Here is a 144,179-nt window from a genome sequence, read left to right on the forward strand (position 1 = left end):
AGTGTGAGGCAGGGTGGGAGACACCATCCACCCAAGCACCTAGTCCAGAGTTATCCCCAAATTGCCCTCACCTACAGCAGAGGCAAAGGTGGGCTGATTGCCCTGCTTAGCCCTGCATACACAAGCAGACCGACAGAGTGAAGATACTTGCTAAACACCACGGGGGGAAAAAAGCCTCAGTTATTCTCATGCATATAGACACAAATTAGTTAACTGATTATGTCACAGGGGGACATTTCCCATGACCTGCAGAGAAGAGTTTCAGGGAGAAATGGCTGATGATTAATGCTCTTCTGTTTGTGCTGCATCAACAGGATCCTGGGAAGGGTTGTTTGAAAAAGAGAAGGCTTTATACACCTTCAGCATGCTTGTTGGAAGACACTCTGTATTTAGGCAATTGTTTGCCGCTAGTTTTTGCCAGAATCTCACAACAATTTCTGATGGGACCAAGGTTGGCATAACTGATGTTTTCATCTGTGGAGAAACAGCAGAAAGTGTGACCAGACTGTGGAGAAGTTTTAGAAAGAGTCTGAGCAAATCCAGCTACTGAGTTAGAGCTAAGGAATCCAAAACACCAGTTCCATCAAATAACCTGTCTGGAAATAAATTAACACCAGAGGATGTGGGAAGGTTATAGCTGGGTTAAGCCCCTCACCACTGTGCTTACGTGGTGGTTGAAAAATCAACACAGCTAATTGATATTTCACAGACTTGCAGTACTACAATGATAAATGTAAAAAAGGGTTGTCTCTGCTTGCTTTTAAAGGGAATATCAGGGCAGTTCACTTACCATGAGGCAGCCAGTGAGGAGTCCAGCAGCTCATGTGTTACAGAATGAACAAAAGAAGATATGTGAATACACTACAATAGAAATTAAGTTCATGGCCATGGTAACTGGTATTAAAAATTTCATATTTAATCATGATGAACAGTGTCACTTGAAAGCAAGGATTGTTAGAGGATGGTATCAGACACTCCCTGCACACAGAACAGACAGATTATTTTTTTTATTTCAGCTACAAAATGCAAGATTTATAAACTGAATGCTCACCTGGAGGCAACCATTGGCTGTGGGGATCTTCCAGAGCATTAGGCAGAGCTCAGGGAAGCAAAGGCCAGGGATAGGTTTTGTACATGTCGCTTTGATAGGAAAAAATCTGTGTACTTTCCCCAAAACATGGACTCTGAATGACAACGCTGCTGCTTTGGATGAGACCCTGCAAACAGGTCTTCAGCTGTTGCTGAGCAGCTCGCACATGTTCCCATCTCCTGGTCCCAGTATGGGAAAGGTTCTTAGTTAATAGTTCAGGTTCTGTGTAACAGTTACATGAAAGTCATTTTTAAATTAAAACATCTAAGAGAAAGGACCAGATTGTGTTCCACTGGTCTCAAATGAGCAGTGTCACTGAGAGGGGTGTGATGGCTTGTGCCAAAATTATATCTGGGTTTGGTGAAAAGGAAAAACAAGCCTTTGGAGAAGATGATTGGAAAAACCTCCAGCACTTGTTCATTCTTGCTTTCCTGGGGTCAGATTTACTAGTTGACACTACTGTTAGAGAGCTAACCATGTCCAACCAACCCATCTTTGCTAGGCAAGGTACACCTGAATGAATGCTGTCCTGCAACAGGCGAGAGTTTATCAGACATGGATTTAACCAGTGCAGAAAGAAGGCTGAGTATGGACATGTTGTCACTGCACACTGGACGACGCAGTGCAGAGGGTCTGTACCAACTAGTGCCAAAAATGAGACTAGTTCCTAAATCTAAATGTGTTGTCACGCTCTGATCCATTCTTAACTCTGTTAAATTACACAACAGCACCAATGAAGCATGTGTTGTCACCTGCTGACATTTTATTTAACAGATATATGAAAACAAGGATGCCTTCAGTGTTGGAAGCTGCTATCAGAGTCACTGGGGACTTGGGGATGCATAAAGAGACAGACAAGGCAAAACAAACAGCTCAATCTGCCTCGCAGCCCCAGGAGCTGGCGGTGCTCGGGGAGAATGCCGTTGTGCTCGGTGCGGCAAGGAGCCGGGATCCCCACAGCAGAATCTGCCCCAGCCATGGCACCGGGCTGGTGTGCATTTCCCTGCCTGGAAAAGATGGCCTTGGAAGCTCCTGTGGGTCCAAGCTCTCTGCTCTCCTCTTGCAGTGGGCAGAGAAGAGCTGGTGCCTCCAGAGCATCTCTCAGTGCCTCTTCCAGCAGGCGCTGGAGGGGCAAGAGGCTTTCTGCAGGTCCTGATGTCTCTCCTTGGTACAGAGGATAGTCAGCTTCATTTCTGACTTTGAAATCTAACACAGACATCCACGCTAAGGGAGGGGAACCTTCCTCCATGGAGGATGTGTAGCAGCACAAAGGACTAATTACACTGGAGATTACATGCGGGAAACTAACACGCAGCAGGTGAGAGTGCAAATTTGTCCTCGCCGCAGCCTCAGGGACAGAGGAGCTGTATCCAGACCTCTCAGAGAGACGTGGTGACAACTCGTGTCTCTGCGTGACCTGCCTCTGCCTGACTTCACCTGCCTTGCAACTCCTCTCTGGGGCTTTCCCCTCAGGGGCACATTTCTGTTCTGCATGGGATGCACGTTCACAGTGTCAGCCCCTTCCTCCGCCCAGGAACCTCCTGCTCCCAGCTCAGGTTCCTCAGCCCCACCCAGCAAGGACCCTGGAATACTCAGTGTCCTCCTCTGTGTCCTTCTGGATACCTTTTCCTCCACCTCAAATCCAGGTTCCAGGACCCTTCTCCGGGCTCAGGGGTGGATGTGGCCAAGGCGATGTCCCACTGGCCTGACCCTGGAGGATTTGCTCTATTAATCACCAGTGCTTTGGAGCACAGAACAAAAGCAAAAATAAATATTTTCAAAGGTTCTATATGTATTAGGGGCCTCTTGGCTTTACCAACAGCTAGTTGTGGGCAGTCGTGCAGCTTCTTTTGGCTGAATAGTTTATTCACCAGGAAAAAAAAAAAAAAAAGATATTTTGCTGTGACTGAATCTGTTTTCAAAATTCTGTAAGGTAACAGAAAAGTGGAATCATTTTAGCAACAGGAAATTGTAAAAAGTAATGAATCCTAGTGTTTTCTTTTCAAAATCATTCAAATTGATAAAAAGAAAAGGTAAATAAGCTTACCTGTTCACAGCAAAAGAAGTGTTTGGTCAACCTGTTTGTCATACCCTCAGTAATTCTTAATTCCTTTTTCAGTTTAACTAATGAAGTGAAGAATCAATTACTCTCACAGCTTCCAATCTGCAAAGATATTAAGGTAATCTGGGGCCAGATTCACAGAAGTATTAATGTGCCTGACACTGTAGAGAGGCACTTGACAGAAATCCCCAAATGCATTTTGCAGCTGTATCGCTTTGCACTTTTCCAAAGGCACTCATTAAAAGTCTGAGATACTTGAGCTCAGACAAGGCCAGGTCCTTCCAGAAAATGGGACATACACTCTTAGCTAGACTGAGGAGCTCTGGAAATCTTACAATGTGCCACACTGTCAATTGTCCCTAATCACAGCAGAAGAAACTCTGTTGTAAGTGCTGTTTGCTGTAACCAGAAGGTGACCAGCTTGAATCCAGGCTAGGTGAGAGATCAGGCTTCTTGTCCCCTTGGTACTGAGATCTCTGCTGCTCTCTTCACTCATGGTGCTGCTGTGAACTGGGGTATAGGATGAGAGTACAGACTTCATACCAGGCTGTGAGAAACCACAGCGTACTGGAGTACAGCACTGGGGGAGCTGTTAGGTGTTCTGGAGCATTGCATGGACCTTACTGGTGTAAACATGGACCATTGCATAGACTTTACTGGTGTAAGAACGCAGCATTGCATGGACTTGACTTGTATAAACATGGAGCACTGCACAGACTTTACTGATGGTTTTTAGTTTAACAAGAAACTGCACCTGGTTTTGGGCTCCTCTGTTTAGATCTAGAAATGAAGAAAGGTGCAGTTCTTCCTAATGTGAAGCCATCTGCTGGTTAAGATCAGGGCAAGCTCTTTGCAGAAAGCCAAAATAAAAAAATGTTTATTGTGGTTTAACCCCAGCCGGTAACTAAACACCAGGGAGCCACTCGCTCACATCTCCCCTCGCAAGGGGGTGAGGAGAACGGAAAGAAACCTTGTGGGCTGAGATAAAGACAGTTTAATAGGATAACAAAGGAAGATGATGATGATGATACAAGTGATACACAAATGCAATTGCTCACCACATGTGGAAGAAAAAAAAAAAAAAAAACAACCCAATGCCCAGCCTGTTTCCCAGCAGCAATCCCACCTCCCGGCTAGCTTCCCTAGTTATGTATGGAGCATGACATCATATGATATGTATGGAATATCACTTGGGTCAGTCTGGGTCAGCTGTCCTGGCTGTGCTCTCCCAGCTTCTTGTGCATCTGGCAGGGCATGAGAAGCTGAAAAGTCCTTGACACTACAACTACCCAGCAACAACTAAAAACATCAGTGTATTATCAATATTATTCTCATACTAAATCCAAAACACAGCACTATACTGACTACTAGAAAGAAGATTAACTCTATCTCGGCCAAAACCAGGACATGGATGTTGCACTTGGGTTTGGATTCAGCATCATTTCCCTGCTTGCGTATTCAGAGCAGCTCTGCTGGAGGCGTCTTTGTAAATCAGTGCAGGTACATGGAGCAAGAGCGCAGGCAGCCAAATGGGAACTGCTTGACCGGTACACATCTGGGCAGGTACAGCAGGCAGGGAACACATATTTAACTGCAATGTATAGAAATGTGATCCTGAGTGGGAATTAGTAAGAACGCTAAGGATCAGCAGAAAAACGGATGGAGATTTGAACTCAGACCTTGATTCTCTAGGCCACCCTCTGACAAGCTCTTCAGACATTCTGCAGGGAGCATCACACAGTCACTCCCACCCACGCTCAGGTGCATACCTGAGCCTTTGCACAACTTTCACACTAGTTTGGAGCCTTGTTTCCCAGGGGCTCCCTTACCTGAGCCCTGCTGACCTGCTCTCCTGAGCTCAGCCTGAGTCCCAGATCTCCTGCAGCACAGGCTCAACAGAGGGCAGTTGTCCTGAGGGAATATGGGGTCCCTGCAGAGGCTGGACTTCCTGGAAGGTCAAACATAAAACCTGCCAACAGGATGCTGAAGTCAGTTTGCAGAGGTCTGGCAAAGCAAATACATGTTGTTTTGTTTACTCCATGGGCAGAAACAGCCCTGCTCAGATTCTGGCTACCCTAGAAACCACTGAGAGGAGCTCAACTCTAGTTGAGTTTCTAGTCCTCACTAGCTTTAGGGGAGACCCTGCAGGTTACCCAAATGCTGGTGCTACGCTAGCTGGAGCTGCCAAGAGGGAAAAACCCACCTGTCAACTCTGTCCCCATGTCCCCATCCATCTTGTCCTTGTCCCAGCCCTTGGGGCCCCCAAGGCAGGAGGTTTGGCTGTGGCGATGGCTCTCCCCATGGAGCCTGTCAGGGCTTGTTACGGCTGCCGAAAGATCATCACTGACCGTGCCCCCAGTGACATTTTTGCCTGTGTGTCGTTTCAGTCTCCTAAATGAAGCTGTAAAGGGGAATGGATGAGGGATGAGAAGGAGATTGCCTCCAGCCTCTGCTCCCTGCCTCTTCCCCAGCGGGCGTGATGGATGGCAGGAGCGGGGAGCGGAGGCTGAGTCAGCTCCCAGGTGACCTTCGCAGAATCCCTCCCAGTCCCCATCTCCCTCGCTGTTGCGCTGGGCTGCTGAGCCTGGGCAGATTGATGGCAGCTCACGCTCAATTTCTCTGATGCACTTTTGCTGAGAGACACTCGTACATCTTCCCCACGTCGTCTCTCCATATCTGAGGTCAGGCTTTCAACAGGCAAAAAATGTTCCGAAATAAATCACCGCCATCCCTCACCCAGGGCTCTGCCAGCTCCAGGGGAGCAGGGTGAGGAGGAGAGTGAGTTGGAGAGCTGGCGTGGGGAGACCAGCATGTGCAGACCCACACATGGGTCCAAGTGGACTCACTACAGGGGCTTTCTGCCTTGGGGGTGAGCCCACAACAGGCAGCAGGCAGCCAAGGTGCCGTTCCCCAAGGATTTCTCCAGGTTCCCTATGTTTGTCTCCTTGCATTTCTTGCAGTGGGGCTCTGCATCGCTCAGCCAGGGACCCACTTGTTCTGCACACCTTTGCATGCACTGAGCATATCGGATGGGAGATGGGGTGCACCGAGCAGCACATCCTTCCCTGTAGCAGGAGGAAAAGGTATCCCAACATTTATCCACTGGAGTGGCCTGGAGCGGCCTGGAGCAGCCCTCACAGCAGCAGAGGCTCGGCCAGGATTTGCCCCATGCCTTCTTCCCTTTCCTGTGCCAGGTCTGAATCTGCCCTGGGGTATGGCCCGTGTCCCCAGACCTCCAGTTTGGGGAACTCTTTGATGCTTTGGGGGTTTTGTTCCTAACATGCAGAGATGTGCCAGTGCTGGAGGGTTGAGGGGAGCATTCCCCCTCCCAGTTCCCAGCTGCCTGCCTGCTCCCTAGGGTTTCTGCTGATGGAGATCAGCACCACCAGGAGCTGGGGGAGAGGGTGAGATGCTCACAGCAGTGTTTCAGGGCACTTTGCTGCTGTTCTGAGCCACAGATGTGCTGGACAGCTTGCACACAGACAGACACATCTGGCCCTGCAACTCCATCCCCTCACCTCACTGCCTGAGCCCCAGCCTTGCTCACACACTGGGGCCAGGCAACAAGACAAGGAGCTTTAAAGAAAACCAAGAAATGTGTCTGTGCTTTCTCTGCACTGCAGTTCTGCTCCTTTCCAGCTTGATTATTTAGAAATGGGGGGGAAAAACAGCCTTTGATTTGCTCCAGGGCCTGTGAAAGAGTCTTGAGACTGTGCAAATACGGCAGCTGTGCACACCCTTCTCTCGCTCCAGCGCTGCTGGGACAGGTTGCCTTTAAGTGATCTGATCTTAATATTTAATCTGTAACCCATCATACTGGGATGTGAGGTGGTAAAGAGGGAAAGGTGCAATTAGTCTGTGTATAAAAGGCCATCTTTAGACCTGAAATGATGCAGGAGGATACATCAATGATCTCACTTAATAAATGGGGAAACTGAGGCACACAGAGGACAGGGACTTTCCCAGATGTTGAGGCCAGCTCCTAAACTTTTGCCCTTTCCTTTCCCCATGAGCCACAGTGGCTCAGCCTGTTGCTGAACCTCACTCCTGACACCTTGGCATGGACATGATGGAGGCAGCTCTCAAGGCTTTTCCAGAGAAGTCAGAAGCTTCGTGAAGCCTCAGCCTTCCATTTTTTGCCCACCCAGAGGTGCTACTGCTCATGGTGTCTCTGCTCCTACACCATGACTAAGGGAGGGCATTCCCTGCTTCTCCCCAATCCAGTCTCCTCCAGGTTGTCCTCTGCTGAAGGGTGCTGAGAGTGGTTGGGTTGCTGGTGTCCTGGTTGTTGGTTGGCCATGGTTCAAAGAACAATTGCCTAGTTGAGGTCACAGCAGGAAGCCCAGGCACACACGTGTTGGTGGTGTCATCCATGTGTGCGGCGCGCTGGGAACTCAGCACCAACTTTACCAGAGTGTGCAGAGCACCATTTTTGGCATGACCCTGCCCCCATCCCTGGTGCCCGGCCTAGCTGCCCTTGGTAAAATCCCAGTTTCCCCTGGCAAGCATGGCACCAAGCAACTGCGAGGGCAGCGGGAGCCCTTGCTGGTGGTGTGTCTCCTGCCCATTGCACAGGTTGTCCTGGAGCATGGTGCCCAGAAGAGCTCTTGCCCCTTGTCGCCAACCATGGGGCTCAGCTGCTGTCATCCTTTACACATTTGGCATGCCAGGCAGTATGGCCATCCCTTGCACCAATGTCTGAATTCCTTTCTCTGGAGATTGCACTGTTTTCTCCAAAAATGCCTCCCAGCGCCCAGCAGATGCTGAGTCTGGGATGTCCCACAGGACGCTTCAGCCCCTCCCCAGGCACCTCCAGGCTGAGGGTCCTGCACAGGCTCCAGCAACACATCAACCTCCCCCTCCACATCCCTGCTCCCAAAGCCCAGGCACTCAGTGGCCTCATCCTCCTCCTCCAAATGACATCTCTTCTCCGGACAAAGTGGTGGCCACGATGGAAGCTGCCCTGAGCAGACCCAGAGCAGACCCTTCTGCTGGGAGCAGCAAGCTGCAGCGGGGCAGGTGGGGGATGCCACGGGCTGGTTGCACAGCCCAGCCTCAGAGGATGCTGCATCTCGCTATGAACTGACTCTGGCTTTTCCCAAGGGATCCCACCTTCCTGGGAGTTTGATGTTTCCAGTCTGCTGTTTGAAAGCCCAGCTACTGAGCCCAGGGAGAATTGGACTTTAATGAGAAGCCACATTCTGGCCTTTCTGATGGTACACAGCCAAGTTGGAAATAGAGAATGAGACTGTGCCAAAGACTCTGAACCGGAAAACAAAAGTCAGCCTTGCGCTTTACAAGCTCCATCATTTTTTCCAGTCATCTCAAAGCTGGGGCTGGATGGGTTTTCTCAGTCTATCCCCAGCATAGCTGTGGGTCCCAGTCCGCGTGGGACTTCTAAAAATGCAGTTTAGAAGTGCTAAGGTATACTTCACTGCCTCTTAAACATTTTTCAATCTGTAGTGCAACTGATGCACTGAAGTAATCACAGAGGGACTAAGACTGCCTCTGGGTTCGTGATGCTCTGGAGATATGTCCCAGCTGCATTTTTGCCTCCTCTGCAAAAACCACTGCAGGTTGTGCAGGCTTGAGCTCTGATGGAGGCTCGGGCCAGAATAAGAGTGTTTTCATTGTACTTTCCCTCTACTTGGATCATCAAATACCATCAAAACAATGCCTTACCTTCTCCAGTGCATTTCTTGTTATTTGTGCTAAACTGAGAGAGATGTGAGCCCCACAGCACTGTGTGTGCTGTATGACTCAGTGGGAAATAGGTCCTGAACCACACTCTAAGCTTCAGTGGCTGCACTGAACAGGTCTCTACTGACCATGATGGGAGCATGGACACCCAGCTCGGCTCCTGGCATCTGCCAGGAAGGTCACTTACGGCCATGTGTGCAGAAGTTAGTGGCAAGGATAGTATTGGGGAAATTGTCTCCAGAACAAGAAGTGAATGAACAAGATCCCTCTTGTAATATTCTGGAATTCAAATTCAATTCTGGAATCAAAAAAAAACCCCAAGTGGCAGTAGGGGAGAAAGCTGCAGGGCCAAATTTCACCAGCCTGCGCTTGTGTTGTACACAAACCCAAGCAAGCCAAGGACATACTGGAGAGAGACCAGTACATGACACACTTCTGTGCCTGGAGCTCTTCAGAGAAGGAAGAAAGGTCACTTGGGAGGAGGGAACATCCCTTGCTGCTCTTGAAAATCATCTCTGAACCTCTGTCAGGGCAATTACTATGTCCTGAGCCAGAGTTCCAAATTTTCCCTGCTTTACTGGCCACCGCAGAGCTCCAGCATAGCCCTCAGAGCCCCCCCAAACCCACACAGCCAGTCCTCCCTTTTCACAGGGGAGAGGAGCAGCAGGCAGTGGAGTTCATCATCGTCCCCCTGAGAGGGGACCCCGGGTGCCACAGGGTCGTATGACTCCTCAGGCAAGATGATGCATTGCCCTGAGCTATTTCTCTATGAGTCGTCAAAGGGGAGAGACTTGATGAGCTTTTCCCGGGGGAAAGCAGGGGTAAGCAGTGAAGGTCTCCTTCAGGAGTCTGGACAGTGCTACGCAGGAGCAGAAACGCTCGGCCGGCTGCGTGATCCTACGGATGCTGAGGCACTATTGCAATAGGAGAGGAAAGGCTGGAAGAAAGCTGTTCCAAGTTCTTATCTGTGCTTTGCCAGTGACTACATATTGTATTTTCCTATCTGTAAAACAGAAAAAAACCCCCATCCTCCCTTCCCTCCCAGAGTCTCCGTGAGGATTCATTCATTCATGCTGGAGTAAAAACATGCAAAAAGTGCTGTGTAGATGCGAAGTCAAGCCCAACCTCCTGGCTCCTGCCACACTGACCACGCTGGGGCACGACCTGGGCTGGCTTTCCAGGACGCTGCTGTGCGCAGTCCCCTGCCTGCGGCACCATGAGGACACACCAGGCATGGCACAACACAGAACTGCTCCACAGTCAGGGTGAGAAGGAGAGATGGTGTGGGTGGTGAGTAGGAAGGATAATACCTTTTCAAATCATGGGGCATTCCTGATTCTTCTAAAAGTGAGAAAAAGTAGGAGTGGGATGGGATTGGGGAAGGGTCTGACACACTCTGAATGGTTTGGATCTGGGTATATGAAAGGGTGTGACTGGCATCAAGCTCATTTCCAGTATCGGCTTTCAAGGGGATTGTTCCAAAACCCCCAGATGCCGTGTTGTTGTTTTTCTGCTCCCACCCAGCGCTGTGGTGCCAGGGTGCCTACTGCACCGTGCCTGGGCACCGCACCAACCTCACCGCGCATTGCACCATAGGCAAGCAGGGCAGGGCTGTCCCTGGGGACGGCAAGGCTTCCTAAGAGCTGCCAGCTGCTGCCCCACTGGGCTGGACGCCACCAGCGCTGGGGATCCCTGTGCACAGCCCAGCATGTCCTTGCACGTCTCCAGCACCAGCCAGCCCTGAGCTGCACAACCAGCGTGTCCATGGGCAGCCACCACCCTCTGCTGGGTGCACGCGGACCGGTGCAGGATGGGCCCCGTGCCATCGCAATCCCATGTCCAGAGCTCGGCTCAGGCAGGTCGGGTCCTGGCAGTCCCTGAGTGAGCAGAGCTGGACGCTGGCACATCCCCAGGGAAAGCTCCCTATCTCCGTCTGCCCTCCCGCACGCTCCTGTATTCGACAGCATTTCCGCTGAAGCAGCCAACAGATGTGACAAACACGCCAACTGCACGATCTCTCCCACATCCCCCGGAGCCTGGGCTCTGCCTGCTGAGACCCCTTCACAGCCCATTAGGCAATTCAGGTTCGGGAACACGCTTTGCTCTCCTGACGGCTGCAGGAGACAACGGCAGCCTCCGGACCCCTCCTGTGCCTGCCGAGGGGACCGTGGCTCCCGATCACTTCCAGCTGCTTAGCTCCGCGCTGGCTGGCAGAGCCCGTGGGGAGAAGCCGGTCGATCTCCCGTGGGTCACCTGGTGACAACAGGGGGGAGAGGAAGGGGACCAGCCGCTGTGCGGGGGCTGCCTGCACCATGCTGAGGAGCCCAGGCTTTCATCAAGCCTTTGAGCAAGGTGGGAAGGAAAATTAATTAATTGCACGGAGCCCCTCCACACTGCCCCAGTTTCCCAGTCCAAGGTGGTGGGGGCTGACCCGGCGTGGGCAGCGGCCGGGCTCTCCGGAGGGTCTGCCCTCGGCAGGCACGAGGCACCAGGCACCCCGGAGCCAGATCCCATCCTCCAGAATTTCAACCAGTCGGAGGAGGGTTTTGAAGTTGGTTCAGTGAGACGCTGTGTCTCAGACCTTCTCTCAGGGCCTTATTAAAATGCAGACTGCAAATTCAGATACTGTAAACAAGGTCACTGGAGAATGAAGATCAACAGAGTGCAAGCACAAGGAATGCAGAGCATTAATATTCTGATGTGTGAGCCCGTCCTAAATATTTTATCAGGCTAAGCTTTTTTGTATTGAGGCATCCTTCCCCTGCTCTTCCTCCTCCTCTTCTGCCTGCTTCACGTCCTTTTCTCTTGCGTTCACAAAAACCACTTTGTATTTCGGCTGAGGCTTGAAATGTATGCAAACCTTCCGCTTCCCCCCCCTCCGAACAAAACCCTCGCCCTCTTCCAGGTGGAGGGGGAGAGATTTCCTAACGGGGTTTCTTTTGTTTCTGTCAACGTCTCACTTAGGCAGCGGGCTCTGAGACTTATTGAACACTGCCAGTGTCTTATCACCCACGTCTCCCCCCCCCCCGCCCCAGAAATGCAGGGATTCCCTCCCACCTCCAGCAGCTCTGCGGAGGGCAGCGCGGCAGCCGGCGTGTTGTGCACGCCCGTGCACGATCTGCAATCGTCCTGTTGATTGCTCGTGAGCTGTCTCCTACGGTGAGTGGTTTTCGCTCAGGGAGATGATCCAGAAGTACTTGATCTGGTGTCGGAGCAGCCATCGCAGGGTCATTGGCTTTTGCCCTGCGCAGAGTGGCTGAAAACCCTGTAGTTAGTGAAAAATGAACTGAAATACAGCCCATCCTCAGCTGGTGGTGAACAGGTGCTTCCTGACCCCAAGAAACATGTCTCCATGCCCTGAGGCATAAGATTTGATTTTCCTTATCAAGATGCTTTCTAGCACAACTACAAATGGATCACATGTTGCTGAAAGGATCTGCACATTTACAAATCCATAACAGTATTTTTTTTATTACTATTACCTTGGGGCCACAGAATCCTGAAAGCATCCGTACTATTACAAATCCCCAAATGGTATTTTTTTTCCCTTTTACTTCAGGTCAAGCTGGGAAATTTGGACCTTGCTATCAACCCCCCCCCCCCCTCCTAGAGTCATTGCACAACATGGGAAAACTGTGCTTCAGAGAAGACTCACACTGTGTCTCTCCTGGCCCAGGTGTGAGCAGTTGTGTTTGCTAAATGTGATCATTCAAATGAAATCCAAAGATCCAGGGAAATATTTGCTGATCCTGAAATTTCCCAGATCTGAGTATTTATGTGCATTACCAACTGGTGGTTGCATGCTTTCCTCTGTGCTACCCACTAACCCTAAATTTATCTTGTTTGAAAAACTACAGTCATCCAATTAGCAAGTGGAGTGGCCAACCACACATCTCAAGTAATAAATAGCAGAGGATTGAAGTGAACAGTTTGGGAATAGTCAATTGAATGGGAATTATTCATGCAAACTGTATCGCAGACTCTTACAAATACCAAATGCACTCCAGAAAATTAGGGCATTTATGTAATGACATCTCATTAAAAAAATAATCATAAGAAATTGATTATTAATAAAATATTGAGAGATAATTAACATTTTTTCACAGCAGAAGATTCCAGAAAAGGGGCCACTTCTTTTCAACTTCAACTCTGGCTTCCAAAGGACTTGAAAGAGAATCATGTGCATTAACCAGAGAAGTCTGGCCTAAAATGAACATTTAAATGCAACATGAATTAATGGGTGAGCTTTTTAGTAGGTGAAATGTTGGAGTCTATACAAATTGACATTTTTTAATCATAAATAATAGTCTAGATCTGAAACTGCTGTATAATTACCAGTTCTTGGATCAGCAACCATTTTGCAATTGTGCAGAACAGATTATTTTTTTTAAACTATAATGTTAATAACACCAGCAATATTGCCCAGCGCTGAGCAGGATAACAGGCAGTAAGGAGTGGATGTGTTCATGCACCAGCAACGGTGGCTGGAGGCATCATTCGGCACCTTCCCGGCACTGCCGAGAGATTTTGCTTTAAGCGTGCTGACCCCTGAGAGCTCATCCCCCGGCTGCCGAGCGCTGGCGGTGGCAGATGAGAGCCCCTGCGTGGGTACGGACAGACAGGCGTGACAGCGGTGGGAAATGAAAGAGGAAAATCTGACTGTACTACACGCGTTATCTGAGCCAGAACAAGTTTCTGCCAGGAAGAGCTGACATCCCTGCTCTGCCTGGTCTCGGGTGCTGGTTCCCAGCCCTCTCTCCTCATGGCCGGGGAAATGCTTCACCCCAGGATGCTCACCGGGCTGAGCCCACGGCTCCTGCACACTCAGCTGCCACGAGGGACATGGGGTCGTTGGGGTCTGCCCTGGAGTGTAGAGTCTTGAAATGTAGGTGCAGCCACAGCCCGTACCCGGAAGGCTTTCCAGGCTACGCAGTAGGGACAAAGGATGGAGGAGGATACGGACTCAGGAGAAAGGATGGCCCGGATCCAAAAATGCACATGTACACCAAGGTCCCTAACACCTGGAGACCTCGTGGAAAGGATAGAAGCACCAACAACTTAGCCATAAATGCAAGTGATGCCCTCACTCCTCTTCCAGAGCATGAGGCTGCTATAACTGAGCATCGCACCTTGGGTCACACACTACATGCACATGCACAGAATCCTGCGTCCACCGGATCAAGGCAAAGGAAAAGTGAAGTGTGGGATTCGAGCTGCTGCAAATGATCCAGCCTGCACAGCAGGAAGGGGAACTGAACTGTTTGGCCCCATGTCTCAGGCAAGTTTTGTTACCAAAAGCACGGGTGCCTCCCTGCAGGCCAGCCATCAGGCTGGTTCAGTGCGCAGCTGCTGCTGAGGATCTTGGCAGCATCAGGACACAGGGAAAACCCTGACGTGCTTTCACTTGCTTCTTGGCACAGCTCACTGGAAGGGCCTGAGCACGTCTCCTCTCCCTCGGTCACTGTGTGCTTCGGCCCTCCAGTCCAGCCAGGGGGACCCCGGGGAATGAAGACATTTATACTGCACATTGACTGGCCTGTGCTCTCTTGTCTTTTGAAATATAGCAGCTTATTGATTTATATTTAAAAGGGATGAATGCAGCATATATCAGTATATTAGACACACTCCACACGAACAGAAAGGGCACCGCTGCCTTCCCACTTGAGCAATTCATCACCAACAGAGCTCTCCCAGGGTAACTGAGCAGACCAAGGGGGAGAGGGGATCTCTCCCTTGTGCAGGCTTCCCGAGCAAATTCCCCAGTATGGAAGAGAACTATTGTGGAAGCCCCATCTCCAAAACGCATGCACTTCTGTATTGTTACTCTCTGCAAATGGCTTTTCCTCCTGGCCTCTGGAGCATAGTGCAGAGCTGCCGCCCATCTCATGGCTTGGGAAACTGAGGCACACAAAAGCAACCAGTTTTTCTAAGTTGCACATTGCAAACCTGAAAAGAAGCAAAGACTTCAGCTCAGGTCTCCTAAGCATTAAAGCAGTGGCCCTGGGTGAAAACACCTTCCCTCGCAGGGGACAGGTCTTTAGGTGGGGTTCAAGCTACTGCTGCAAATCACCCAGCACAGCAGAAACGGGCACTGAGCTAGTCCGATCCTCAGACCTTGGGCAAGTTTGGTTACAAATAGCATAAACTTCCTGCTGGTGCTGATGGGCTGATCTGGAGCGTACCCAGCACCTTGGGTACTTGGGTCAGGGTGCTATCATGGGAGGGACAGCAAATGTCTGCCCAAAGGGTCACATTTGTGCTCCAGCCCTTGGCTGCTGGGGGCTTTGCAAAGCCTCCCTGTGCCTTGGCATTACAGTGTCTGTGTAGAGAAAGGAAAGAAAGAAGTTCTCCCTCCCCAGCCAGCCGCACTGGGAGGGACAGCTGCCCTGCTAGGAAGCAATTCTTCATCTCCCAGGGATGGCAGGGGCTGAAACCAAGCAAAGCCCCAGAGCTCCTCAAGTTCCAGAGGCAAAGGAGACTTCCTCAGCCCCCCTAACAGTGCAAGAACTCATCCTGGTAACACCACACACAAAAATCTTCCTCCCTTCCCTGTGCTGCAGGAGACAAAGCACTACAAGCATCTTTTCCTCTCCCTGCCACACAGCCTGGGGCTCAGGGAAAGGGGCCATTTCTTGGCTCCAGATTGGATCCCAGCAGAGCATGCTCCCCACCATGCTCGCACACATGCACCAGGCTCCAACAGCTATAGATGAAGCCCCTCTCCCTCTCGATCAGAGAGAAGGAGGCAGGGATTTCAGGTACCAAAGTGAAAATTACAGCATCTCTTTTGAGTTAAGAGTATTTCTGTTGGCTGTTGCTTGTGCTGGGTTTCCATTAGCAGCACAAGCGGGTAGTTCATCTATCACATTTACCAGCCACAGAAATGACATCGGGGCAATATGAATATATTCTGGTGCATTAGCATTCGGGATATATAAGGGCAGTAGCAATCCACCAAGAGGGCAGCTAAGTGCACCAGATAGAAGGGAAGAGGCGTAGACATGCCATGCTCACTGAGCACTTGATATCTGAGTCAAATCCAGGCTGCTGTCTTCATACAGGGGAGCATGCCTTTGATATAATATCCTCCTGAGATATGATATACACCTGTGATTATCCTGACTCACAATTCCATGTCCCTGTGCTGCCCTGAGCCGGCTCTGCAAGCTGCAGCGTTATTTATCTGGCAATAAACGGCCTTCTGTCTGCAAAATGAGGGCTTCAGCTGGAAAAGTAATGGGCAGTTTCGGCTCAGCTGGAGATGTGCCCGGAGGTGAAAACTGATTGGGAAGGAGCGTCGTCCTCCCGGCTGAGCGAGATATCCCCGTGACCTGCTTTCCAAGGTGGCCAGACAAGGGCAGCCTGGAGAAGGGGATCTGCACAGTGAGCTGTGCAGCCACTGCAGCAAGGATGGAGCCAAGCACAGTGCCTTTCCCTCAGCAACTGTCCCTCAGGAGGATGCTTCTCCCTATGGCTGATAAACAGGGAAGAAGAGCATATCCATGCCCAGAAAGGTTAAAAGGACTTGGCCCCTCTGCACATTGCTGCTTCTGATGCCCATCCTCCTGCCCCAAGTCTTGCATCCTGATAATGCCTTCCTTGTCAGCTCCTCTCCTGCTCTAGAGGGACAGATCCTGCCCATCTTATTTCATCCTGCAGTGAGAACTTTGCACCAAGACTGGAGAGTCAACCCCACTGATGAGTTGCCAGTGTCCTGTCCATGGGGTGATTCCTCCTCATTCATGGGCTTGGGCCTTATCTCTGGGAAAGGAAGGGTTAACAAATCGTCTGCGATGGGGCGAAGAGCAAAGGGAAGGTGAGACTTGTCTCCACCAACGTGATCCATCTGGAAGCAGAGCAGCACAGAGAAGGAAGGGGTGTAAAGTCCCTCATCATCAGGGAAAGAAGATGGACGGTGCCAGCCCTGCTAGCAAGTGTCTCGGAGACTTCGTCCCCTCAGGGGACAACAGCGGCAGTTGGCAGCTGCCTAATGCAAAGAGAGCTCAAGTCTGGCTCTCAGCTGCACGGCGTTTGTGATAGCCCAGCCTGTGCAAGAGGAGTGACAACAGCAACTCCATTTACAACGTGCTTTGGGATCTGTCTGTGCAGGATGCTGCAGGGAAACCAGGCACAGAAATATTATCGTTAGCATCATCATCATTATTATTATTATCAGTATTCCCCTGCAGCTGGTGGTGGCTGCACAGCAAAACCATCCAGAGCTGCTCTGGTGGCATTTCCCTCCACCCACCCCAACTCCCCATTGCTCTGACTAGACAGAAATTGCCCCCAAGAACATCTCTCTTTTCTGAATGTTGATTTCTATTTTGTTAATTAAATGGTTTTAGTTCTAATTTTCAGTTTTCTGCACTTTCAGTGCAAAAAGCCAGTCAGTTGTAGGGGGAATAAAATTATGTTCTTCCATAATTCTCAGGGAAGAGGAAGTCTAGGTTTCAAGTAGGTCTATAGCCATAGAGGTAATGACCTGTTTCCACTGCACCCACTGCCATGCTGTGGGAAAAGAGGCAGCATTGCCCCAAATCCTCACTCACTGCCAATTTTGGTGCCACCTTCCCCCTCCGGGCAGCAAGGGTGATAATTGCCTCCCGTGGCATGGGGAGGGTTAATTAGCCAGTGTTTGTTCAGTGCTGTGAATAGGTAAAATGCTGTCTAAGTGCAGAGCATTATGATTAATAATATCCAGACTGCTAAAGCAAAGTGCTTAGAAGGATTCAGAAAAGATTATTCATTTATATGAATACAGAGGATATCTACAGTTACATTAAATGGGATAAAAATCTGCAGGGGACCTAAACCCTTACGCTTCAGGACATAAACCAACCATTAGCTGCCTGGGTTGGGAAGGAAGATCTCTCTGAACACTTTAGCATAGTGTCACGGTGCTCAGCAGGAGACCCTCATCTTCCTCGTGAGCAACCAGGACCAGCTCCTCAGCCTGATCTTGCAAGATGAGACCAAGCCTGTGTCTGCCTGGCAGTTCACAGCTTCCAGTACTGGTCCAGCGCTATATTTTCTGGGTGCCCTGCCTGTGTGAGCCCTGTGCTAACCTTGTGCCACCACTCACTGATGCTTGTGCCCATCTTGGAGAGCACCCAGCCCCTGCTTTGCTCCACAACCACTGCAGCCAGGGCAGTGGGACTAAAGTGGCACAAAGAGGAGAGATGCTGCTGTTTTTTCCACTTTGTGCTTCTCCATTAAAGTTGATTCAGAGGAAAAGAGGGATCCTGGGTGTTGCTATGTGATGCTGAGAGCAGGAGAGGTGAGGGGGTTGAGCTGTCTCCAGAGCAGACCTAGGTGCCCAGACATCGATGGCGCTCTCTAGTTTGCATGGACCTTTGCAGGCACCTGCCTGCACCTGGTGCTCCTGCTCTGAGCTGCTGCAAGCACTTGGGCTCGGGGTTGCACTGAGCTACACACAATTCAGGCTGTTGCTGGCTGGTGCTCGCCCCGATGGGGCATGGGCTAAGCAGAGCTCTCTGTCACAGACCACAGGACAAGTCTTAGCTGGGCACATCTTCCATCTTTACTGTGCATCAAGACTGCCTGTCAGAGGAAGACTGTGAGGGTAACAGCCAGAAACTGAGGTGGAAAGAGTTGTAGATTGAGGAGACCTCTTACAACTCAAGCAGCTCTGTTGGTGCTGATTCCCCCAGCACCTCTGACTCCTTTCAGCAAAGAAACGCAGGTCCTCCCAGTGTGTATCTGCTAAAAACACTCTCCTCCCCAATTTATTTATTTTGTTGCTCAAAGAGGAACATGTTGAGCAGAAACTCCAATTTTGCACCCACCTTCAGAAGCTGATCTGCTATGCTTCGCTTAGGAGCTTGAAATAATTCTTTTTTTTTTTTTTTTTTTTTTTTTTTTTGTTGTTGTTGGGGCAAAACAACCCACTGAAGGTGCAAATGGCAAAATGTTGCAAGAATTTCTGGTTATGTGGTATTTTTGGTCTCAGTGGTAAGAAAAAAATAGCCCAGATTTGATCTTGGAGTGTGATGAAAAGATAAGGATCTCAAGAAATTAAACTCAGGAAATGCAGAAAATCATAATGCAGGAAATTAAAAGGCAGTAAATTCAAAACCGATACAAGTTTTTATACAGCGTGTGGTTAATCTGTGGAGCTTATTGCCACAAGATATTAAAAGAGGTTGGATGTGCATATGAACACCATCATCTGCAGTTGCTATAAACACAGTAAACATTAAGCACTTTAACCCTCTTTCCACACAGCACAGACTGACCACTCTCTTGCTTGTGGTTAGCAAAGAGCTTCTTCAAGAGGAATTAGAGGGCAACACTAACTGACCGTGTTAAGAATTAATGAAACCCTCTATCCAATAACTGCACCTCCAGATATGGCACCCCATATCTCTGGGGATCCAGGCAGGAGTGCTGGAGGAGAGATGCTCTGTGCATGCCGTCTACCCGTGTGCCCAGAGGAGCTCAGTGGATCTGCAGGATCTGGGACAAAGGGCCAAGGCAGCAGTAGGATGGGGTGATGAGTAGCAGCCCTTGGGCTGAATAATCTGAAAACAGAGTCTTCTGGAGCTCATCTGGTTCAGACGCTGCTGAGGCTTAGCTTCACTGTCTTTGATCCTCAACAACAATCCTCTGCAACCCTGCAAGGTCTCCCAATTCATGAAGAACTGACCTCATGCATAAGCCCACAGTGCCAAAAGCAGTTATATTTTCTGAGATGCCTTGTTTTCCTCAAACAACCAGGCCCCTGTGAATGACTCAATGCATCTGTCATCACCAGGGTTAGGTCAAGGCATTTGGGATGACCCTCAAGACCTGGGTGAACTATGAGCCCTTCTGCTGTAGCCAGCTGCGAGGGGTGCCTAAGCAGCACTTCCATCCCATTTTGCAGGTTAAGGGGGTCAGCAGGAGCATGCGACTTGTTCTGGGCTGGGTGCCTCAGCCCAGAGGGCTCCCTTAGACAGGAGATGACATGGACACCCATGCATTTCCTTCTCACTGTGCTCATTACAATAACTGAGGCCCCTTCGTTTGCTGAGAAAGAGCCAAACCCAATTTGTGTCATCTCATGTGTACTCTAATACGTTACATTGGATCCAATTAGGTAATGGCAGCCCCAGCAGCAGAAAGGGGGTGTCAGACTTCATCCTAATTTGGGCTATGCTGTTGACATTGATCCTAATGAACGCCAGGCAGAGAGGGGTGTCCCCCTGAGCCGCTCTTTGTAATGCTGGAGCAGTTCAGGACTGGTTAATGTGCACTTAACACAAAGTGTTACCTGAAAAAGATGCTCAGCAAGAGGGAGCCGACACGGTGCAGTGTAATTTATGCCTTTAGAATAGGATCCTCCATGGGCATTACAACAGCACACTCGGAAAGGACTCAGCTGCATGCTGGAGAAGAAAGGAAAGCTTTAAGTGAAGATTTAAAGAAGGGGATGGAGCATCTACAAAGAAGGGGAACACACGCCCTCCAGCTGTGGAAGAAGGCAGAAGAGAGACTGAGATAAAAGGGAAGCTTTGATCTTCCTCGATCCATCGGGCTTCGATCAGCCGTGTCCTGCTGTGCCGGGGCTGGCCGAGGGCTGGCTGTGACTGCTTTGGTGCTGAGCTGGCTGCCAGGAAAGGCACATTCATTGCTGCCCTGGACTGTTGCCGGGCTGGCTCCCTCTGCTCAGTTGGGTGCTGCTCTGCCCTGAGACCTCCCCGCAGGGTCCTGCTGCTGCTCACCAGCCGTTCCCACCAGCCGTGTTGGAGCTTTGCTGCAGAAGGGTAAAAGCAACAGTTTTCCTGTGCCAGAAGCTCACACTGGGCTAGCTGGGTTTCCTCATTGCTGGTTTGTAAGTATTTAAATGCACTCACTTTTCCATCTATATGCTGCTGCAGGATCCACAGGAGTTCAAGGCCATAGAAAAGGTGAAACTTACCCTGAATCCCAGCGCTTCTGCTGCTTGGGTTTTAGGAAAGACAGCAGAGTGAGTGCAGAAGAAGTGATGAAATGGTGTGTTGGGGCATTGCTCAAACAATACAGAAAACCTCACACACATATTCAGATGCCCAGTGTAATACAAACCTGCCTCAGGCTCGTGTTCCTACTTTGGCAGCTTGTGATGAGCTCAGGGCAAAGTTTAATCACTGACATGTGAGGGAGAGAGCCAGATCTCCCATTATCACAGCCTCCCAACCCAAGATGCTTGCAGCACTGGCACCTCCCTGTTGGAATGCAAAATCTCCTTAGTGGTGAAGAAAAGAGAACCCTGGTCTGAGCAGTGAGGATGTCCCACTGCTCCAAGGAAGCCATCAGGCCAATGGATAACCCACGATTCAGGCATCAGAAGTGCATGCAGCAGAGCAAGTGACCGAAGGTGTTTTGCAATTGCTTTACAATGTTTTAATTGACCTATAGTGATGCAAGGCCTGTCCATCCAAGTGACACAACGTGCAGATGAGACCAAACCCACAGATGCTGTTCAGTGCCTGTGGGTGGCATGTTCACAGCAGAGCAGGGAAATGATGCAGGAAAACCTTGGGAAGAGAGGTTCTTGTACCTGCTGAGACACCTTGCCTCAATCAAGGCAAGACCACGATGTTCCTGTGACACCCTCTTATCCGTATTGGTCATTTATTGCACATCAGGAAAAGAGGAATGGAACTCTGCTTGTCCAGCCCGCTCACCCCAGCTTGCCCCAGGCGCAGCAGCACCGGCAGTTTGCCGGGTCCCGGCTCTCTCTGCAATCCTCCCCACCTGGCACAAAGTGCTTGCTTGTTGTCACTGCCAGAGCAGCTCAGCTACGCTTATAAATCCTCTTTGCAATTTCATTCATTTCAAAGCTCCCTGTTACCAGCTCCAGCCCTTAATCTCACACTCCATAAATCAATCAGCAAGGGAGCTGGGGAGCAGAGGAAATCAGCTCCTTTTGCCATGGCTGGGAAGAGCTGGGTAGCTCATGCCGAGCGATGTGGGGCTGGTGGGGGTTCTCTGTCCCCTGCCACAACGTGCCCCCTGTACCAGCCGAGAGGCGCTGGCGGGGGCCCATGGGGAGAAAGCAGGAACACATTACTGGAGAGCAGGCGTGGGTCGCTCCCATGCCCAGAGCTAGCCTTGCGTTGGATCGTGGAGACTAATTAACCTCAGACTTGCAGCATTAATATTTGGAGGGTGCTTAGTCGCATCTCGTACAAACCCCGTCTCACCCCGGGTGTTGCTGCAGCCGGCGAGCGGAGCTGAGCGTGCCAGAGCCTTCTCAGCCTAAAGAGCAAACCCTTGGAGTTTGACACTCGCCGCGGTGATGGATTTGCTCCGAAGGAAAATGCCCCTTCGGCGACCATTAAGCAGACACATTGTTTAGATTTGTGCTGAGGTGTTTTTACGTCTCATCTGAGGCTTTCAGTGAAATGAAGCTGGTGGACTCCACGCAGCTCCCAGCCAGGAAGGGAAGGGCAATTATCTGTGGTGATAAACGGAGGGGATGCTGCCCAGTTCAAACCACTGCAGACCAGTGGAGACCTAAACAGTCTCCTTCCAGCAGGCAGGTGAGCAGGGCAGAAATCACACGCTGCCTGCCGGCTCTGCGCGTGGTGTGCCGTGCATGCTGATAGGGCGAGCTGCAATTTATCAACAAAAATTAGGAGTGGGAACGCTGTTTATCTGGAGAGTGAATGAATACTTTTTTGCCTGGGAATTCCAGTGTCTGCATTTTTTGAGGTCTTTTTCCCCTGAATGCCACTCTGGGAGTGGAGATTAATGAATTTTGTTTCATGCAACTTTTCTATGGTGGAAAGGCAAGTTTGTCAACTCTGAAGTATTTTGCAAAATTATGGTGATTTTGCCCAATTTTGTTTATTGGAGAAAAAACATGTGAAAACATTTAAAATGGCCAGTTTTGACATGTTCAGAATGAAATGTTTTGATTTTTTGGGTCTGAAACATTCTTCAGTTTAAAAACTCCCTTTCATTTAATTTTGAAAAATCCAAAAGCTTGATTGAAGTAAAGTATTCCGATACTGTCAAATGAAATGTTGACTCCAAACCCTTTAAAAATCAATTTGACAATAATTTGGAAAACCTTTATCTTTGTTCGAAGCTTGAATAGTGTTAAAAACAAACAAACAAAATGCACAGTTTGCAAATGATCTAAAAGGAATCTCTTTTCCGCGCAGCTCTTGTTGTAAAAAAAAAATATAAATTAATTTTCTAGGTTTTCAAAAAAGGCCAAAATCCCCTTCCAAATCCAAGGAACAATCTGGCCTTTACAAAGCGAGGTGACTGCATCCTACAAAGTAAATGGATGTTGTGGATAATGAACAAACCAGAAGCTACCGGGTGCCAGACCTGAAACAGCTCTTGGCTCCATAAGCAGGGAAATACCAGTCTGCAGCAGGGAGATGGCATTACCTTTGGACATGGCTTACCGAGGCAACCACTCAACTCCCTGTCTATGCCAGAGGTCCACGTTTTTAATAGTATGGTGGCAAATTTGGAAATCATCAAAAGGTAACTCAAGAGATGGTCTGAGATGTTGGAAACCTGCTGGGCAATGCGAGAGGAAAGAAGTGCAAAGTATTAACATCACTGTTAAATCCAAGACAACATTAATACCTAACTTGTCTGAGTTTAGAAGTGCCTTTGAGAGGAGGGGATGCCAAAAAGCCAACTGGCTAGCAGACAAAGGCAGAATATTAGCTAGCAGCTGGAGGGTACAGCCAGACAAACTGGGAGAGGGAGCTGAGTGCCAGTTTAACAGCCAGAGAGATAAACCCCTCGAACAGCTTGCTCTGGCACGTGGTGGAGTCTCCATCGCTCAAATCTATTCATTCGCTTGGATACCTTGCTGCAGGATCTGCTGTGATCAAGCAGAAACCCTGGGCTCGAGAGGGGTGAAATTCTACCTCCTGGCCAGAAAAATCAAACCACATTGTCTTTGCAGCTTTTCTTGGCCTAATCTTTGGAACGAGGAGGCTAGGAAGGCTGTTTTCCAGAGCACAGGCACACCACATAGCCTGTGGCAGAGAAGGTCCCTTCCCTGACCAGCTTCCCAGCAGCCTCAAATGGGAACTGCAAAGAAAATCAAGCACACATGCCATCTCGGGTTCATTCCCAGTACCCATGTGATGATGCCAGCCAAATCCTTCTTCCCCAGGGTGTCAGCACCCCTGGCATGACACCATCCATCATGCAGGTGTGACCCACAGCTTTGACCAGCCTGTCTCCAGCACAGCCCCACACATAGATCCTGATGATGAGTTCAAGGCTGCATCAGGCATCCTCCACTGTGCCCCCGCCCTGCCTTTCACCAGCACATGACTGACCTGGTGGTTCACAGACCCTCATCAGTCGAGTCACTACAGGTCCTCTGGTCAGGCCATCTGCATGCTCAGTTAGGGCAATGAAAGAGGGAGAAAAAGTGGAAAAGAATGATAGAGAAGGAAGATTGCTCTGGGGAGATAAGGCAGGTGACTGGGAAGAGGGACAGGGAGAGCCAGGGTGGTGTTCCCTCCACATCCTCAACAGGAAGCTCCGGGTGGCCCCATGCCTGGCCCTGCTCACTCCTCTCATTGGTACCCCCAAAAGAAACTATTCCCTTGAGCAGTGAACGCATCAGTCTGCTGCCTGGTGTCTTGCCCCATACCCTTTGCACACCCACTCACGAGCCAACTAGTTCACTGCAGGCAGAGATACGGGACGGGCTTGGTTTAACCCAGCTGGGAGCAAACCTGCTCTTCTGCATCCACTAACCCTGTGTGGTGGTACCAGGGAGACCTGCTGCTCCTGCTGTGGTGGTACGAGTGAGGAGCTTCCCTCAAGCTTGTGCTGGGCTTCGTGACGCCAAGCTGCAGCAGCACCATGGCATCTCCCATTGCTGCCACCCTTTGCTGCTCTTGGAGATGATGTCTGCAGAGACGAGCCCCAGGGCAAACCTCCTCTCTGGGACTGCAGTCCTGACACCATTGGTGCAGAAACAGAGTGTTGCTGTTTGTGCTCCATGTCTCCAGCTCATTCCCCGAGCTGGCATTGGTGGCTGTGGAGGAAGGTGAAGGCCAAACCTCCAGCCCTGCAGCTTCTTCCTTGTCCCAAGCAGCCCTGGGCCAAACCAGAGGAAAGAGTAGGGTAGTCCCTTCCCATTCACACCGTAACAGCCAGCAGGCAGGATGCTGCTGCATGCTCCACTGCCTGCCCTGTCCTCAGAGCCTCAAGGGTGTTGAATAAAATCTGCTGTTGACCCAGCATGTCAAAGAAGAGTTCCTGGAGACACATGCTCTTCATCCTGCTTCATCCATCCTGCAAGTGCTTTGGCTCCAACAGGGTTTTCCTGCTCACTTTGTGGGAGCCAAGTGATTTCTCACATATGTGGTTGGAACTGAATAACCTGGAGATAGTGAAGCTTTCTGGACACACATGATATAAGGGGTTTTAGCCTGTCTGCAGAGCTGTACTGCATGACCACCATGCTGGTCTGACTGGGCCCTGCTCTGTCTCAGGTGCACTCTCATCACCTACATGTGAGTGATGCTCTGTGGTGGTACCGTGGGCTGTCATACCAAAGAAAGCACCAAGCAAAATGTAGGAGGGCATGAGACAGCATCCTTGTGGTAGGTTGACAGGTTGGTCAACATAAAGCACTGGGTCCTGGGGTCTGCTCCTACCTGTTTCTGACTTGGTCTGAGGTTGTGGGCAAAGCAATTTGGATCAGTTTCACATCCTTCTGGTGAAAATATTCCTTCTTTAATCTCACTCTGTTTTTTTCTTTTGGGCTGTGATCTTTCTGGGGAAAACACTTTCTCCTAGGACTCCAAACTATGGGCCATATAGGTTTTCTGCTGGTATCAGAGACTGACACCATCAGGAGGCCATATGCTGGCCATGGTGGTAGCATAAGATGAAAATCCAGCCCTGCCCCAAGGTGCTGAGGGTTGAATACACGACACAAATGAATTTTCCTCACCACACTGCCTGTGTCATTGGATAACCTCTGCAGAAAATCATGTTCATGTGCTGCACAGTGGGTCAGGGGTTTGCACCCTGCAGGTATGAATTGCTGGTGATGACCCAGCAAGGCACTTCAATCCCCCATGCTGAAATAGTCACTCTTTCATCTTCCCCCTCCCTCCACCTCCAGCTCCGTGCACTTCCCTCTGCTCGGCTCCAGCCCTCCAGGGTTTATCAGGAGGCTTTCCTGGGACCATGTGTCCATGCAGCAGCACCTTGGGAAGTCTCAGGGACCCAAATTCAGGAAGAAAGTTAGGGGGGAGGGGATGGTCCATGGCTGGCCAGGCTAGTCAGAGCCTTGGGTGCTCTGCATAGAGCCAGACACTGCCCCTCTGCCACTGCCAGAGCCCTGATCCCTGCCCAGGTGGGTCTAAGGTGGAGAGACGTGGTTCAACCTGGATGCTGAGAGCTCTGTGTCCCATCCAGGATAAGAAAGAGGTTTGTTGCCACCTCCCTTCTGAAGCTGACCTGGTTTAGCTGTGCTGAATGTCGCCACAGATGGCTTATTAGCCTCAATTTTCTTTCTTGCCATAATACCTACAGCCAAGAACTGTATTATTTTGGTAGTAAAGACAAGGGCCAATTGTGAAGGGCTGCAGAAAGATTTCGTGATATCAAGTGACAAAATGGCAGATAAAATTCGATGTAGATAAATGGAAACTAATGTACATGGGAAAATACAGTCCTAACTTTATGAATTAAATAAAGCACCATGAGCTGCCTGTCTGCTAAAGAACAAGATCTTGGTGTTATAATACATGCATCTTTGAAAATGTCATCTCTATGCTTGTCAGTGTTTAGAAAAAGCAAATAAAATGTTAGGAATTATTACGAAAGGAATAAAGACCAGAAGTATAAAGACCAGAAGCTGTCAGTCTATCCCCATGTAAATCTCGAGTGGGCTCTGCCTTTAAGCTTGGACGGTTCTGGCCCCATCTCCAGAGGGACGTGAAGGACAGTGTGACAAGAGTCAGTAAAATTGTGCATGGCCCTAAGAGGGTGGGCTGCTGGTGGGTCTTCTCTCTTTCCATCACAAGGACCAGGGAACTGCCCACAGAGCTGATGGATACCATGTTCATGTTATACAGAAGGAGGTGACACTTCACGCAGTACATAGTGAAAATATGCAACCCCACGGACACATTCACAAGAGGAAAATTCATCAAAGGATGTTAGATGCAAAGGCACCTTTGGGTTGGCAGCCTTTTGGCTGGACATCAGAAGAGGATTGCTATGTACTCTTCCTGTTCTTACATACTACCCTAAGCATCTGCTGCTGCTCTAGGAGTAAAGACACCGGTGGTCCTGGCCTCAGGGAGTTGACAGTCTGAATCAACAGGACAGAAGCTGGGAGACTACAAGGTTTAATAAAACAGGAAAGGAAATTCAGGTCAGTGTCCTCATAAAGCAAAAAAAAAAAAAAAAAAAAAGAAGCAATGGGATACAGAGGAGTAGACCACAGAGAATCCCCATGCAAAAGTCCAATTAAGACTGTCCAGCCTTCAGGATGCTTCAAAGATATCTCACTCTCCAAGACATGAAGCCAGAGAAAAACTTGTGCCATGGCTCCACTGCTCACAGAAAAACTCATTTTAGTTTGGCTAATTTAGGAAGCAATCAGCAAACCAGGGAAAAACTGGTGAGGCTGGGGAGGCAAGGAGGAGCTGGGAAGGGTGGCAGGAGGGGCTGGTGGCTGTTAAGGAGCAGAAGAGATGGAGCAAGCAGCAGTTCGGTACAGGGCAGGAGGAGGACACCCTGGTCCTGGGTCTCTGGATGTCCAAGCAGCCAGAGGGCTGTGCATGCTCTCTAGGGAGGATCTCTGGTGCCTTTGACTCACAATTAGGTCACACTTCAACCATTTATCGGTAACACCTCGTCTCCATCTCCTTCCAGTGTAATGGTTGTGTATTGCATAGAGATGGAGGAGTTGATTAAAATAAAAAATCAGGGGGATGAGTTTTGAGATGGTTTAGGATGCACTAGCCTGGCAGCATCCCTGGCTCAAGGCTGGTCAGCTCCAGATACCCGCACCTCCTGTGCCATGGGGACTCCCTTGGGGCTGGGTAGACTCCAGCAGTGCTTTGTGAATCTGTGCTTCCTTCCTTCCTTCCTTCCTTCCTTCCTTCCTTCCTTCCTTCCTTCCTTCCTTCCTTCCTTCCTTCCTTCCTTCCTTCCTTCCTTCCTTTTCTAGGAAGATTTCTGGTGGGTTTAGCTGCAAGGCTGGAAGTACCACGGTGCTTCCCCACACACGGTGGGCTGTGGCCAGGCTCTGTGCATCAGCAGTGCTGCCAACAGGAGATTCCCGCGGCCCAGGGCTGCCTTTGCTGCCCGAGGGCAGCTGCAGAGCCCGGCTCATCCCTCACAAAAGGCTGCGGTGCCTCCGGGGCGCTCAGCAATCTCTCTTGCTTGTAATAACCAGCCATCCATCAGCTCCACACTTTCTCTTTGGCCACGGCTTCCCTCTCAGCCACGTGGCTCCAGTCTGCACCCAGGAAGGACTTCAAGTGCAAAAAACCGCTGGGTGTTTTTTTTTTAAAGGTTTTCATTTCCAGTCACCTTTCTTTATTCCAAAGTACTTAAACACCCCTCTTTTGAAATCCTTATTACCCTGACTCAGAGACTCAGCTTTAAGTAGTGCTTTGAATTAAGGTTCTCAAATATGCATTCAATTTCAGTTTAAAAGGGGTAGTTAATGTATGTTACATAAATAGCTATTATTAAATACGTTCACTAAAGATTAACAACTGCTGTGCGTAATGGATACGTGTCTAACTACTATGATATATACTGAATTTCCCTATTATATAGCTGCTGGATGTGTGTCTGCTAGAACAGAGCAAAAATTCACAGTGAATAATTTAGTAGATGAATTTAGCCTCTCTTTCTGTCTGTGAAACCGCATGGCATTCTCCAATGTATTCATCACTCCGATCTGATTCTGCCCGTTTCTCCTGCACGAGCTCAGCTGAGCGGGCTGGGACGCAGGTGGCTTGTGCGGCTATTCCCGGGGGGGAGGCTGAGAACTGCAGCCGCCTGCATGCACTCCCTGCGTCCCGGCCCCAGGGATGCTGTGGCTGGCGCTGCTTTACGAGACCAAATCTGGCTGGGCAGCAGAAGCCCTGCTCTGAACTCTGCAGCCCTGAACACCCTCGCCTCTGTGCCAGCGGCTGCTCCTGGGCAGCAGCAAGCAGCTGCTGCAGGCTGCAGTCAGTTGTTTTTTTATTTGATCATGCTCCCAGAGTCAGGGAGCCAGAGGAAACTTGTCTTATCCGAGTCTCTTCTGGTTCTTAAAGAAAATTTCCTCTTGGCACCTGGATCCCTTTTTCTGTTTCTGTGTCTGCACAAGCTGGTTGTCAGGACATTTGCTGGGGCAGAGATGAACACTGATGGGGGAAGATAAAGTCCATGCTGGTAAGCACGGGGCTTGGGCAGGGAGCTGCCCTCCCAAGGCATGTCTTCATGGGGAAGATGACGGATGTGATCTTTCCTGAAGATTTACTGGAATATATCTCTGTTTGGGTGCTCTTGAGCTGAGGTCTGGACAGCAGAAGGTGCAGAGGTACCTGTAAGTGGATTGCTATGTTGACACGTGTCCTGCATGTCTTGCTGCTGATGCCAGGAGAGCTCCTCTCCTGCAGGCAAGGAAGCGGTACCTGCCACCTCTCAGCACATCCAGGTGAGCCAGCTCCTTTCTCCAGCATCTGGTACCATGTGAAACAGGCAACCTTGTCTGCATGGGTGAGACCATAAGCACAGCTGGAAAGCAGACAGGCCATAGCAGATGTTCTGCAGAGAGACAAGGAACCTGCTGCTGCTGTCACTAGCCCACGTGTCTTGCTTATTTTGCACGGTGTCCCCAGCACACCAGACAGGATCAATCCATTGAATCACCTCTACCCTAGAGAGATACAGCTGCATCAGATCTGCAGCAGACAGGTGGGGGGAACAATTAGCATTGATTCCGAGGAAAGGCACCCTTCTCTCCACTTATGGCAACTGCAGACAGCCAGGTCTGCCTGCTAAGCTCCTTGTCAACAGCAGCAGGTGCTGCAGGGCCCTCGTGGGCTGATTTAGCAGAGAAATCGGCTCCTTTCCTTGTTCAGTGCATACTTGCATTATTGCTCCCTCTTGATGCTGTGTAGTTTTTCCCTTTCTTGCACTTCCTGGCTAGCTTAGTCTCATCTAAAGCTTATCAAAGGGTGGCAAGGGGGTAGGCAGGTTGGGAAGTTGTCTGACGCTTTCTGAAAGCATTTCATAGAGTTGCCACAGCTCCTTACTGGGAACATAATGTGCCTAGCAGGTCTGTGTTGTTTCTTCAATGCAGTATAGGGGAAATAAAGTACCCTTCCCCAGCCCAGTTCCCAAAATAAAACAGAAACAGGAAAAAGGGATTTAGGATGAAAATAACTAGCTCAGGCATGTCCTCTGTGCTAGGAAGATCAAGTGCTAATGATGGTTCTGGCACGTTGGTGACAGTTTTGTCTGTTGTATGTATATATATTTTAACTGTGAGACCACATGGGAGGCTCTTTACGCAGTCGAAGTGCCTTTGACAGCCGCTGAGAACACATTGGCTCCTTTCTGCTGGCAAAAGCCTCATCCCATTAAAGGCTGTCGATAAAGGGAAGGGAAATGACAAGGGTGCTTGGGAGGGAGCGAGGCAGCAGGAGGAGACAGGAGCTGCCACCACCAATGTCATTACCAAGAATGAGAAGGAGCTTTTGCATAAATGCACCATGTGTTTTCATTAGCGGTGGCGGGGAATGTGCTGTTCTGAAGAGAGCATTTATGCCATTGAAGGGAAAACAGATACCCTGCGACTGTCACATGAGCACCCATGGCACTGACGGCTTCGGCATGTGAGCATCCTTCATCCCCTGCCTTCGCTGGCTGCCAGCACAGCGCTACCCCGAGCCAGCGAGCCCTGCATCCCCGCGTGCACCGGAGCGCCAGGAGTGCGGCCGCGTGTGCCTCTGGAGCAAGCGTGTCTGCCCAGTGGGGACGGGTCCTTGTGAGTGCACATGTATGCAAGAGTGCTGGTGTGCATGCGGATGCAGAACCTATGGATGTGTGTTGTCAGGACCATCTACATGGGGCTGTGTGGGGCTTCTGGTGTTTCCCAGGGTGTGAGGGGACAGTCAAGTGACAGTGTTTCTGTGCTGTGCCACCTGCACTGGTGCTGTTTCCTAACTCTGCTCTGGGACCTCTCTTCTCGTGGGCCAATTTCCAGCAGCAGCGTTGTGTTGCCATTACTATGATGATAATAAAATCTTATTTAAACATTAAAACATTATTGCACCTGTCAGTTAGAAAAAAGTCCATGTGCTCTGGTGAGCGTCTGTTTGCCCCAGCCAGCCGCTCCGTGGCATGGCTGAGTCCCGATATGATGGTGAGGAGATTTTCCTCCTGGGTGTAAAATGCAGTACAAGCCACTGAGCCCTTTCTGCTCGATGACAGGAGATGGTGTGAAAGGCTAGGGCCTTCCTGATTCATAGCAAGGTCTGCTACTCAGCAACCATGTAACCTGAAGGAAAATGTGATATAGCCTAGGGCTTGACAAGCAACACCCAGACAGAAGCAGACTGATGAGGAGAACCATCTATTTAGGAGATCTTCACCTTCTTGGAGGGTCACCTGGGAGGAGATACCTGTGGCTAGATAGGAGGAGATGAGAACCTGACTGTATCCACGTTATACTTGCATTGTCCATGCACACACCTGGGTTGTTGGCTGATCGCTGTCTTTCCTCAGTGCACATTGTGCCCTTTTGCTTGTGTCTTAAAAGAACTTTGCTTACACTCTACACTTGTCCATGCTATGTCTGTGCCTGTGACCCAGGGGTAAAAGCACATTTTGGGGCAGTGCTGGTAGTCAGTTATATTGAGTTAACTTTGGGCTTAAACCCTTTTGCTGATTTCACCATACACCACAAGAGTTGCATTATTCTTAATAGAAACATCTGTTGATAACTTTCAACGCCTGATCATCCCAAACTCAACCTCTGTCCAGAGCTGATCCAGAGCTGCTGTGTCTCACCCATTCACTCTTGGAGCTCCAGCTCCAGCTGCTCCTCTTGCATTTCCTAAAAATTTGTGAAAACATGAGGCAAGGGCGTACGTCAATGAGTCTGAAAATGCCAGCACTACAGTGGTTTGGGAGGACAGAGCAGGATGGAGAGCTGGTGCTGGGGTGATTGCTGAGGAGTCAGATGGGAGGTTGGTGTACAACATCCTACCCTGTCCAGCCATGGCCAAACTTAAGGTGCTTTTTGATTTATAAATCATGGACTGGGCATACTGCCAGGAGGGTACCTGGCACCTGTAAGGATGGGGTCTTTCTTGATAGATGTGCCCTCACTGCAGCGACAGCAACAGTGCTTTGCATCTTTGAGTTCCCTTGGTACCCTCAGACCCTGTTGGTGCCTCCATGGCCCTGTTAGAGACATTCAGACTCACAAATAGGAGCAGATCTCGGTCTGTGCACTGACTCCATCCCAGAGTAGTGCAGACTGCAGACTGGAAAGGAAAAATTAGCAGTGACTGGGACATTAAAACCCCCCATCTCCTCATGTCCTAAGGCTCAGGAAGGCCTACCTTTGCTGAAATCCTGCTGGGCAGGTTCTCCATACAAAGCTACATGAGCCTGGCACCTTCTCATGCTTGGTAGCATGAGGTTGGTGCATGCAGCTAAGCCCACATGCCTCCCAACACATAGCCAAAGTCATCCTCACAGTCAGGAGCATTTGCACCAGCAGTCTGCAAATTCTCCGCTCTCCCAAGGCTTCCTAAGAGCGGATCTTAAATTTCAATTCCTTCTATGACTACCCAGTTAGCCGTACCCTGGAACTGGTCTCACATCGCCCGATGCTTTTTCCTGTTGAGTAAGTCTTTACATATGAGTAGTATGAGGCCCTAACCACAGCTTGTTTGGTTGTGGTAATTCTGAGTCTCCTGCGGTGTAGGAGATGGCTCCACACTGCTTTGCTGTGACTGCACCTACAGGACCCCCTCCCAACAGCTTGTGCCGGGACCTCTGCTCCAGGATGCAGTCTGCCAAGAACAAGCCCCAGAGTGCCACTGCAACCGGACCGATGGAGAAGAGGCTAAGTGAGGGGAGAGACACCCCTACCCCACACATAGTCCCCAAAACTGCATTGGCCCTTGTCCAAAAGCAGTGTGAGAGAGAGAAACTTGGTCCCTAATTTGCAGATGTGCCAGCACACAGCCTGCAGTCCCGCCATGCTGCAGCAAGGAGCCAGTGCACCACTTGTGCAGCCTGCACGACGAGCAGAAATACCCCAAAGCCCGTCACAGAAACAGTGTGGGGCTGGTGCGGCCCTGCACAGCCAGCAGAAATACCCCAAAACCCCGAGGCTTCCCAGAGCCTGCACTTCTGCTGCCTGTGGCCTTCCAGGGTCTGGGAGAAGCCACCTTTTTGGCTCAGCATCTCTGTTTTCCCCCATGAAAAAAGAAACAAGAACAGACTAATGTGCTTTGAAATTACTTTCCATTAGCAGCGTTTTTTCCTCTCCACCCCTGGATGCAGCTCACGATTCCCTCTCCTGGAAGCAGAGTGGGGCTGCACAGGGGCAGGAAGGTCTGCAGGACTTTGACGCCAGATTCTCCAGAGAGACACAGACCAGCCTTGCCATGTGGTTCTCAGCAGCATCACCAATTTACACCTCCTGTGGATGTGGCTTCCTAATTTCTGAGGTACCTTGGAAACTGTGAGTTGCCTCCTCCAAATCTTTATTGCAGCCCATCCTCCACACTGATCAGCTGTAATTTCTGAAGCCAGCCAGCTGATTAGAGAAGGCAAATGAATTCTTTCATTAGGAGAAGCATTGTTATAATTAGGGTAGAAATTTGGTACTGATCCCTTTCAGGAAAGGAGAAGAGAGAAAAGCCACTCCTGTTTGATACTGGTTTAAGGCTTCATTATTTAAAAAAAAAAAAAAAAAAAAAGAAAGGTAACGTATGTATATTTGGTTGGGTTTTTTGTATATTTGCTGGCCACGCTGAGCTACTGCAGTTTGTTAATATAAATAAAAATCATCATTATCATAATTCATTGCAAAAAGATTCAAGAGGTCACAGAGATATTTTGGGAGACGTTGGTGAATCAAAACAAATTGCATTTTCAGCAGCTGGCATTTCCAGCTCCTGCACGGTACCAAGCGATAGGCTGGAGGAAGAAACAAATAGAGAGGCAGAAAGATAAATCGAGAGCACCAGATAGACGGGTTTATGTAGCATTTTCATGTATCATTGTTGGGTGACATGGTGTGAGTTATCTCTGTAATTACAGCCCTCCCGCTCCACGGCAGCTTGCTCCCAGGACCCATGGAGAGCACCTGCCAGGAGCTGCCTGTCCCTGCTGCAGAGGAAGGCAGAGGGCAGCAGGCTCACACCGGGCTGGAGCCTCCCCGCACGCTCCCACGCAGCTATCGGCATGGCTGGCCGGGGCTGCCTCTGTCCTCTGGACCTCAGTGGCAGAGGGGGATCACAGTCACATCCAGACGTCACATCTGGTTCTCCTCTTGCCTCCCACTGGAAGCACAACAAGAATAACCAGATTTGTCTCAGGGACTCTCTGGCAGAGGGTTAGTCTGCATGTCCAGGGGGTGAAACACGGGGAGATGCTCTTTGTGTGGTGGTATTCCTTGAAGCAGGTCTTTCCCAATGGTGTCCCAGGAGCTGCAGGGTCGTACAGACTCCCCCCAGTCTGGTGCAAGCCCTAAGATGGGATCAGAACAGCAAGAATTAGATCTCTAAACCAGTTATACAGAAACACCTGTGAATTTATGGCAGGAACTACTCAGATAGAGATGTGTTTTTTACGACTGAATATCTTGCTTTGTTAGTACATATTGATGCAGCCGGCATATGCTGCGAAGAGTTCTCCCATGGCCAAGGGCAGACTGGGTGAGCAGGCAATGTGGATGGAGTTTGCAAGGAAATAACTGCATCTTGCTCCAACTTTGTCCAGGTGAGAGGGAAATCATGGCTTTGAAAACCATAGGGACTGCTGCAATCATTACGGCTTCTGTCCCTCTGCTCTTTGGAAAGGTCTGAGGTCAGGACTTCATCTAAAGACTGTTTCTCTCTCTTCAAAACCTATAAACTGATTTCTGCCAGGGCATTCGAAAATGAGTTTTCTACCCTCCTTCAAGACAGTATCAGAGCCAGGCTGTGGCCGAAAAATTCACTCTGCTCTAGGGTACCGCATACATCTGTATGAGTTGGCGTTGCTGCTGCTAAACTGGTTTGTTTCAGTGTTCTGGTGGATGAGATGTACCAAGGACACCTGATGATTTCTGATTTTTCTTGGTACCAGGCAGCTTATTATTGCTTGTGGGGGCATCAGCACTGTGACCCTGGGGATGTTCTGACAGGTAAGATTTACTGAATCTGGCTGACTGTCTCACCCATATGTGAAAGAGACAACTCTGAACTTCTGTACTTTGTATGATTTTTGCCGTCTGAACTGCTGAGACATTCCCGGGATTTCTGTGGGGCTGGAGAGGGACAAGACTCACTCCCTGAGAAGGTGCTGGTTACAGCTCTTCTGCCAGGCCGTGAAGCCAAGCAGTGAGTCTGCTTGGCGTGAAGTGCTGGAGATCTCTCCCATAGCTCAGCACCCACCCACTTCCCAGGCAAGTCCAGAGAAGTCTTCCTGGCTCTGAGCAAGCCTGCAAACCCCTGAACCTTGGCTGGTCCCGCAATACGAATGTTGCATAAATGCCTAATGTGATATGGTGTCACATTTTCCATCCTGTCTGTTTTTTGTCTCAGGCTGGCGAGGCAGCCAGTGCAGACTATCTGCACCTCTCTTCCTCCTTGCTCTCTGCCCTCTTCCCCTGCATCCTTTCTCTGGGGGGTGAAGCACCTCCTCCTCTGCACTGGAGTACCGCTCTGACCATCTGACCCTCCTGCAAGCCAGGAGCCTCCGCAGCTGCTTGCAAGGACGGGAAGGCAGAGAGCTCCCAGCTCCTGCCGATGGTTCTCTGCCAGCAGCCATTCAGAGGAGCAGCACTGCCATCGCAGTCAGCAGCCAGAGGGTCAAATCCTTCCAGGAAAATGTAATCACTTCCAATGAGCACAAATGCAATTTAGAGGAGAGCTTTGTGGCTAGGGATTATAGAGCCCAGAGGCCATGTGTGCTCAGTGGTTCTTCCCAGCCTGGAATGGAGCAGGGAAGCTGGAAGCTCCCACCCGTCCTGCTGCTCGCCTGGAGCTGCTCCATGCCAGGAGAAGAGCGTGGACCATTCTCTGCTGACACGGCCAAGCCAGGCTGTGCCCATCGACTCTCCCAATTCTCAGCCTGTGAGGGCTGCCTGGCTCCTGTCCATCAGCGGGGGACTGAGGGGAGCAGCCTGGATCTGTGCAGCCCCAGAAAGAGCAGCTGAAGTTTTCAAATGAAGTGTTCAGCTAGAGGCACCCTCACACCACCTTTGCACTTCAGGTTCACAGTCTGCCTATGTCCAAGAGACAAGATGCAATGAGTGGGGCTGTTGTCCCACTGCGCACCAGCCACTCACAGGCGGAAATTGAAGAGCCGTCAACACAGTGGAGCATCTCACACCTGACAGGTGCCAGTGGGACCTCAGTACCCAATATTTTGGTATTTTGAGCTTCAAACAACTTTTTTTATGATCTTATGTTTTGAAGCTAGGTGCTATCTTCAGCTTTCCAAATCCCTGGACCATCAGCTGCAGTTGGCTCTCTGGGTGAAGCTGAACCTTGTGTGTGATGGAGCAGGAGTCTCCTTCCCTTCTGCAAAGCAGAGTCTGATCAGGATGGGGTCAGTAGCCAATAAGATCGTCCAAAAAGTCATCTTTTTGGGACCTGTGTATCCCATGAGTGCCATCAGAACTGTTTGCCCATCACTGTCAGCTGCAGTCGTCCCAGTTCGACTTCTCTGGTCCATCTGCTGTGAATCTGGAAGGAGGGAAAGCTTTTGCACTGTTGGCTGAAAGATGACTCCAGCTCACAGGACGAGGTTGCATTTTCTCGTGTGTCATCCTGAGTCGAGGTGAGAAGTGCCGATGTCTCAGATTGCACAAAGGATTCCACCACAGCTGTCCTGAAAACTCAAAATCTTAAAGACATTAATCAGCTGAGTCTCCCTTCCAAGTCTGATTTCAAAGTATTCATATTTTTGAAATGTTTAATTATAATTAGCTTAAATTTAAAAACAAGAGGTCATCTGAACTGGAAAATAGATTATTTATTTGTCCTTTGAGAATGTCAAAACACTTCATTTTGACAAAATCAGAACTCCTTCCAAATTTTTTTCTGACTCAATAAATTAATCAAAACCGACCTTCTCTTAAAATAAGTGTCAGTTTTTAAAAAATCAGCATTTTCCAGTGGAAAAAACCACAATTCATCCAAAAATTCCTACCGTGCTTCCATCCTGACTTCTTGTCTATGTGCCTCTCCTATGCTGCGTTCCCAGTAACAGTGATCCTAGCTGGATTAATTAAAATGGGCAAGGAGACAAAGTCAGGAACAGCTCCAGCCTGAGTGGGAAACTTTTTTTCAGGTTGAGAGATGTGTTGAGAACATTTCTCTTTTTCCTTATTTCCACAAGTCTGAGGTTGAGCAGCCTTCAAGGTGCAGTGTCCACAGGGAGAATTTTCTTTGCTGTAACCTGTGACCCTTGAAATCCTCACTTTTCCACCCAGCGTGCATTCTCAGTTTATTCATATTTCCCCTAAAAACAGGCTTCAGCTACCGAGCCTATAAACACAAATTTATTGCTGATGCAATCCAGGAGGTGCTTAAAAAAAATCCTCACACATCACTGAGCCTTAACTTGAGAAATTCAGCTGGGACCAGACACTGATCCAAGATACACACGTGTGAGTCTGGAGTAACTTCACCGCCCCTGTTCTCAGTGGGCACATAATGGCGTATTAGAAGTGGAGTCTACAGAAAAGCTGTGGTTTCTGTAGGATTTGTTTATACCAAGGAGACTGAGAGGGAAATTAGGACACCGATACAAGCAGGCAAAACTCTGTGGCAAGCTCTATACAATGCCGCTGATGGGACCAGCTGGTGTGACGTTTGTTGAGCTTTGATCTGGCATGGTCTATCTTTCATGGCATCTCCTCGCACCGTAGAGCGGCACAGGCTGCCCGAAGGGAGGAGTTTAAAGCCACCTTTAACTGGTGCCAGGGCTTTGCCTGGGAAGCGCTACCCAGGCCAGCACAGCAGCAAACAGACGAGAGCTCAGCAATTTCGGTACTGAGGGGAGGTAGTGCCCTCCCCCAGGCACATCGTGCATCCAAGCAGCTCTTTCCTCCAAAAGAAGGTGGCCTCACCTGTGCTTCCCACCGGGAAAGATCCTCCTGCAAGCTGTGCCACAAGATGATACCACCCAGATCCAGGACAAACCGTGCAGGGGCTGGACCCACAATTTAACCCACGGAGTAGTGATGCAGCCCATGCCCATGCCCTGTTTATTTTACCTGCATAAACTATGTGACCGCAGGGGTTTGTGGCAAATGGACAGAGGTTTTATGGTTGCCAGTGGCACTGAAACATAAGAATTATTTCCTCTGTGAATCCAGTGCCCTGTGTAAGTCAGCCCAGAGTGGGATGGCAGTGATTTACTAGGAAAATATGTCTCCTCTGGCTCTCCATGATGCTAATATAAAGCAGACACAAACCCCGTAATTTCTGTGAGTGCCTTAGGACTGCCCTAGATATAAGTGAGGCAAGCAGCATGGCTGGGGTGGCAAAGAGTGAGCAGTGCAGTGCAAGGCTCGGCTGTGCTGCCTGGGGTGGGACCATGGGCCTGATCCTGCTCTCAGACTGGCAATGCTCTACCACCAGCCTGGAGTGACAACTTGTTTTCCCTGGTGTGTCAGAAGGAAGCAAGGGCCAAGCTCTTTCCTAGGATTAAAGACCAATTTGCTAATACCTGCAAGATGCTGGCTGGGACAGTGACGGAGAGGAGAGCCCAGCATCACCGCAGCATGCTCTGCCACGGTGTAGGGCCCCCAAGTCTCCTGGGACCGTGGGCAGTGGGTCCCTGGACCAAAGGGGACTTGTCTGCCTTGGACCTCTGCAACCTGAGACTGCCACCTGTCACTGCTTTAAATGAAAACCCTTTTGCAAACAAGCCCAAATTCCCAAAGGACTCCCACCTTCGCCCATCTCCTCCAATCAGCTCCCCGAAACACAATTCCTGACACAGCCACCACGCACGCCACCTTTGAATGAAGTTGCCATAGTTACTGGTGCCTCACAGCAGCAGGCTGAGCTCATTAAAATGATTTGAATGGCTACCCTATAATCAAGCCACTTGGGGAGGTCTGGCGGGGAGGGGAGCCCCGGGACGTGATGGGCTCCAGCCCCTGCGGTGGAAGGACTGTCGGAGAGCAGCTCTGGTGCCCGCACGGGTCTGTGCACAAGCTCACGAGAGGTGTGGGAATAGTGCAGAGCCGGGGCAACCCAGAGGGGTGTCAGCGCACGCTCCCCGCACTGTGCTGGTCCCTCTTGGAGGCAGAGATGGGCATCGGGCTCCTCTGCCAGGGTCTCCTTCCCTGCCGGGAACACCACCATTTTCCCCCAAGGCACAGGGGGAATCATCGCCTCCCCCCCATATGCCATGTCCCCACATCTTCAGCAATGATGGTTTCCCACGCTCTCGAGCAGCCCAATAGTCGATGCTGGAGGTCTGGCTTCCCAGAAAAGAGTTGTTTGAAACATGACCCGGAACCTTTCTCCTCTTTCAATCCATATTTTACAAATTGCTGTTTAACAAAAAAACCCATCGTTTTCTGGATTCACCCAAAACATTAATCCAAAATAAAGTTTCATCCTCTTTTCTTTTTTTTGCCAAGACAAGGCTGTGAAGAACAAGTATTTTAGGGTTTAGATTAAACCAAAGCAGTTTTAAGAAAAAAAAAAAAAAAAGGATTAAAAATATCATGGAATACTACAGGAAAAAAAAGTCCCAAAGATGTTGAAAATATCCTGCTAAAAAAAGCACAGATCTTTTTTGGAGCATTTTTGCTCCGGGGACCAGGTCACTGTGGCATCCTCAAGCAGGTGCTGTTCATGGCTGCAAGACGGCGTGGGTGAGGCCACCACCAGCTGTGTGCGGATGAGGATACCTGCAGGAGGAGAAGGCATGGTGCTCCCAGGTGGCTGGTTGCTGGGAGATGAGGGATTCCCGGTTCCCTCAGCCTGTCATGCAACTGAGTCTCTCTCCAAGGAGAGCCTTTTCCCTCTGCTAAACCTGACCTGCCTCTTCTTACAGTTTGGCTTGGGCTGCACAGTACCCCATCACCTGAGCTGGGCTGTGCAGGGATCCCATCCCATCCCATCCCATCCCATCCCATCCCATCCCATCCCATCCCATCCCATCCCTGCCTGGCTGAGCAAGTGCCTGCACACAGAGCAAGCCCAGGCAAGGCATTTCTTTATTTTCTGCATGCATACCAGCTGCCTGGCTCATTAGGGCAGGCCCATCCCGATGCATGGAGGCATGTGCGGGCATTTGAGCATCCCCATGCCATCATGCCCATCCTGAGTGGATGCTGCCGTGGTGTTTGGGAGCTGCCTGCCTCAGACCAGCTGCAGCAGCAGCAAAACCCTTCTACTGGGAGCGATGAGCTGGCTGGTCCATGGGTGGTTGCCATCCCATGGAGCCGGGCTACACGAGGCAGCCAGGGCTTCCTTTCCTCACCCAGAGGATGCTGCATTGTGCCAGGCCACGTCGAGGTCCCCTAGGTTACACGGGCTTTTTTTAAGCAGCAATGGTAGATGCGCAGGGCTCCCACTGTTGTTTCCTCACAGCACACAGACCATCAGCGGTGGGTCCCGGGTGGCTGAGACAGCTCCTCTGCTCCCCACAGCCCCAGAGCTCGCTGCACTGCCCTCCCCACGGCAGGCACAGGCCCGCGCCCCTCGCTGTGCAGAGAGCTATCAGGGTACACGGATAATCTTTTACTCTTCAGTACAAATAATTTATTACATTAAAATAACGTTTTTAAAAAATGAGTACTTTGGGAATAATTCAGGCTCGCCTGCGGAGGCATTTTTCAAAGTGCCATAATAGGCACTTAGAAATGGGTGGTTATTTTTATTCTCCGAGCCTGTCAAGAAGCTGATGGATCGAATTGGCTGATGACAAGGCAACTGAGTGCTCGTAGACGGAGACCACAGCGTGAACGCGGAGCCCGTTACAAATGAGCAGCCAGCTCAGGTGGGAGCTCCTGCCAAAGCACTGGCACCTCTGCAGCGGGGTCCTGCTCCCCCAGGGTGACGGTGGCCTGGGGCAGCGCTGTCCAAATGGACCGCAGTCAGAGAGCAGGCAGCCCTTGCCCAGCTCCCGACAGCGAACTCCCCTCTTCTCTACAGCACCATCCCAGGGGCAGGAAGAAACTTCTCCTGCCCCCCTCTCCTCATATCAGAGTTCTCCTCCATTCTCACCCTCCTCACCACAGCCAAAAATAAAACCTCTTCCTTTCTCTTGCTCCAGTACTGGCAAGGCTGCTATGAACACTGCAACCAGAGACCTTCTGCTGTGTCAAGGAGGCTGGCAGAGCAAGGGATGGAGCCTGAAGATGTGTGCCCAGAGACTGGCAAGCATCACCTGTCTCCTGGAGCAAGGCTGGTGTGACTGGGGCATCCCATCTTGCACGTGGCTGGCTCTTGGGTGGGAGAATTCGCCAGACATCAGTTAAACTCACAGCCTCACTGCGTCTGCTGGCTCCTCATCAGCCCCTTTCACACATGGGAAGCTGAAGTCCAGGGAGCTGGGAGGCAAATGTCTAGTGCAGACCCAAGAATGGCCCCGATCACCCTGGCACCCCAGTTCCTTGCCCCCAACATCTTCCGATCCCCCCGGCGCATCTGCTGGGGACCCACAGCTGCTCAGCTGTGCCAAACCACCACCATCACACCAGCAGGATCAGACCATTTGGGGTCCTCCATTGATAACAGAGACCCCCATGTCTGAGATAATGACAATCCTTCCTGTCTGCTGCCAGTGCAGGGACACAAAACACAGCCATGCAAAGGTGGTGCCACCATCAGCTGCACACAATACACACACACATGCAATGCAGAGGTCTGTGTGTGATACATGCAAAGGGGGAAATTAATAATACACTCCATACTCAATGCCTGGGCTCCACAGTCTTTATATGACACTTCTTCAGGTCAGGAGAAATTGAAACTCCCTGTCCCTGCATCCCAGACAGAATACAGGTCTTGTCTAGGATGAGCAAGGAACAGAGCAAACAGGCAGAAGGGGTCGAGTGCATCTGGAGCCACTGCCCTGTACCCCCAAGGGAACAATCCTGCTCTGCTGCCAGGACAGCACTTTGCAGGAGCATTTCTGGCACAGTCCATCCTCTGGTTCCTCATTGCAACCAAGGATTTGTGAGAGCTGCCGTGCTCCAGGGAGGCCACCCTGCGAGGCTGGGGGTTGGATCCTTCCCTGGCCTCAACCTGCAGTTGCTCACAATCTCAAAGCAGGGCAGATGTCTCCAGGAAAGTGCCTGGTCTTTCCCCAGCCCTTCTACCTCCCAGCAAGGAGCAAGCCTTTGCTATAGCAAAGGGATCCATAACCCTGTGCTGCAGATCGGCCAACAAGTTGAGCCGTGGCTTACAGCACAGCTTACTCCAGCTTTTTCCCAGCCCATGGGCATGCTGCATGCCTCAGGTGTCTTCCTGAGACATCTTCTGAAATCAGCTCCGGTGTGAAAAAGCCAGCTAATCATGTTATGTCAGAGAGCTTGGAGAGTGAGGAGAGGCGAGGGAGGGAGAGCTGCAGGCAGACCCGCTGAGCCTTTGAGCTGTGTGAATAATTGATAAGGCCATTCAAAAGGGCTCACGCTGCAGTGCCCAGGCATCAGCCAGCCCAGCCTCATTCCCTACTGCTTGCACTTTCCCATGCTCAGAGACCAGCAGAGCATCCATCGGAGCCTGCCTGTGCCTGCCTGAGCAGGACCAGCCTGGATACTGAGGCAGAGACATGCTGGGGAAGCATCTCCCATGGCAGGCAGAGTAACCCTGGTCCATCTGGCTGAGTCAGAGTCCTTTCTGTACTTCGCAGAGGCTGGGAAGGGGAGATACAGACTTGGTACTCAGATTGTGAGGCAAACCCATCCAGTGTTGTGGCCAATTTCATTACGAATTTAATTTCTGCAGAGCCATACATTCCTACTTGAGGTTGACAGATCCCTGACCTAGGCTGCAGCGTGGGGAACATATGGAAATGCTGAAAATCTGCTATGATTGCTAAGGGGTTCCCAGAAGACCTGGGAAGTGCAGGACGGAAGGCTGAAGCATGATGGATATTCTGGGGGAAGCTGAATTTCAGAGCCCAAAAGTTGCAGCATCTTTCTCTCTCACAGCCTCCTACCTGCAGTTTCAAAGCTCTCCTGATGCTCAGGAGAACCTCTGTTCCTGGGAGACACAGAAGGTTTACAGGATCATCTCCACTGTACTGTGGTACAGATCTGGCAGGATACGTGCCCAGAGGCAGAGCTGATGACTGAGTAACCCTCTGTTATTCTTTATCCCACTCCAGCCTTTGAAACTTCCAGTTTCCTCAGGAGTAATGGGTCAGGCTAAGGTGGGTAAAATAGCCAGCTGGTGGTGTGTCGGCTGGGATTTTCCTACCAATCTTGCTTTCCTTTGGAAAGCATTTAGGGCTCTGGGAGACTTGCTCCCCTGCAGTGCAGCCTGGAGGACACACTTGCCTGGTCCTCCTACCCTACAGAGTCAGGGAGGGGATGCAGGGCGTGCACTCAACCTGCTGTTCCTGACCCAAAGCCTTTGTCTCACCTCCACCGCCCTGATATCAGGGCATGTCCAATTAGAAGCAACAATCACCTTTGGCTTTTTTGGTTTGAAAAGCCTCATTATGTTGGATTTTTGCTGGTCTAGATTCTCTCCACATCCTGGGTTTAGTGTGTCCATGCTGTGGAGGCTGAAAGGGTCACCATAAGATGTGCAGTGGTGCTCAGTGCACAGCTACTGCACTGTGCAAGACTAACTACTTTGCTGCTATGGGGGTAAGTAAATTGCACACCAAAGCATTCCTGCTTTGTGCAAGTATTCTACATGAGAGGTGCTTCTGCAACAAGCTGTGGGTAAGCCAGCACACTGCTGTCCATCCTGTCCCCACCAAATAAAGAGACCCTCTGAGCCAGATCACAGCCAAAAAAAGCAGTTCTGCTGAATGCTGAACACATTGGCTATTGCTCAGTGAAAAACCTCAACTACAGGCAGGGACCTGAGTAGCAGTGTTTATCTGTAGTTTAGTCCAGAATCCTGTTGCGGTTACTTGGATGAACAGTCTTGATCGATGCTGGTGTGCCCTCCACACTCACATGTCCACGAGAACAGCATATTCTTGGGCAAAGGATAGTAAAAAATCTCTAGAGCAGAGCTGGCTCTGGGTTTGCAGACTCAGAGGAGCCATGGGCAGAAATAAGATGTGTCCCCTCCATCACCACCCACCTACGGTGAGTGACACCCAAAGGCCGGCAGCCCATACCTCAGCTGTGCTGTGATGCTCTGCACAGAAACCAAATCCCAGCAGAACCAAGGAGCACAAGCACAACCCAGATGATGCAAGGGTATCCAGGAGGAGCAATTCCAGATCCTCAGTCTCTTCTTATAGCTGGGAAGAAGTCAGAGGGGTCAACCCCAAACCTTTGCTGCAGGCTCCTTCGTCTTAGGCAGTGTGAGATGTTCCTCTGCTCTGACTCAGTCACTGCATAAAGGTGTCTCTGTTCGCTCGCAGCTGGAGCATGTTGTCATTTTCTATGATTTAGTATGATTAAGAAACACTAACTAGACTGTGGTTTACAGTGAGTGTATTAACATGCAATGCCTCAAGGCATTCCCATGAACATATGCAGGCACATGGGCTCAGACCCCCATATTTTCAGCCAGCAAGCGGAGAGGGAAGAACAGTTCATGGGCTACGGTTCAAACAGGATCTGAAATATTCTCCTAGCAAAAAGTTTCCCAGAAAAATGAGATGTCTAAAGACTGGAAGCAGGGAAAGACTTAATACATGAAAGAGCTGCAGCCAGGCGTATTGTGATCCCTGCGCCCAAAGAAAGAAGCACTGCTGCGACTTGGCCATATAGCAGCAGTCACCTCCTCTTGATTGAGCTCTTGCAGAGCAGGGAGGAACAGTCTCACACCCTTTGCCACACACTCTTGCAGTGAGGGAAAGGGAATTGCTTTCTCCAGGCAATTTGATGAGAGCATTCCCAGCAAAGGCATCACTTAATGGGCTTCTCACAGCTCCAGGAAGGATTTACCATAACAGTGATTTGTTCCTGATCAGACCCACGTTGCTGTCTCTGCTCCAATCTAGACCTATTCAGTTGTTCAAATGATAGATGACTGCTCTGCAGGCATCTCCAGACAAGTGTTCAGTGGCTTCAGTTCCTGGCTCTGTTTCCTGACTATGCCATTGTCATGATGTTGTACTGGACTTCCAGGGGGACCAGAGACCCTTCAGGGGATAATGTGGAGAAAATGGTGAAAGTGCCTTCTCTGTGAAGAACAAACCAACGAGAAAAGAGGAAACACAGATATCAAAACTTCCAATTTCAGCTCTTTTACAGAACAGGTATGAAACACCTTTGAACTACTGGTCACACAAACAACCAGTGAGACCTGACCAAAATGGGCTCTGGCCATGAGCCCCATCCCCAACCTCTCTGCTCCAGTGGGAGGACTCACTCCACTAGAGTTCGCATGTGTTGCTCTACAGTCTCTTTCTTTTTTTCCACTGACCTGCCCCCTGAATGCCAAAATGTCCTTTTGGGGGACTGGGAGAGTCTTGCTCCCATCATCCAGGTGACTGGAGGCACCCCCAGCAGGCTAACAGCAGGGGAACAGGCTAAAAGTCATTCATCCCCCCTAAACCAGGCACGGCTGGGTGAGATGATCCCCTTTTAGAAGTGACCCAGGATTAGGGGGCAGATGAGGGACCCTAGGTATCTCAGGGATCTTTCTTCCTGAAAATATCAAACCAGACTGGAAAAGAGAGCTGCTAGCCCTGCTCCGTGCTGCTGGGTGCACAGCCAGAGATGCTGGGGGGGAAGCATCCACCCTGACAGGTAGCCATCATCACTGAGGTGAAGGTCTGAGTGGGCAATGTGAACTATACCGGACCAAAAATGAAAGGAGGGCTGAACCTCCTTATGTTAGCACCTTCAGCCTGGAGGACAGTCACATCCCTGGGGATGGGCAGTAGAGGGCTTGTCTGGCTGTTGTGTCGTGCACTCAAATATGCACCAAAAACTGGCTGGGGACTCAGTGTATGAGAGCAGTTGTCCCTCAAGCTGTCTGTCTTCCCTTCCCTTTCCCCCACCCCCAAGGAGCTGACCTTTCTTGCCAGGACCCTTGGCCCCAGCTTGGGCAATGCTCTGGAATGGATCAGGGGGCATTGGTTCTTTGCTGTTCTCTATCCTCGGACACCAAGCTGACCATTCAGACTCAGCTAAGCCTCACCGCTCACACTGCTTTTAAAGCCAGGGAGCAGCCCTTAGCTGGGAATGCCCCCATGAGGTTTGCCCTCTTTCACCATGTGTTTAATTATGTGCTAAGGCAGAGAGACACATCACTGCTCCCAGGGAACCTCTAAGTCGTACTGGGGATGGTGAGATCCCACTGTCTCCTTCTGGGGAAACAAGAAGGACTTGGACCATTTGATATTTCCATTTGCAGTCGTGCCAGCTCAGCCGGACATATAGGAGGTAGCTCACAAAGCAGCAGCACCGTAGGAGTTGACTCTGTCCATACCTGTACCTGCAGCTCCTTTTCTTTTGTTGCCAGTTCTCAGGCTCTCCATCTCCATCCTCCGAAGCCATTAGTGTGAGCGGCTTCATGCTTCCCTCTAGTGGTCCCAGCTCCCCCTCCAGAATCACTGCTGTCTCCGACACCTCTCAATTCCACTGCACACCGTGAGCATCTCCCTGTCCCACCCATGTCCTCAGTGCTCTGGTCTGATCAGTTGTGTGAGCAGAGATACTCTGGAGTAGGCTGGTCTTGAGGATGGGTCATAGCATGGCTGCTTGGGAAGGAATAGCCCGGCTTGATGCTGGTCCTCAGCTGTGAACACAGGAACTGTGAAACACCATGATTTGTGCGTGGGTCTTTCATCACCTTGCAGGGGTCTCATGCCTGTGGGATGTTTGAAGGTCCTTGTCCATTAGCAAGGTGCCACAGACTTTGATTCGGAAAAAAATCTTGAGGTTTGGCGTTTAAAATTTTTCATCTCTCAGGGGAATTTTTTCCTCCTTTTTCCCCTGAAAGATTTTGCAGTCTGTTCCAAAATGCTGACTCAACTTATTTTCTGTACCTGGTCCCCAAATGCTGTTTTCTGACTGGAGATTGACCCAGGAAGGTTCCTGTTCTCCTGTTTAAGGATTGCCCAGTTGAGCCAATTCTCTCAAGTCAAAGCCTTGACTGAGCAACTCCAGCTTTTCTAAGGGTGTTGCTGTTATATGCTGTCTGGGATGGTGAGCTCAGGGCTTTGCTGGCACGTTAAGCACTGAGGTAAAGAAACCTTCCTATCATCTAGAGAGCTGTTTGTGCTGTCAGCTTCATTGCCAGGATGCACTGAAGATACGTGGAATGGACCCCACTGCGGAGGGATATATCCAGCTTTAGAGGTAAAAAGTGACAAAATGAGAACAGGACAGACTGCTGCTCCAAAAAATCACATCACTAGGCTTAGAAATCACTGGAATGAGAAAGAAAATCATGTCTCAGTCATACTGATGACTTTGTTGTCCACGCCACCAGTACGATCTCACCAGCCACCTCCACGGACGAACTTAATCCCATTCCTTCAGGTGTAGTGCAAGGAAAACAGCCTGGCAGCTCCTGAGTGCACAGCTAGGGAGCACCAGATCGGGTTTAGTGTCACAATGTGCACTTACAAGTGCACAGGGCTGGTACCAACCAAATTCTGACTCTCCCTTCCAATAGGCCAGTGGACCTCTTACTGGGTTGTCTCAGTAAACAAAGCAATCCAAGCAAAATAGGAAAAGTCCAAGTTTCTGGCACACAGAGTTTTTCCTTCTTTAGCCCCACAGATGCTGTCCAGTCCAGCCCAGTTGCACAGCCAGGTTGCACACTCCTGTGTCACTTGGCTCTTGCAGGGCTCACTTTGCACAGGAACAGAGAGAAGGTCAAATAAAAATGGCCACACATCTTAAACTCCTGTGTGTGTCACAAGATAATTTTAGCACAGAAGTTGTCTTGTGCACTTACGTCCCTCTAAGGAGTTGGGCCCTGGTAGATACCGTTCATTTCTCCATCACCATCATGATAAAAAGCAAGTGAGAAAATGTGGCTCTAGGCCTGGGAAGTTTTTAGCAAGGCCGATCACGCTTGATAATTAACATTGAGAGCACTAAGCTCATCCACTTCTCTTCATCTCAGCATTGTCCTTGTCTTGCTACATTACTTTTTGGCAGTAGCCCAGCCAGCACATGAGAGATATTGAACTGACCTTACAGAAGGCAATAAAGCACATGCAGAGCATCAACACCCATCTCAAACCAACAGACCCACAGAAGTCAGCCAAAAGACTCTTGTCAACTTTGTTGACCTCCATATCTATCCAGAGTCCTGAATGAGAAAGCTTGCCAGAGGAGAAGCAGGGCAGACCCCTGGGCAGGACTGCAGTCATTGTTTGGTGTTGGCTCTTTGGATGGAACAAAAATGCTTGGGTGTTTTTGATGTCTGGTCTCTGCTTGTGAACCTGTAACATGACAATGTACATTGCATGATCTCCACCCTTGGCTTTCTGTCTCTGTAGGAAGAGACCTCCATATTGTAGTTGTGCCCCTATATTTACATCCACTATTCAACTATTCAACACAGTTAAGTGAAGTGCTTTGGGTGCCATGAATTTCCTCAGCATGAGAAGCAACTGTGTTCACAAGCCTGATGGGTTTTTATTTTAAAAGAAATGAGCAAAGTAAGAAGAAATAACAAACAAAGCCCTAAAGAAAACAGCAGTAATGTTTGCACAGGAAAGTATTGCATGTGCATGGCTCAGCTGTACCTGTAGCAGCTGCCAAGATAGACTCTGGGATGGCCAGGACAGGAAGCATGGCCACAGTAACGCTCCTGAGCCACACAGTGGAAAGAAGCAGAACACACAAAGTGATGGTCTGACCTATACAAAGCCTAAAGCATCAGCTCTGTCACACTCCCTGTGGCTGTATGTTGGCTAGCATCGTTGGTCAAACCATTACCAAGTGGAAATTACCAACTACTCTCTCCTCTGATGCTGGACACCTTCTGCAGCAGGAGTATTCCCTTTGATCTCGTTCCAGTCTAGCAGACGTTAATGGGGTGGTGTGCCTCAGCACATGCCTCTTGCAGATGAATAGTCTTCTCTGATGCCTGTCATATCAGTAGCGGTTTCCATGTAATCTGCTCCTCGGAGTGCAGGATTGTGCCTAACCAGTCAGACCTGATGCCACACTGCTTGGCTTGCTCTTTGCCAGCCTTGTCTCATTCATGCCCCACTATACACTTACACTGATCTTCTCTCCCCTGCCTTCAGATTTGCAGCTTCCTGGGCTTCAAATTGCTTTCCTGACTCTCAGTGGATTTAGATATGTCCTTTCATTCTTGTCTTTCTCGTCTCACTTCACTGCTTTGTTTTGCCTCACTTTCACTTCATCATGGAGGAAACAAGCTTAGCCTGCTGCTAGCTCGCAGGTGCTTGAAGAATGAGGAACCAGAAGACTTGAGTCTTAATTTGTTTTCCCATACAATCCCAGAACACAAATCCCATCCTCCATGTTGAGAAAGGTCCATCTAGCCAGTGGAAGAACTCTTTATTTCTGCCCTGACAAGTGGTTTTCATGTTACTTGACAGTCAAGACTTCAGTCAGCCAAGTAGGCATGATTCTTCTCTAAGTGGTACCCAGCTTTAAGGTCATGTCAGGTCAGCTGCTAACTTACTTTGGAAGGATACAAATGCATCTTCTCCTTTCATGGACCACCACACCATGATGTAGGCTGTGGTGGCAGAGCGAGGCCAACACAAGCTGAGGCTGAGAGTCAAAATGGGTTTCAATCAGGTAGCCCTCTTCATGTTGTGCAAAGAAGAGAAACCAGAATTATTTCGGCAGCAAGTGTGCTCCCTAAAGACTGTTTCAAAGAGGAGAAACCAGAGCCCAGGCTGCATCTGGGGACAGATCAGCCACAGCTGCTTGAGACAGATGCTTCCAGGTCAGCCTGGAATAGGGCAGAAGTGGATCTGGCATGTGAAGGCTTTGCAGGAAGGCAAGATTGGCAACTTGTTGCCCAGTTCTTAAGTCCAAACTGGTATGGAGACTCTGACCTGCCATGTGACTCTTCACTGATGCTGGTGATAGTCAGGACATGTTCTGCCCTGGAAACCCAGAAACAGATGAAAAGCTGGGTGTTCAAACCCCACCACGATAAATCGACAGCCAGGAGGTGACACACCCACCCAGGACATCCTCTCCCACATATCCCCTGCATCCCCCAGTGCAGTTCCTGAGATGTTGGAGACGGTGCTCTGACATCCTGGTGTCAGTGTTAAAGAGGGATCAGTGTTACCCGATGCTCATAGCAGCCTGAACATCCCTGTGACACCAACAAAGCTTTTCCAAGTGTCTGGCTCAGCACACGGTTCGTCTGGGTCATATCTGGAAGCATCTGATCTGTGTGTCTAATGAGCTGGTGATTACTGGTCCAGATGGTAGAGGTCAGAGCTGGGTCAGGACCCTACCGGAGTCACTCGTGTGAGCAGCACTTAATGCAATCACTTGACAGGGGCCAAGGAAATTTGCATCTGCTGGACTTGCGCCCTGCAGGTTACGCTGTAAATAACTGTGAGCATTTGGGAACATGGGAGCAGTCAAATTCCTGCCTGCAGACAGGACACGTCTCCAGTGCTAACCCCCAACCATGTGTTATTCCCCTTGCACCCTGGAGCAGTCCTTAGCTCCTCGACCAGAGAAGCACTTCCCACTAGCAGAGCTCGGTATGGCCAGGTCCCTCAGGGAGTCCATTGGCTCCTCTGCCTTGTGTCAGGGACATCAGCTGTAAAATTACTCCCAATGTAACTATCCAGTGGCTCCAGTAGCAGCTTGGCTTCCCAGTTGTGTCTCCTGAAAACAGGTCCATCCCCCACATTGAGAAGATAATATCCATGCAATGAGGAAACCAGGTCCTGACCGTCCATCTCACTATGGAAACAGAGATGATGCTTATGGTTTATGAGTACACTTGCTGTTCCTGACATCATTTCTGAGAATGGATCCCTGGTGTGAAGAACCCCAGAGCTCCATCTCCTGCTGGTGTGCCTCCTCCATCACACCTGGGAGAGAGGAGAGGACCTGGGCAAAGACCTTGCTCTGGGACAGCTCCTGGCAGTGTGCTTTTTGACCAGAAAATTGGAACAAAACCCCACCAGCCAGAAGGTACCCTCTCCCTGAAGATCTTCTCTTGGCTTTCCTGCCTTTCCTGTCCCCTCCAATTCACAAAAAGCACCAGAGGTTTTATTATATTTTTCACTTCAGAAAAAGACTAATATATCCTCTACCCCGAGACTGAGTTCTTCTGTGAGAAGATGACCTTTAGGCACCTTTAGCTGTGCATCAGGCTCAAGTAATTCAGTTGTTAAATGATCTGGCTCTTTCCTTACATATTTTGATCCTTTAGAAACAAGTCAGTGCCCTACAAATTATTGTCATTGGCCAATATAAAGATATTTTGGAAGCCTGAGTATTGCTTTTGTATCTTAAAAAGGAAAGAGCCAAGATGCTATTGCCAGTAATAAATAAAAAACCAAATACAGGCTGTGTGAGCAAGAGCAGATATGGATTGCTAAATCTTACTGAAAACATGGAAAGACACTATCAAATCCTCTAAGTACCACATTGTTTCAAAGATTTTGAGTCCAGGAGACACCAATGAAGGTTTTGGGTAACCCACATTCAGAATATCCTCCAGGGACTCTCTTGCTGAACCTGGTCTTTGCTTTTGACTTAAGAAAGTCTTCAAGAAAACAACCCTGCTTTTATCTTTATTATTATTATTATTATTATTATTTTATGGATCAATTCACTGCAACTTTACTGGCAAAAAATAGCTCTTGCTCATGTGTAAGATGTGTATGCTATTGTCCTATTATAAAGCCATTGTCATGTTGTTATTGTTATATTGTCATTTCATAAAATGACTGAAAACATGAAGGTTTTATGGGAAATGCCTAATCTTGGATACTTGGGATTATTAACTGAAAAGGACTCACAGCACCATTTTATGTTATTTTTATTTATTCAGCCACCCAGACCTTTCTTCTCAAAGCTCACAATAGCAGATATCATTTCACAGCATTATCACAGCTGAGAACATCAGTGCTTACACAGACACTGCTTTTGTACCATTTGTGTCTATTTGTTTCACATTTATTTGGGCCAAGACAAAAAATTCTGTGCTCCTGGTCCTTCCTGGTGGAGCAGAGGGCCACACCAGGTGTCCACTGGCCCCCCTCACCAGGCTCCTCACCGGTGAGAAACCTGGAGGGATGCAGGAACAAAACCAGTTTGTCCCTGTTGAAGAGGGACAAATGTGAAATGCAGCAGGAACTGACAAGAAAGGTCTGGGGTGGAGAACAATGGCCTGATAGCAGTTCTGCAGAAAAAAACCTGGCTTGATTGGGGTGACCAGCTCACTGGCAAGAAGGTGACCAGCATGATGAGATGTGCGAACATTGCCTGCAGGCACCTCCAATGAGGCTCAGAGCCTCTGCTTCAAGAAAGATGAGAAGCAGTTGGAGAGCACCCAGAGGACAAGAGGAATGATCAGAGGCCTGGAAACACATCCTCCAAAGAAAGCTAGGAAGAGGTAGCATGTTTAGCTTAGAGAACAGAAGGCACAGTAAGGTCTGCAAGGATGCAAAGGAACGATACAGTAATCTGTTCTCCAAGTTGGGGGTGGATAAAGCAGGAAGAAATGAACTTAAACTGAACAAGAAAGATTCGCAGTAGCACCTGGGAAGCCCATCTAGCAGGATGGATAATGAAGCACTGGTACAGATTGCCTGGGGAAGATGTGGCGTTTCCATCACTGGGAGTGTTAGAAGGAGACACCTCTCAGGGATATCAGAAGCATCCCTCCTGCACTGGTAACTATTTGTCACATCTGTCTGCCCCAGAGTGAACCTGCTGCCTTCCCACAGAGATGCACCAGGAGCAGGACCTGGTTGAGGTACCATCCACCAGCCAGAACAGGGAGTGCTGTGGAAGGGAAGAGCACAATCTCCCTCCTTTGCTCACTGGCCAGCAAGCCAAGAGAAGTAAAATGGAATAAGCACAAGAATGGAGATAGTTTGTTGGCAGAAACACTGAGAAGAAAATCCACAGAATAAAAGGTGGCCAAAAAGATTCCCTGCCTCCAGCCTGGGGAAAACAAGAGCACATTATTGGAGCTTGGCTTTGTGCTGTTTGCACCTCCTGCAAATGGGCAGATACAGCACGGACAGATCTCTCCTTGCAGTCCTGCTTCCCTCACAGGCAGTAGACACAAGCCCACCACTTGCTGTCCTAGATACCTCTTCCAGGACCATCAGCCCAAAAATGACCAAGTGTCCATGGTGTGTAGTTTTTTTCATGTAGCAAAAGATGGAAGCAGATTTCCTGCAGCCCATTCCAGTCACAAAAATGCCTGGAACGTTCAGCTATTTCAAGGACACAGAGTGAAATGGTCCTAACTCACTGCAGCCTGGAGATTACAAAAGGGCCAGATTCCTCCCTCTTTCCCAAGCACCTGAATGGGTTGACTGCAATGGCAGATCTGGAGGGAGCCTCGGAAACCCTTCAAAGGAACAAGGCACTGCGGTCGCCAGCCTGGGTTTGTGGGAATCCCAGAATGCCCTCTAGTGGCCTTGCTCCCAAAATGTCCCTCCAGCTCCGGGAACGAAGCCGCGGAGTGGGGCGGGCGAAGAGGAATGATTTCCCAGAGCTGTTGAGGACACGCAGCTGGGGCTGAAGTTAACGGGAGGTGCATCTGCTTAGCTCTGCTTAAAATCAGACCCAGCACATTTCCCCTTCCTTCACAAGGGAACTCAATGCCACTTGTGTTTGCACAGTTTATTGTGTTTGGTACCCAGCTGGGCTTCTTCTTCCTCCTCATTCTCCCATCTCCCATGGTGGTTTGGCTGTGGTGGCTCTGGGGAACTTCAATTAGCTGTGGCCAAGAGGGGTCTTGGAGGGCTGGGAGCAGTGAAGGGACCATCTGCAGCAGCAGGAAAAGGGAATTATTTTGCAGCCTAGGCAACCTTTCATCTCCCTCCCGGCATTTATTGAAGTTTGACTCAAGTTAGACATCTTTCCACTGCAGGAGACTGCTGCCATCTCGCAGCCACGTCCCCCCCCCAACTCACCGGTGATGTAACTGTGTAATTCAAAAGCAGCTGCACTCAGACTAAAGGACAATTATCTAATAGTGAGATTACAATTAATTCTGCTAAAGGGAAACAATTACCCTTTCGGATCTAAATGGACTATAAAAAGGCAAAGCATTTACAGATGGAGGGAGAGGGCACACACTTCCCGAGGGCTACTCTGTGCTGCATGACCTGGCAGCATCCGTGGGCTGAATGTGTTGGGCTGAACACCCCTGCCCTGCAGACATGTGGGGCGGGAAATCACCTCCTTTGCAGATGGGCTTTCCCAGCCCATTGACTCACAGCCTGCTGTGGCTCCATGCATTCCAGCCCCAGACAGACATCTCTGCCTTCTCAACACGGGTACCCGGAGCAGCCCCTCCGCTGGTGCCCACACAGCCATAACCTCTGCACAGTCAAATGTGCCCCCTCCCCATGACACCTGCTGCAGAGATGGACGAGCATCGCTGGACACGATGCAATGGTCCCCTGGGAGGAAGGGGTTAAATGATACAATTTGCCTTTTCACTGCAAATAGATTTTGCTCTGCTCTGCCTGCAATACTGTTTATCAGCAATTGCAGGCTTTAAAATCCGTACTTTACAAGTGCAGCATAACCTGCCAGTTATAATTGGTTGAATTATACCTCATCCCTGATGCAACTCTTGATGACTCTCCACCTCAGCCAGAAAACTGATAGGAGACAAGTTTATAGCTCTCTTGGAAAACACAATTATAAATTGCATCCTCGCCACAAGCCCTGGAAAAGGTTAACTGTTTCAATGCAGCTCTCAAGGCAAGTAGGTTTCACTGCCATTTCTTTCTCCAAGTAGGAAGGAAAAAGAGAAGAGAGAAATCACTGCCAGAGAGGTTCAGAGAGATCTGGTAAAAGTAATGGAGAGGAAAACAGGGATGTACTGGCTTGGTTCCTATTTACACCAGGGCTCCCTATGTATTTCCAACACACAGGAATAGGCCCAAGTGTCTATAGGCAGGAGAACTGCACATCAAGGAAAAGTACAGGAGGCCCACTATGTTTGGCCATCTAGTGCTCTTAGAGCCTTGCATGGGCCAGGTTATGCCAGCCCTGCTGAAGCCACTCTGGTCCCAAATCCTTCGCTGGGATGGGTGGCCTGCTCAGAGGTGGTCTTTATATTATCCCCCTTCAGCTCTACAGAGCTGGAATTGGGAAGCAAATATCTCCAGGACTGAATTCACAGTGCAGACGGAGCCCACAACCAGAACTCCTCAGAGGATGCAGAATCTCCTACGGCCCAAAAGACCATGGGCCTTGGGGTAACGCGATGAGGACCAGATGTGATGAATTAACCACAACATACCAGCCTGGCACAGATAAATCACTTCTCAGAGGACCTGGGTCCCAGTGCTTACAGGCACTTCTTCACAACTGTAAGAGGTGTCAGCATCTTTCACTCTGCTGCCCAGGGCTTGTCTCTGAGGTGCAGCAGGACCAGCTAACAGCAGACCTGCTTGTGCAGCGCTTAACACAAAGGCATCCTGATCTGCATTTGAACTGTACCCAGCCACTGTAATGGGTTAGGTCCTGCACCAAGGTCAGGCCAAGCCTATCACTAATCCTTGCATCGCCAAGGGCTGCCTGGATTTTGTGCTGCTTCTCTTGAGCAATGTAACAGGGAACAGAGGGTGCAAACCCCATGCAGCTACAGCCGGACGCTGCCAGGTATTCAGCCTGAGGCATTTCAAAACTGCCTCTCTTGCCTTCAAGGATGGGATTAGCGCCCTTTCAAAAACAGAGATGAAAGAAATCTGTCTTGACCTCACTTGAGTAATTTGAAACAGGTCTAGAAGCAGGTGCCTGTCCTGGTCACTTCCTCTGCTGCAGGAAGCACAGCTCTTCTACAGAAGACCACTAGAAAATCCCAACAAATGCACTGGGTCTCCCGATAAATAAGTGGGACCTTTAATAAAGCACTTTAGGAACAAATCTGATTTGTGCTGTGGGGCGTATGGGCCCACCTCAGCCAGAAATCGTTCCTATGACAGCATTTGGAGTTAGCTCTGCAAATGGCCCATAATTAAGCCCAGGATGTAGCTACCCTTGCAGCCTGGGAAATTCTACATCCTTCTCCCACTACTCCCCAAATTGCTTTCACTGAGGCTCCTTTGGCACTTTCAAAACCTCGATGAATCCAAGCCGCTTGAGAGCAAAGCTCTGGAAAGCCTTCTGCTGGTCCTGCCTCTGATGGTCTCTATCAGCGTGTCACATAAAACTTTCTGAAGGTATGAGCTGATGGCCAAGTCCAGCATACACAGAGCAGCTCCCAGCACACAGGGAGGGCTGCCCTGACGGCACTGGCAGATCAGAGGCCATGGAGACTCGCCTGGTGCGGCTGTGCATGCAGGGTTTCTGTATGGGCTGGGTCACTGGCCGAAGCAACTGGATTGGTGTTCCTGGGGGCATCCTCAGGAGAAGATATGGCCCAGTACACCCATACCCTAAAATCACTGTCCAGCACTGTCCACCTTCAACACAGCCTCTTCCAGCTATCGCCACAGCTCCCTCTTTCCTTCTCACCTGCAGCAAGGATCTGCACTCACACAGAGGACGTAGAGTACAGTGTCTTGCTCTGTTTCCCACCAAGGTGTTTGCACGAGGATAGTTCAAACGTCTTGATCATTCCAGAGTTTTTGCCTTGGAGTTTTCATCAGGAAAAATTGCATTTAGTTTTCATCCCAGGGAGAAAAAACTTCAGGGATTTTCCTGAGCCTCTCTAACCCTGACTCCTCCAGAGCGTGGTCCTGCCAGGTAGGGATGGGGTGAGTCAGCAGGAGTCTAGAGGTCACCTGTCTGGGCCGTGCAGCCTTGTGGCATGGCCCATCCTCCTTGCACCTTCTTCCCTCTCCTCTCAGCTCTTGCTGACTCAGGGCACAGAAGCAGCTTGGAGCCAATCAACCCCTGTCTCCTCTTTTCAAGTCCTCTGAAATATGGGCCCAGAAATATTTACAGTCTCTCTGTCTGTCCCTGACCTTCAGCTTTTATTTGCGTACGTAAATTTTGTTCTATTCCAGAGCTACAAGTTTCATATCAGGGCAGTTCAATCTTTATGAGGATAAAGTGTTTGCAGTGCTCTTAAGCTGCTTAACGTAAGCATGTGTGTGAAAGATTAACAGCTTTATAAGTCGGAGCAGTTAAGTGACAATATAAAGAGAAAGGAAAGGGAAAAACATCATCAATCTAAAGCAGCACTAGGAATATTTGAGATGAATTACTGAAGGGAGCTGGCTGCCAAGCCCAGCGGTGCCTCAGTAGGATGCGCCAATGACCAGTGCAGGAACCCTCTGAAGGGGAAGGTAAAGACAGAGCAGCTTGAAAGGATCATCTTCTCTACAACTCTCAAACTTGGAAGAGAAAGAAAACGCTAATTATTCCCTGATATTTATGACCGTCATTTGGTGTTCTGTTCAAAGCAGACATCTGAGTGGAGGAAGGAAGAGGCAGACTTTTAGCACAGCTAAATATGTGCTTCTTCAAGTCACTGTCAAACCCTCAGAGATCAAAACGATCCCAGAGCCTGTGGGTGCACCACAGGGCTCGGTACCTGGCTCCCTCCCCACAGAAAGCATCTGCCAGGGACACTCTCCCTTTGTGCTGCTGAGGCTGAAGAAAAGTTTGCAGGTGGTTATAGCAGGTCTGACGGACACAGAGACCATCTCATCAAAGATCTAATGCTCTCCCGCAGGTATGAGATGGCAAAACAGTAGTAAGAAATGTCGGAAGACAAACTAGACATCACAGGGTTGTTTTTCTATTTGACTGTCAGATGCCACACCTGCGTAATGCTCTGAAAACCCCTGTCAAGATATCAGTTGCAAAGCACTGGGTCATGCAAGGACAAACACTTTTTATGACCCCTGGCAAACCAGCTAATATCTGTGTCCTTGATTTTACTTACATGCAGTTAAGGGATAATTCTGCCTGTCTTCCAAGACAGGTGGCTGCTTTATTAATGAATGGTTGCAAAATGTTCTGAGATCCTCTGATGAGGCATCTCTGGAAGAGCAAAATATGATCATGCCAATGGAAATTGGCTGTTTGGCTCCAGATTTTAATTGCATACAAAAAGAGAGCCACACATCAGAGCTTAGCCCGTGAAACAGGAAACACGAGGCATCAGGAGAAACAGAGAACGGCGCTGGACGTCAGCGAACAAATGTTGGAGCTGTTCTTTGCCAAAATCAGACATGATGACTTTGTCAGTAAGAGGAGAAGGCTTCATCAAGGTTGCATTGGGAGAGCTCCTAGATCACCACCTGAGAGTAGATTCACCAGGAGATTATTCACTGTTTGTTGGATTAAGAATTACAAGATGAAGGAATGTACCTGCTGGATGGTTGACATTCACTGCCCATTTTATCAGGGAATTTTTTCCCCTTGTTAGAGCCTGGTGGGAGCCTTGGCCCTCCTGGACCTTGCCCTGGTGCCCGGGGCTTTCGCTAAGCATCTGATCTTCCCAAAATGTGTTGTGCGCGAGTTGTTCCTGCCTTTCTGTGATCATCCATCCAAATTATCTAGAGGCTAGTGACAGGCAGCTGCTGCCTGGAAAGTTGGGCTTGAATAATAACATCCTCTCAAGCACCATTATTAGAGTTGGGGAATGTTTGTGGATGGAGTATATCTCTCTTGGAAAATGCCTGTTCATCAAAGCAGAATTTTTCCTCCAGGGAAGTGCTGCTTTTGACAAACTTCGGCATTGGATAAAAAGATTGAACCAAAGTATTTCAGTGAGGTCAGAGGACTCCACTTCAGGGTTGCTGGTACTTCCTTTTATGATGAAGCACAGAAACACCCAAACAACTAGATTACATCAAGATGGAGCATTTAATTTATCCTGATGTGGGACCTTTTCCTGTGCTTTTGTTTTCTTTTCAATTCAGACCAAAAGAAGTCCATGCCAGTGGAATAGGAAACCTGACTTCAAAGCAAATCCTGGTCAGATGGCTGAAGAAATGCTCCAGGTTTACAGTGACTGTTAACAGGGGTCCGCAGTGATGACAGAGATCACCAGGACAGAGAGGTGGAGTTGGAGGTTAACACGCTTCACAAACGTATTTCAGTGCTTGGTGTGCTCCTCTGTTCCCTAAATGAAGTCCAGGCTGTTTCCAAGGGAGAATAAAACCCCCACTCTATGCATCAAGGGAAATCTGTGCTATGTAAACAATAAAGATAACCAGGAAAGATAACTTTGTAGGCTGTTGTTTTTACATCTCGGCAGGAATATAAATAAGCCCAAACAGTTGCCTTAGAGATGGGAGAAGCCCGTGGATGGGACTGGAAATCAATGTAGCGAGCATTGGGCCCAAGTCAGCCCCCCACCATGCAGGCAGAAATCTATCCATCCACCTTGGGTGTTCATTTATTTCTAAGGCAACTATCACCATGGTGCCAAGGCATATGCCTATCTCAATTTCAGGCTAGTTACTCTAGCTTTGTGGCTGTGTGACTGACAGCCAAATTTGGTGAAATATATTGCAGAAAAAAAAAAAAAAAAATATCCAGAGTGTATACTTGAGCCGATGGAAGATTTTCACTTACAGGGTTGCTCTCCCTCTCATCCCAGAAAAGAGAGTTTTTTGAAAATTAAGCTTTTTTTAGGAAAATGCATTGGTTTCAGTGACACCTGTAGGGATAAGGAGGAAGGCCATACAACCATTCACATCCAAACCCTCCTGATGCAGGTCACTTGGCCCATCTCACTTTTCTGCCTGATTTGTTCCAGATCTGAAATAGAAGAGACTTCAAAACATTTTTACAGGAGTGAATCCTCCTTTTCAGACAACTCTCACGATCCTGAGAACAACCCATTTCTCTAAGCTATGCTAATATATCTTTGATGGCTAACTCCATGAGAAAGACAACCTGAAGCTTCCAACATCTGAGTACTTGACTTTGCAATATTAATGATGTTCATTCTATAAGGTTTCCCTTTCCCCTCCATGTATGCACTCTGCTTCCTTCTGAGCCTCCCTTTCACTGCATATAAAAAGCAGAGAGAGCATGCTACCTGTATGTCAAAGCAAAGATCAAGAGGTGACAATCTTGACCTTAATGTTGCTGAATATATATTTGATGCTAAGGTCAGAGTAAATATTTCAGAGTAGAGCACTCTGCAATACATTCATCCCGTGTAACTCAAGCTACCCTGGCTGACATGAAACTAGACAAATCCTCGCTAAAATAAGATGCAAATTTTTAACATCTCAAGAGTAATTAACTACTGAAATAACTTCCCAGGCAATGAATTAGACATGGATTACCTGAAGGATCATGGGATTCTCCAGCTGTTTTTTCACATTTAGGCAACTAGGAGCCAGAATTGAAACAAACCATGTATTTCAAACTTTGTCATAGCATTTAGAAGTGCATTGGCCAACCGTGTGTTTCAGCAAGTGCATACAGACCGAGATACTTTCTGCTCTGAACAGGCCGGTCTGTGGGAGCCCCACTGAACAGCCAGAGCCCCCACTGATGCTGAGCACAGCAGCGCTGGCCATATACTTACACAGGGTTTGAAATACGGTCAGGTCAGGTCAGGTCCACGGGCAGCTTTCTTCCAGGGAAAACCATCAAATCATGGACTTGTAAGAGGATGGCTAAGAATCATTTATTCAGCTATTGTTATTTATAAATGAAGATGCAACTTCTATGCACCTAGGACTTGTTATGCTAAGTGAAATTCCAGTTTTGGTTCCCAGGGTTCTGCCATGGCAATATAACACTGATTTGTATAAAACCTCAAATATTTCTGGGACATTTTCTATATGGTCTAGTCCCCTTTTGCTCTTTTTTATTTCTTGCCTTTACTCTTAGCCTGCTTAGAGGTAGGAAGAGGATCCCACCTTTTCAAATTTTCAATATGAGCCTATCTCTAGGGTACATTTGTTCTAATAGTTAGTGTCGTAATAAGTGTAAAACTAAGAATAGCTCTTCTGTAGTACAATCATCACAATCCACTGCAAGGAAATCCATTCAGACACTAATATCAACTGTAGACCAGTTTATCTGGTGTTCTGCATTGTACGTGTCACTGAATTTTGAAGAAGAAAGAAATTCTCATTGAGTTATTTATGTAATACTTGCTTCTCAAAAGATTACCTAAGGGTCTGGTAATTGGCTTTGCCCAGATCCTGGTCATTATCTGCCAGCAGGAATACAGGAAAGTTGTCCAGAAACTTGCACAAATTTTGTGATACCATCAAAAAGAGTGCTATTTTTCTTAAAATAAGGTACCCCTGTTCCTTGGAATGGGACATAGGCTCTGACAGGTGCCTTGCACCTGCCCAGGATTTTCCCGTGCTCAGCACGCTGCAGTAAAACCAGTGGTACTTGGCTTTAGGTTTGCACAGTTGCTGCTGGCTGGCATCAATCCCAGACCACACAGCTCTGCAGGGGAGCATCCTCTGCTCCGCTCCCTGTCCTCGCTGTCCCCAAGAAGGCTGAGGCCACAGGCAAGACGCTGGAGGGCAGGGAGAACCGGTATGGGAAGGATTTGTCCTCGTGACAGGGGGACCAGCCCTGTGCCCCAGCACGCAGTGTCCTCTGCACTTCCTTCTCCCCAGCAGTTTAAAAGGGCCATGAAATAAACAGCAGTGATAGCACCCAGGAGCAAAGTGCTGACGGGATTTTCCCAAACATTCCCCTGGAATATTTCAAAAGAGCCTGCTACAATATCCTTCCCTGTAGGACCTGATAGCCTGGGTATGATGTCCTTGGGCAGTGAGGTGCTGTGTGGGAAGGATGCTTGTACAGCTGGGGAAAGAACCAGCCTTCCCAAACTGCCCTCCCCACCACAGACACCTTCCTCCAGCCATTCATGCACACCAACCCATGCACACGGATGCAACACACTTATCTGTGTGCATGGGGACATTCATTTAACATTAGAGGCCAACACTTTTCCAATCATCCTTCTGCTGTTGTCTTGCTGGGATCAGGATTTTATCCAAGCTGACCTGGGAACTCTGCTTTTCCTTTGGGTGATATTCTTTGTGGGGGGCTGGTAGCAAGAGCTCCTGGGCTGTGTAGCTATGGGACTGCACTACCCTTTTGGCAGGGACTAGGTCACGATTTATGAGGTTGATTGTTCCCAGAGCTGTGGATATATCCTGACATTTCTCCCTATCTCTGTTCCTGGTGTTGCAGACATACTTTTCATGATTTCTGTATCCTGCCTCAAGCAGAGGCACTCTTGGGAGTCGCAGGACTCAGCTGCCTGGGGCATGCAGCTGTGCCCAGGGCATCTCAGCAAGTTCATTTCTCCCTGGACCCAGCATTCCCAGCGTGGTGATGGCAATATGTTTGCCACCAGTATACACTCACATTTTAGGTTTTAATGGAAGTTTGACCCTCATGGGCTTTGTCTCTGTCTGGTTATTGCTGAGAGCTCCTCCAGGATCTCATCTCTCCTGGAGGTGAGATTGGCTTTGCTAAGGTTATGCTTTCCAAAGAATGCCTGGAAAATATCTGGGAGTTTAGCTGTCACAGAGGAGTAGCAGAGGAAGGCTTCACTTGTCTGCCCTCCCACTCCTGATTGACCTGTGATGCTGCTGATGTGCCCAGTGCCAACAGCAGCCCGCTGCTCACAAGACCAGCATTTATTCTTGCTGCAATCTGCCTTCAGACAGAGATGCTCATGAGGAGCATCTCCCTGCTGGCAGCAGCTGTGCCTCTGTGTGTATTTCTCTTCCAGAGGGGATTTCTTTCATTTTAAAAGATCTGAGACTTTTCTTGGGGTTTGCATTTGTTCACAGGTTGCCTCTGGGAGCCGCAGAAACAGGGGAAGCAGCAGAGAGGAGGGAATAGAAATGCTATGTGTCCTCTGCTCGCTCCAGGCTTCTCTGCAGGGGATGCTGGGGAGACTGAGCACACGGCATTTGGGCTACGGCTTGGCTGCAGCTGGACAGGGATTAGGGTACCTGGCAGAGGAAGGACTGCTGCACCCCGGAGTGTGCGGGGTGGTGATGATGCGTAGGTCTGCGGTGCAGGGCAGTGTGTACCCTGGCACACAGAGGTCCCTTGCAAGAGGCTGGGAGAAAGGCACTGGGGGGGAGCATGGGCTGTGGGCAATTGAGAGGAGATTGCATGGGGTGTGTTTTGGCCAGGAAAGGAGTGGGTGCTCTGGAAGAGGCATGAGGACTGTCTCAGCCTGGAGACAGGATAAGGGCAGTGATTTCTCCCTGTCTGTAGAGAAGTGGAGCTGCTGGCTGGAGATGCTGAGAGGGGAGGAGAGGAAGAAAGGACGCATAGTCAAGGGAGCACTTGGCTGGTGGGGCAGAGGGACTCTTTTCTGCTCCAGGATTTGTGGCTCAGTTTTTCTGGCTCTGTCCCAACCCTGCCAAGGCCAGCAAATCACCCCCATTTCCTCAGTCCCTCTTGCAGGAGCAGACGCTGCTGGGGTCCCCAGGCTGCCCAGCACAGTCCTGGACACAGGCTCCACTCCTGTAGAAGAAGCTGCCCTGCAGCTGACATGGGGTTTGCTGGTTATCGGCTGGAGCCAGACATGGCAGGGAGCTCAGCAGATCTCCAGAGAGCTCAGCATCGCCTCGGGCTGGACTGCCTTGGCCCCACGGTGCCCGAAGCTGCCAGGGTGCCAGGGCCCCTTGCAGAGGGCTGCCTCCGGGGCTGCTCTGCGGCATGGTGCTCATGCGGGGTGGGGTTTCTTTTAAGGCTGTCATCAGGAGACTTATGAGTCAAGTGCAGTGTGTTATTGGTGCTGTGTGACTGGCTCCCCAGGAGCCTGCCTGCCCTCGAGGTGGCAAGCTGTTGCTCCTGCCCTTGGAGAGAAGCCAGCTCCACAGCATTACAATTTAATTAAATTACTCCAGCAGCTGCAAGGAAAGGAGGTTTAACACAAGAGAGAAAAAGAAAAACAAGGGTTTGGCTGTTACCCTCTGGAAGGGGGAAGCATGCTGTGGGGGAGCTGTGTGGTTCTCCTGACTGCACCACTTATCGTATCAGTGGGGTAGAACAAGGGGTCAGCATCTCAGAGGCTTCCCCAGCTTTCCCTGGGGCTGGGGGCACCATTGTGGGACCCTCACAGTCCTGTGCATGCCCAGGGCAAGGCTGTCAGATGTTTCCCTCTGCCCACCCACAAGCCCTGTAGTTCAGCCTGACCCCTTTCCAGGTCCAGCCTTACAGCTCACCTCTCCATGGACATGGGACAGCAGGCACCACCAGCTGTCTTAAGGGGCTAGACTCCAGGAGCCCTATAGCCACAGAAAGCCAAAGAAACAGAGAAAAAAATTAGGACCTACACACCCACCACCTCCTTCCTTGGGGGATCCTCTGTGGACTTGTCCTCTCTTTTTTCAGTACATCCCATCCTCATGCTCCTCAGCTGACCTAGCCCTAAAACCAGACCCTTTGCCCCATGCCCTACCTCTCATTTCCCCTCCTCTAGTCCACTGCCCTTCTCCAAATCCCTCTGTGTTCTCCCTGAGTCTCCTAAATTGTTGAACATTTATATGTCAGTGCTATCACCTCCTGCTTGGAGATTTTTGCTCTTGCTGTCCTTTCCAAAGGAGCTTTCTCTCATGTGCCCACCAAAACATCCACGGGAGAAAAGGAACGTTACTGCTCAGAACACAAGTGTTACAAGGAGAAGATCCCTGTATGATCCTTTACCCCTAGGTCAGCTGGAGCACTGAGTTGTCCAAATCAGCCTGGTGCTGGCACAGCTCCCAGGGACACCGGAGCTGTGTACTGAGCTGAAATCATCATACAGGCTTTAGCATCATTGTGAAAGACAGGCTTTTCTTGATAAGAAGGAAGATAAACAAGAAAAGCAAGGGTGATGTGGGAATGAAGATGGTCCAGAAACACTGAGCTGGGATTTTATCACTCCAACAAAGAAAGGGAAAATGAAGCAGACAGTCTGAAGTGGGGAGAAGTGCTAGTGCAAGACTGAATGAAATAGATCCTAGTCTGGAAATCAGAGGGTGGTGGTCATGCTTTTGTGGTCAGGCCTGGAAGCAGTGAAGCAGACAGTCCCATTTCTTCTGAGAAGGTGCTTGGTTGTTTTCTCTGTGGTGGCATCCTGGCAGGATGCAATGTGGTCTGACTTCCCCAGCATCTCTGTGACCACTTACGTGCTCTAACCTGAGAAATGCTTCACGTTTGCCCTGGCAGTTTCTCTTCCCTGTCATGGTATCTGTGCAGGGGTGATCTTTCAACATGTCCTGCCTCAGGGGCTACTTACTCTTTGCGCTGAGAGCTTTTCATGGTGGCATGTCTGGACTTCTCTTCCTAGGTTATCAGTGCTCCTTTGTCCTGCCAAGCACATTTCCCTCTTTCACCTCCAGAGCTGCTGTGATTGGGGATTGGAGCTGCTCTGATCTGACTACATAGACACAGTCCCTCTGAGCACAGTGCCCTGTCCTGGACCTTCTCCAACTCATCTTCACTTGGACAAGTCCATTGCTTGGTAACCTTTCCTGGAGGGACAAACCCAGAGCTCCTGTATTAGCTAGACACACTGTTTCCTCAGGCTAAATTCTTCTGGAAATCCACAAGACTTTGAGGTTAGAAGCACATCAATTAATTGGTGGTGGTGATGGCATCTCATTCCTGATTTGGGTGAGGGAGCTGTGGGGGTGGTTGAGACACTAGGTGTTAAAGAGAGCAGCCCTCCCTTCTGCTCCCCATCTCTGCCGTCCCATGGATCAGCCACTACCCCATTTTCAGGGTGGGTGGACAGGAGCAGACATTTAAATCACCCATGGACTGAATCAGAGACCTCCAGATGTGGATCAATGCTGTCTGAGCTCCACACAAAGAATGTCGTATGGGGGCTGTGGGAAATCAGCACCCCCATAGAGAGTGCCATTCACTCACACCATACACATGGCAGAGATGAAGCTTGTGCCTCCGCTAGATAGAAAGGACTGGCACTCTCCCTTCCCCTGAAAGTCAGGTGGCAGAAATGGCAGGGGTTGTTGTCACCTCTCCCGGATTGTGACTGTGACAGACAAGAAGGCACCTGAAGGTGGTAGCCATTGGCTTTTGGAGGAGGCCGAGCCAGGAAGGATGTAGCAGCTTCATGTAAGGGGCTTCAGGGTTTGCACAGGGAAGATCCAGCAGGTAATGGGCAGAGTCTATCAGCAAAGCGTATTTAGTCCTGACCCATATCTGAGTTGCCTACCAGCATGCAGACAGAGGTTGTGTGCTCCAGACACTCCTGTCACCCACAGAAATATTCATGATAAAGGCAGGCAGTAAAAGCCATGGATGGAAGAATAATTATCCAGGGGCAGGAAGGGAATAAAAAGGGAAAGGGCCTTGATGTAACATAAACATCATAAAAGGCCATAAAAGCAAAGCAAAGGGAAGTGTGAAGGAGACTGAAGGTTGGCAGCAAATGCACATAAACAGAGGGACCCAGTCTGGAACGGTCTAGAAATGAGGAAGGATATGGATGGACTGAAATCGAGAATAGATGAAGTTGAGATGAAAATGAGGAAGGATGTAGGTTGACGGGCTAGATAACAGCATGGAGAGCTGCAAGCCAGAGCTATGGAGCTCATGAAAACACCCTGGTGAGGGACATTTCCAGAAGGCTTAGTGGGACTAAAGAGGGGGAGAGAGGAAGGCCAGACTCTGATGGCCAGCAGCAACCATGAGGTGGGGAGCAAGGCAGAGGTGGGGAGGGCAGGGTTAGGGCAGCCCTGCCTAAATTGTCATACATCCCTGTGCAAAAGAGAAGATGGAGCCTGCTAGGAGAGATTCAACAAGAGCAGGGCAGTGGGCAATCCATGTTAGGACGTGGTTGGAGGCTGCCTGTTCCTGCCTGCACAGAGCAGGTGAGACTGAGCCAGCGTAAGCAAGGGCAGGAGGCTCCCTGGCTGAGGTGGAGCTGAGGTGTGCTGTCCTCTCCACACACTGGAGCCCATTTTGCTGTCCTCAGTGTCCCTCTCCCCCAGGAGCAGAAAGGCAGATGGTGAAACGGCGACCAAGGGGAGCCTCCAGGCACTGATGACTGGAGCCACTGAGAGATGATCCTCATGGAATGAGGGTGGAAGCATCCTCCAGCTGCTGCAAGTGCCAAACATTTCTCATTCCTCATGTGCTCTTATTAACACCTCCACATGCAACAGAGCTGCAAGCAAGGTCTTCCAGAGCTCTGCTAATTATTAAACATACTTCTGTTAAGCTTAACTAGACATGCTTGTCAGCTGCTGGCAGGAAGAGAATAGTGGGAGAGACTTGTAAACACACTCTGATGACTAAGTGAAAACATTGCCAAGATTGCAACGCGCTGGAGCCTGCTGCCTTCAGGTGTCGTTGTCTACCTTGTGTTTCAGCCTGGCAGTCAGGCTGGCCAGCATGGACTTCCCTATTCCAAGATAAGGTTCAGGAGCCTTTCAGGGACAGTGCTGACAAGAGAGTGTGTTTCCATGCTATTGCTCCTAATATCTGCTGTTGGTCACACTGAGATGGTTCACCAGGACCTTCACTGCCCTGGGGTATGCAGTGCCACTTGGGGAGTAACCTACCCACCACAGAGGCTCCTGAGATCTCTCTGTAGTGCTGCTTGGAGCCTTTTGCTGCTTCCCCAGAGCCTGCATCAGTATGAAGGAAATCTGGCAGCAGGTTGCACCAGCTGCTACGCTAAGGAAGTGCCTTTTAGGCTAGTATACAACAATCTTCACACTCTCTCAAGGCCACTTCAGCCACACTCCAGGGATGCAGGCTGCAACATGCTCCTTTACCGACCTACCTATCACACTTCGTGGCAGTGATCTGCACATACAGTGCAGTTTCTCTGCTCTTTGGTTGCTTTACAGCACCTAAATTCATGATGATCTAGGAAAGGATGGCAGGAGCTATTGGAAGCTCTTGTAATCCTATTCAGAGGGGGAAAAAAAAAAGAAGAAAAAAATAGACTATATAATGATCAGCCAGCTAAAAAACTGTGAAAATCTGAAACACTTCAACTGTTAGGTTACAACTTTTCCAATGAGACATACTGTAGAAAACATCCTGCCAGGTTCAGTATTTGTCCATTTTCTACCAGCATCTCTGAAAATAACCAAAGAAAAATCTTCCCTTGGGCTGGTTTTGAGAAGGCTTTTTCTCCTATGAAATCCACCTGTAACACAGAGCATCTTACTCCTTACTAAAAAACAGCAGCACAATGAAAAAGGATGGATCTGAGGATGAAGATTAGCTTCCTTCAGTGCTTTCTGCTTCTCTTGGCTCCATTCCTCCACTATCCAAGAGAGGCAACTCTCCAGTTTCTCAATTCCAGGCAAAACTGAGGCTGGTGAGGCGGGTGACAATGAGGTTGAGATATGTTGCTACCACGTATTGTAATTAGCTTGTCAGTATGAGGTAAGACAGAATTGGAGTAGAAATGTTGCCAGCTAAGTTGCACATATATTGAATGCAAAGCCTGTTCCAGTGCAGCGTTAAGGTTGGACAAACAGCAAGACAACTCCAACAGCACTGACTCAACTGGGTTGCACTTTCTGCATATTTTGGGACACCCAATTTATAATATAAACAGCAATCTATCAAGCTGCACATTGACCCAGAAAAACAGTAAGAGAAAATCCTGCATGCTTCTAACATGGCTGAGCAAATGCTGCTGCTGGCACATTCACACTCACAGTTCCTCTATTAAGACATTTAATTTTCCTGCTTTTTTTTTACAAAAAGGAGACAGAAAGATAAATTACTCTTGTTTAATAATGTTAGAATTTAAATAGCTTTAATTAGGCATGGGATAGATGTGCATGAGCTGTTTGTTGCCTATGCTGCTGTTTTTTACTTGGAGACAATTTTCTGCCAGGGTGGATGACAGGACTGCACAACAGTTACTTTGTGATAGGAAAAGATAGACTATTTTTTTAATGTGAAGCTTGTAATTTATGGATTATACCAAAACTCAAGGGGGAAGCCTGAGCACCATGAGGCCTGTTCCATCCTTCCTGCAAGCACATTTTTGCTAAGCTAGATGGAGGACTCTGCAAAAACAACTGCAAATTTTCCAGAGAGAAGCCTGAAAGCATCATGCCCGGTCTGTGCCAAAGCCCCTGGTCGGGGAAATGTTAACGAGTGTCAGAAAGGTGACACAGGGATTAGGAGACACTCCGAATGATGCACTCTCTGAAGTGATATGCAAACTGCTTGTCTCTCTCCAAAGCCCTCGATTTATACCCCTTCTCCTGAGCAAGCCTGCAGCTGGAGGAGGCAGTCAAATTGACTTTAACCCTTGGTTCACTAGAAACCAGGTTCCAAATCACACCGTGCTGCTTTGCCACCAGAGATACGCTGAATGATGCATCCTTTTGTGAGTGAATGGCACAGATTTAGGAGAGGAGTGGAAGTTGCAGATGATAACCTGGGTAGTGGTGTCTCTGCTCAGAGCACTGCGGAGGCGGCTGGCCGTCAAAACAATGCCCAGAATGGCAGAGGAGGGCTTTTATTTTAAGGTTACTCTGTGCAATGTCACATAATAATATACACTCCCGCGATAAGGAATGTTAATAATACTCCACTTTCTGCCAAGAATAGAGTCCCTATCTACAAACCTCACCGCTCTAATCAAGTGAAACAAAGCTGAATGTATGAAAACAACAAAACCAGGAGCTCAGGAAGTATTCGGATTCAGGAAAGACTAAATATTTAACTTGTGAGGCCCAATGCATCCTGGAATGTATGGGGCACTCCAGGAACAGCTAGCCATTGTCCAGGGGCCACAGGGGAAAGCAGTCTTAAACAGGCCACGTCCTGCAGGGCCAACACACTGCCCCAGTCACCCATGGTGTTTGCGCTGGGGCAGGGATGTAAGGAGGTCCTTGCAGAGGTGAAGGGAAGGATGTTTCTCCATGAAGGGTGTCACAGCCAGTACAGTTGAGGGGCTGCATACACTGCAGCACAGCATGGTGTTGCAGTGTTTCTGTTTGATGTGTGCAAGAGAATAGTCACAAACTTCTGCGTGGTCTGGTCTGGAGATTGCATCATTGCCTTTTCTGGCTGCTGCTGCAAACATCCCACATTTATCAGCACCTAGAGAAGGCTTTCTGGCTGATGGAGCCTCTCGTGGCTTCTCTCTTCAATAAGGAAAAGCGAAAGATGCCCTGCGTGGTCCTACTGTATGCTCAGGACCAAGCCGCTTGAGTGTGTACCATGAGAGCTCTGCTAAGCAGGGAAGCGCATGGGGCAGCTCCCATGGAAGTCGGCCAAGCTCTGTGTTCACAGAAACCTGCCCAGCCTTCCCTGTCTGAAGAAATCCTGCTGCTGGGCCGGTCATGACACTTTTGTGACACCACCAGACTGGTCTCGCTTGCTCTCAGACATCTGGTCACTCTCCTGACACCTGAGTCACACCTCCAACAAAACTAAAATCAGAGGTTCCTGCTGAAACAAACTTCCCAGAATTGCATCTGTGCCCAGTGGGGCTCCTCAGAGCCTGTCCTGTCCTGGCAACTGCTGTTGCTAGAAGTTTGGCTGTGATAAAGATGCCATCACCATCCAGATTGAAGTTATGGGTCTACTAAAGGCAGAAATAACCCACGCTGCCCAGTGCTATATGACTTCATCTGGAAGTAGGAGAAACAACATCTCCTCTTCTGTCACGTTGCATCACTGGCTGTCTATGCACTTCTTTGCACAGCGAGGACATCTGGGCTTCAGCAGCGCAGTAGCAATTGCCATTCTTTGTGAAGCAAGATGGACAAGACCAGTTTGCAAAGCCAAATGTATGCAGAGAGGTGAAAGTGCAGACTTGGGATGAGAGGGTTTCCCAGACCATGTCATGAGAGCCCATCCTTATGGAACAGGCACTGCAGACGCCTTCATCAGATCCCTGGAGAACCAGATCTGTCCAGAGCAAGAGCCGTAACCTCAGTGTAATGATGCTTGCCTCTTGCAGCCTGTTTTAGCCTGCAGCATCTGCATTCCTGACCCACAAGGCTGAATCTCTATGTGTCAATATCTTATAATCACAATATAACACACAAATGCAACTCTGAAGTATCCTGGACACCTTCATAATATTAAAAATAAGCATAAAACTAGTGCTCAAACTCCCATAAAATTTAATAGTTCAGGGTCAGATGGATAGGGCACCCCAAGCGTGCCCTAGGTAAACTCAGTGGAACAAGGAGAATGCCCTGGTGTCTGGACCCATTATATGTGTCTGTATCTCTGCCTGGACCTGGAGATACACAAACCCAATGAATTCGACCACACATCAAACACACAGGCACTTCCAGGGCAAATTACCCCTGCATCTCATCCAGTCCTATCCCTAACAGTCCAACATGAAGAGTGGAGCAGACAGCAAAACAATAAGACACATGTTCATTTTTCACAGTTTTTATAAATATATGCATCTATTTTTTCAAGAAAAGAAAAAGAAACTCCTAGTAGTGAGTAGAGTGGATTTTGCCTGCTTTGCAATAGTTCATCCATTGTTCAAAGCAAACTGTCCTGTCCAACATAAACAGGGACTCTTAAAAACATTCTCATCCAAAACAATTGCCATGACTTTTGATGTTTTCATGGTCCTTGCTCTCCCCTACTGTTTGATCATTATGTTTTACAATATTTTTTCCCCTTCCTCACAGGCCTTGTTCCAGGTGCCCCTGCTCTGGAATTCATGGCTTCATCATCCAAGCATCTGTATTCAGTGAGATACAATGGAAAGAATTTCATAGCATTTATTTTGACTTAAATGGGTCCCCCTCTTGCCTGTTTACACAGCCACCTTTCCCTCGGCAGATTTCACAGATGTGCCTGCAGCCAGGCTGAAAGAGCTCAGCTCCAGCAGATCATCTCCTTCCTTTCAAGGAATCCCCTTCAGAGTTCTCCTCTAGGTCACTTCTTCCTTGGCATTCAATAAGAAGCTGCTGAGCACTTCATTATTATTACTATAAATGAACCTTCAGGATCTGGCTAAGACCATGACGTGCTGGATACAGTACACAGAGGAATGATCCTTGCTCCTAAAACTGACATTCACAATGCTCGAGGCATGGGAGGGCTCAGAAGGAACGTGAAGAGCAGGAGTGGAGGTGATCTTTGCACAGCTGCAAAGCACTTCTCTCCCTCCAGAGGAGCAGCCTTTCCCAGCCAAGCACAGGCCAGGCTTTCTTCTGACCAGGGCAGCTCTGGCAGACGTGCAGCTCTTTCCTAGATGGACTCAAGACCCTGTGAGTGAAAAAAGGAAATCCCCATAATAAAAAGAAACCCAGATCAGAACTTACAGTTCCTTTTAATCTCAAATTCCCCCTCTTCACTTTTCAAGGATGTGTAATCACGATCAGAACCAACTCATCTTTTCAAAGTAAAAGACAGGGAATTAGGCTCTGTAAACTTATTACATCTGGGGGTTTTAATTATTTATTTATTTTTTACTCCAAACATTATAACTTTTAAGCAATACAAGAATGGGCTAACTCTGAGTTATAGGGCTTGGATTAGTTAAAACATTATGTTTTGCAACAGCAGAAAAAAACCCTCAATAAACTTAAAGCATTTCAGTGATTGAAGGTCCAATCCAGTAGCATGCAGAAAACTCACCTGTGGCTGTTTCCTTTCTTTACTAAATAAGAGAACAAACAGACTCAAAGACTTTAAAATATAATAATCCTGGAAACACACAAAGTGTAATCTATGCCATAAAATCAAAAGAACTGGTCAGCATATTCCCTTTGGGAATTTTCTCTGAATACATCACTCTCAACACTGCCTAAAATTAACGCACGTCAAGAGACTCAGAAGTGTACAGGACATTGGGTGCACATCTGCAAATTGGCTCAGGCTGGTGTTCATCCCTGATATCAGCCGAGATCAATGGACGGTTGCATCCCCTCTGTGTTTTTATTGCATAAAATACTTGATACAGTACCAGCAACAAACACCACAGCTGACAGAGCTTGTCCAAGGGCAGCATTTCCATTCTCATGATAATTTTGGTGGCAGTAACGCCCTTGGTCTGGGGTGTCCCATCCTGCACCTTGCTGTCCTACACAAGTGACAATACTTTCTCCCTATAATTTCCAGTCCAGATGGGGAGACAGCAGGGTGCTACCCATGGCAGGGTGACCAGGAGAGATATCAAAGGAATCCATGCTCTGAACGGGGCTCCCAGCTCCTTTTTCCCATTTTGGTGGCTCTCGGAGGGGTGACACAACCTGCAGACTGCCATGCATGCACCAAACACACTCATCCAGCTCTGCTCTGGGCAGAAATTAAATGATTTAGACCCAGCTTTTCTTTTCAATTTAACTCTTAGCCATGTAGCAATTTCAAAAAAAAAAAAAAAAAAAAAAAAAAAAAATCCAGTGGTTTAGTGTTTCTGTTAATTGGGACAAAACAGAGCAGGCCTGTGGGGCCTTTCCTTAATTCACTCCCTGAACAATGTTCACTGATCAGGACTAGAGATTCAATTAAGTACCTTGGGGTGGTAATTCACAAAGACAAAATAAGGAGTTTGCAGATAATTTGTCTTCCCTTCTATCCCAGAACGCTCCTGCTGAGCAACATGGGTTCTGTCTCTAATTGGCAACATTAATACAATTAAGATGGTAATTTTGCCCCGATTTGCTTCTGTATTACAAAGTATCTCACTTCACATCCCTCAACACATTTTACTCTGTTAAATTCTATCATTATTTCTTTCCTTTGGGCTAACCAGCGAGTCAAACCCTTGCCTTCAGACATCGCAGCCTCCCCCAGAGCAGAGGGCTCACATTCTTCCTGACTACTAAATTTTCATGGAGAAAAAGAGGTAGGGGTCCAGGGAGGGGCAAATGGAGATGATTGTTTGGATTCAAACACAATGTTAATGAATGTCTCATGAAAGCACTGGGCACATAGCAGTAATTAGGAGGAAAATAGAAAAATAATTACAATGTCAGAACACCCCTGCATATCTTCCTGCCCCCTGGCCACCTACCAACGTTCCAGCAAGGCAATCCTCATAGATCCTGCCCCCTTCTCTTCCCACAAAGCAGTCCCAGCAGCTACTCTCACCATCAACTCAGCTCTTTTCACTGTTGATGGGATGAAGTGTTGATGGTATGGTGGAGGACAAGATGGTCCAACAAAGAGGGCTGAAGGATGGTCTATCCCTGGACAGTTTAGACAAAGAGAAGAACACTGGTTGCAGAATAAAATCATAGAATCATAGAATCGTTTTGATTGGAAAAGACCTTTAAGATCATGAAGTCCAAGCAAATCTATCACTAAACCATGTCCCTAAGCACCCAGTCTACACATCTTTTAAATACCTCCAGGGATGGTGACTCCACCACTTCTTTGGATAGCCTGTTCCAATGACTTATAACCCTTTCAGTGAAGAAATTTTTCCTAATCTCCAATCTAAACCTCCCCTGGCACAACTTGAGGCCATTTCCTTTCATTCTATCACTTGTTACTTGGGAGAAGAGACCAGCCCCCACCTGGTTATAACCTCCTTTCAGGTAGTTGTAGAGAGCAATAATGTCTCCCCTCAGCCTCCTTTTCTCCAGGCTGAACAACCCCAGTTCCCTCAGCCGCTCCTCATCAGACTTGTTCTCCAGACTCTTCTTTGGACATGCTCCAGCACCTAAGAGTCAGAGACAAGGTGAGTCCATGGTTTTAAAGAGAAACAAGATGCAGCCAAGGAATAAACATGAACACTGAGACCCTGCAGTAACAGGAAAGGACTCACGCCTTGCAGCGAGGCCGTACAGGTACCTCTCCTAGCCCCAGCCAAGGTGGCTCTTGAGAGTGGTGCCTGGTCTGGGGTAACTCCCAACCATGCCCAAGAATGGTTTGGGATAGACCTCATTCCTCCAGGGCAGAACGGCCTAATAGCTCTAATAAAGTAATCATTGAATAAATTGTGTGCCAGAATGCAGGAGTGATCCCAGGCACTTTTGAAATTCCCCTACAGAGGTAACAAATCCCTGGTGCGGGGTTTAGTGCAATGGCTGGTGTGGTGAGTAGAAGGTGAGGCTCTTCGGATGGGAGGTTTTTGGTGTGACTTATGAATCTGTTTCTGGGCTGCTCAGTCACTCAGAAGAACTGACAAAGAAATCATCCTTCTTCTACAAAGTATTGCATTCATTAACTTTACATGTTGGCAGGGCAGTCTTTAATGGGTCTGATTTCTCTTCCTCCTCCCACTCAAGAGAGCAATCTGTATGATAGCGCAGGTAGGTTTGAACACTCCCCACTCACGCGGCTTGTGGCACGAGCAAAACACGCTGCATTGCTCTGGGCTTTGCCTTCTCAAAATTCCTCCTTTGTGAGAGGAAGCATTGAATTTGCTTTTCCTCCTGCCCAGTTAGAACAAGGATTTTCTGGAAGCCAAACAAAGGCAATGGAGATTGTCTGGGAAGATAAAGAGGGAACAGTCTGAACAAGCAGGAAGCTAAGGGGGAATGAGACTTAAATGTGGCAAGTAAACAAAGTCATTTCGTGCCTTACAGAAGAGGAGGAAGAGCTTGAGGGGCTATGGAGGTCCTTGTTCATGGGCAGTGCTTTGGGAACTGTGGAGGCTGTCCACAAGATCTGGGAGAAGCAGTTTTGATCCAAAGCAACCAGATTTGGTTCCCCCTACCAGCCAGCCACTGCTGAAATCCAATGGCAGGAAATTCCTGTGGCCCTTTCACAGATGGAGAAGCAAGACATGCAGAGGGTTTGCCCAAGGTCCCACACTTCTTGTGGAGAAAGGTCCTGAACCCTGGCCAGCTGGGGCCCTCCCATGGGACCTACTCCCCTGCCTCCCAGCACCACAGTTAGCAGCTGAGTTGCAGGAAGGAACATGATTTAATCTCTTCCTACTTTAAAGCTGTGATTGATGGACTAACACCAAGATGGCTGAGAGCAACCCGTGGGCTGAAGTATCTTGGCATTAGAAGAGACAAATAACAACTCTCAGTGCAAGGAGTCCAGCAGCAGGGCAGTCCTTGTGAGCCAGAGTGCCTGTGGGCTGGGAGCCACCACCCCGACACGTGCCCATCATTAAAGAGCGATCTGGCTGCTAGTGCTGGAAAACTGGACTGCGCTGTCCGCACACATATGAAAATGCTTTCACCACGGGCGTTGTGCATGTTCCTGAAGATCATGAGCTGCCAACTCAGAAATCATGAGGGAGAGGGTAGGTTTGACAGGTAGCTGGGTCTCAGCAGGCTCTGATGATGTTGGCTTAAGTGGTCTCTGCTGCCTCCCTCTCTCACACAGCCAAAGATTAACCAGTGGTTCCCAAATCATTAGCAATTCAGTGTATCCCAGGATAAGTGACAGAAACTTTCCTGAGGATCTAGAGTCATAGCATGGTTATACCTTAGCTGAAGAAAAAACCCCTGTACATTTGTGTCCTCATACCATGAACCTGGGTGGCCTGCTCCTAGCTCATCACTGGTGCCATAGGACCAGCAGATATTGCCCTAAGTGTGGTTTTCTCCTCCAAGATGAGGTCAGGCTGAAGATTTTGAGCATCCTTTCCAACCTCCTGGGTACTGCAACTGCCCTGAGGTCCTTCCTGCTCCCTGGGCAATGTCTGAGCATAAATCAAAACATTACTCCAAAATTCTAGGTGCAAAACCCAAATTGTTAGTTAAAGACATGAAGTTCCTCTCTCTATAAGAAGGTGTGTCTTGTCCCTGCTCCAGGTTGGTCCCGTTCCCAGTTCTACCCGCTCTGGGTCTTGTTTCTCTCATGCCTGATGGATTGCAGAGTGTTTAATGATCAAATGCTTCGGTCCACAGACAGTGAACAAGTTACACCATTCTCTCTGGTAAGCTGCCTAGACAGAGCTCCTCGAGCCTGCTCGTTCAAAGTACATTGCTCTGCTCTGAACTGAGGATTGAGCACAATACTCCAGTGGTGGCTGTAGCACAAGGAGAGGACTTGAGTCTCTCTGTCCCTGTCTCATGCAGCCCCAGTTGCCTGTTCATCATGAGGAGCTCAGACCCCAAGGACTTCTCAGTCTTTGTCCCAGAAGACAGCTCCTCTCCTGTAGGACACTACTGTGTGTAGAACCCTGTCTTTGGCTTTTCTCCACTCCAGTAGAAGATCTCACCCAGCCAACACTGCCCCAGCTTCCAGCACACAGAAACAGCACAGGAGAGCCCAGGATGGAGGAGGTGGGTGGATGCAGAGACAAGTGCTGGACCTGGAAACAGCAAGGACAAGTCATCAGCAATTCTCACTGCGGTGATTCACCAGCTAGGGCTTTGCCCACAAGGCAGTGGAGGGGATTCCATTCCCAGCTGCAAACAAGCTATTATGTTTAGTGCTCTGACAGTAGAACACACTCAGGAACCAGTTCTTTTTAAGGATGCTGCTGAGCTGGCTCATATTTTACTTATCTTGGTAGCAGGGCAAAGATGCACACACAAGCAAAACCACATGCACAGGCCCTCCCAGGGTATCCATCTGTATCACTGGGAGATGTGATCCTGGCGCAGCTGGCAGCCTCAGCCCTATTAACCCCTCAGTTAATAACTGTAGTGTTAATCCCCACCAGACCCCACAGTTAACTGCCTCCAATTGTGCAGGGAATGAGATCTTATGGATAACACAACCTGCATGATGAGACATTTAACCAATGCCTAAGAGTCATGTGAAACAGGTGGCGAATACTGCCTTGTCCATGGACAAGGAAACTGTGACTCAAAGAGACTATGTCATTTTCCGAAGAACATGTCAACCAAATACAGCAGATGGAGTTCAAACGTGCGTTTCTGCTCTAGCTGTAAGTCGACTATCTTCCCTTGGGGTCCTCCACTGCAGGTCTCAGACACCTCATGAGCTGCTCCCCATGTTCAAGAGGTCAGGTTTTGCAGATAGATTACTGTGAAGTGTCACCATCAGCACCCAAAGGTTGTGCATTCATTCTGGTCCAGCACCTGGGTGCAGAACAGGAATGCCGGTAGAGACCAGCACTGCCCCATGGCCGGAGCTCTCTGCAAAGGCCAGAGCAACGTAGGGAAGTCCGGTGTGACTTTGGACAAAGATGAGGTTAGTTATCATTGGGTACTCGGCCCTTTCCTGTCACTGCAATCATTCATCAAGCGATGGTTGTGATCTAGGACATGTTGATATACCAGCTGGCAGTGAAGAAGGGCGTCATCGGATCTCATACTGATGGACACCAGCACCAATGGCATTGCCATTCCCTCTCCAGCTCTTGTGCTGCCCTAATGCACTCCAGGGAGGGAGCTCAGACCCTATGTCTCAGGTAAAAAATGCTGCATTAAAATGGAAGCAACACAGCAATATTCTTTCTATTTTCTAAAAAATGAATGCAACATAACTGCTCTTTGCTCATGCTCAGATCTGCTCTGCTTACAAAGAAGCCATGTGTTGCTTGAATTCACCAGGAATGAAGTGTTTAGCCAAGTCAGTGATTTCTGCAGTGCAGTTCTGAAGTCATGGAGGCCACTGGGTACGTTCCTTGCCGACCTGGATTTCTCCCTTTCAAGCAGTTTCCTCCCAGTTAGCACAGTTGTATTTTTTGGCCTTTCCCCTCTGTTTCCTGTTGGGTTCCTTCTCTCTAGCAGCAGCACCATAGCCTGACAAACTTCTGTGGTTGTTGTGCTGGATCCCTGCTCTGCCAACTCCTCTCAACCCACCTTCTGACCCTGCTAACGTTTGTAATATGCTTTGCTTCGCGCTCTGCCACAAGGCCTTTGACCTCTGTGTGACAAGGGCTTTGAATCCTCTCCAGAAGGTGATGCTCAAGAACAAGGACAGCCATAGTTGAAGTGCGGACCATATTTCTTGTATGCGCACGTGCATCTGCTCCAAGTACTGTGTGATTTCTGGCACAACAGCCTTGATTCTCAATTGTTTCCTTAAGAGAGGTTTCATTTGGAAACGTGATTTATGATTTTAAAAAGGAAAGCAAAGAATGCACCACGAGCCTGCCAACTGGGGCAGAGGCAGATACGCCTAACCATCAATTAGCCAGCTGTTTGCTGAATGTAAATAAGCTTTCAGTGATTGTGTACAGACACATGCACTCACACACGGACAAACTTATGGGGCTTACCTTACCTTTTCACCATGGGGCAAAAATCTGCATGGCTATTTAAGTCTTATCATGGTAGACATTAAATAGGCTTTTTAAAAATCACCGATACTTATCACACTTACTCTTCATGTCCTGGTCGATGTGCAGGTTCACATCAGTTGAAGTAAGTGTGTGATCCTAAGCATTGTGGTACACTGATGCAGAAGCCACATGGGCTACCTTGAATCCATTTATCTGATTTACACCAGTTTAGTCCCCAGGTCTTGAACCAGAAGGGTTAACTGTACAGATCTGAGTAGTTTTACACTAACATGTGAGTCACAGAAGAGTTTTTACCACCTGATCTTAGCTTTTTACACTGCTTCCTTTAAACTATTACAAGGGGAGTATGGATGAGATATACTGTATCATCTAAATTTCAAAAATGGCAATGCAAAAAGATGAGGATGCCAGTTCACAGGGAAGCAAAAGGTGCAGCTAAAAGTGTAAAATATTTGCAGACAACCAACACTGCTTAAAGACATAAATCTGTTAAAGTAAATAACTATCACTATTAAAAATGATGTCGAAAGACCACACATGCAAACAGAAAGTCTGCTTAGTTGAATGAGTAAAAGAGGCTATTAGAAAGAAAAAACCCTTCAATAGTGGAATTCATGACTCTATGATGAAAACATGAAAGATGACATAATTTTGTAAGTTAAATGTAAAACCAGTAAAAGAAGGCAAAAGATACCTTGAAAAAAAACCTTGCTGAAGATATAAAACCAACTAATAAAATAATTTTCCAACACGTCAGAAGCAGGGAGTCTGTCAGTGGGTTGTTTTAAGTAAACATGATTGAAGTAGAAAAGGGCCACTCAGGGAAGACACTTTAAGAAAAACATATGAATTATTTGCATTGTTTTTTACTTTGTTGAAGCTCGAGGATGTGAACACAATCTGGCATTCTTTTAGTAGAGATGAATGTAAAGAACTGTTTTAACCTAATTTGTCAATGGAATTGATTAAATGATCAAAAACAATTTACCAGAACTACATGATACTAACCTAAAAGTTTTGAAGGACCTCAAATTCACCTTATCATGAGGTGAGCAAGAAGGTGTTCTCCATGATTAACAACAAGTTAAAGAGCAAGAAATAAACCTAGAAATAGATGGCACATCTTCACGGTGGGACATTACTGGTAGGACCCTGCAAGGATCTGTGGTGAGGTAACGTGAATACAGATGTTTAAGTGCAAAGGGATTTCATGACTGATAGCTGAAATGCAATGTCAGCAAATGCAAAGTAATGTCTGTGGGAGGAAAAAAACCCCATCCTTGGTCATATGACCAAATTGAGGAACTCTGACTGTTACCTCCCCTAAATAGAGCTTAATGAGTCTTTGGGAAAGTGTTGGTTCACTCAAAGCATCAGATCAGCATTGATCAAACAAAAAGTTGAGGTCCCCATTGCAGTCCAGTTCAGAATATGACACAAACACATGTGCTGGCACATGTGACTACTCTGAAGGTGGAGACGTAGGGCAGGTCTGATTACTTCTATCATCCATAGTGCTGGCTCCTGATAACTTGAAATGTTATGCCCCAAACAGCCAGGATACCTCAGCCTGGAAAAGATACAGTCTATGAGCATTTTTGGAAAAAATGAGACAGAAGCAGCCCTTAACTATTTCTTATAGCACAAGAGAATGGGCACTGAGGGCCTTTTTCCACTCCCTAAATGTCTTGCCATTGAGGATGACTCCTAATTAAGACACCTCCATGCATCTGTCTCTACACGTGACACATTACTGTCAATTCGTTTGCCTCAGCTGAAGCATCTGGCATCATCTGAGAAGCCCTGGGGTGCCAAGATATCTCCACAGGGGTGATCCACAGATGAGGCATTCACTGCGTGCTTTTGTTTTTCAGACTTACCCTAGGCACCTGTCCTGGCGGTGCCTAGCATTAGATGGGATGGGCATGTGCCCTAGAGTGCCTGAGGATCCAGCTCTCCTGCACACTCATTTACCTCCCTGGTTACCATACATCCTCTGCCCAGAGCATCGTCTCCTTCTTGCGCTGGTCCTGACGTCTGCAGAAGCAGGAGGCTCAGCTGCTGGTCCATACAGTGGGCAAGTCGCCTGTGCTATGCCTCGTGGCACAGATGCACTGCGGCTTCTTTTTTATGGCTGCCCTGATGCAAGGCACCTGGGCTGTGTTTTACTCCAAGCAGCGGGAACTGCACAAACTTTCTTTTCCCCACTACTGTCTAATCATTATTTGAAGCTTACTACAGTGATTTACCTCAATAATATATCACAGAAATGAGTTCCACTGGTTAATTATACATTGTACAAAAGCAGGGATGTAATTCTCACCCCAGGGCAGGATTTCATATCCATTTCATTCCTTACTTTCCTTTCGATTGGTGAAGCATGCCTTTAGCAATCTCAAAACTCATTTAACCACATGGATTAAAACACCATACTGTGACAGAGGAGAAAGATGACAGAAACCCTCCGGGTCATACACATGTACATACACGTACCCTCACATGCACAAGCATAAACGTGCGCTAAACTATCAATCAAAATTTAACTGTCATTTGTCCTTGGAAAAGGCTCATCACTGTCAGCGCCTGTTCATGATGCCTGCTCTTCGCAGAGAACTCTGCTAAGTCTTTTTGTAGGCATCATTTCTTCCCAGGCATTTTTAGGACAGGGAAAAGCCACTCAGAACTGGTTTTGGCTGTCTAAGGCCAGAATAAAAGGCCCCCAGGACAATCAATTTTTGACCGCTAAGGACGATCAGTAACACAGCCACGTGCAACACCAATCCTTGCGTCAGAGCTTGGCCTGGGGATGGCTTGCAAACAGACAGAGATGGAGGATGGATGGGTTGTGCTCAGAGTGACCAGAGAAGAGGAAGGAGCAGGAATCAGAGAGACCACATTCCTCTCTCTCAGGACCATGTACCAGGCCATGCAAGGTGATGAGCAGGACATTTCTGTTCTCCAATTTAAACACACAGCTCTGTTAGCCATGCCCATTCCTACCTTTCTATGCATGCCCAGCCTGCCGGACAATGGGAGGGATGATGGCACACTGGTATGGATCCCAGCTGCTTGGCACTGTGCAACTACTCCCAACAGTCTTGCCTGCTGTAGGTGCCAAGTCCTGAGCCAATGTCACCCTGCAGCAGACCTCTGTGTATTTGGACAGGCAGTCCAGAGAACAAACACCTTGCACACACCTCTTGGTCTTTACCCAGACACCATCTCCCCCCAAATTAGGGTGATTCAGGGTTCTGCTGTATTTGGACAACTCAAGATTTTTCCACCAAAAACTTAGCAGACAATAATGTTTTTTGTTAACTTTCACAGCATATTTATATATTTCCTGCTTTCTTTGACACCAGAAGGGGAAATAAAAATAAGAGTCCAGACTGTTCCTACAGGACTGCAGCAAGAATTGGGGGTTGTTCATGTACATGGAGCAAGCATTTGCATTCAGCCCAAATGACTTCAATTCTCTGTGGTGGGGAGGGGAGAAGGAAGCAAAGCCCCAGAGGAGAACTCAGAGATCATTTCTGCAAACCCAGCAATCCACAGCTGCAGGGCTCATCTCTGTTACCACCTGGAGAAACTGAGGCATGGAAATGGAAAGGACCTCCCCAGCAAAGCCCAGCGAGGAAAGCATAAATAGTTCACATTGAGTGGATCTTGCCACAGGCTGAATGAATTGAGGCTCTTAGTGGGAACCAGCTGCCATAGTCAGAAGGGACATGACCCTGGTTGTACTCCCTGGTGAAATGAAGTCCTTGCGGTGTCTGGACTGTGGCCAGTTTTGGGGATGCCCAAAAAATACCCCACTGACAGAGCATTTCTCAAGGCATTAATCCTGAGACAACATCAGAGCTGTGCAGGAAAACAAACAGAAACCTTATCTAATGGTTTTTGGGTGTCTCCGCTTGGCCCAGATAACATCTTCCAAGGAGGAGCATGAGGCATTTCCCCACAGCATGACTGACTTTCACCCTGGCTTCTCCCTGGCCTCTGCTCTTAGGTGTCATTGCCACCATTATGCACAGCAACTGACAGTTGCAGACATATTTGCTTTCTCTTCCTGATTTCTCCCAGTGATGGCTTTGTTTGCTAAACTGCTTCTGACCTTTCCAAATGCCACCTCCATTTATGGCCTCATGCCACCCCGACCTGCCTGGGAACTGACGCTCTTCAGAGACAAAAGCCTGACTGCTGAGCTGGCTTACTCATTTGGAGAGTGGTCTCCAGCCGGCAGAAGCAGTGACACTTACCAGAATTAGATCAGCAAGTGTTGGATGGTGCCTGTGGAGACGTGAGTTTTCCAGTGTATGACATGGGAGCCATTTAATGTGGGTCAACGAGACTATGTACTGTACAAAATCAATGCGTGTCAAGATCAGAATTGCATCTTCATTTCTACTCTCTTTCATTACTCCAGGTTTGTCACCTGAAAGATCCTGAACCAGCAGGCTGGGACCCTGTGGGAAGTCCAGCTCTGTGCAGAGGGAAGTCGAGTGTCCCAGGGCTGTTGGCATCATCTGTGCAACCTGATGCTGCACCAGGGATGGAGACGTTTGTAAACGTTGGATTTCACATGCAACATATCAAAGATTTGAACTGTAGGGCCCTGCGTGTTGCTGAGCTTGAGATGTGTTATCAATGGTTCTTCCTGTTGCAGTGAAAGCCTTGGCTAGTGCAAGGGGGAGCTTGCTGCCAAGCAAACAGCCTTCTGCTCCTGGCTGGGCTCCCTCCTGACTGAGGCCAAGCAAATGACTTCACCCAGAAATCCTCAAGTGCCCCTTTGTGAAAGGGAGCAGCAACGATCACCTGGAGTGTTTGCGTTTCCTCCTGCATTAGGTTTTATTTTGGTTTTTAGCTAGCAAGAGCCACATGGGCACATCTGGCATCTCCAGACCATGGTCTTGCTCACCCCAGGATAAGCAGAATTTTGCTCTTACAGAGTCTGTTTCTGCTCACTGACTCAAGGGGAGCCTTGCTCCATGGCTAGGTGGCCCCTCTGCCTTCTGCTTTCCAGCCCTGGTTCTCCTGGTGATGGGTGCATCCCACAGAGGCCACAGGACCCTAAGGACCTGGCCCCATATCCACACCAGCCAAGCAGTGAGGAAGTCCATCAAGAAGGCAGAGAAGCAATGGACACTCCCCAAGACAGGCCTGTGTCAGTAGGAACCTGCTACTCTTCTCACCTGGAAGCTTGAAACCCAGATCATTATTCAGCTGTATGCTTACTTCTGGTATGACATAAATATCTCAAAGTTTGATAAAGTCTGACAAAATTTACCTAAAACACTCTGAGTTGGGAACATGTGGATCCCTCAGGAATAATTTCACGTTGCCTTGACCATAGTGGACAACACGCAGATGCTCCCAGCAGCTTCAAGTATTTCATCCAATTTCTATTTTTCAGCCATTCATCCTCCTGCCCCCTCCTCCTTACAGCTCACTGTGCTCACTGTGTTTGACCGGTGCAGTGGCACCCAGCAGAGATTTTGCAGCTTCGCTGTAAAGCATCATATGAAGTCGTGGTGCTATGTACTGATCAGTTGAAACGAGACCAGTTGGAGTCCTCATTTAGGTTTTAATTAAGGCAAAAGTACCATTAACTTTAGCAGAAGCTACTTGATCAAATACTGCATATAAATGAGAGGAGCTGAGAGGAGCTGAATGAAGATTTGGCCAGCAATTAAGAAAACCTACTGTAAGCACCATGCCAGGATGCCTTGGATGATATTTCTTTTTTGTGAAATATTCTAAAAGTCATCTCCCATAGCTATTCACACTCCTTGGTGACGAGGACAGCTCTGCAAAGGCCCCTGTGTCATGTGATGGGCTTTTTGCCAGCTGCTACACACCTTCAAAGGTGTCTTCTTCCTAAAGGAAGGAAATCTACATCGGGGATGGGATTGTTTATCAGTGCCTGGGCATGCTTGAGAAGGAACCAGGGCATCTGTCAGGATGGGCAGTGTCTCACTGAACGTCTCATTTCCAGGTAATGACCCTGACCAGTGGTACCTTCCCACTTGCTCCAGGAAAACTCCCAGGCAAACACCAGAGATATGTGGTTTCTTCTGTTCAGGTATTTCGGCAGGTTTCAGTCTGTGTTGCTGTGTGTGTGTCAAGGTATTGCAAACATCGCTTCTGGACCTCAGTCTTAGCAGGGAAACTGGTGAGCAAATAGTCCTGTACTGTCAAAGCTGCCTCTGCTTTGCCCTTCCAGAGGACACTGGAAGTCAAGCAACATTTTTTCTTCTCTAAATTTTCTGGAATGCAAAAGGGTCAAGTACAAAACATCTCACACTGCAGAAAGCGTGGGAGCCCTGTAGAAGTCGCATGCCTGGTATGTTCACAGGACACGTCCTTCTGGCGGGCACAATTCCTCCACTGCTCATCACTGCCCGAATCTGGTAAGGGTGGGGAACTGACTTGGATGGAGCTGAGCATCTGCAACATCCCTGTGCTGCATTGCAGCTGTGATGGCATTTCAGGTAGGTGCTGCATATACGTGTTCATGGAGTGAATTGAAAAAATGTTAAAATACAGGAATTGCTGCCGAGGTAGAGGAAAGGCTCAAGCAACCCCTCGCTGTGCAGAAATTTGTTCTAGGTTAGCAAAAACTGGTCCCCAGCTGGACTGAGATGCTGCCTGACAACCCAGGCTTGCTGGCAGGGACCACCAGGGACTGTAGCAGGATACCAGACAAGGGAAAGTCATCTGGACAGTACAGAAGAGCTGCAATCATGTTCTGCCAAAAGCCTTGAAGTCCCAGCTTAGACCTCTCACCTTTATTGTTATTTACAGAATGATGCTGTGCCCAGGCCACTTGTACCCTCATTGTAAAATAACACCGTGCCTCTTGCTTTACGTGTCTCTTCCAGAGGGATCTGAAAGAACCAGAGTGGGGTCCGTGTCTGGGAGCACCATCAGCCCTTGCCTCCGAGCCAATGGGATTCACAAATATTTTTGGATTTGCAGGTTCCAAATGTCAGTAAATTAGTACCACAAGTCTCTCGGCCACACTTTGCAGTGCAAAGGCTGTTAGGATTATTTATACCAGGATAAACTTTGCTTAGTGGGATGAATATAGGGCTAGTTAGACACAGCCTGAAAGGACCATGCAAAGCAGATGCAGAAACAAGGGGAGGCTGCAGAACTCTCTCTTGTCTTCCAAGGCTGTGTACACAGAAAAAAAAGTCCTTGTCTCCCTGAAGGCTGCTCTCATTTTGCTGCCTCAAATCAAGTTGCTACTGTGTTTGTTGACACTTTCAGAAATCAAAAGCAAATACTTTCCAGAACAATTAAATGTGTATTCCAGTGCACTGGGAAAACTGAGAAAAGGTGAAGGACAAAAGAGAGGGGGAGACTGAAAGTGTTGGGGATGCCTTTACCTGCGCAAATGTACTTGACTTTACCCATACAGAGTGAATCCACTGTTAGCAGTTTGGAACCTAACAGGGTGCCTTTGGCAAGGGGTATTGCCAGGAAAACCTCATGGCCCCATAACAGACCTAGCTGAAATGCCTAACTGAAATATTTTCAAGGTAAAGAATCAAAATCCCCTCTGTTTCAGATATTTTTATTTCTTTTTAAACTTCTGGGATTGAGATAAGAGACAATAACAGGAAAATATCCAATTCAGGGCACTGAATAAAGAAATTCCATGACAGATTTCCAAGAAAACAGAAAAAAAATAATTCATTCAAAGTAAGTGGTGGAAAATTCCTAGTCCTGGCCAGCTCTGCTTTGGGAATCATTTCTCCCCTGCACGGAGGTAACTCACATCTGAAAAAATCCAGGGCTTGCTCAGCTCATCTTTTCCCTCCATGAAAATGTGCCTGGGTGGCAGGCGAGACAGCAGGGAGGTCAGCTACAGAAAATAAGGAGGAAATGTGCTGGAGATGCACTCTTCCAGGGTCTGTCCCTCAGTGCAGCCCTGTCTTCTGAAGAAGTATTCTAAATTTTTATCAAAGGCACCTAAGAAAGAAAAATTCCTGTGGAGAATGAGGAAAATGTAAAACACACTAAAAATTCTGAAAAAAAAAAAAATAAAGAAAATGGATCAATGACCTCCAGAGAAGTGTTTGGCTTATAATCTTACTCAAATGTCACCCCAAAAAATCTTCACATTTGTTATTAGAAAATCATGCTGTAATGATACTGAGTTTTGACTGCCATGTGGCCACTGAAGACAGGTTTTGCATTGCACCATTTGCAGCCTCGGTAGCTTAGGAGGCAGTGGAAACAAAGCATGGCGACTACTAATGACAGCAAGACATCTTGAAGATTTTATCTATGATTATAAAAGCTTTTAGCCTATTGTATTTTTTGGAATAAAGCAGAAGATCCCCAAGCAAGGGGAAAAGACACAAACAAGCACATGATGCACAGAGTAAAGTAAGGACTGACAACCTGGGCACCTTGCTTCTGCCAATGACCTTCATCAGTCCCTTTCTGGCTCCTACCCTGTATTATTTCCACCATGGCCAAGTCTGGAGTTCCCAACTCAGACCACAGCCTTGTTGTGCTGGACACTGCGTTCAGTCCTGGTGGGAGGCACCACCCCCCTTCTCCCTCATGGAGATACAGAAGCTAAACAGAGACAATGGCTTGCCTCATGTCACCCAGCCGTCCCTGACCATGGTCACGTCTCCCAAGTGCCGAACTGATGCTCGGCTACTCGCCTGCCCAGTTAAGTGGATTAACAATCCACTGTTAACTGGATTGTAAACTCCTTGGAGCACATACCTTCTCACAACAAGTCTGGGAAGCATCTTGCTGGCATATTGATTCAATAAGGATTTTCATGCCTGAAACATTGCCTTGTGAAAAACATTGACTGCTACAGCTCCAGCTCCTCCTTTTTTGACTAAGGGAACCATCACAGGATGCCATGGTGCATGGCCCTTTCTACGGAAGACTTGATGTCATATAGCTGGCTTGGTGAGAACTGAACTAACAGATTTTCTTCTGAAGTGCACCTCTGAAAAGATGGCATGAGCAACTGTGTGCTGTTTTGTGTGGTTCCAGATCAGAGTCTGACTCATGAAAATGTTCCCATCCTAGACATTTGTCAAAGACATCATGACTAAAACATGTACGTATATGCTTTCCTGAATCAGCACCTAGATAAGGGGCTGCTGGTATTTATTTATAGTAAATAATTTTTATAGTTTCCCTTGCATTAAAAAAATGTCCTTAAGTCTTCCTGGTTCAAGCTGTTAAATTTAGATAATGTGTTTGTCTCAGCTTGTATTTAGTATTGTCAGGGCACAGATGAGCTCTAGCATGAGCAAGGACCTCTGTGTGCTAAGTGCTGTACAGATACAGACCACCAGGCTGGTCCTTGCCTCAAATTGTTTACAACTGACATATGAAAGAGAGACATCAAATGAATCTGGGCTGGAAAAGAGCACATGGAGGCCAGGAGACAGTTCAGCTTATTCCAGTGTTCCTTGACTTCTTAGCAAACACACAACAAATCTGTGCAGGACTATTTACCTGCATTGCAGGTAAGGAGGTTTTGGAAGGGCAATGGTTTGGGGACCCTTACAAGGGTCTCTGTACTGGAGACTCTAACAAGCAGGCAGGTAGGTCAATGCTGAACCAAAGATGCAGGTCAAGATGAGGTGGGAAGTCACGATGGGCTTTTCAGAGCTTATAAAATATGGAACAAGGGTTCCAGCTGAAGGACTCACATCTCTGCAAGAGCTGTGATGTTTTCCATGAATTCAGCTTGTGTACGTGGAGGTGGAGGCAGGTAGCTCCCTAGTAATGAGGGGTAGGTAACACTGAGGTGATTCCCTCGATGGCTCCCTTCAACAGGCCTCTTAAAGAAATTTTCTGTTCTCAAAGGTGCAGTTGATAGAAATGTGGTTTTCACTCAGCCAGCTTCCGAGGGTAGACTGGAAATGGTTTGGATTTGGCCTGAAATCAAGGAAGATGACACATATAATATTTTTCTTAACTACATTAAGCATTAACTCTGCATTCCTCTTAGTCACACTTCAGGTATCCTTTTATTTCCCGGAGCACATCTAGCTAGCGACCCGCTCTTTAATTACATAGCAAATGTCATACAAATACTGTCCATGCAGTATCTAGGGCACGTTGTTGCACGTTACCTGGTAATTATCTTTCATGTTACTGAGCAATTCAAAGACGCATTACCGTGTAATTTGCTGCCTGTAGATAGCATGACCAGCACTCAGGGTGGAAGACACGGTCTATTCTTGTCTCACAGATGGAGCCAGGCACCTCTCAGTGAATGCACACAACTAAAGGAAAACACAGCTGACAAACTCAGCCTTACCCCGTGAACATGAGGCGTACTCCTGACCAGGAGCTTCCAGCTTCTGACTTGCTTGTGGATTCCTCACAGTGATAATAATAGTATAATAATAGTATAATAATAATAATAATAATAATAATAATAATAATAATAGTGTGGTAGCAATGAGTCATGGCCTGCAGGAGACTTAGTAAGGGCCCAATTATGCTAAAGAAATACTCTGACTCTTTCCAAACCCTCTGTCAACCATGTGTCAAGGTAGCTCTTGCAGTGGGAGTGGGATTTAACTGGATCCCAGCCATATGGGATGGAAATCTTATTTCTCTCTAGGAAAATTCTTTGATTTACTTGGAGTCACACATTCATTGGGACTTTCAAGCTAGGTCAGAAACAACCATTGCGCCTTGGCTGCTCCATCCCCCAAACAGCCCAAGAGGAATCACAGCTAATCACATCACACACTAGCTCTGACTCTTCTCACTTAATTGCATAGTAGGAGGCATCCTGTAATCTGTACCTTCTGGTGTCTCCCTTGGGTAGTTCCTTTGACTGTAACTTTTAACACCCCTTGTGTAAATACAAGAGGGATTTCATTTTATTGCACAGGAGGGAGGGAAATATTAAGCTCATCCTAATGACAGCATCAACATGCATTGAACTGATGGGCAGAGGTTGACTTGCTCCGGAGTGACATCACCAACCTGAGATGAGATCAACTGAGAGTGACAGGAGCAAAGGGTCTCTCCTGTTCTGCTCCAGGCTGCTTGTGATCTTCATCGCCAGGCTGGGTGTCTGTTCCCCCCTGAAGGTGCTAGAGATGAGATGACCTGGGACCCCCAGGTGATGTTCACCTTGGCATTGATTAGGCAGAAATGTGGGATCATGCTGCACTTGAAGTGATGAACCTGAAATCCAGCAGACATCTTCCTACTCTGTCTCCTGAGTGTGGGACTCTGTCATCAGGACAGACTAATGCTTCAGTGGTGTTCGTGCTGTCTGAACAGACGACATGTAATCCAGCAGCCTGTCTTGGGCAGCATCCAGGGCTGGATGCTCTGGGGAAAAAGGCAAAACCACAGACAAATGTGACTGATTAGCAATCATCTTCCAGCCTCACTCCTCAGGATTGCTAAAACGTCCTACATCCTCACATAGCTCTAGAGACTGTTCATAACCAGACAGAAGCTGAACATCTTCAGCAAAACATCAGCTGCCTGTTGCACACCAGACTTCAAACTTGCAGATGTGCCATTCAGCTAATTCTCCACAAATAATGTGTCATCCTTTTATACCCATTGAACAAGTTACTTTCTAACAGAACTGATGTCCTGCTCCCCTTGTTCTGTTAGGCAAGTAGGGAGCAGCCAGATGTTTTTTTCTGTAGCATTTGCTATTTCATGGATAACTCTGAACATACTTAGGTTATATTCTCCCCATTCACTGGTCCCAGGCTTTGAAGGCTGTCCTTGCACAGACAGCTGTTCTCCCTCCAGCTGTGGTGCCTCTGCCAATGTCACCCCTCACTGGACATTTTCTACATCTGTTTCATTGGTTTAGAGTTGAGATGATTAATGCTGAATGGAAGAATGAGGACACACCAGATAACAGCAGCACAGTGTTTTCTTGCTAATGGTCCAGCAGTTTTTAATAGACTGTCACCCTTGACAACTTTTCCTCACTGCTGTACACTAAGCTGTCTAACTACCTTCACTGATACTTCTGTCTGTCACCATGTATTCTATTAAAGCATCACCAGTTTTCCTCTGTGATTTCCACTCTAGCTGAGTGAAGTTGACTTACTGGGCTCGATTGCCTTGGATGCTTACTTCAGCTTTCTCTTGGAGAAGAGCCAAACCAAATACTTATATGAGCCTATTTAAATAGGGAAAAAAAAAAAAAAAAAAAGATGTTATGGCATGGTTATGGGAAGTGGATCTGACCTGCTAAAGCTATTCTTGTCCAAGCAATTGTGTGGACTTACTACCAGATAGACCGTGCAAATGGTAAAGAAAATTTGCAAACAGAAAAGTTGTTTTGAATGTGGCTATTCTCTCCTTTGGGGGATCGCATTCTGGAGCAAAGGAATTCTGGGGTAGAGATGTCCATGAAAACCGTGAACTTCTAACAACCTTGCAATATGTAGGGAAAGAGGATTCAGAGCTGTGAGCTGGATCAGGTCATGCCTGGAAAGTGTGGTCTACCTTTGGGTTCACCTTCTTGGGATGAGCTTTCTGCTCTGTGTGTCCGCTCTGTCTTGGCAGTCCCAAGTCAACCAGAGCTGTTCCTGGTCCCTGGCTGGCTCCTTGGTGCTTCTGTAGTGTAAGTCATGAAGACTCAAGTGTGGTATCCTGAGGTCCATAGTCTTTAGCTCTGATTCATGACAAAACAATCTTTTTAAGAAGAAATTACAGGTTTAGTGAAGCTATATTTCATGAAACATCTCTCTCCTGTATTTCTGACAGCCAGCCAGAGTGCAGATGCACACTGTGGAATATTAATACTAGTAAAGAAAGCCAGATTCCAAATTTTAGCCATGCAACACGCATTGCATTCATGGCAGAGGGCTTATGATACAATATAAAGCTCGTGGACTGCTTTGACATTTCAAATGAATGCATAGAAAAATATTAACTGTTCTCAAATAAATCCCCTAGAGAAATACATGGCATCACTACCATCTTCCACAGAAGCCAGACCATCCTGTTGCATGTTACTGTATAAACACACATGAAGAGGAGACATTTTGTTTCAAAAGCTTTCCGGTCCAGGGCTCATCTTGGTCAAGATTAACAATAATGTTTGACTTGGGTTATTGAGCAAATCCTACAGGACAAAAAGTAGGGTGCACCATTGGAACTGGCAAAGTAGTGGTCTACTCCATGACAGAAAGCACTTCTTGACCTGGTGGGGATCAAACTGCTGGAGCCTGCTGTCACTCGAGGCTGTACAGGCAGACAACCTCAGCAGGCTCAGAAAAGCATTAGACATGTTCATGGGCAGTAAGTCCATAAATGCATATTTAAAGGGACAAGGCAGGAATGTCCTGTCAGGTATTTCTATTCCAACAGTTATAGATGCTGGGTGAATACAAGGGGAACAGACGGCAGAAAGCAGCCGTGCTCGTGTGCTCTCCTGAAATAGCAACTCCATTGCTGCTGCCAGAGACAGAGCCCTGGGCGAGATGGACCATCAGTCTGACCCACTTCTTATCTTATGATTTTATGCATATAAATAACTCTACTGAAGTAAAACATAGATATATTTCCAAAATCAAGACCAAATGAAGTTCATTAAATCACTTATTCTTCATGGCCCTGCTGCTATGAATTCTGGGAAGGAAGGGAGCAGACATGACCAGGTATACAAGGACTTCAACCTGAACCAGAACTTGAAATGGAAACAGAAGTCAACACAGCAATGACTTTTTTTCTAAGACAGTTTGAGTGTCTGGAAGAGCCAAATAACCAACTCTGAGATCTCTCAGGACCTTTGGGGCATGTAAAGGAATCAGGATTTTTTTTTTTTTTTCTCCCCTTTGCCTCACAACAATTTACATCCATGATGGGGCTTCCTTCTTCAACTTGTGGTTATCCAGCACTTCTGACCACCTGGCCAAGCACCTATTGAAGACCTTTAGGAAATATAAATATATGTCTAAATACATAAGCCATGCTGCAATTTGTTAGTACTTGAAAAATTCAGACAGATTAAGTAAGTAACATTTGCCTAGAGATGTGTTCATTTTTCCCTGTCATAGGACTCACTTTAGGTCAGTTATTGCCTCAGTTGTTTTTAGTGATCCTAAACTAAGGTTAGCACATCTCTAATTCCTGGGATTGTTCTTACCACTTTTCAAAGGAGTTATTCATTGCTGACTGTAGTTTGGCCCTGGGGGCAACACAATGTTGTTTTTAATGCTACTGTCTATACAACAGAAGCTTTAGAAATCAGGAGTCACTTCAGGGGAAATATTTCTTTATCAATCCATGGTAAAGACACACACAAAAATGTTTAGCATCTTTGAAATGCATTTTTTAAGACCAGACTCCCTTGTCTGGCAGCAGGAACTGAAGCTACCAAGAAAGTTTTACCTATAGTAGAGTCTTGATAAGGTCTTCAGGTCATATCAGGCCATTTGGTATCAACAGTCCCCTTGACTGTGCACAGCAAACGCCGTCTCCACTTTTCTGACCGCCCCAATGATCTCGTGTCTTGGTCTCTTTGGAGCAACATGTCTGCATCCCCACTGAGCACTTTCTTTTAATCAGCCACAGCCCCTAGGTTGATTAACCTCACTCTATGGGTGAAAGCCTTTAAAGAAGTGGTTTTAAACTTCACAAAGTTCCCACAATTTGTCAGTGTCTCCTTCCTCATCCCCTTCTCCCTGCCCATTTCTCACCTCAACCCCCACAGCCTTTTCTCTTTGGCTTAAGAGTTTTTAGAGTTTTCCCTTCTTCCTCAAGTGGGAGATTTTCTTCTTCTTTCTTTGCCGGGGTGCCTGCTCCGTGCTCCTTGAGTATGCCAAGAAGGATGGCCAAACCCCATGGAGCTCCCACACAAGCATAGGAAAGGCCACAGGAGACCTTTGGCCAGCTATCTTTACCCAGGACAGCAGGGCAGGCATGGACCAGCAGGTCATTCTGGAGCTGTGCAGAGTCTAGGGTGAGAACTGGAGATGCAGTGGCTGACCAGTGTGCAGAGAGTGGGAGCAATCAAACTGCCAGGAAGCAAACTGACATGATGTAATTTAAAGCTTTGAAAGGATGAAATTGGAAAAATTCAGTTCTAATTGTCATTTTTTTTGGAGGGAAAGCATCTCCCTTCCCCAAAGGAAACCTGTGTCTACTGTCCATTTTTCAAGGAACAGAATAACTGTTCTGCATCGACATGAATTTCACCTGGTTTGCCTTCTGCACTCTGTGCTTTCTGGGGTGTAAAACTCCACACTGACCTCTCCATAACTCCTGTCATGTTGAAATTCTTCCCTGTGGCATGTAGAAAGCAGAGCTTTGGTGAAGCTGTGTCATCCTTTACTATGTATAAAGTTTCCAAATAGGGACCTCCTTTTTTTCCCTGTGCTTTTGTTTGTCTTATATAAGTTTTATCTTGAATAAGAAACTGCACTATAAAAAGACAGTTAAGAAGGTATTGCTGTCCAGATATAGATGATTGGTCAGGTATAGAGTCCTGGCTGGTCTGTCTCATCCATGTAAGCAGGAATATTTTATTAAAAGAGTTAATTTACTTTCTGCTGGAATGTGCCTATACTTCAGATACTTTCAACCATGCATGAATTACCAAGAGCTAAATGGAGAGTAATTTTCTGTGGGAGAGCTATGCATCATTGAAAGTCCCTTATGCACCTGTAAAACAAAGAACTTGAAGGGCTTCAGAATCCCCTGGGCTCTGGAGCAGAGCAAAAGGCAGAGCCCTTTGCTCTTATCTAGCTCTCCATCTTGCTGTGATGGAGAATAAAGATGTCATCAGCAGTCATGTGCAGAAATGGAGCATTTCTCCATCCCAGCTAAGGGAGGACCACTCCTGTGACATCGAAATAAAATCAGCAGTTTCCAGTGGTATATGCTGCTGCCCACTGCCCCGTGGTTTCAAGAAAAAACCTCCCCTGCTTCCATGGAGTGCTCTGCTGACAGTGAATCTCAGAAAACATTATTGGAAGCATCTTTTTTTTTTTTTTTTATGAAGTTAAAAAAACCTAATGTTGAAATGCCAACTCAAAACTCTTTTTACAGGAAAGAGAAAAGAATCCTGTTCACTTTCCTTTAAATATTTTTGCAGGTTTGTGCATTTTCTTATTTGCTTCTCTAAAAGAAAAAGTGTAGCAGAACAAACCCCTTGGTGTTACACGACCAGCCTCCACATCACATTCTGTACCTTTGACAGTATGAGTAATGGGTTACTCCCTAGTGCAATGCTGCTCTTGCATAGCAAGCTCCTGTTAGTTCTCTCTATTTATTCTGTCTTATCTTTCTCACATTTCATCACTTTCTTGTTATGTTTGCTCAGTTAAGTCATTAAAACCACTTTGTTTTTTTCTCTTTCCATGTTTAGCCCTAGGAAATCAGCTAAGCCTATGTAATCGATTTAGCATTTAATTTCCCTAAAACACTGTCTTTCCTACTATGTGTCTGTGGCCCTGAAACATTTCCATTTCTGGGTGGATTAGCTGGTGTGAGAAGGAAATCTCTGAGCCAGCTCACAGCTTTGAAAGACAATGGGGAAGGCTTCTTCACCTACAGTGCAGGTACTCTCTGCTACTTGTACTTGCACTGATGTGTTAAATGCCTGTTTCAGTGCTGCATTGGGCAAAATGGGCAGCAAAAGAGATAAATATCTTGTAAGCAACTTCTGGTCTTCTCTTCTACATTTCAGTTCTCACCTACTGTAGTGCGAAGAGCTGAGCGCTCTGTTGTTTCCATGTTATAAAAATACTTGATGGGGGATTGGGAAAAAAAAAAAAAAAGAAAAAAAAAGAAGAAAAAGAGAAAAGCAGACATATTCAAGTCATTTGGCTTTGCCTCGTTTCTCACAACCCAGATTTCCACAGAGACATTAGCACAGCTTCAACATGCAGGTACAAATCAGCACTCCAACACAGATACCAGCCCCTCTCATGTGAGATCCCAAGGCTCCAAAGACCTTCCCACCTCTGCTTGGGTCCTTTCTCTCCAGGATCTCATATCACATGATCCTTTTCAGGAAACAGCCAAGCTCCAGCTTATAATGAGGTGGGTCCCACCACTCCTGACCAACTTCTTCACTGCCCCAAGTTCTAGAAACCTCCTTGTAATTTCATGACGCATTTGTCCTCATCTTCTTGTGTCCTTAAGTTTAAACACCTTGCAAACCTTCCTGATCTTTTACTCCCTGGTGTATTTGCATAAGATTTTAGTCTTTGTTCTGGTGGATGAGAGGAGTCAAGTTTTCAGACTTCTCTTATGGAGACAGCTGTGAGCTTTGAGAGCTGCCTTGCCAAATCTAAGGCCAGTTTTCAGTCTGACAAAGCTTCATTTGTCTTACCCAGACTAGCCAGACTAGACCAAGAGCAAGTACCCTGTTCCTTGATACATCCCCTCTGCAGAGCACCTCCACACTGCTGTTAGATGAATCAGGGCATGATCTCAAACCAAACCTTCCTGGAGATTCCTCTCACCTTTGCAAGCTCTGAGACCTCTCGTGGCTTCAGCAGCTGAACCCTTCCCTGTCGCCCAGCATCTTCTCTGTCTCCTCAGACACAGGGTCTTCGTTGTAAATGGATTTAAATGGATTCTAAAGAGGATAGTATTAAAAAAAAAGCCCAGATAAACAAAAGAAATCCCAGCTGAGCCCATTACACATTATTGAGTTAAACAAGAGGGATTTACACAGCCTGTAATTGGGTTTTAAATCATGGTTCTAAACAGCTGCTGATCTCTAGAAAGCTTCAGAAAGTGTGCTTAGGCACAGTCCTGCTAGCATGCCATGAACAGAGCTCCCACATGCCATGAATGGGCACATTTACAATCCAGATTTTATATCTGAAGAAAGAATTTGCTGACTGCTAATCTCTGCTGATTAACAATGTTTTCACAAAGCCACCGCAGAAGGTTTGCTAGTCTTGTCTAGAGAGTACCAGACTTTGGCCAAGCAAAGTCCTTTATCCAAAAATATATTTGTCTAGAAAGTGCAATTATTATTCTTAGGAATGCCAGGTATGGATGCCCATATTTCTTGTTCTTTATAAGTGCAAGTTGTTCTACAGATAAGAAGGTTAAAGAGTACAAGATAGGCAAGGTTTGTCAGGACAGATAATATCTTCAGTTAGACCCAAACCAGCATTAGAAAATTCAGAGAAACTTTCAGACACGGAAGGAGACGTGAAGGAAGCCCATGTGTCCAATAGCTGATGAGTTTTATTTCTGCCCATTTATCACAGGAAAGATATGACGCCTCACTAAAAACCTTGCTTTGTTTAGTTAGTCCCATTAAAAGTGGATTAAGCTAGAGAGAAATACGGCAGACTTTTTTCACAATGATTACGTCCTCAGTGTGAATTACTCACTGTTTTCTGAGTGAGATAGCACTGCTTTTATCATTACCAAAGCCAAATCACTTGTGCTAAAATTATTTCAACTTTCATCTTTGTGTCTCACTGTACAAGGATGGTATTACTGAATGATCCAGTTACAAGGATAAGGGTCCCTCTGAACATGTGGGTAAGAAGATCTGCCTTTAATATATTGGAGTGAAATAGGATTTTTGACAGTTTGAAGTCCAAATCCTAACAGGAAAGGTAACATTTCTGGCAGTGTTGAAATCTGGCACCTTTCTTCAGAGATCATCATGTTACTCCCAATAATCATCAAGTACTTATGAGTAACAAATGGTTTCCTAGAAATCAGGATTGAGTAGAGTATGTCATGTCAGTCAATATTCCTACAGGCTACATTATTTGGCTACAGAGCTCATAAGAAACAGTCAGGCTGTATCCAGTTTCTAATAACTACAAAGGATGATCAAACCTCTCTGTTACGACAGATGCAGATGGAACAGATTGTTCCTTCAAATCTCTGCTCTGCCAACAGAACTGGCGTTTCACTCAACTCTACAAGACTTTTACCCTCATGCAGTTGTAGTAGATATACACTTCATTTTTAGAGTACAACAGGCAGATGGGCTGTCCTGAAGCATTATATCTGCTAATTGACTACAGGTAGCAACAAAATAAAAGTGAGCAAAATAAAAGAGAAAATATTGGTATGAGTGGGTGCTGCTTTGGACTGCATTTATAAGTATATAAGCAGTTCATTAAATTAAGTCCAGCTGCCAGAGCTAAAATCACACATGTGAATTTGCACAGAGAAGTTGTCTTAGACTTCTCACACCCTTCTCCATTGGCCACAATAGGGCCATGGCAGAGCTTGTGACTGGGATTTTTGAAACTAGAGGCTCACCAATGGAGCTGGTAAGAAGCTGCTTAGTCACTAGAAAATGCAGAAAAGTGTCTGGTTTAGATTAATTGTAGGAATTTAACATATACCATATCCAACTTTCAACATCCCACCACCTCGTGGAGGCTCCAGCCCAAGTCGAATGCCCTGTTGGTGAGTGATGGAGGTGGACACACACCTTAGAGTGAGGTTCACAAACACGGTCGTGCTGAGCCCAAGCCTGATGGTAGGAATTTGTGAGAATAACAGTATCAGTCACAGTTCCAAAGGAATTTATGTGCCTGTCACCACACAAAGTCTCCACCATCCTGTTTGAACAACTCAGTGGTTAGGGTTCATCTTGACTAACTGGATTCAGACTTTTCCTCTGCTGAATGGGACATGGACCATGTGTCTCATCTCCCAGCTGGGGCCTGAATTCCCGAACTCTTGAGTGCAGGAAAGTGTCTTTTAATCTCTCCTGCTGAGGCAGCTCCTCAGTAAAATGCTCAGATGCTCATTGATGCTCAGGCTGATATCCAGTTCTCTCTCCAGCTACACAAGTGTCCTAGCACTGGGCTATAAAGTCACATCCCCAAAGCCAGTAAGTATCACTATTTCCATGCCAGTGGATTACAGGTAGCCTGAAGGTCTCTGACACTGCCTCTTTTGCATAAACGTGAGCAGCATTCACTTAGCAGATGGCCAACAGCTTTCCCACATCTCCACCGCACCCACAGTGCTGGGCGCAGCAGGGAAGAGTGAAATCATGCCTCAAACACACTGCAGGGTGCCCACCTCAAGCCACAGCAGGACAGATTTCCATTGCACGCAGGACAAGCAGTGGTGGAACAGGGAGAGATAAGGGCTGCCAAGTTGGACACCATACAAAAGCAGCATCAGGGACGTGGTGAGGCGTTTCCCACTTGAAAAGCAAACAAGGAAGATCTCATGCTTTTGCATCTGTGTCAGCGTGACGGGACTGCCCCCGGCTGAACAAGTTGCCAGCCCCTGACGATTATAGCCCTGGTAATCCGCATCATCCAAGGAAGATGAAGCACTCAGGTAAAAATAGCAAGCAGGTCAGAAAGAGGTTATAGAAATACCAGAGGATTATTCATATTCCTTCAGGTAGCTATAAGAAACAGTTTAAACACAAGAATGACAGATTAAAGGTGTCATTGACAGAGAGAAATGACTGCTCTGAGGTCTAAGCTACATTCAATCCTCTTTCTTTGGATGTACAAGTCAAAGTCTTTTTCAAAGGGAGCCGGCCATAAAGAGGAAGCAAAAAATAGCACATGTGGTCCTTCCGTGCCACCGGTGATCTGAGAGCAAAGACGTTCAAGTTGCCTCATCCCAGGCAAGCTCCCCTACGACACTTCAGCCTGCCCTTTCTTTGCACACATGTGTCTGAGCAGGGACTATGGAGAGTAGCAGACTCAAGTCATAGAGAGTTTTAAAAACTGTCTCCTGTCTTCAGAGCAGAGCAGAGTTTGTTGGGGGACAGTGTCAAAATGCACTTAAGAAATTTTGTTTCATGCATCCACTGTCCTAAGTGAAGATAACAGGTAGCCACAGAAAACATAGACCACGTATTTCAAAATGTCTGCCAAACTTTTCTACTTGTGTCTTTTGGCCTTGGTTTCTCAGTCACTTCAATTTCATCTGTCACAGGAAGATCCATCTGTAAACCTTATTAGATTAAAGCTAGCGTAAGACAGATGAGGCCAGAAAATTGCTTTTCTGCCTCCTCAGGACATATATAAAAAAGAGCAATGTGGGGTTTTTAAAGCAAATTTGCTTATTTGACTACAAAAGAGCACAGAGCAGAAGCTATCAGAACTGCTTATGGATTGGGCAGGATGCAGTGGCCTCCCATCCTGGCTGAGCTGCACCCAGGACCTCCCTGAGACCCAGGGCTGGGCCCCCAGTGCCACCAGCATCCCTGAAAGGGACCTCCCCAGCTGGGGTCCCACATGCCCAGGCAGTGCCATAGCTGTGGCTGAGCTGGAGACCAGCACTCCCGCAACGTAGCTCAGGCCAGAACAGAAGGTCCATGGCTGAGATGAAATGGGTCCTTGGACCCCAGGGTAAGGGGCGTGGGTGGGGACCCCAGGTCGGTCAAGGCCATTAAGGTGTCCTCAGGGCCCTGACAACCCAACAAGACCCTGACCTCCTTTTGGTTGCTGGAAATCATGAAACATTGATCACAGGAGCTGTTTTATATTTGCAATACAACATTCAGTCTTCCTTTAAATTCTCCCTGCATGCACCTTTTGCAGACCGTCCTCCTCGCTGCCTTGTCATCAGCCAGTGCATGACACCACACCGTGACTCCCATGCAGCATGAGGGAGAGTGGCTTTTGGGGTGCTGGTTTGCTTCGGGTGGTCACCGCTGACACCTCTTGTTGGACAATGATGAGCTGATGAGCTCCCTGGGGCCATCAGAAGCCTTCTGGGGCCAGCACCATCTGCCAGAAAGTGTTGAAAAGCAAGGAATGCTGACAAGCTAGACTGGTTCTCATTTGAATGTCAGCTAGGGGAGCACATGGGGCATCTTTGGTACTAATAACTTTTAATGCTTTTGTGTACATGCAACAGAAGGCAATGTATGATCTCTGTGAATGCTGGGTAACTCAAGTATAAGCAAGTGATGCTCCTGCACATAGAACAAGGTCAACTTGCCAAGACAAAAACCCCAGAGAGAAGAGATACACTCCATCTTGGATCAACTCCCGTTTGAAGTAAAGAAATGTCCTTTTAGGCCCTAGATTTCCCTGAAAGAGTTGAAATATTGCCAGAAGAGTAACAGTGAGCTGGAAGAGCACTGTCCCCTGAATGGCAGCAGGTTTCCTTGGTTGAGTACAGAGTGATTAACCCTGACACAGAGAAAGGCAATGGGAATACTGGAGGGGATGGAAAAGCTGCCTTAGGAGGAGAGGTTGAAAATGTCCTTGCTTCAGTCTGAAGTCTGAGAGACAGAGGTCTGGGCTACATGGACCATTGAGAAGGACTTCTCTTATGTTGATGAAATGAATGACATTATCTTTTTTTTTTTTTTTTTTTTTTTTTTTTTTCAGTCCAGGAAGATATGAAATGAAATCTTCAAACATGATTCTACAAAAATCAGGTTCTCTGGCACTCTCGTCTCCTGAGTGGGAAAATGGCTCAGTGAATCCAGCAAAAAAAACCCTGGAATTTGGGCTGCACCAAAACTATACTTGAATTGCAAATATTTCTGGTGGAGACAAAGGTACTTCAGAGGAAATAATTCCTGGAATGTTAGAATATTTTGCCCTTCTTTTGTCAGTGATATATTTTGATGTTTCATTTTAGAATGGCTTTTTTTTTTTTTTTTTTTTCAGGACTGACCTCCATTTCTCTTTAAAGAGGCAAGAAAAGATTTGAGCAACCTGAAGATAAAGTCTAGCATGCTGAGCTATACCGAAGCAATTCTTAGACCTGCCTATTATTTACACGTCTCTGTTCCTGAGCAGCAGAAGGGGCTGGAGCAGAGTCTAGCCCCCAGAGAACTTGCTCCAGCAGAACCCAACAAGAGCTAACAAAGTCTCCACAATATGCAGTGACTTCCTTTCCTAGACCAGCACTATTTATAAAATCTTGGGTTTAGATCTAAAAACCGTATCATCTCTGTGTCTTCCCGTCTTCTGATTCTCAAAGACTTTAGTGGCAGACTCCAGTGTAGGGCAGAGATAGGTTAACCTAAAGTGAGCTAACTGCAGCACTGGGAATAGTTTGGCTATGGTCTCCCAGTTGACACTGTGGGCTAATTCATCTAACCACAGTGCAGAATAATGTGACCTTGAGCTCCATATGCTTGCAAAATGTTGCTCCTACTACCTGAATTTGCTCATTTTAAGTTAGTTCAGATGTCTCCAGCCACTCTACAACCAGTAGAGTGGATGGAGTCAGAAAGTCTCAAGATATTAAACATGGGATCATTTTGGTGTTTCCTATCCTTGCTTCATGGGAATACAAAGCAAATTGAGCGGCACCTTCTAGGCACCATGCAAACCCTTTGAACTCCCTAGCAATAGAAAAGATATTAAATTACTTCCTTCATTTTTCTCATATTTATCAGGTCTCAAGAGAGATTACTTATCTGAGAACCTAGTTGAAACGAAGTAGACACACTACAGCTCACCACCTGGCAAGTCACGGTCAGTAGGGAATAGGTCTGTTCGTATCACCTCCAGCCATGCCTTGGCTGGAGCTCCATATACAAGACGTGGTTCAATAGTACTACATAATGACAACTACCCTCAAGATAGTGGACTACTACCAATTTACTGACATTTCATAGAATTATAGAAAGATTTATACAATCTGAAGAGAAACCAGAGTGTATTTGTGGCACTGTAATGGCAGAATTAATTTGCAGGAGTAATTTAAAACTTTGGAAATGAGTCACTGGCTCTTATACCAAGGCCAGAACTGAGAGAGACTTCAGTGACACCAAAACCAGTGACCTACAAGGCATTTTCAAATATCCCTGGCCTGAACCCCCAAAGGACTTTATGTCTTCAGTTTGGTATCTAAATCCTGCTGAGATTTTAAAAATGTACATTGTCCTTCAATGGCTAAAATGCTTCTCTTCAGGAAGGATGGGACAGCATCACTTTGGACCTGCAGAGAACAGTGCATGGGGACTGTGTGCTGGTGGAATCTGAGACCCAACAGCAGCCTCTAAAATACTGAAATATTTTGGCCACCATTTTTCAGTGAAATACTTCAATGTTTCATTTTAGAATGGTGTTTTTTTGGCCACAGAACTGACCTCCATTTCTCTCAGAAGGTATGAGAAAACGGTTGAGTAACCTGAAGCACCTGGGGCTGAGAGCCCAGGAATACATGGAGACCTGCTATCCAGATCTAAGCCTGAACATCAGCAATGCTTCAGGGAAGGTGCAATGGGGCTGAGGAGAGCAGAATCTCTCAACACCCTTGTTGGGCGAGGAAGGAAGAACAATGACATGCTTTTTCCAGTGAAAATGAAGGGAACAAGGGAGACAAAGGGCACAGGCTCGTTATCAGGGAGTAAGCAGGGGTGTGAACAGAGGGCATACCAGCCACTCTGGCAGCTGCTAATGCGGACAGTCTTATCTACTGTGAAATGTGAGCTCAGCCCCTCCTGCTCAAGTAAAAGCTGTCCCAATAGGGTGTTCCCCACATTCCCTCTCCTCTTCCACAGTGTGGGTGCATGAACACATGGCACAGTCTCTTTGCTCTGCCTGCCCCATGGGATGTTGGCGTGTTCTTTCCAAACAACTTGCAGATCACCAAATACAAGCTCTGGGCATCTTCATTTCAGATACCAAGTTGCTTAGACCCCTCAACACCCCCCTCAGGCACCTAAATGCCCCATGCAATGCGTGGGCAGTGAGGCATCCACAACAATGGTGCTTTAGGGCTGCAGGACCACATTTCCCATCACTGGCAGTTGTTCAAGAGGTTTCTACAAAAGGAGGTGCTGGGTCTGCAGGTCTCCCTGTGGCAGTGCATGCCGCAGTGTCACCCTGGGCCAGGCCCTGGTGACAATGCCAGCCAGCACATGGAGCACCATGCCCAGCACGGCACTTAGCATCATTAATGATGTCGGGTATTCAAAAGCAAGACAACCTGGCAGTCCAGCATCAAGAAAGCTCTTGTCCCAGCAAATGATACAGATGACAAAGATGCATCTATGCACAAGTGCCTGTGTATGTGTAAGTTTCTCCTCCAGTGCATCAGTTTGTGACAAGCATCTGCTCGGAAGTGTGGTGAGTACATGCTAATGTCTGTGTGCCTATGCCTACGTTGGTGAGCTATGTAGGGTAGCATATGTGTCCGCTTGTGTGGAAGGTACACGTCTATACGTGTTCAACTGTCCATCCAGGTGGTGGATGGTTATTTGGTGAGATCCTTAAACATTTTATATCTGTTTCCTTCAGCAAAATATATGTATTTTTAAATTAAACTGGAAGCTAAATGTAATTCACACATTCAAAACAACATTCAGCATGTCTGTGCTTCAGGACAAGCCTTGGAATATATGGACTTTCATCTATAGGCAGGACTCTCTTTGGAAAGATATTTTGAAGTGTTTTTTTGCTTTCCCTGTGCTCTGTGGGAGTTCAGGCAGCAGACTCCAGTCCCTTCTCTCCTGATGGCAAATGTGTATCTTTCAGCAATGTTGGCTTCAGATTTTAAAATACCAGTTGGATATGCCATCTGAAATTATCTCACATTTGAATACACTGGTATTTTTAGTTACTCATTTACATGTGTGGCATCCAAAATTATGCTGGGACCTGCTCAGAGCATTATCTAAGGAGGACACAGTGCAGAGTCCAGGCCCGGCAGGGTATTGCATCACACAAGCTGCTAAGTCAGGCACCTCATCCTGTGTCTGCTGCTGCAGTCAGCAGAGAGACCAGCACGGGCAGAGGCAGTGCAGAATGGGAGACCTGCTTAGGTCTTGGACAAGCCTCCAGAAGAATTCCACTTTCTCCCCCAGAGTGCAAGGAGAGGAAACACCAAGCTGGCCAGCTGTGATGGGAGAGGGTGGACAGGGGCAAAGCTCCCAGTGAGACACAAGGGAAGAGGACACGGGGGGACAATTTAGACTGGACATCCCTACGTTGGTCCTAAGTGTGCATGCACAGCCTCTGAGGTGACAAGAGAGGTCCTCTGAGGAGGTAGGCGAGAGTGCAGGAAATATATTAATTTATTCTCTCCTTGACATCTCTCAACACAATCGTTCTCTCTGCACCCAGCAAAGACTGTAGCACTGGGACAGTGTGGCATTTAGAGTTTACCCTTTATTGCTTTGGCTTTGATTTTCCAGATTCTTTCTTTGAATGTCCTCTCTAGATAAGAGTTTATAACAGCATGTGAAGCATGTTACTGTCCAGACATAGTTCTGAAAGATACGACTCTTTGGTACTCATCTTGTCTTGGCCAAAGGTTTCCTTTATAACCTCACCTTTGAGCTCACCTGTAAAATTATCTGATTTGAGCCATTCAGCTGTTACTGAACAGAAGGCTGGATCCTGCCTAACACTTTGCTGAAATTTATTTCTGCAGAGACCCAGTGTTAGTCCAGCACTACTGAAAAGTTAGGCAGGACTTGCAGATTTTTGTCACAGTGAATGCAGGGGATGGTGCAAGACTAACCATGTTGACACTGACACAAATAGGTTGGATAGGAAGGGGGCAGGTATGGTGCTTGTGCTCAGACCAGGCAGAGGTTATTTTAAAGCATTTACAAAAACCAGTAATAACTACCCAAATATATTGCCTCCCAGCCACATGCTGTACCCAGACACCCCTTCTCATGCAGTCCTCCCACAGTTCTGACCCCCTGGTATACCACCTCCATGGTTTCTATCCCAAACTCCCAACAACAGGTTAGCCCAAGGGTGACAGAAGTTGGCCAAGCAGCCCATGGAGGATATGTGTTTCCCATGCACCTCCTTCTCCCATGGAAAGCTAAAAATTAAATTCTTTCAAACCCTGAATCTCAGATGAAAGACAAATATGGAAACTAGCCCAGAGGCTTGGGACAGCATGCACAGAAATAATTTGGTTTTGAACTAGGTTTCACTTTTGTTTCTAGTTTTTAGCGGTGCTTCAAAACCTGGGTGCAGAGACAGAATTCCAAGCAACAGACAGTGTTTGAAACAAATCTTTGAGGGCTGCCTTTAAAGATGAGCCCTCCAGGTCTCTATTCCTCTCAGAGTGGGAGAGGTGACTTGAATTACGTCTCCTGTCACTAGTCATGTACGTACCTGTATGTTTATAATCATAGACTTAGAGCAAAACACAGTATTATATCATTCCCTGTGTACTCACATTGCAGAGCTGTCAGTATTATTCTGTCTTGACTCTTTATATTGGGCAAATGGACAAGAAAATTTTGTGATAAAGTTATTTGGGGCTTTTCAGCTTCTGTTTTTTTTCTTTCTCCCTGAATGTTGAGAGAAGTGCTCATAGCCTGATCAGCGCCTGATATATAGGAGCTCACTTCCCAGATGACAAACTCTTACACACTGGAACCTCTTCACTATCAGGGACACGAGACCTCCCTGTGGTTATAAAGCACATGACTACACCACCCAGAACTTTAGGGCCAGAACTGGTGAATGACATCACCACGATCTTAATCATCAGCCAAGAAAAGTCAGCATAGCCTGCAGCATTGTCCTCATCTTGGGTCACACTTCTGGACTGGTGAGCTGTCACCATGCTACCCATTAAGCTGTGCCTTTGTGAAATGGGGATAGAAATGCTTCCAGAAGGTCTGTATAGAGCCAGGAAGTATTTTCAGCTAGCTGAGAAAAAGCACCTCTAGTTTGCTTGCACAGAGCAGTGGCAACCTGTACTTTGGTGCTGTGGCCTTCATGTTTTCCACACTCCTGGCACTGCTGAGGCTCACTGATTTCAGAGCACTTCCTCACATGTGTATTGGTGCATGAGAAACCCAAGACTTTCATCATCTTACAGGGAAAGAAACTCATACAAGTTGATGGAGGTGCCATCTACTATGCTGTTGTGCCACAAGGGTGGAATAAAAATACATGTTAGAAAGTCTTCTCAATGGCATAGAAACTGGAGCATGCTCTCATATGGGCATTTATGAATCTCTCCCTGACAAAGTCACTGCTCCCTGGCTATTTGATATGCTTCAGCCAGAAATCTCATGTGCCAGGCAGTACAGAACCTTAACAAGACATCAAGCCAGCCAGCCTTGGTGATCTCAAATTTATGAGGGCAAAACCCATTCAATCATCTGAAGAATAGGGCACAAGAGAGGATTTCTCTGAGGGAGAGACGTTTGTGGGCCAGGAGAGCTGATGTGAAGGGAAACGTCCATAAGTGGCAGAATAGGTGTGGGCAGGATGTGCTCTTGGGTGGATTCCTCCAGCACCACCTGGGTTCACATCTGAGCAAAACCGTGAATACATGTGACAGCGATATACATGGGAACCAAAGCAGGGACAGCATCTGACAGTCCAGAAGAGGTTCAGCTGTGTTGTTACGAGATGCTCTGAAATAAGAAAAGGGAACCACCTCATCATGCTAGAAGTTTTAGTAATTCTCTGGAAACAAAGACTAAGATGAAAGGGGAAGATATTTTGGTTTGTGCCTAAATTAACTATTTTCTTTGACTGCAAGCACAGGACTTGTGGCCGAAGCATGAAATGCGACAGAAATGTAATGGATCTGCCCGTCTTGATTCAGCACCGGTGAGGACAGGCAGAGGTCTCATGACCTCATAGGTGTTTTCCATCTCTCATTTCTCTGAGTCCATGATAGAATGAGACAGTAGGCATTAAAAAGACATCTGAAGGGAAAAAGCTTTCCCATTACATCAATAAAAAATACTAGCCCCAGTGGGAGGAGGCGGTCAAAGACGCTCAGCCTGAAAGCCTTAATAAAACCTGTCTTCTGAGCAGCTGATAGTCCTCTCCCTACAACATGTAAAGCTGGGAAAGCTGACAGCCAAGGCAGCAATCGGAGCCCTTGGCTTTGAAAGCAGAAGCTCCTTGCTGTGGGCTGCAAGAGTTTCTAGGGAACTTGAGATTCTTGAACACTTCACATTCAAATGAAAAGTGTCGACTTGCCCTGGATGATAGAAGGTTTTTTTCTCCCCTTTCCTCTACCAGGTCTCCTTCATCTTGCCTTAGAAAAAGGAAACAGCCTACCCAAGGTCAAACTATTCATCAACTGGAACCTACAAGCCAAATTGCTTTTGCTCATTGTCCCTCCTGCAGCACTTGCTCTTGCTGTCTCTTAAGTGTCACAGATACCACCTGGACCAGGTCCTTATTTCCACGTTACTGCAGAGCCTCACACTTGTCTCACATCAGGCAGGCAAACCACTGCCCACAGAAAATAGTTACAATACCAGCAGCATGAGGCCATCACGGTTGCAATGTGCATCCCAGGCTTGCAGTTCAGGGACAGTCAATGCAGTTCATGGGAACACAGATAATTCAGGTGGGAAAGGACCTCAGGACATCTCTAGACCAACCTCCTGTTCCCTTGTTACATGCCATCAGGTAGTCCATTGTTTCTGTCCATCTATTTTGTGGTCAAAGATCTCCAGATGCCTGGCAAGGAAGTATTTTAATTGGAACAGAGGAGCCATCATGTTTACAGTACCCAGCAACTTCCAACCTGCAAATTAGTAACAACCCTGTTAGCCTTCACCTCTGTTTTCCAGGATATGGCCCTTTCTCCTCAATAGTTTATCTCTTTCAAATGATTCTTCTCTTGTATCAGCCCTAGGCATGTATCAGTTTTATCTCTCATCCTTGTGATCCTGGTCATCTGGTCTCCCTTGTTCTCAGAACAAAAAATAGGTGAAGGAACTACAGTAGAGACATGGGCGTCCTGCTGCAGGAATTGCCTCTCTTGATGCCATCTGTGCAAGAACCCCTTCCATGTCCAAAACAACCTCCCCACATCCCATCATAGGGCATAGCCCTCCCCCCCATCCCTACTACCATTTCACAGGGAAATTCAGGAATGACAAATCCCTGCTGTTCCATGAGAGGGCAGTGTCGTCTGGAAGCAAAGTCTCCACTGAAAACTGCAGGCATGTCTGGGCAGGAGGAGGCCAGGACTGATGGGAAATATGTCCCAGGGACTTGAATAAGGATGAAGTCAGTCATGTTCTTGGGGACTTGTGAAGACGCTGCAGACCCCCGGGATTTACTGGAGTTGAGATCCTATGTTTTTTTAAAGTCTGGAATGGAGATAGAAATGTCTTTGAAACACTGATGAAGAAAGAAAATTAAAGAAAGAAGGTTACTATATATTAAATTCTGTGGGATGCTTTTGTCCAGAGAAGGTTCCAAAGGACACTACTGGGTTCTCTTTAGAAACCCTGCCTCTTGCTGAACTGCCTTAGCTTTGTACTGCTGGAGTTTAATCAGAGAGGACACACTGCTCATTATATTTTCCACAAAAGCTCACTGAGTTACCCAGCACATCATCACATCTTGAGAAGAGACCTCGATATACTGCCTGCTGGGAGCTGAAGGTGCAAAGGAAAATCTAGGCCAAGCACCCTGGGAGTATTTCATCCCTAAGTACCACTGAGACAGAAAATAACGTCAAAACTAGCTAACTTCTCTTTGTGGAGCTCCAAGGAGGGTCATCTGGCTTCCCAGCAGTTCACCTACAAAAGTTTCATGCCATATCATAGAATCACAGAATGGTTTGGGTTGGAAGTGACCTTAAAGACCATCTAGTTCCAACCCCCCTGCCATGGGCAGGGACACCCTCCACTAGCCCAGGTTGCCCAAAGCCCCATCCAACCTGGCCTTGAACACTGCCAGGGATCCAGGGGCAGCCACAGTTTCTCTGGGCAGCCTGTGCCAGGGCCTCACCACCCTCACAGGGAAGAATTTCTGCCTCACATCTCATCTCCATCTCCCCTCCTGCAGTTTAAAACCATTCCTCCTTGTCCTGTCATTCCCTGCCCTTGTCACCAGTCCCTCTCCAGCTTTCCTGGAGCCCCTTCAGGGACTGGAAGGGGCTCTAAGGCCTCCCCGGAGCCTTCTCTTCTCCAGGCTGAACAACCCCAACTGTCTCAGCCTCTCTCCATAGCAGAGGTGCTCCAGCCCTCGGATCATCTCTGTGGCCTCCTCTGGACTCACTCCAAAAGCTCCATGTCCTTGTCCTGGGGCCCCCAGAGCTGGACGCAGCACTGCAGGGGGGGTCTCACCAGAGCAGAGCAGAGGGGCAGAATCCCCTCCCTCGACCTGCTGGTCACGCTGCTGGGGATGTAGCCCAGGACACGGTTGGCTTTCTGGGCTGCCAGCACACATTGCCAAGTCATGCTGAGCTTCTCGTCCCCCAACACCCCCAAGTCCTTCTCCTCAGGGCTGCTCTCAATCCATTCCCTGCCCAGTCTGTAGTTGTGCTTGGGATTGTGCTGACACATGTGCAGGACCTTGCACTTGGCCTTGTTCCACCTCACACAGTTCGCACGGGCCCAGCTCTCAAGCCTGTCAAGGTCCATCTGGATGGCATCCCTTCCCTCCAGCATGTCGACCACACCACACAGCTTGGTGTCATCATCAAACTTGCTGAGGGTGCACTCGATCCCACTGCCCATGACAAAGATGTTAAACAGCGCTGGTCCCAATACCCACCCCTGAGGAACGCCACTCGTCACTGATCTCCACTTGGACATCGAGTCGTTGACTCTTTGAGTGTGAACATCCAGCCAATTCCTTATCCACCCAGTGGTCCATCCATCAAATCCACGCCTCTCCAATTTAGAGACAAGGATGTCATGTGGGACAGTGTCAAATGCTTTGCAGAAGTCCAGGTAGATGACATCAGTTGCTCTTCCCTTATCCACCTATGTTGTAACCCCATCATAGAAGGCCATCAAATTCATCAAACACAATTTGCCCTTAGTGAAGCCATGTGGGCTGTCACTGATCACCTCCTTATTTTCCATGTACCTGAGCATAGATCCAGGAGGATCTGCTCCATGACCTTGCCAGGCACAGAGATGAGAATGACTGCTCTGTAGTTCTCCAGGTTTTCCTTTTTCCCTTTTTAAAAATGGGGGTTATGTTTCCCCTTTTCCAGTCAGTGGGAACTTTATTGGATTGCCATGACTTCTCAGATACAATGGGTAGTGGCTTAGCAACTGCATCTGCCAGTTCCCTCAGGACCTGCGGATACATCTCATCAGGTCCCATGGACTTGTGCACCTTCAGGTTCCTTAGATGGTTTTGAATCTGATCTTCTCCTACAGTGAGCCGTTCTTCATTCTCCCATGCCCTGTCTTTGCCTTCTGCAACTTGGGCAGTGTGGGTAGACCACTTGCCAGTGAAGGCTGATGCAAAAAAGTCATTGAGTACCTCAACCTTCTCCATAGGTCTCCAGGTAACCAGGTCTTCCTTTTCCTTCCAGAGAGGGCCTGCATTTTCCCTAGTCTTCCTTCGATCACTGATGTACCTATAGAAGCTTTTCTTGTTGCTGTTGCTGGCCCCAGCCAGATTTCATTCTATCAGGACTTTAGCTTTCTGAACCTGATCTCTGGCTGCTCGGGCAGTTTCTCTATATTCCTCCCAGGCTACCTGCCCTTGCTTCCAGCCTCTGCAGGCTTTCTTTTTGTGTTTGAGTTTGTCCAGGAGCTCTTTGTTGATCCATGCAGGCCTCCTGGTGTTTTTGCCTGAATTCCTCTTTGCTGGAATGCATCACTCCTGAGCTTGGAGGAGGTGATCCCTGAATACTAACCAGCTGTCTTGGGCCCCTCTTCCCTCCAGGGCTTTGTCCTATGGCACTCTATCAAGCAGATCCCTGAATAGGCCAAAGTCTGCTCTCATGAAGTCCAGGGCAGTGAGCTTGCTGTGCACCCTCCTTGCTGCTCTAAGGATCTTGAACTCCACCATTTCATGGTCACTGCAGTCAATGCTGCCCTTGACCTTCACATTCCCCACCAGCCACTCCTTGTTGGTGAGATCAAGGTTCAGCATGGCACCTCTCGTCCTTGGCTCCTGTATCACTTGGAGAAGGCAGTTATCATCAACGCATTCCAGGAATCTCCTGAGTTGCTTATGCCCTTATGTGTGGTCCCTCCAACAGATACTGGGGTCGTTGAAGTTCCCCATGAGGACCAGGGCTTGTGAACATAAGGCTGCTCCTATCTGTCTATAAAGGGTCTCATCCGCTTGGTCTTCCTGGTTAGGTGGCCTGTAGCAGACCCCGACTATAATGTCACCTGTCCCTGCACTCCCTTTAATCCCGACCCATAAACTTTGAGTAAGCTCCTCATCCGTCCCCAGGTGGAGCTCCATGCACTCGAGCTGGTCATTGACATAGAGGATGACACCCTCTCCTCTTCTCCCCTGCCTGTCCTTCCTACAGAGCCTGTGTCCTTCCATCCCAACACTCCAGTCATAGAAGCCATCCCATCACTTCTCCATGATGCAAATAAGATCATAGCCCTGCAGGCACCTCTCTCCTGCAAACATTTTCCACTACATACATAGGCCACAAGTCAAGAAGCTGCTTCTCAGAGAGGTTACATCTCAAGCAGCAGCTGTCCTCCAGCACAGCTAGGGCTCATCCTGGGTTGCTCTGCTTTCTCTCCTTCACCAAGAAGCCGTGGGACATGTACGGTATGGGTAAAGAAGCCAGACACAATTTGGTACCTGCCTTCTGGTACCTGCCTTCACAAATGATCCCAGATGTAGGAGAGGAAGGGAGGCTGTCTCTACTGACTTCATCTTTGCTCTGAGACATGTAAGAAAGGAGGATTCGCCTCTATCCTGCAAGCAGCCTCTCTGGAAAGGGGAGATATTCTCTTCTCCTCTATCATGACAGAGCAAACCATGAACACTCTCTCCTTAAGCATGCACAACCACGAGACAGACGTAAAGAGATCTCCGCTCCTTTGAGCTGCTCCGTGGTGTGGCCCCAGGCAGCTGCAGCTCACATTATTGGTTGTCGCCCTCCTACAACCTACTGGCATCTGCCTCATTAGGTGACTTCACAGACGTTATTGGCTCAAGTTCACTGTCTTAAAAAGGAACATTACTACCACCTCACACCTTAAAAAAAACATTGAGACCTAGAGGGAAGTGGCACAGAAGGGGTAGGTGCTATCACCATGCCCACAAAGTGAGTGCTTCCCATTTAATCACCTAGCAGACATGCCGTGGGGATGCCTTTGGGGATGCCTCCAAAGGCTCCTTCTGACCACGTCCCATCCAGTGTGGTTATGTAACTTATTTGCCTCTCTTTTTTAAGAGGCCCTGAAGGCACCAGTGCTAATGGAAAAACAGAACAAGCAGAAGGGCAGGGAGAGGCAGACAGATGGTCATCTCTCCAGCAGTGAGGTTTTTATTTGTCAAACTGCTATGAGATCATTCTAGGAAAAATATGATCAACAAAACAGGGAACAACCTCAAGTTTCATCAATGCTAGTGAGCTTGTTTTCAGTGGACTGCTCTCCTCCTTTTTTTTTTTTTTTTTTTTTTTCTTTTCCTTCTGTAAAGATATTTCTTTCAGCTACTACACAGACCTTGCTCTACAAAGTCACTTCACCTTCAGGTACCCTTCATATAAGACCATTCCTCTGCACTGTGATTTTACTGCCATGTGGACCCTGAGCTCTGGACGGGTTGATATCTGCCAAGGGTGCAGTGTGGCCAGGGATTTGATTCTTGTGCCAAGGTACTCTCACATAAGCATACGCTAGTTTTAATAAGATTACGCTGAATCAGTTGCCCAACAATGCTGGAGGGATCCCAAGGTTATTAAAATCTTGTGTCATGAGTCTTTGAAACTGCAACCAACACCGGTTGTTACAAATGAACACTGCTGGGGTAGATTTTCAAAAGACTTTTCAAAGATTTATTTTTTTAAGTAACTATGAGGCACTTTCTAGTGACATCTTCCATGTGAGGAGGTTCAGCTGCCGGCAAACCCCAGATCTTGGTCTTTTTCAGATGTTGATTGGTGTGGCTAGTGACACATTAGAGCAGATGACTGTGCAGTTCAAATTTCCAGTGGCTGCAAGCTAAAAATCAAAGCTGGGAAACACTGGAAATGAATGAACAGTAAGGTTGATCAAACTTTGTCAGAAATCACTAGCTTTTACACAAAAAAATGGCTGATCATCCAATGCAAAGGACTACAGACTGTCACAGGTGATCCCATCTCTTCTGACTGAGCAAGTTTCTGTTTTGTAGAAACAACTCCTAATCTTGGTTGGAAGTTAAGTAATAGGATCCTAGCATGTTGCCCACAAAATCCTCTGCTTTTACTCATAATCACAGGATTATGAACACACCAAATTTGCCACCACATAAAACCCAGACTGGCAGCAAAAGCCAAATACAGCCTGTTGCTTGCCCTTTACTGTAACCCATGGGCCGGAGAAGGCTGAGACTCTTTTATTAGAGGATGGAAGCTGGCCACACCTCTGGCTGAGGCAACTCACTGGTTAATCATTATAGCCATAACCACAAAAACAATGGTGGCAGTATGGCAGCATCATACAGCTTATAAGTACAGTGCAATGGCTCTTCAGTACATGAAGAAAGGACAGCTTGGAGCTTTAAGCCATTGGTGAGCCACCCTTGCCAGTTACTGAACGGACTATGAAACCCTTTTTGTTTTCCATGTGGTTGCTAGATAAGAGAGCCAGTACTGCATCTGGAGTTAAAGTTAACACCATTGATGAGCTCAGAAGTTTTCTCAAAGCTATTGATCTCTGGTAGCTGTGTTTTCTCTTGGTATCTGAGCTTCAGTTCACCTTTCTCTCAGTACTCTGCCAGAGATCTGGGCTCCAGAGGCAGTGACTTGCTGTCTCTCACTTGGTTCAGAGGCATTTCATTTGCAGTCATGACTCACTCCTCATGGCTGTGTTCATTTCTCATAAAGCTGGGTGACTTAATCATACCTTCTCACTGAACTAATGCTACTGCGCCTTACCTCCTGGCTACACCAGCCAGCATACCTGGGTAATAATGCCGCTTCCAGCAGCCTCCTGGCTCGTGGGCACAATTATCCGACTGCAGCAAGATGCTGAGCTGGGCCCTTGGTGCTACTGTAGTAACACGTGTGCCCAGAGCTCCGCATGCCTCTGCTCCCAGGAGGTGCCTCTGCTTGCTCTCTGGGGGAGTTGTCCCTATCTAACAGATGGGCTGCAGGCCTGGAGATCCCAAACCCTGCTCCCTAAGGAGTAATTCTTCCAGACAAGGCTCCCTCCTGGACTGAGATCCCTATGTCTCACCAAGATTTTACTTGGCAACTCAGAAAAACGTGCCTCAGGAAGTCAGCTCCAGTCTGGCAGTAATCCAACCTGCTCCAGACAGCAACCCCCAAGTGCCTCTTCACCTGGTAAAAAGTGCCAGGGTTCATGTTCATCCTGCTCCAGCCTCTCCTTCACAGCTCTTCCACCCTCCACGGCTGCGGTAAGAAGGGAAGTTGGGACCAGGCTCTGCTGGCTCTATGCTTGCTCACAAGAGAAGAGAAATTCTCCAGCATGGGAGTGTGGTCACCAAATAGGATAAAGAAAGCTGAGCTAGAAGGTCTGGAGTTTTTAATAACTGAAAAAGACTACTCTCAGGAAAATGAGAATGAGAACTTGTTCTCCGAGTGTAACAGCCTCCTTTGAATGCACTGGGATACTGTAGAGGGGAGATAGTTAGTGGATAAGAGACACTGCCATGCCTGCCTCCAATGGCTCTACCAGTTTCAAACCCATTCTTCATCAGTTACTGCTGTGCTTATACATATCTCCTTTTATCCCACAGTCTATTGGTATTTTTGATGTACCTAACGTTACAACAAAAAACACAGAGCAAATATACACATTCTTAAGCTATAAATATTGCTGGAAAATAATGACATCATACAGTCAAAAGGAATTGTTCTGATAATAAATTATTGTCTTTCCCTTATTATATACTGAAAATCTGTGGTGACTCACTGACAAGTGCATTGTTTGCCTAGCGAGCAATTACTAGACTAGGGAAGGCTTTTGCCTAAGTTCCCTTCCAGCTCTCCTACTGAGCTACAGGGCAATCGAGAATGTGAGTCAGGGAGTCAGAAATCCGCTAACAGGCGCCTTGTTGGAGTAGGACCACAGGGACTGAGGAGCAGCGCATCCTGCTCCTCAGCTTCTTCCTGGTGTTTTAGTGGGTAGTGGACAGACTAGGGATAAAATGATACAGCTGATTAAAAATGTTCCCATGACTCAACAAGAGATATATATAGCTGGTGTTTCCGAAAGTCCAGTTAGATGCCTGCTTCTGATAGTGCCAGCCTTAAAAATAGAGTAATTCTGACTTTTTTTTCAGATTGGTGCAGAGTGACAATGTAACCATGAATATTGTGCAGGAGGTCTAAATACCACGTCTCTTACAAGTTTTCCCTGTAAATATTTCTGTAATGCCAGAGAGAAACATGATTCTGTATTAAAAATAAATCTGTTTATTTCCCCACCTATCTCCCCAAACAGGACACTTTTAAGATTGACAACTTTTCTTCCCCACTTCACTCACACCCACACCCATGCCTCTTATTACTCAGCTCTCCAAGACAAAAGTATTTGAACACAACAGTAATTAAATAAAGAGTATAACTTCCCCTAACTTGGCAATGAAGTTTGTCAATAAAAGGGAAATGAAATGGAATGCAATTAGAGGAGCCTAAATGAAACAAAACTGATTCAGACCTACATGATATACCTTGCCCTGCCCTCCCCAGTGAAGGAGGAAGGTGACACACCTCCCCATACCTTCAGCTTTTGATGATGCCGTGCATGATCATACGACATGCATAACATTGTGATGTCTCCAGTAATGAGTCTGCCTGGTTGCTCTAAAGAATTTCCTTTTCTCAGTCCTCTCTACCCTTCACCCCACACACATTCTTTCCTCTTTGGGTGGTGTGCCTTTGTAACCATATTACATTTATTTGCACTTACTGTGGCTTTACGTTGCCTTTACTGGAATTGCCTTCTACTGGAATCATCTAAACCGTGTGTGCACAACAATTGATTAAAATTTCTGCCTCCTCCTTATTTGAATTTCTCTTATTTCAACTTTCAGACATTATTCCTTTCTTGAAAAGTGATTTCCCCACAGTACTTCTTGCTAGTGAGGGTATCCATCCTTTCTGATCAAATCAATCTTAATTTACTGGAAGCTAAATAAATGAGTTTTTTCAAGCTTCTCCTTAGAAGGACCGTATTTATTCTGATGCTAAAGTGGTTTTTTTCTTGCTCTTATCTGTGTGCAGTCCATATTCCAGCATCCTTTGGGGCCATGGACACCAGCACTAGAGGCAGTATGGCAACAGAAGTGGCAGCATCTCTCTTAAACTCCCTTCCACCAAGGTGTCTCTGTAGGCCCTGGGTTCTTTGTTCCCAGTCCACAGTTTGCTCATCCCCTATACTGGGCTGATTTATCCCAGCAGTGTGCCTCAGGGAAAAATTCACTTGGAGTCTGTAAGAGTCTTCTTCAGAAAGGCATGAGTTACCCTCTGGACTCCACCAATAGTATTGACCAGATCTACTTTGACTCTAAGGAGAGCTTAGCACATAGAGACACCTACTCTGCAGACACCTCTCATAACAGGAGGTGAATCATAGAATCATAGAATAGAATAATTTTGGTTGGAAAAGACCCTTAAGATCATCAAGTCACATTGTTAACCTTGTACTGTCAAGCCCACTGCTAAACCATATCCCTAAGCGACACATGTACACATCTTTTAAATACCTCCAGGGATAGTGAATCAAACAGCCCATCGATCCAGGCTGTCCAGATCCCTCTGTAGACCCTTCCTACCCTCAAGCAGATCAACTCTCCCGCACAACTTGGTGTCCCCTGCAAACTTACTGAGGGTGCACTTGATCCCCTTGTCCAGATCACCGATAAAGAGATCAAAGAGAACTGGCCCCAGTACTGAGCCCTGGGGAACACCGCTTGTGAGCGGCCGCCAACTGAATTGAGCTCCATTCACCACAACTCTTTGGGCCTGGCCAGCCAGCCAGTTTTTCACCCAGTGAAGCGTCCACCCGTCCAAGCCATGAGCAGCCAGTTTCTCCAGGAGAAGGCTGTGGGAAACGGTGTCAAAGCCTTTACTAAAGTCCAGGCAGACAGCATCCACAGCCTTTCCCTCATCCGCTAAGCAGGTCGCCTTGTCATAGAAGGACATCAGGTTAGTCAAGCAGGACCTGCCTTCCATAAAGCCATGCTGACTGGGCCTGATCACCTGATTGTCCTGTATGTGCCGTGTGATGGCACTCAAGATGATCTGCTCCATAACCTTCCCTGGCGCTGAGTTCAGTCTCACAGGCCTGTAGTTCCCTGGATCCTCCTCCCAGCCCTTCTTGTAGATGGGCATCGCATTGGCTAACCTCCAGTCGATCGGGACCTCGCCGGTTAGGTGGGACCTCTGATGCAATGCCTTTTCAATTCTTTGATTCTGAAGATGCTTTCAAAACCTGAACGTATTTCTGTCTTCTGTTCTGAGCACTGCTTCTTCTCCCACTATCTGTAGCTTCCTTTGGCAATTTTTTTAATAAGAAGTAGATCATGCAATGGATACTCATCACTATTTGTCCTTTGTTCATCAGTAATATAGTACTTTATCTCTAGTTGCAGGCTTCTCCATGTCAATGAGACAAGTGTGTTTCTGCAAAAAGTGGCCTCCTCCTTCGTTGAAAATTTGTGGCTTTTAGGAGTTTTAATGAACTCTTACAGAGCTTCCTAATTTCATTCTCAGCTTTTTGTAACTATTTGTCCTTGCCAATCAATTGCCCCCAGTTAGCATTTGCTAGGTCACTGACTTGTTCTTTAGCCTCTGTAAAGGGCCAACCCATAATGTAGCATGTGGCGATTTATAAAAGAACAAGAAAATGCTATTGCCTCCACTGTGAGTTTATAGACTGTTACTGCACCCTAGTCAACTGCAAACTGGTGATTAATTCTTTATCCATCTGATGGCCATCCGGGGCTGTGTTACATATTCTTAACAACAATCTATTTTGTATTAGTACATTATCATATATTATTTTAAAAACTAATGATATTTTGCAACCAGTTACGTGAGACCTCCAGCATAAGTCATTGCTTTGGAGTCCGATCTGCTCCATGTAGCAAGTGCCTGTAGCATACTACATTTGTGCAAAAAAAAAGTGTCTCACCCAAAAAGATTGCTAGTACTGATGCTTAAAAATATTCATGCCTATATTGAATCCTTTGGTACTGCTGAGAGCTGCCATCAGGGCTGGTGTGCTGAATATAAGTCTTTAACTCTGGTATGGGGAAAAACATTCCCATATCTATAATGTGAGATGCAGTGTGATGCATTGCCCATAATTCTTCAATGTTAATCATGAAATCATCTGGACTTGGGTTAATGGCTTTATCTTTCAAGTGCAGATTGCAAAATACTCGCAAATATGACAGCAAAGAGGCCTGAGCCTTTAGTTCAGGAAATAACATATAAAGATCAGGTTGGCTGTTAAAAATAAAATGAGGACAGATAATGCCAGAAGCTAAGATTACATTATATAATACATCAATAAATTGAATACTAGTGTATCTGAAGGACAATAAAGTGGAGGAGATAAACTATGCATATAAAAACAGCTCTTCTTCCCATTTGTATGACCATGACTGAGGAGCACCCCTGAGAAGGGAGCTTAAGCTTATTTTGCACACAGAAACCTGGCCCAGTCATTTTGGAGAAAATACAGTTTTAAGTGTTGCATGGATCTGATTAAAATACCCTTGAGTGTGCACGAGTCAACATGTCTGTACACCCCTGAGGTTGGCAGGAGTCCATGCTGGTGCATAGAGTTGGGTGTTCATTCGCAAGGAAGCTCAAACTCCAAGGTGTGCAGGAGCTGTACATCAGGAAACATGCACGAATGCTGTAGGAGGTTTGGCCTTAGGTATTTCACAGTGTTTCCTTTCATGTAAGTGAAACAGGCTAAAGCTGCAGATGAGCTGAAATTGGAACTCGCCCTCCTTCCCCATGGAGAGGAAGCTGTCTCTGTTTTAACAGAGTCTGCCCTAATTCATGCAAACTCTGGTCCTCACTGCATTTCTGGTTGCTGTAATATTTCCAGGCATGATGGGAAACAGAAGCAACAGTAATCACATTAAAATGGTGGTCTGCATAATTTCTGTGACATGAAAAAAATTAAGTAATTCAAATAATTTCTGAAGTGTGTTGTGCATGTGCAGCTGGCTCTATCGGGTTAGCACGGGACTCCACCCTGGACAACTAGCTAGTGAAAAAAGGACTAACCAGGTTACAGTGCTGAGCCAACACAGCCACATTGTGCAGGAGCTCATGCCCTGCAGGTTTGCGCTGTGCTGTGTAGGTACGCCGCTAAGGAACTGAGGAAGGCAGGACTTGCTTTAGCTCGATTCAAGGGAATCCCATGTTCCTTTCTGACATGTTTTTCTCTAATGGGTCAGGGTTAGTAGTATTCCTCTCTTCTGTAAGTCATCCTTTCAGCAGATCTACCTCTGCTCCCAAGCTTTGGCCCCAGGAGTTACTGGGCTTTTTTTCACTGTTAATAATAAACTGACCCCTACACTGATCCCAATGACTAGTGATCCCAGCCTCAGGCATATGATCCATCTGGATCCGGGACTAAAACTTCCTAATCTTCAAGGGTGTTTGGACATTTGGGACAGCCCACTTCCCTTTGTCTGCAGGATGCAAGCCAAGATGTACAGAGCATATAGAAACTGTCAACCCCCTCAGGGGAATATGATGGGTGACAAACCCCATGTAATGCTCAGGGGGATGGTGAGGTCCTTACTCATACTCTGCACCAACACCTGGTATTTGACATGGGTCTTTGTTTGAGCAGGTCACTATTTCTCACAGCCCTGAAAAGGCAGGTTCATGCTTCACTCTCATCTGCACTTCCATTGTATCAAACATCTTATCTGCAGCAGTGGTATTTCAAGCCAGCAGTCCTATTTTCTCTTCTATTTGATGGGGACAAGAACTAAGAGTTAAAAGCTTCTTCCTTCTAGTAAATTTTATCAAGTAAATGGCCAACCTCTGAGAATTCACGAAGGAAATTATCTTGGATGGACCATGTGCATGTTGGCAGGCACTATTCACAGAATATTGTTATAAGTGCCTCTTGATGCAAAACACAAAAGTCCCACACTGAATAAAGTAATTCAAGCCCATTTCCTTTTAGCACAGATACCTTTCTTGATGGGGGGAAAAAAAAAAAAAAAAAAGATCCTGACTTACAGGCTTCTAAGTTGGAAGATAAAATGAAATTCCTCAACAGAGAGGAGAAAATCACTCTCAAAACTGAACCTTTTTTTTTCTTATTTTCTCCACACTTATTACTCAATGCCAAAAGGCTCTCTTTGAATTGTCCAATGTGTTTCGAGGAGTTCTTCTTGCTCCCATCCAGGGAAATGACTTATTCATCATGTTGGGCCTCAGAATAAATTGGATTCTTCCTTCCAGTTAACTGACTAGATTGACACAATGTGCAGAGCTATTCCAGCCTTGTGAGCATTTTCAGCAGCAGTGCCTCAGCCTCTGATTTCCTCCAATTTCTAATCTGTCAGTTTATTAACATCAGATGAGTGATTCCTTTTACAGTCCCAGAGAATGTTGTTCGCACTAAAGAAACTTCACTATGAGTGAATACCAAGTATGTCTGCTGCACTGTATTTGTCCGTAGTTAAAGGGCATGTGGGGATTTATATTCTGTACAAGGCTGGAAGACGTTTTGCTTTGGAAGTACATTGTCTCAAAGGAATTTGCACAAAACTTCCTCTCTGATATGAGCCGAGCTATTCTGGAGACGCCGCTTACGCACCATGCCATCAGTTGATAGCATCTCAGAAAATGCTGGGTAGCAACACCCAGGGTTTAGCTAAGATTTACATGCATAACAAGAAAGTCCATTTTTGGTTGCCTAACCTGAGATTTTTCAGAGAAAACAAGTTTCCCACAGACAAATGAACTGCACTTCCCAGAAATAAGACATCTCAAGCCCTTCATGTCTGAAAAACTTGGCTGTAGATGTGGGTGGCTGGACCAGAGCATTTTCAGCTGGGGCAGCAGCTGTGGAATTCACTTCCTCCATCAGATGTTGGAGCGGACGTGAAATTCAGACAGGAATGTGCTGGCTTTAAGGACACATTACAAACCTATCTGTTCATTCAGGTTTTTGCTCGAGGTGTGGTTTGGGTGCAGTGACGGAGTTAATGATGCATTGCTGTTCAGTGGGCATGAGAACCCCAAGTTAGAGATTTCAGGAGACTGATGGTGAAACTCCTGAACTGTTTATAACGATCAGCAGTGCTATCCCAGACACATCACAATTTTAAATGGTTGGATCTAGCAGGAGTTCCCTTCTGGCCAGTGAGACTAGTTAAAAGAGGGCATCCAGGTTAGTGATGAACAACAGAAAATTGTCAGCAAATAAGTGACCTGTGAAAAAAAGAAGATGGGTGCAAAAAGTAGAGACACAGGTAGCTACTGCTGGCTTCCCTCAGTAGTCTCAGGCGGTCCAAGTTGTCCTGGAAATTTGCAGACCTTGGGCTATTTACCCAGCTGAGGGTTCAGTCACCATAGCTGGTGTCCTGCCACCATGATCAGAGCTCTACCTGGGCGACATTGTGGTTCGTTGGCTGCAGGCTGCAGCCACCCAGCTCCCATGTTGGATACTTGATGTTAGACAGGCAATGGTGGACTTGCCAACGCTCTTTGTTTTTCCACTGCTCACCTACAGACAGAGCTGCCTGCGCTGAGGCAACAGTTCTTGTCAAATGAAGGGTGATATCAATATCACAGCTACCCAAGCATCTGAGAAGCAAGATCTAGCCCGTATGGTTGATGAATGGGTGAACCCCAGAGATGGGAACCATGGTGTAGCATGGGCAAAAAATGGGGTGTAATTACAATACTATCGAAGATGGGAAAACATGGCAAGTGCAGGGGGACCTGAAAACCTCTTGAATATTCTCCTCCAGATGAGTCACATTTTGCATGTGAAACTGGGAATTTGCTCCACAAAGAACTGAATATCAGCATCAATTCCACTTTCCAGGAATAGCAACTTATTGCCAGTTCAGCTCCTGCACTCTTTCACAGTCAGAAGAATTGGATAGGTCTTTGGTACTTGAGCCAGAGAGCATCCAGACCAGCCTTGTAACTGGAGAAACCACCTCATCTGGCCTGCACATCACACATCTGTTTTATCTCTGGCACTGGGACATTGCTGAGCTGAAGGGTCACCGTTGTGCCTGGAGCTGTATGTACATATAGCAAAGAAGCCTCCATACAGGACAGGGACAGAAAGCAAGAGTTTTATTTAGGGAAAAGAAGAAGTCTCCAAAACAATTGAGGGTTGGTTTCTAATATGTATTTAGTATAACTGAGATCTCTGGAAATGTTTTCTGGACAAACACAAGTCCTTTCCATAATAGTCTTGTGGTTAGGATGTTCACCAGGCATGTGGGAGATCAAATTCCAGTTCCCACTTTAAATGAAGCTCAGCTGTGACTTGAACCTGATGTGTCTCAGACTTTGCAAATGCCCTAACCTCTGGGTTGCTTTGGGGTGACTAATACCCTCTACATCCTACCATAGACACCATTCTGGATCTAAGAAACCTTTTTTGACAAGCAAACACTTTTCAACAGCAACAGTTTCTCCTCTGAAGGATCCCAGTTGCTTCTAGTCCACACCCAAATGACTAGGCAGACAAAGGAAATGCCATCTCATTTGACAGAGGACAAATAGACATGGACAGAGTGGAGATGGGAGTCCTGGGCTCCAGATGCTTGACCAGTTGCTCAACCACAGGGCAAACTTTCATGCAGAATATGGGTAGTCTTCAAAGAGCAACTGCTGATGCTGCGCATTCATGAGATGCTTAAATGCCCTCCTTTCTAATGATATGCAATGTGTACCTAGGCTTTGGAAGAATCCTTATATTTTTCTACCTTTGTTGGCTCTGTAACTCACAGAACACCATTGCCTGTGACCCAGCCAGTCTGCTGTGGCTGCAGGCTGCTGGATATAGTTATCTGTGAGGCCCAGGGCTGATAAGATAACCATAATAAAAAGATGCAGGTTGGGAACATGCACTGCTCTGGCCTGCCCTTTTCTTGCTCCAAAGGTGCTTTTCTTGCAGTGCTTCTGTGCAGGGAGGTGAGGTGGAGAGGACAGTATGTTTCTTCCCCTTAGAGCAAGGGACATCCCACAGGGCTGTTGAGACTCCTGCTGCCAGGTGGCAAAAGGGAAGAATGGCTCAGTTTCTATGGGATTCTACTACAATGGTCCTCAGCACAGTCTTAGCTTTGCACTTGATGTGTGTCCTCTTCTCATTGTGCAGCAATTCCCCAGGGCTTTCTCTGCCCTTGTCAGGCCATCAGACACTGCCAGAAAGCACCATCCCCATGGCTGCAGACCAATTCTTCCAGACGCTTATCTGATACTGAGAGACAGATAATGAACACATTTGGCATCAACAAATTACCCAAACAGTGTCCTCTTTGTCTGAAGTCCCACTGATCCTGGCAGGGTGCACGGAGGTGACTCCTCCAAGGCAACAGTCCAGTGACTCTAATTCTTTTGGGCAGGTGCCACAGGCAAGTGAGAGCTCCAGTGCTCCTGGTCACTGTGTCACCCTCCCCAGCCAGCCTGTCTGGCAGGAGAGAGGAGCCAGGGACGTGCAGGCTGGAGGAAGTGATCTCCAGCCAGTGATCAGCTGCTCGCTGCCCTTCTGCCACTGGCACTCCTGTGCTGCTAGCTCATGGGATGCTACTCCCAGAAGTTCATGCTGTTGGTTGAGGTTGCTGGAGGGGGAAAAAACCTCTGTCATTTTATCTCTGCATGCCTGGAGGTGTGTTGTTTTAAAACAAAGGTGAAAAGATGACAGAGGTGGAAAGTGTAGATCAAGATGCTGGGCCGCCAAAGAGACTGCAGACACCTTCCAGCCTGTGCCACAGGCCTGTTTAGGTTTCAGCAGCCCCAGGGACAGACAAAGAGGAATAAAATCACTTTTGCTTCCCATTTTCACTCTGCTGAGGACAACTAGATATCACAGCACGGTCACTTGGTCACTCACTGAGCAGCTGCTAGCACACCCCAAGCTGGTGTCTGGGACATGCTCTCAAACAGCATGAGAAAAAATTGGAAAAGTGCAGAGTAGTGGAGAACCAGGCAATATAAATCCTTTCCGATTATAAAGCAATTGCTTCTTCATTCATTAAACCAAGTCCCCAACAACAGCATCCACACTCCACTTCCCTGCAGGAGCTGATTGTTCACCTTATTTCCAGACCTTGCCCTGGTGATGGCTTGTACTTGTGAGCAGAAAGTGAATGAGGTGCTTTATTTTACCCCAGTCAATACCCTGACCCCAGATTTGCTTTTCACTCCTGAGGAGTTCAGGTCTCACATTTATCACAGGAGCAGCAGCAAAGGGCCAAACCCTGCAGTGATATGAGCAGCACCGTGAGCTGTGGTGCTAGTGAGAACTCTGTTTTCATGTACCTGGATGCATCTGTCTATCCAGGAGTGCTCCGAGGCGTGGCAGAGCACTCTGCACATGGAGAGAAGTGTTTGAGCAACCAGCTCTCCTTCAGCTAAAGATTTGTGTTTGCATATAATACAGTCTTTCACAGAGATGGACTACGGCTACCCAGGTAATGGCAGGAAACTGGACCAAATAACATGAATATGCCAGATCCTGTTTTCTCCCTTATGGTTAAAACCCAAAGAATTCATGCCCAGAAGTTTCATCATTGGCAAAGTGAGATTTGCAGATCAGGAAGTAAAGCCCAGCCTCACCACAGGAATGACTTTCAGCACTTTGTGCAACAAACTCAAATCAGTCTGGACAACCTCTATTCCCAGATTATTACAAGAACTAACAAACTACAGGAACTAAGGAAGAAACTTTGCAAACATCCACTAATCACTTCTAAGTCCCATGTCTACAGCCTTCAAAAACAGGAAATAAAATATGCCATTAAAAATAAGGAGATGGTGGACTCCCAAGGGGTGTGTGGCAGAAGAGGAGAAGGAACAAACAGCACATCAGAACCAGTTTGAGATCCAGCCTGTTGAAATAAATGAGTCAAGCGGTGTTACAGAGGCAGTCAAGAAGTCCCCTGGCCACAAGGGAATTGCTGTTATACTACCACCAAAAGCAGCCCATGAGCTCACTCCAATTTTTCCTTCAAAACACAGTTTAAATGAAAAATCTTCCAGTTAGAGAAAAACATTTATTGTAAAATGCCAGGTTTGACTCTACTACCTCAACACAGGAAGTTTAAGAAAGTATTTTTTTCCAAAAATATGTTTTTTTATTGGAAAAAATCTTGTATATCATTATTAACAGATTTTTGAAACTAAAATAGGCTTTCAGAATCCAGATTTTGTCAGATTCCTTGTGTTTTCCAGATTCTATGTTCAATTATATGTAAAGATTAAAATAATTTAAACTTCCCAAAAAATATTTCTCACCATTCACCTAAAATGAGTTGTTGTGTTGTAAGCCATGTTGCCAAAGAACATCAAGCTGTGTCCCAGAGCTTAACAACCAAGACCCACACCAAAAGGAGCAGAAAAGGACAAACTCAGTAACTATATATTGTGGTTTAACCCGGCAGGAGCTAAACACCACACAGCCATCTGCTCAATATCCCCCGCAGTAGCATAGGGGAGAGAACTGGGAAAAAAAAAGTAAAATTTGTGGGTTGTGATAAAGACAGTTTAATAGGACAGAAAAAGAAAGGATAGTAGTAGTAGTAGTAGTAGTAGTAGTAATAATAATAATAATAATAATAATAATACTACAATAATACTACAAGTGATGCACAGCACAATTGCTTGCCACTCGCAGATCACTGATGCCCAGGCAGACCCCCCAGCCAGCTCCCTCCCAGTTTATACACTGAGCATGACATCATATGGTATGGAAATATCCCTTTGGTCAGTTGAGGTCAGCTGTCCTGGCTGTGTCCCCTCCCAGCTCCTTGTGCACCCCCAGCCTCCTCGCTGCTGGGGCAGGGTAAGAAGCTGAAAAGTCCTTGACTTGATGTAAACATTGCCCAGCAACAAACAAAACATCAGTGTGTTATCAACATTATTCTCATCCTAAATCCAAAACACAGCACTGTACCAGCTACTAGGAAGAAAATTAACTCTGTCCCAGCTGAAACCAGGACAAAATAAAAGATTACAAAGGCTAAGTGATATTCAGAGGATGAAACTCTATAAACTGATTCTAGTTCCCATGGGAAGCATAAGAAACTGGTGTGGGATAGAGAAAGGAAGACATTCTCCTGGAATGAGATCTCCCTCTCCTGGGAAAAGAGATGATCTGTGGTTTCTCTGGGTTTAGCTAATTTTTTTGTGTCTGTGTGAGAAATCTTCTAACATTTCCTTTGAACCCAGAAGAATCCCAAGGCCTGACCGTGGAGACAGAAACAGGGAGCTCGAGTTTTCTAGCACACTATCCCACCTCCATCACTCCAGAGGCAAAGGCAGCATTTACCAGGGCCAGCTTCCCTCAGGGAAGGCTGTGTCCACATTAACCATGACCAAGTAAGCTTGCAGGGAGTCAAGTGTGACCAAGTCAGCTTGCCCAGCCCACTGTGGATGCAGAGCTGGGAGACATGTCATTTCTCATTAGCTCCTAATATCTGTAGTTCAGAGGGGCCACATCATCCCATCCACAGCAAGCAGGGAGGATGCAGTCCCTCAGGCTGGAACTGCCGGTGCAATGGACCCCACTGGCATTTACCATGTACCTTGGGCTAAGTTGTCACTGAACAGGGGACCTGGTGCCAGAGCCTAGAGCTTACTACTATGAACAATTAATATCCAGGTTGGTTTCTGTAACCAAACCATGCAACTCCATGTTGGTTCCACCCAGGAGTCTGCAGACCGCAGACTCAGCTGTGAGATCATGGGCTCTGCTGGCTTCAAGCAGAAACAAAAGGCTTGGCACAATAGTTTCTTTAATTGACAACACTTGCTGAAGGATTTTGAACCTAATGCTAGCACCTGTAAGAGACTACATCACACGTTCTTCCATCCCCTGCTGTGCTGGCTATCCACAAAATAGTGGATGCTCTTTGCACCAGCTTCAGTGACAAGACACTGGGGGTTTTGTAGTGTTTGAATACTCCAGAAGTCTGGATTTATTGTGTTTTAACATCTATGGTGATAGCTTGAGCAGGGGTAGAAAATCTCATGGAAGAAATAAGGAGAGCTGAGGAAGATCAAATGCCCTTCATTGCATCAGGCTCCCTTGACAAACCGAGCCTGGCTCCTGAGTCCTGCTGGCCCTTCTCTGACCCCTCAGAGAAGTTTTGTGTGTGAGCTTGAGGGGACCAAGCCCATACAGTGGTAATGAAGCCACATACATGCAAATGAGTCAGGCTTGACCTGGTAGATCACCAGGAAAGACAATAGCAAAGAGTCACTGGACCAGCTCTAGCAAGGAATTTCCACTTAGCCATGGGAGAGGAAAGAAGTGTTTTATCAAAGGATCCATCATCCTGCATGGGAAATAGATGTAGGAAGGACAACTGCCCTTTGGGAGAGGATTGATTCACCCAGCAACCTCTCATGATGACAGAAACAACGGCTGGTGAGTAGGATATTTGACGTTAGGTATTGACTAAAACTTCTTGAAAACTTTCAACCAAACATTTTTTTGTCTTGCAAACAAGGAGTGTTTGGGGGGAAAAAAAAAGATGAGTATCTCATTCTTGTGCTTTTTTTTTGCCAAAATTCACAAAGGTCTTACTTTATTTCCTGGAAATCTAGAAAAAACCCCAGCATTCTATGGAAACAGGGGTCATGTTTCCCAACTCTGTAGTTTCAGCCCTTGCTTTCATCATGGCAATGAACTGCTTAGCGTTCTGATCCTCTCAGTCTGTGACCTGGTCACAGTTCTTCTCGTAGAAGAGACTTGGACACACTGCAGCTTTGACAATGGACCTGTCCTCAGGACATGTTAATCCATGGGAACCAAAACAATTCTATGATTCTACGATTGACACTGCTCAGTATATTGCCTAGAAGACTTGTTAGTCAGCAGCACAGCCTCTTTGATTATTGCATTCTGAGTGATTTGTCTCTTCACTTGCAGTTTGAAACGTGTCATCATAGTTGTGGTTTCATTTAATCACACTTTTATTTTTCTTACCTTTTCTAAGTCTCTTTAAGCTGTTGCCTCATTTGCATTCCATACACTTTATGCTTACAGCAAAGGCCAGCTATTGCCAAGCCTGCAGTTAGTTTCTGTGTTCAGTAATCCAGACTTAACAAGGCTGCCATGTGCTATACAGTTAATACTTGCAACTAAGATAAAGCTCTCTTAAAAACTGAAGCATAGGAGCTAGTTTTTGGGCCAAAAATCGGTGAAGCAATACTAATTCACTTAGGGTGAGTTTCTGGCTGGTCCCCATTGCCACAGATGTAAAACTGTGAGGAGATTTAGAAATCTCTTGAAATAATCCCCCTCTGTTCTACGCTCCAGCATCAGTGCTGGTCCCTAGCACCCAGCTAGGCTCATGCTGAGCACTCTCTGTTGTGGTTTAGGAAGAAAAGCCATAGTTTAGTTGCATGGTTCTTCTCTAAATGTTTTTATGAGGCTTATAAAATCTAATGTTGCCCGTTATGAAAAACTGCTACTTACACAGATAGATGACACACATGAAATGGGAATCCCTCCCCCTATCACTGTGGCCTTTGCAGAACTGGGAGAACTGTATCTAAAATTAGCACTGTGCCAAAGTTCCCATTTTTATGTTTTTAGTTTTTTAACTATGTGTTAGTAGATGAAGCCAGGAGTTTGAGAGCTTCAGCTGCAGTGCAGCCTGGAAGATGCTTTTACAGGCTCTATCCTCACCATGGGCCATGCTGCCTCTCTCTTGCTGTAAGACATGTTAGGCAGAGAGATTTGGCAGGAATTAAGTATTTTTGCAGGCCACAATGCCATCTCTGGACAAATGGCTAGGTATCCTAGGTCTGGTATAGAGCAAGGCAAGCCCAGTAGAAGATAGTTACCAATGAGTGTTGCAGATTTCAAACAGTGTTTTAATTTCCTTTTTGCTGATTAAAAGAAAATCCCAACCATTAAATGCACAAAAGCAAATGTGAAGATGCCACTGTTCAGCAGCATGGAGCCAGTCCATGGAAGTTTGTCACCAGGCTGGTTGCAAAACCCTCTGTGAGATGATAAAGGGACTAGACTCTACTTTCAATATCTGGACATCATGTGATGCTTCAAGGTATAAAACTCAGTCACTACATAACATTAAACAAGTTGTTTTCTCTCTCTTTCAACATTTTTCCCTTGTGCATTCAGCTTATGAACTAATTAGGTACAAAGATTTGCATTCTCCATGTGCATTTATAGCATCCAGCTGGTTGTAGCCTGATCCCAGCTAGGACCCCAAAATACTTACCAGTCTGTGACTCATCATGTCCGCTGCTCAATGAAGGAGACAACAGACATGTCAAACCACCACAAATATCCCAGAAGGAAGTGACATTCTCCTCTCAGATGCAGCTCCAAAAGAAATTGATTGTCCTTTGTGTTTTCTATATGTCTATAGCTAAAGGAGCTGTGCCACGTGGAAGAACTTCTCAGGAAGCGAAACAAGTCCTCCAGAGAATGTTGATGCCCATGGAACAACAACAACATTTATTCTCCATCCCTTATTTTCAGGAATGCTAAGCTACTAAAATAATAACTAACAAACAGCAGTGTCTGGACACTGGCAGGTAGACCCTTCATCTGACTACACCAAAACACTAACTGATTCAAAAATACTGTGCCCACCAGTAAAAAACAGCCTCTTCTGGGGTAATAGCATTCCAGAAAATACAGAATAACTATCCAAGGGCAGATGGTTAGTGACATGCTACACTACTTAGACACACCAAGTCTATGGAGCGAGATGGGATCCACCCAAGGGTGCAGAGGGAGCTGATGGCAGTGCTCACCAATCCACCACCATCATTTATTAGAGGTCCCAGCTAACCGGGGAGGTCCTAGTCGGCTGGAGGTTAGCCAATGCGATGCCCATCTACAGGAAGGGCTGGAAGGAGGATCCAGGGAACTACAGGCCTGTGAGACTGAACTCAGCGCCAGGGAAGGTTATGGAGCAGATCATCTTGAGTGCCATCACACGGCACATACAGGACAATCAGGTGATCAGGCCCAGTCAGCATGGCTTTATGGAAGGCAGGTCCTGCTTGACTAACCTGATGTCCTTCTATGACAAGGCGACCTGCTTAGCGGATGAGGGAAAGGCTGTGGATGCTGTCTGCCTGGACTTTAGTAAAGGCTTTGACACCGTTTCCCACAGCCTTCTCCTGGAGAAACTGGCTGCTCACGGCTTGGACGGGTGGACGCTTCACTGGGTGAAAAACTGTCTGGCTGGCCAGGCCCAAAGAGTTGTGGTGAATGGAGCTCAATCCAGTTGGCGGCCGCTCACAAGCGGTGTTCCCCAGGGCTCAGTACTGGGGCCAGTTCTCTTTGATCTCTTTATCGATGATCTGGACAAGGGGATCAAGTGCACCCTCAGTAAGTTTGTAGGGGACACCAAGTTGTGCGGGAGAGTTGATCTGCTTGAGGGTAGGAAGGGTCTACAGAGGGATCTGGACAGCCTGGATCGATGGGCTGAGGCCAACTGTATGAGGTTCAACAAGGCTCAGTGCCGGGTCCTGCACTTGGGTCACAACAATCCCAGGCAATGCTACAGGCTTGGGGAAGAGTGGCTGGCAAGCTGCCTGGTGGAAAAGGACCTGGGGCTGTTGATCGACGGCTGGCTGAATATGAGCCAGCAGTGTGCCCAGGTGGCCAAGAAGGCCAACAGCATCCTGGCTTGTCTCAGAACTGGTGCGGCCAGCAGGACCAGGGCAGTGATCGTCCCTCCGTACTGGGAACTGGTGAGGCCGCACCTTGAGTGCTGTGTTTGGTTTTGGGCCCCTCACTACAAGAAGGCCATTGAGGTTCTGGAGCGTGTCCAGAGAAGGGCAACAAAGTGGTGAAGGTCTAGAGAACAAGTTTTATGAGGAGCAGCTGAGGGAACTGAGTGTGTTTAATCTGGAGAAAAGGAGGCTGAGGGGAAACCTTATTTCTCTCTACAACTACCTGAAAGGAGGTGGTATCCAGGTGGGGGTCGGTCTCTTCTCCCAAGTAACAAGTGATAGGACAAGAAGAAATGGCCTCAAGTTGTGCCAGGGGAGATTTAGATTGGATATTAGGAAAAAATTCTTCACTGAAAGGGTTATCAAGCACTGGAACAGGCTGCCCAGGGAAGTGGTGGAGTCACCATCCCTGGAGGCATTTAAAAGATGTGTAGATGTGGTGCTTAGGGACATGGTTTGGTGGTTGGACTTGGAAGTGCTCTGTTAATGGTTGGACTTGATGATCTTAAAGGTCTTTTCCAACCTAAATGATTCTATTCTATGATTCTATGAGTAATGCTTCCAGTTTGAAGGTATAAGGGGAATTAGGCATGCAGTATGTGTTCACAGAGGGGACTAACTAGCTAAGAAGTGACTTGATTATAGTCTATAATTAGCCTGAGGAAAAGTACATCTCTGATGATAGTAGGCAGGCTAAACCAACAGCTGTTGGAAGCTGAGGCAAGGTTATGAATCATTGACGCAACTTCAGAGCGTGGTGGGTTCTCCAGCCCTTGGAGATTTTGAGTACGAGACTAGGCAGCTTTCTGCAGCATCATCACGGTTATGAACTGAAATCACTTGGTGACATTCCAGGTGTTTTAAGTTTCAGGAGAAGTGATAACATCATTTAGTCTCTTCTGACCTAAAAACCAATGAATCACTGGAGTTCAGGTTATGGCTAGAAATTTGTCTTGCAACCCAAAACTGCATCAGAACATACTATTGTTTCTTTAGGCTGGAATTCCTATCCTGGCCCAGCAGCCTGTGCTGGATGATCCCCTGTTCCTGATGTGCAATGTCCACGAAGATGCAGATGTCTGGACCACCCGCTGCTGCCACCACAGCTCTGCTGACTGCGCACTTCATGAACAGCTAGATTGGCTTTGCAAGAACAGGATCCTTCTGCTTTATTGCCACCTGTGTTTCACACAAGATGAAACACAAGGGTTGGGATTCCTCCACTCAGACATGGCATCTCAGAATTGGATGCTGCTCTGCCCTGGTCCCTTCTGTACACTCGGAGGGAAATAACCTCGTCCAGAAGGTGAACCCATCCGAACGGGTGCTCTAAACCACTGACTCTGTCCCAGAGGTGCCTGACTCTCAGTAGAGGAATCTGGGGGTGATTCATTATGATTAAATCATCTTATTTCCAGATGTCTCAAAGCAGGTGAGATGAGTACCTCTCAATGTCCACAACTGATTTCCCATGCCCATATTTAGGCAATTGCAATTAATTCTGTGTTTTGAATTGCTCAAATGCCAAATCCCATCAGCATCGAGGGGTAACATCAGGTTCCTCTGAGATCAGAGCCGTTTGGATTCCAGTGCTTGATGTGAAAACAACCAGCTCTAAAACCTGTGGCCTTTTAATCCCCATATATTTTTTTAATGTAGGAACTCAGCCTTGCAGCCCACACTGTGTGAATTAGGGTGTGCAACTGAACTCTGCCTGCATGTGCTCCCTGCTCCATTTCCCTTGCAGAATAGTACTCTTCCTACAAAGGAGGGTGTCTGTAAAAAGTAGCAGTGAGGACCAAAAATAATTTCCCAGCAGTCGTGCATGTTACCATGTCAAATCCTGAAAATGAGTCACTGTCAAAGAATGAGAAAGGAATGAACAGAGCCAGGAGCTTTATCTGAATTCTGCCCTTGAATCCATCCTTCCTGATCCCTCCATGTCATCGTCCAGCAGAAGAGCTCTTAAGCTTAGTAGGGCCATTTTCTCCGATAGCACGCTAAAGCAGGAACTCAAGATTTCATGAAGACACCGAGGCCAAACCTGCAGCTTGGCAATGACTTAGCTTTTTGTTCAGCTTCTGGTGGGGAGCAGCAAGACTGGCCCCGAGCAGCTAGCCTTCAGCAGCATGGGCTGCACCCACTGATTAAGTGCACCCACTGGAACTGCATGGATTGTCAAAGGCATCTCAGGTGCCAAGCCCTTGAAAAACCTGCTGCTAAGGTATTTGAAATGATGATTGTTGGTGTCTGAGACATCCCAGCTGGCCCAGCACCCTGAAATGCTCTTGGTGCAGAGCTGCCTCTCCTTCAGTACCCCACCTGAGTTTCCCAGACTGTGGCACTTTCCTCCCTTTCCATCAGTCTTATAACCATACAAAAGGAGTCACAGACCTAGGTTCCTGCTAGACATTTCTGCTTCTCTCTGCTCTCTTAGAAGCAGCCTTTCTCCTTTCAAACCTGAGAAATCTTGTGGTGCTGGCAGGCACCTTCAGGCTACCACCATCACTGTCCTTTTCCTGCCCCAGAGGAGAGACTTAAAAACCCTGCTGCTCTGAGAACATATAAAAACAGGAGAGTAAATAAATAGTTCTGCCAAGGACTAATTTTCTTCCAACTTGTTCATCTGCCTCTGCCGTCGTCCCCTGCCTGGCGTGTTGGGTTTGGAGTCACCACATCTGACACTGGTACAGGAGGCTGGAGGACTAGGTGGAGGCTGGTGCACTATCTTCAACCCATGCAACCAGCTGCGTCTTGGCAGGGCAAACTCAGGTGACCTTTCTAAGACCAGAAGCAGCCTCCCTCATTAAGCTCTTTCAAGAGCTGCAGAGAACTGTACTTGTGTGGACACAGCCTGGGCATTCTCTGGAGAGATTCAAAACCTGTCTGGACAAGATCCTGTGCAACCTGCTCTGGGTTGTCCTGCTTTAGCAGGGGGGTTGGACTAGATGATAGAATCATAGAATCATAGAATCATAGAATGGCTTGGGTTGGAAGGGACCTCAAAGATCATCTAGTTCCAACCCCCCTGGGCAGGGACACCCTCCACTAGACCACGTTGCCCAAAGCCCCATCCAACCTGGTCTTAAACACTTCCAGGGATGGGCCCTCCACAACCTCTCTGGGCAACCTGTGCCAGTACCTCACCGCTCTAACAGCAAAGAATTTCTTTCTAACGTCTAATCTAAATCGACCCTCCTTCAGCTTAAACCTTGTCCTGTCACTACACTCCCTGATAAACAGTCCCTCAACAGCTTTCCTATAGGCCCCCTTCAGAAACTGGTAAGTCGCAATTAGATCTCCCCAGAGCCAATCTCCAAAGGTCCCTTCCAACCCCTACCAGTCTGTGATTCTGTGATCATTTCACTTTCACACTGGTGAGAACAAGCAGCAGCTGCATTGATGCCTGCAGAGCCAGACCCGTGTGTGCGAGCATCCCAGGGCTGCAGTTCAATATATAGTTGGAGGTAAGTCATGCCTCACTGCATGAGGTCATGTCTCAATGCATAATGGTGTGTCATTACTGAAACATACATGCTGCCCTCATCTGTGTGCTCATCTGTCCTTTGAAAGGTAGCAGAGCACGGGAAGAGTAGTGACATGCATGTATATACACTCATACCAAGCAAGACCAGACTTACTCTTGCCCCCAGCTTGGGAATGGTGATGGCCCCACTGGTGGCTGTAGTACCCTTTAGAAAGTGCCCATCCCTTAGCTAACCCCACATTTACCATTACTAATCATAAGACTTTCATTGCACAATTCACACTAAAGTATTTGCACTTAAATACTCCTTATTTACTCTCATGCAAATTCACCCAGCATCAGAAACATATTTTAAAACCTGTGTTGTATTTAACAGTAAAGATTTCACTCAGCTATTGGGATGCTTCCACTCAGCCCAACAGTGATGCTGGGGAAGGTGTCTGACCCTCCCAACCTCTCCATTGCACAGTGCTGTTTTCTCTGTTACATGGACAGAGGTACACGACAGGACTATACCTGTACTGTGACAGCAGCCTGAGGCATAAACTCCCCAATTGTTCACACCACCTATAAACTGGTTTGCTGCAGGTAATGACTGTGACCCTTACACTTTAAGCCTTGAAGTGGGGTAGGTTAAATGTAAATTAAATATATAGGACAGATGCTCATGTACGTAGAAGTGTTATGTCTGCCAATAGCGTAGGCTGCATCTTGACTTAAATTAGGCTAAGTAACACGAACAGGAAACAGAACAGCAAGAAAAATGTCAGACATGTCAGAAGAGAAAAATAAGTTGGGACTTTCCAAAAGTGCAGACAGAAAATTAACTCTAACTGCAGATAACAAATTAAGTATATCTTCTTGTCTTGTCTGAGATACAGTTTTACACCAGTGATGTGACAAGGAAAGAGGAGCTCCTCCCAGCGACAGAGCTCCTCCTGCCCTTAACTACAACTGCAATCTGCTTTCAGTCCTCATTAAAAACCTGGTGCTGCAACATACAGGCAAGTTTTAACCTTGGGAAGGCCAGGCTCTTTTTGGTGACAGCAGTAATAGAGCTTCTGAGCCTAAGCTGGTTTTTTGTATCTCATAAATTATATGATTTGCACACACTAATTAGTCAAATCTTATCTATTCCATAGTCTTTCTGGTTCACTTGTGGTACTACATAACCAGGATTTTAACATAAATGTTTGATGTGGTACTGTAGACATCTTGCTCCAAGTGATGACAAAAATATAACCAACAAGACCGGGAAAAATTGCATTGTGTATCTTTGATACTTTAATCTAAAAATTTTCCTGACCTGATACAATATCTGTGGCATTATATGATTCTGAGGTCCCTGATAAAATTATTTTCCTGGGTATCTAATGCTAACTGACACTGTGGTCAGTGTTGAGTTTGAGTTCCTGCAACTCATCCATGAAAGGGACCAAACAAGCTTCCTACTGCACCGCTATGAAGAAGTCAGCTCTAAATCCCACTGAAATGATGGAGCATCAAATCTGAAGATCTCTTTTCTAACATTCTTACATATTTTAACTGCTACTTTTAACTGCAGCTAGTCCTGAGCTGGAGAAGAGATGGCATCATCTCAGTGAATGTAGGAACATACAATTATTTCCAGACCTACAGTGCACCTTCTGTATACACTCACATACAGTTTTCTTGAAATTAAGAAAAAATGCTGAAAAATACAACCAACTAATAATGGATGGGGGGGGGGGGGGGGGGAAGTCATCTCCAAGTGGGCCTTTCACTCTCAGGTGATGATGCTGTGACTTTGACAGCACCTGTTTGTGTCTCCACATAGGCCAGGAGCAGTGAGATAAATGTCAGAAGCTGCTGCAGGAACCCTGAGGTTCAAGCCTGCTCTCCTGCCCCTGACAAAGAGCTTTCCTGGCTCACAGTGGTACCAGCCACTCCTTCCATCAGTCCAGCTCCAAGGCGGGCCAAGAAACCTAAGTGGGGGATCCCTGTTGCTCTTCAGCTTTCCATGAGAAAATTGCTGAGAGCATGGTAATTACAGAAGTCCTCTAGCACGAAGTTTAAGAAACACCACACCCTCAGAAGTGCAGTGCTTGCTTACCAGAAAGTGAGGCTGTGTCAGCTTTATCACTACCAGATTTAAAGGCTGAAGAATGTGTTTACCTGAAAGCATCGATTTGCAATAACGGAGCAAAGTTACAGAAATATAAAACAATAGAACACATTATTACATTTGCATATAAAATTAAGGAATTTTCTTAACAACTCCTGTATCTCAGCTAGTCTGTAAGAGTGGCTGAAGTCTCTGCCATGCATTTCGGGGATGGCAAGCCCTGGAGAGCTCTTATGGATGGGTATTTCCTGCTCTTATTTAAAAGCGGGTGATAAGTATCAATCAGAGCAGTCACACTGGGCAGCCTGCCTCTATCTCCAGAGGCAATACCTGCTTCTTAATATCTTCCTTCTGAATTTCCCCCCCAGTCCTTGGACCAAAACGTTGGATACACTCTGGTACTGTGGGCTCAGGCAAACCTTCCAAAGGTTTATTTTGATTAAAATATTCATCTTCAGACTTCTTTTCCTATGCCCTGCATCCTTAGAGTAACTTTAGAAATGAAGCATTCGGTAATATGGCTTTATTTGTGTTTCGCATGAATGCCTGGAGAAATCAGCACCTGAACCTACAGACAGGCTCCAAAACCAGCTTGGCTCCATGGTATGTTCAAGACAGGGAGACAGTCAGACACTTCAGCACCTGTCAGGAGAGAAATCTCACTGGGTCTTGGCACTTTTGCAGAAGGAGATGTCAGGTGTTTAGCACTCAGAAACCTGGCGCTCTCTGCATAACAATGTCTCCCCTCAGGAGTATTTGGCACAGCGTGTCACATGCAGGCGTTGCATTGGGCTCCATGAAGTGGTGATCACTCAGCTGGCAGCCTCAAGAAGAAGCTTTCTGAACTCACACCTGAAGTTCCTCCTGCAGTTGTCGGTCTCTGTCTGCACCAAGTCCAGATCTGATGGTAAATGACACATGCAAGTCAGGGTTGGTCCTGGGATCTGCTTGGCAAGTTCAGATTCACCAGGGCAAAGTTTGCCTACAGCAGCTCCCAGCTCCAATACTCTGCAAATGTTCACCCTGCACAGTATTTGCTCTCCATCCCTGCTCAGCCCTTTTAATGCCTTGTTATCTCAAGGTGAGGCCCTCCGACAGCACCCTGGTTAATGCCTATGCAAAACTACAGTGATCTGATAGACAGATAAGGATGAAGTAAAACACATTCCCATTCCAGCAGACATCGCTGTGCCAAGCCTGCACACACTGCAGGGCGGGCCAAGCAAAGTAGGGCAGTCTGATGCAAGAGCAAGCCCAGCCACACGCTATCTGTTGATACTAAGGTATTTATTTAGTGATAGTTAAAGCAATGGACCTGATAGTCTAGAGGTACATGCTAGTACCCTACAAATGCCCATTTCTCAACTTTGCCAGTGCATCTTGATCCCCATAGGCCTGAGTCTTCCCTCTGCAGACAGGCGTGTCAGACTGAGAGCTTCCCCCCCTCTTCCAGTCTTAGTACCATGCAAGCAGAGGCTGATCAGGTTGCTTTTTGGAGAAGGTGATGCTGCAGCCTCCAGCAGCTCAGTGACTGCACAATGAGCAAACCAGCTCCCATGAGAAGCTCCGAGGCTCTGACCTTCCTCTCTTGCAGTCTTGGTGACAAACAATGAGGTACGGCTTTGGGTTTCAGAAAGGAGACCAATAAATCATTCACCTGCTGCTGGGACGAAGCCATGGAGCAGGGTTTGTCATTTTGTATCTGCATCAAAAGTCCCACAAGCTTTCATGATTATGCCACAATTCGTAACAGAAGAGTTTCAACTGTTCTGAAGAGAGCATAAATGAAAATATCTGTGACAAAGCGCAGGAAGAAACATTGGAGCAAGGGTTAGAAGAATGGCATTTATTGATAAACAAGGGTATGATCAACAGCAATAAGACTGGTAAACACTCAGGAATGTGTAATTTGCATAAAGACCACAGTGCTGCTGAGTCACCAGGTGAAGGATGGAAGGATGGTATCAGGGCAATAACTGGAGGATGGCAACAAGGTGCAGCATATTGTGTGTGACATTCTTCTGCCTGTTATCCCAACAGATGACACTCATTAGCCACGAACATACCCGAAACAAGGAAATGCAAAGAGCCTGCCTAAGATTTAAGGAGGGTGAAGTACACAAGGTTCAGAGACAAATATTATATACCAAGAACTGTTGGCTCCTAGATAGTATAAAAGACATGACCAAAAGCCAGTTTGTTGTCATCAGTCAAGAAGAAGAGAAGAAACACTGAAGGCTTGACAGCCAATGGCCCTCATCCTTTACGTCACATGCAGGTGACCCTGACCAGACCCCTAGGACAGGTGTCTTGGTGCTGGTGAGTGGGGTTCAGAGTGGGAGCGAGTGAAATCATGTTTTGCTTAAAATAAGTATCACCTTCTTTTTCACTAAGGTCTTGCACTGGGTTTAGTTACAGGAATTTCCTTCAAGGAGAAAGAAAAGTCTCACTGGGGCAAAATGTGCATTAGCCAATAAGAAAACTTGCCTGAGAAACTTTGGGGTGGGAAACATCATGATGCTGCCTGCTGAGACTTGCTTCTGTATGCCCTGTCATCTGGGACCACATCTCTGCCTGTGCCCCAAACAGGAAAGGGTGCTGAGAGAAGCTTTTAGCTCCTTGCAACACCCACTTCATATGTAACTGGAAAGAAGTGGGACCTATGCTGCTGAGGGACAACTTATGTAGTTATAGGAGTGCAGTAAGTAGCTATTTTCATGTCTTTCCTTCAGTTTTGTCGGTGGCAATTCACCCTTGGGAATCATATTTTAGAGTTCAGTTATCCTGACACCCCATAAAGTGAACATGGCACTTAGCTCTGAGTTACTTAGCTCCTTGTGGGCTGTGACAGGGTTGAAAACATGTGGGGGAAGCAAAGACTGGTGCCAGAATTTGGAGGCAAAGCAGGGATTTATAAGAAAAGCATTGTACAGAGGAGAGCCTTTGAGGTAGAGAAATGGGTTGGGATCCATAAAGGGCTTGAGACTAATTTTGTGAATAGACCAGGACTAAAAGTCCATCCTAAAAAACAATCAGGCTAAATACACTGCCTTGCAGCTGTGGAGAGCTCTAGGACTGTGACTTCCACCACTCGATACCTTTTCCTTCTGTCTCCTGCTGCTGGAAAACAGTGTAAAGAGCAAAAATCTCATTCCTAATATGGAGATCCTGGAAGGATCCATTTTGCCCCAACCCTAACAGGACAATCCCAATCCCATCATTAAAAACCTTTGAGAGGGGTCAGCAGAAATATTTGGACCAAGTCTTGCCTTTTGTCAGTAACCCAGAAAGAGATGCAGATCATGGATAAGGGCCCTGTTCAAGTAGCCACATTCTCAGGAGAGAAAGATTTACAAAATCTGCAGAGGCTTTGCTTAACTTAACTTTTGTAGAATCAAATAGTAGAAATTGTGCCTTGAGACAGCTAAGCCAACTTCAGCAAGGCCTCCCATAACCTTTATTCAATAAGAAGCTCAGCTCTGTTGTTTATCCCTTACTTGCCTCACATCTGGTGCCTAAAGAACAGTACTGCAATAGGCGTCCTAAATGTGAAGAGGGTTGGGTGTACAGATGTGTCACCAATTGCTGGAAGCAGTAGGAGGACAGTATCTGGATGAAGGATGAAATCTTCTGTCTTCAGACACTTCTCCTAGGGGCTGCTGACAGCCCAAAGCTCAATCCAGTTCATGAGGTTTCTTCTTTAGAGCAGAACAATGCCATCTCGAGGTTTTCCTCAGAGACCTATGAAAGCTAGGTGTCCACTGCGTACACTTGGCAGGAGACTCCCCCACCAAGTCCATTGTTCAAACAAGGGCACTTCAGGGCAGGGAGAAGGAGAGCGGAAAGACGCACTGAGTAGACTCATGGGAAACCAAAAGTTTTAACCATCAATATCTATCTGTATGTACCCATTAAGTCTCTCCACAGTCCTTCCCCCATCCCCATCAAGATGACAAGGCCTCCCAGAGAAGAAGGACAAGTAGCATGTTTAGCCCAGATCAAAGTTTAGAAAACCAGGAATTTGCTTCATGAAAACAAAACAATAGCCTTTTGTTGTGAGCCCTGCTAAGGCTCCACTCCCCAAATATGTTCCTCCAGCTACATAGGGTGTCTCTGTGTCCATGTACATTTTCTTTATGTTTGTGTGGCTTTTCTACTCAAGAATAGCTGTGTCTTATTTCCCCTGAAATGAATTCTCAACTGAACTAGGTGAAACATCCGTAACAGGCAAACCAGCAAGACCTGATTTGTTTAGCCATTTTCTCAAAAGATGTCAATCAAAAGATGTCCTCTCCTGGAGCCATAGTCCAGTATCAGTCCTGGTCAACCTGTATCTCTGTACATCAGGAGGTGTCCACAGCAAACGGCATATTTCAGAGATAGCAGGACATGGCAATAGCTGTGTGAAGATGAAATACATGATCAGGATTTCTAAAAGCAGAAGTTCAATACCATCAAGACAAGATGTAAAACACTAGACAAATGAAGTTGAGGAATGTCAGGAAAGCTGGCAGCACTCTCTCGAGGTTCAAGCCCCTCCAATGATATCTCAATGCACCTTCAGTTATTCCATCCTGCTGTATTGGTTGCAGTGATAATGTGAATTTTACAGCTGCAGAACTTAGTTTGAATAGAAGCATCTCATGCATTTGTCTGCGAGCATCCATGAGGTGGGTCACAGTGTGTTAGTTCAACTTAGGTTTGACCTGAAGAGTATTTTAACCAACACCAGTCTTGGGAAAAGAAATGTAGCAAAATTTTCTGAAAGAGCAGCCTTACATTGGCTGTGCCTTCTTCTCTGCCGCATCTTTCAGTCACCGACCTGCTGGCCAGGCCCCTGACCGTGCGTTAAGCCACACTGCATTTCCAGGCACATGGATAATTTCTGGGCACACCTCAGACCTTACCTGCAGCCCATTGGGTGTCTGAATATGAATTTGGCCACAAGAACAGCCTGCCCAGGGGTAGGGGGGACATATCTCAGGAGACTTCTCCTGAACCTTCTTTCTGTTGCTCCCTGAGTGCGGAAGGTCTAAGGGTTTGGGATACACAGTCTTCGTAAATCCTTGTTGCATCTCTCGTAATCCCTTGAACATTTCAGCAGTTCAGAGAAGAGCTGAAGTATCACACAAAGGCTCACAAAAAAGAAATCCCAAACCCTCTATGTTTAACCCTTTATGATTTATTATCAAGGCAGTCTCTGACTTCTGGGTCCTTCAGGTGGGCTGTGCTGGTATAGGGATATGAGAGTGGTGGTTTTCTCCCTTCTTCATGTGGAGGGAGCCAGGTCTTGCTGCAGTAAGGACAAGTAAAGTGTGAATAGGAAGCTCAGAATTTGGCCTAGGGCTGAGACCATCTTATTCCAGGGATGGGAGAGCAGCTGGCTTCCTGGTACCTTCAGGGATGCAGAGAGGGCTGTCTGCCTGAATCCTGTGCTACACAAGGCATCAGAGCAGCAGTAAGAAGGTCCCTGCTCTGCAGAAGCAGCTGAAACAGAAGCTGCCATCCACAGCACTGCCAACAGCACTCTCATGGGTACATGGTGGGAAAGCCAGTGATTGGAAGAGTGCATCCTTTGAACTAAGAGTGCTACTACTCTCACTCACCTCCTTCCTCCAGACACAGCATACCTTGTCTTCAGCAGGAATCCTAACTTAATCAGTTTCTGCACAGATGCAGAAATGACTTTACTTTTCCACATTCATCTCTCTCCAGGACTCCATTTGTTACTTTCCAAAGCCTGGGTTCACTATACAAAACACATTTCATTCTTTTTCCTTCCTTATTGAGCATGAGAAGAAGTGATTTATCTGTGGCTAATGCACAGGACCATAGAGCCCACAGCAGGCAGACAGCATCTGCACTGCATGAAAAGAGTGATTTTATGGTGCCTGGGGGTTGTGCGAGTGTGATCAAGTTACCATGGCTTAACAAGATGCAGTGCATGCACTGAGCTGTGAAAAGTGTTCGTGTATGCTCTTAGCCCACAGCAAATCTGAGGCAATGTGACTTAGCTTAACCCACCATGAAAGAAGGTGCATTCCTTGCATTTGCCACGGACCAAGAGCATATCCACAGACAGCTACTATCATCCCCTGGTGTGCTGTAATTTGTTCAGAGGCTGGAACGTGATAAGCCCTACTAGTTCTGGGCTCCTAAGTATTGATGTCACTTCTGAAGGAAAAGCTGAGGTATGCAGGTGATTGGGACAAGGTAAATTTTAACCCCAAAATCACCAGGAAATGTGAAAAGTTTAGAAAATTTCAGAGTTAGCTGAGCCAGGAACTTGCAGTCATGGTAATTAAGGGGAGCTAGATCTAGATTTGGTACTCTCTATGGGCCAGATGAAGTGGTCGACTTCAAGCCACATGTGTCCACTCTAAGTGATGATTTGGGGATCTTTGGTGGTGTCTCTAGTTTGCCTATGTGGTGGCTGAAGAGAATCAGTCCTTGTGGTGGCTCATAATAGGTATGGGCAAAAGCAGGTCTCCGTGTCGTACTGTCCTTGTGGGAAAGAGCTTTCAGAGGAATCACCTGAACTGCGTGGAGCTGCAGATATTCAGGCAGAACTGAAG

Source organism: Balearica regulorum, chromosome 22 (assembly GCF_011004875.1).
Source record: "Balearica regulorum gibbericeps isolate bBalReg1 chromosome 22, bBalReg1.pri, whole genome shotgun sequence".
Lineage (NCBI taxonomy): Eukaryota > Metazoa > Chordata > Aves > Gruiformes > Gruidae > Balearica > Balearica regulorum.